The following is a 132762-nucleotide window of genomic DNA, read 5'->3' as shown; positions in this document are numbered from 1 at the left end:
GAGGAGAGGATAGACACAATAATGTAAGAGGTTCAATAATGAGAACATCTGAGAAGGACTTTTGTACATGCATGTATCTATAAAATGTAAAATTCCTTATTGTGTAACTACATGTACGATTTTAAATGAGGATAAATGACATAATGATGTTTGTATTCAACTTTAAAATCTGCTAATGACATTATGATTTATTTTACACGGTAAAGTGTATATATTGATAATTCCCCCTCCTCTCATTATGTCTGCAACTGACCCCACCCCTCTTAGTCCACCCCCTCTCTCTATCTTCGTCTTTACCTGTCTCTCTCTCTCTCTTTCTCATCCCTTCTCTCTCCCTTATCCCCTTTATGCCCTTTCCTCTTTCCCATTTCACTACAAAGTAAAGGCATAAAAACACATTTCGGTTGTTTTATCGATTAATACACAAAGGACGCTTCACATGACATGGGGTTTATTTTTCGATATCTCATTACACATTTCAATCAAATGGGGTGTTAATCTGTTATCATTCGAGCACTTTAATCATTACAAATTCTATCATACTTATTGCTTTCATATAAACAGTTATTTCAAACACATCGTGATATAGGGGTGTTCATAATATCAACTATACTCAGCGTGTCACGGCAATGGTTAGGCCAAGCATTGTAAGACGGGTGTAATATCCGGAGACATGACATAACTCCATGATTTCACCCGGTATATTGATCTTGTTTGTACTCAGCTTTATCAAATCTAGAAGCAACGAATCATTGATTAGCTATCATGACAATGGGGACGTCCTCCATTCCACCACCTTCACATAAATATGATTTAGATGACGAGTGACAGTAAGAGGAGGTGGGCGAGAAGAAAAAAAATATCTCTAAGTCATGTTGATGATGATGATGATGATGATGATGATGATGGTGGTGGTGATGATGATGTTGTTGTTTTTGTTGTTGTTGATGATGATGATGATGATGGTGAAGATGATGATGATGATGTTGTTGACGTTGATGTTGATGTTGATGATGGTGGTGGTGGTGATGATGATGTTGTTGTTTTTGTTGTTGTTGATGATGATGATGATGATGTTGTTGCTGTTATTGTTGATGATGATTATGATGATGATGATGATGATGATGGTGCTGATGATGATGGTGATGATGATGATGTTGTTGCTGTTATTGTTGATGATGATTATGATGATGATGATGATGATGATGTTGGTGATGATGATGATGATGTTGTTGCTGTTATTGTTGATGATGATTATGATGATGATGGTAATGATGATGTTGTTGACGTTGTTGATGATGATGATGATGGTGGTGGTGGTGGTGGTGATGATGGTGTTGATGTTGATGATGATAATGATGGTGATGATGATGTTGTTGCTGTTATTGTTGATGATGATTATGACGATGATGATGATGATGCTGCTGTTGATGTTGTTGTTGATGTTGTTGTTTGATGATGATGATGATGATGATGACTGTGATGACAATGATTATTATTATAGAGATGAACAGGATGGAGTATTTAATTGTTCTTTGTTCATGTTTTATTGTGAGAAGGTGTACATTTGTTGCCAAGAGATGGAGCTGTTTTCTATGACCAGCAAAGACATTCCATCTTACTCAATGATCAATAGTACACTATCTACTCTGGTAAGTATGGTAAGCTGCCGAAGCCATGTCGATGTGTTTGTCTTTATATTCCCTGCTTTACAACGATATACAGTGGTATAATTTTATAACCTTCAAATCTAGCACTCGAAAATCCTTTAAATATATGATATTTTGCAGCCAAAGTAAAATTGTCTTGACTTTGCACTTCTTAAATGAGCAAAATCCCACCCTTTAGGGAAGATACATTTTTGATAATTCTTGCAGCTTTATTCAGCTATAGAGTGCAAAAAGTTTAGAATTAGAATTACGAAATCAATGTAAATAAATAGACTGTCTTCTCTTCAGACCAACCTCACTCTTGAAGTGAGGTCTGGCAAATTTTTAAGTGTGATAATGTCCGTTTGACATTGTAAGAATCACTATTGCAATTCCATTCTGAAAATTAGTACACTCAATCTCAACGTTTATCCCTCCCCCCCCCTCTCTCTCTCTCTCTCTTATTCCCCTACCTCTCAATCTATACATTTTAACGTTATAACACGATTCACTTTACTTTTTTATCTCGACGTATGTTAGTAATCAGGTAATAAGTTAGCTTGATTTAATACGGTAGGTCTGATATGGAAAACTACTCAAGAAACATTCATACGGCTTCCTACAAAGGTTTAAGCCAATGTTCATGATTATTTTGACCATGCAGTCCGAAACCATGCAGTCTTAGGAAATAAAAAAAAGTAAATGAAGAAATGAAGAAAAAATATTCAATATTGTTTTCAAACCAAAAATACAGTGTAGAAGAAAAAATGCTGCCTAATGTCTATGCAGTATCAAAAGAATCCATTTTTTAAAAAAGATTAGATTAGATTTATATATTTCCGTTCATTTTTTTTCAAAAATCAAAGTAACAATACATATTCAATATGATGCAAACATATTAATGACATTTCATAACAATAGCTCGCCTTAATGTCATAATGCTTTCCACGACCTGTGTTCTCAACATTTCATTTTATACCTGAACGTACATTTTCTATAATGCACCTTGAACTTGCATAATAATTTAGAGAAATTTGTTTATGACTTTTCCCAATTCCGAAAGGAAAGTTTTGTACATAACAACTGTACATGAACAGATAAAATCAAGCATGAAAAAAAGCATACAAATCCTAGCTCTCAATAACAAGCAATCGGTTCATCAATTACCCAATCGAGTATAGCCCCTCTAAGGACCTTGCGTAATTATGTTATTTCTTAACATGTAAATGATTCAGAACTTTCAAATTAGTCGGTAATCTAATACCACTCCAAGGTATATGCTATTCGCCAACGTCATTCATAAATGCACGCACGTCAGTAACTGAAGTTCTTTATCCTATACAAAAGATACACGAGAAGAAAAAGAGAAAGTAGTTATTACTACATCGACCTTCCGTGTTGACACGATTTGCGTGTTTTACTCGTGAGCATGCCTAATCAACTAATTAAAAATCGTTGTAATATTACAACTTTCTTGCGTAAGAAAAAACTGTTATTTTTTTTTTCTTCATTTAACTTGGTCACTATTTCCAAAGACTAATTTAAGTTTGTATGGTGAAAATAATTGATATTGTTTAAATATCACGAACGTTGGCTTATATAGTCTTGGACGGAAGCCGTATGAATTAAAAGGCCGTTTCTTGATTAGTTTCCTGTTATTAGATTTCAGCTAGCTGTAATTGTATGAGCTAACTTCGCAATGAAATGATTCAGTTCAAAGTTCTGTTTTCAGTAGTTCCGGATTTAGTTGAAAAAAGTCTCCCAATGTCCCTTCAAAACTAAATGTAATAATAAAGTTGGTGATTTTACGGTATTTTTCAATTTCCGCAAACTTTCAATAGCTTTAACAAGATTAAAAGTATTGTAATTAAACTGTATACTTTTATTTCAATCGACATATAATCATGATAATTGAATAGTCATTTTATATTTCAAACTTTTTATCCTTGCATAACTGAGATAATCCTCAGGGGAGAGTCCCCATTTGCGTAATGAGTCAAAAACTAAGGGTTCTAGATATGGTGTATCGCGTAAAAAGCTGCGAGCAAGCGAAGAGAGTGAGCACAAAAAAAATCCTTTTTTTTTTTATTAATGTCGACATTTTTTTATCAAGAGGGGGGTTTGGGAGGCAAGAGCCACCCAAGCCCCCTTCCCCTCCCCATCTGTACGTCTCATCATTCCTTTAACTTTGCTAGTATTAAAAACACACACTATTAGGGGATGATTCCCTTCCCCAGTCACTGCCTGCCATGCCTGTGGTGACGCCCATGTTATGCCTTCATTTTTATTTCGCATCTCAGCCACTACACCCCCCCCGCCCTCTCTCTCTCTGGATCTCCATTTTTCCCTTTCTAATTTTTTCCCCTATCAAACCATTTCCCTTTGCATTTAATAAGAAATGGAAAGAGACAATTATTATAGAGAAGGCAAAGACGAAATTAAATCACGCTTCTTCTCTTGATTTCCAATCTTAACATGAAACCAATCCTTTGTAAAAACAACTATTATTCTCATATTGATCATGCTGAAGTAAAAATAAAAGGATATGATTACTTCACACGCAATATCGATCCCCTTTTATTGTTCGCAACACTTGCTAACAAATTAAATCAAAGAGCTTGAATGTATTTAGAGTATACTGGACAACAATGGCTGTACAACATACCAATAAAAAGACCATGCCATTTGAGCCGCTTAGAAATGCACAATGCGAGATCTATTGTACCCCTTGGTTTTAGGTATAGTATTTCATATAGCTCCGCTAAATTCCAGTTGAATCGACCAATCACGTCATTATTCCGCATCGCCTCATCACTTAACATTCTCCCCTGATCACCGGGGTGCAGTTGAGAATAATGATTTCACTCTAGTTTAATATCTTCGTACGATTTACTGTGATTGCTTCGACAGCAAGTAGTGACAATGATTTCAACAATGAGTTCGACAATGAGTACGACGATGAGTTCGACGATGATGTGGGAAGAAGGTAACACGACCACGGAGAGCCCAACAGCGTACAGGGCAGCGACGTGGGATGATGCGACATGGATTCTGACAAGTGCCTTCCTGATCTTTACTATGCAATCAGGATTTGGCCTTCTGGAATCAGGTAGCGTGACCCTCAAGAACGAAGTCAATATCATGGTAAAAAACGCTGTCGACGTCCTCTTTGGTGGAATCTCGTTCTGGATGTTCGGCTACGGGTTGAGCTTCGGTGTCAATAAGGGATCAAATTCCTTCATTGGTATCGGGGATTTCTTTGTTGATAGTACGAGGGTTGATGCTGAGATGGGTCATCTCTTCGCACATTTCTTCTTTCATGCCTCCTTTGCGACCACGGCAACCACGATCGTTAGTGGGGCGATGGCGGAGAGAACAAAACTCGAAGCCTACATCATCTTCTCTTTCGTCAATACCTTCGTATATGCACTACCAGCTCATTGGATATGGGCACCTAAGGGATGGCTCCATGAAATGGGCGTGGTCGATATCTCTGGTGCAGGACCAGTGCACCTGCTCGGAGGGGTAACTGGGCTGGTGGCAACACTCATGCTAGGTCCTCGAGATGGGAGATTCGGAGAAATACATGAGCGACCAATACAGAGTAGTCCCATCAATACTCTTCTTGGTTTATTTATGTTATGGTGAGTTTATGATTGTTTTATTGATTTGGGGTAAGAATAATATGCTAATAATAATAATATAGGGATGTTGATAATCTGTAATCATGACTTGGATAATAGCAGACAAATGTGATTTAAGTGGATTAAGGATGACTGATTTGCACAAGGAACAGCGTTTGAATGGAAGATGACTGATTCACAAAAGAAATATTGTGTACGTGTGTGTGTGTGTGTGTAAAGAGAGAGAAATACAGAGAAAAAAGTAAAGTTAGAAAGAAAGTAATAAAGATAGAAAGAATGAATCCCAGCCATGGCGCAATTTCCTTCAGCAAGAAATTGATCCACAATGTACTGCACTCAACCCAGGTGAGGTAAATGGGTACCTGGCAGGAATTTATTTCTTGAAACGCAGCGCGCGTAACAGCTGCACTGCTAAAGCCAGGGTAATTATGCTGCATAATTATACTGAAGAGCGCTTAGAGACTTCTGACAAAGTAAGTATTAAGCGCTATACAAGCAAGTATAATTATTATTATGAAAGAAAGAAAGAAAAAGAAAGAAAGAAAGAAAAAGACAAGAATTAAAAGCAGCGAAAAATAAGAAACAGAGTTTATAACAGTATTGAGGGAAAGAGAATCCAAAATTAGATAAATTACAATGATCATTTTATATAAGGGGAGAGTAATCCTGACAAAACACAATAACCAAAGTGAGATCAATTATAAAATTATTTTCTGCATTGATACGTCTTTATCTGAGAGCCATTCATCGACAATTTTATTCTATTATCACAATAAGTAGATGACACTCGCAATAAGCAGGATTAAGATCAGCGTGTAGTTTATGAGATGATCATTATAATGTGCATGTATGGCATGTGAATGAATAGATATTAATGAATAATTTTGATGCATGCATTTGATCAAATATGATAATAAGGCAAGTCTTACATACCTCAGCATCCTACATTATGGACTTCTGCAATGTGAGTTAAGGGGATTGTGCGCGAAAACATGAAATATAAATGAAAATGATTTATTTGGTTAGCTGCTCTGCGTGAAAAAGGACAAAGCAATCATTATCATGATTAGAATAGGTTATCTACTCACTTTATTGAATGCATATATAGTAGAGTCGCCCAATAAATATTACCAAAACTTCAGTTTATTGTAATCAATAGACTAGTTTCCACAAATTTATTATTTCTTTTGGCAAATAACCCCATACTTTTCATGAATAATACGTGAATAGAGTGTCCTCTTTTCAGGTCGAAACCTCAAAAGAACTCCCGCTTCGATTAGCAACAATCTATATATCCTGTTCTCTATTAAGAAGTCTATTAAGCTATCATTTTTTCAGATCGAAATATCAAAATTTTCAGCACGCACGCTTTGTGCTCGCATTTATTGTTCTTTTAGATACCCATCTAAATCACTGTTGCCAAAAATACTTAGAATATCAAGCTTTCAGGTCAGAATATAAAAAATGTCAGCCCGCTCTCGGCCCTCGCATAATCTTTGTAGTTAAGTATGCATCCTCCTCATGAGTTACTATACAAGCAGTCCTAAACAGGCACCTTTTTCCTGTTTTCAGGTCAGTATACTAAAAAAATTCAGCTCGCGCTTCGCTCTCGCTTTATAATTTTTGGTGAGATATGTGCTCACATAATATAAATGTGTGAATTTATATATGTACAACAACTTTGGCAACTCTTTTGTTTTTAATATTGTGAAAGAAATGGATGAAGAGAACAATGGAAGGCGTAGCTTAAATCTGCCCTTTGGAAAAATTGGCAATGCCGGAAAAAATATCTCCGCCGGGAATTGAACCCGGGTCCCCAGCTTTGAACGCCGGTGCTTTAACCACCAGACCACAGAGACGGGTTAGTGGCTAGGGCGACCCTGATCCGATTGACCGTCAGATAGACAGATCAGGGTCGCCCTAACCACTAATCCGTCTCTGTGTTTAAGGCACCGGCTTTCAAAGCTGGGGGCCCGGATTCGATACCCGGAGGAGACATTTTTTCGGCATTGCCAATTTTTCCAAAGGGCAGATAGCTCTGGGGAACCTTGATTTAAGCTACGCCTACCATTGTTCTCTTCATCCATTTCTTTATATATATATATATATATATATCACTTTAGATTATTTTATAATTTTTTAAATAATGTTTTTTAATAATTTTTTTTTCTTGTAAAGTTACAGGAACACTGATTATACACAACCCATGTTAGGTTAATCCGTGTTTTGCATTCGTGCAGGAGGAAATGAAATAATAAGTACATGTAGCTTTAGAGAGAATTGAAGAAATAAAGAAACTGATAAGTAACAAGTTGAACTAGGACACTGATGTAATGAAAATCTAAACAGCTACACGCCTGTATACCCTTCTCTCATTACAAATAGCTGGTTTGAATTATATTGATATGTGCAAATATTATGAAGCCTGCATATAAGATCAAACTTGATTATGCATGTCAAGTATCGCAGGAAGTTTGACTGACGAATGGGTTAGAGAAGATACAGAGGAAAATACTGATAATCCTAGCTCAAAGATCGTCTTCTAATAATCCAACCTTCACATTGACACACCATCTTCAGTTGTCACATGTGTCTTGTCAAGAACATCCTTGCCCTCTCTATTTTTTCCCCTTCTTAGAAATTATCTTGACTATGTTTAGCTTCTTTAAAGCTTCTTTAAAGGTATTGTTTAACTTTGTGAGCAGCCGATTTAAAAAATTCTCAAACCAAGATGAAACATGTGTACGAGTGCATGTATTAGAACTAATAAACCCTGAAAACAACCATTATTGAGAATAAAAAGGTTAAACTACAAGGCAAACCCTGATTTTGTAAATAGGCGTCTTATAGACACCTAAATAGTACACATAAGGGTATGGAATGAAATTAAGCTGATGTTTCCGGTCACTTTATAATTCAATTTTTGAAGCACTGAATAATCATTTTCGAACGTAATTTTTTCTGGGCTTCATTTTTGGAACATATCACAGACACAGGTGACAAGTGTAACCTTTTAGCTAAGATTTTTTAAAAGTCAAACCAATGTTAACCAATCACTTTAACTTCAGTCCAAATGATTTATCTTTCTTTTCCTAGAAATCTACTTCAATCATCGTGATATACAGACACATAATAATGCAGTATTGATAGTTTTGATAATAATAAACACAACATTTATTTTGGGTTATCTATCTAGTAAACTATGTTTTTGATGAAACATAAAATTGACGGTAGTAATATCAACAATAACAAGAAAATTTTAATAATAATCATGATAGTAACAATATTAATAATGATAATAAGAATAATAACAATAATGACAATAATAAATATATAATATTACTAATAATAAAACTATAGTTTATGAGGAAGTTCATCGCTAACAGACTTACAGTCGATCGTTAAAAAAAATCAAAATTTGTAACAGGTTCTTTCTCTTCGGAAGATTTTTATTTTTAACTATATATACATATATCAGCGTAGTGTTTTTTCAAAGAGCAAGTCCACCAAACAAAGAGTTGACTAAGAGAAGAAAGAAAAAGCATAACACTAAAAATGTCATCCAAATTGAATGTAAAATAAAAGAGCATAAGACATTCTGGGAATTTGGTAAGTTTGACAAAGTACTCTGTCAAAAAATATTGGGTAATATTTTTTTTTTTTACCACCACGAGGGTAATTATGTGTCAAACCAATTCGGGGCAGTATTTTTACCCAATACGGAATGTATTTTGTCCAGTAAGATTAAACAAATAATCAGCAATTAGGATGGGCAAAATTTTAATCACACTGGATAAATAAAGATGCCCAAAAGAAATGCCCAATGTTGGTTGGACCCTCATGAAGCACTTTAACCCAATATTTTTAAGAGTTTACACAGCAGCACAGTGATATACAAAATGAGAAAGGACGACATTTACCCAATATTTATTTATCTATTTATTTGTTTATTTTACATTGTATTATTTCGATTATATAATATTTCAATCTTTTCAGATTTGAAAATTAGGATAATTTTCATTGAATACAACAACGGCATTTTCATTTTTTCAGGACATTGTAATTTACAGAAAATTTACAATATTTAATTCAACTTCATGCTGTGCTTGGACTTATACTTAAAGAAAGTGGTACTTCTTGGTGAAAATATTTATAAATAATTAAATAGAGTAAAATTCACAAAGCAAAATGTTAAAAAAATTCATCAAGATTGTTCTTTAATCTTAGCAACAGTTTGTAGAAACAGTTATACGCGCATCGTAAACATTCATTAGAAGGGTTGATGTTTCACATCCCAACTTTCCTTGTTGTTATGTTAGTACATGAAATCATATTTGTTTAATATTATAAATACATGTGTGAATGATATGTATTCCTTACAATAAAGGTGCTGCAAAGAAGACCGATGATGCACTAAATCAGTTGTAAATCCATTTTTTTGTTCTTAGAGGTAGGGGAAGGCGGGGTAAGTTGTGACACTTTTTGCATTTTGCATGTTAGAATTGATATGACTAGTACTATTGTAGAAATAAGTACCTTGCCTTTAAATTTGATTCTTGGGAAATGTTTTTCACCTACATATAACTTTCTACCCCCACACTGAAAGTCATCGTGACCTTTGAAAAAACCGATGTCAAATGGCTCAACTTGCCCCATATATGGGGTAAGTTGTGCCACCGTCTGGGGGTAAGTTGAGCCACAAAAACTACGTACAAAATGTATGGGGGGAGAACCAGCATGTCAATTTTTTGTTTAAAGTCTTTTCACTTGCTAATTCTCTATAATACTAACATCCTTTAAAAGGAAAAGAGCAGTCATGTAAATTTGCTCCTTTCAGCCTGCATTTCAACCCATTTTTATGGGTTTTTTTTTTAAAGATACATTACCATAGGAATTACCATGGCTCAACTTGCCCCATGCTGTTTGGCTCAACTTACCCCAGTCCGAACTTAGTGCGATAATTTTGTATCCACACATTTATCATGCATCTATCATATAAAAGACTATGACAAGAATGAAGATCCATACCTGGACTAACAATGTTGTTATCATGTCTTTACTATATTTAAAGACGTGTGTGTGAATAAAGTACTTATCTATTTCAATCTTTTTTACTTTTTTGGCTGAAATTCATACTTTTCCCTCTAAAAAACTACTTTTTGTTTCAAAGTGGAAAACAATGTGGTGGGGTTAGGGGTTATGCTATGGGTCATCAATACATGACACCACCACAATGTCTGACTCATTCATTATTGGCCTGGGCTGGTGGCTCAACTTGCCCCTATGCTCAACTTACCCCGCCTTCCCCTATACATTTGGATAAACTTAATTTCGTATAAGAAAAGACACAAAAAATTGGGGATATGACATCATCAGTTTGTTCATTGAATATTAATGGAGTCATTCCTAGATCAGCTGTTTCACCGGAATAATGCAAATCTTTAAAATTGCATAACTTTGTTATTCTTTGGCCGATTCTGATCGAATTTTCAATAGTTTTTTTTGTCTATTTTTTTTTAAATCATATTATTTTCAGCCTGGGATATTCCTTTAAAAACCGGAAGATCTATATTACAAACACTATGAAAGGAAAAAAAGCCTTACCTCCCACCAGCAACGAACCCAAATAAATTTTCATATTGTTGGTTTATGTACGTTATATTGTGCTCCCTGCTATTTGCGTTTCAAAAAACTTAAGCACGGATTCATTACTTGTTAGCAAACAAAATTGGTTATGAAAGTGTTGCTAATTGCATACGATTACGAAGTGGTCACGTTACTCCGTTTTGCATCCTTTCCTATAAAATGGACTGAAAAGATCGTAAAATTCAACAAATTATATTCGGAGTGATTAGGTGAAGGTTTTGTTTCTCAAGGTTTCCATTTGTGAAAGATGAGAAGTTTTCTATTTCCAGTTTTTAGTTATTTTTTTAGCAAATGGGTAATAGCTCAACCCATGAAGTAAGATCTATTATACTCCCATTTGTGGTATTTGTTTTCACTACTTACTTTAGTTCTTCCTTTCTATCACTTGTAAAACATACCTCTCTGGATTTCAACCTGCTTTATACAACATACTATAGGCCGATTGAACACGAAACATTGACGTCAGTTACTGTGGATAGAAAGATATCTAAAGATTAAAACATGATCAACATAGTTAATTCAACGTTTGCATTATTACAGAATCCAACAATAAACATGTTATATATACATACATTTCCACCATGTATATCGAAAACTCGAGCAGAGGAGGACGAGAAAGAAGGTGATTGTAGGACATTTCACAAGAGAATAGCAAAATAAAAGACCACGACAACGTAGTTGCTACCGTTACTCTACATAATGCTGTTTATTCCTAAGGGAAGTCCATTGGGAATATTGAATAGGATTGATTCTCAATGCCACAGAATACAGCTTTTGTTGGTTTGCGTTTGAATATTTCTTGAACTGTGGAAATTGTATTTTTCTCAAGATCCTTTTCAACATCAAAACTTTAAAAAAATATATATTTCAATTTGACTCTGGAGACGATATGTATTCTTTTGTAAATGTTTGGATTTAAAATTTAAAATAGTTTATGTATATTCTGACCATTTTTTCATACCTGTTTATAATCATCACGCAAAGAAAAGGGATAATACAATAACCAGGAGAGAGCGGCTTGACATCTTTAGAAATTATACAAAACAATTTTTCATCTTCTACCCCCTATAAAGCGAAGAAAAGTGAAGAAAATGAAATAGATAAAGGGGCAATATCAAAAGATGCTTGTCCCGGGGCGCTAAATTAATTTTACTCCCCCAAATCTAAGATAACCTCCAAACCCGCAACGTTCAGGGATGGGGGGGGGGGTATTTCAATATAGGGGCTGCAAGATGGTCTAATGGTAACCATGGTAACGTCATACTTTTCTAATCGAATTATACAGATAAACGACCTAAACCTCTCTTGTTTATCTTCTCTATTCTCTTTTACACCCTTTTCTTCGTTTTAATCCCCCTTTACTTGAAAAATCATGGACGTCGTCCTTTGTCTCCCCCTCTCCCCTGTAGGACTGCCCCTGAACATGGTTAAAAACAGAATTATATACGGACTTTGGCTTTTAGAAAGCTTGTCAGTTCAGGTTGCATTTTCCCTGTATTCCGCTACATATCCCTTGATCAAGTCAGATTGCAAGCTCTCATAATACATGTAATACCAGGGAACCCCCAACTCCTTGATAATTCTATCAACCATTTTCAGCCAGACGTTTCCTAACAGGACACTATATTTCTGCTGTATTCATATACCCCCCCCCCGGCCTAAATATACAAATATAGAAGGAAACATTGCTGGTAAAAGTCAGACATGTCAGATGGCTAACAATGACAACGAAAAAATGTGGCAATATATTTGCTAATATTCATTCAACTTTTTTCTCTTCAAATATTGAGGTTGAATCGTCCTTCAAAACTGAGTTTTTCCACTATAGTCCGAAGTAACTGCTACTTATTCCTATTAGTGTCACCCCCATTTACCTGATTTTAATAAAATTGGGGTTTATTAACGACCCATTTTTCTGAGTCTTTTAAATATCTAATGGTTAATGAAAATGAAATCTGACATTATCTCTTTTTATGTATATTAGGCCTATAATTAAGGCACGAGTGTCACCTTGCGTATAATGTCACAGTGACTTTTATCGAAGAACTTGACTTCAGTCTGATCAACATGATAAATGATACTCGTTATTTCAAATGAATGATCGGTTTTAGTTGGTTACTTGGTATGTATGTGATAATAAGCATTTTTTTCATACATCTCAATTATTTAACTGTCTTTTATTTTGGGGGATGCAGACATATTTTGTACATAATCATTAATCAATTAGAACCGCTGTCACATATACCCAAAATACCTAAACCTTTTAAAATCACCATGACCAAACCAAAATAAAATGCGAAACGAACAAAACAACATTAAGATTCACTCTATCTCGTTCATTTTTCCTTTCTTTCTCTTTTTTTTGAGGCCCCTCTTCTTTTCTTCCATTTCTATCCTCTCTCAATCTCTTCCCGCTCTCTTTCCCTCGCTTTATATTTTGTTATTATCTATTTCAATATGTAGTTTCTTTCGTTTGTTGCAGGTGGGGCTGGCTCGGTTTTAATTGCGGTAGTACTTATGGAGTCGCTGGCCAAAAATGGATACTGACAATAAGGTATAGGTACAAACCCTGTAATCATTATAATACTTCTCAATAACATTGACTTTGTCAGCCTACTCTCCCCCTTTCTTTCTTCTTCTTTGTTTTTTTTCTTTATCTCTTATGCGCTCTCATCGACGACTTAAAAAAGACGTTCATAATAGATTCATTACTCGTGTTTTGTTCAAATGTTGAGTGTCGTGAGTTGCACGTAAGACCATCCTGTGACAACAGAAATCGTAAGAGGCCGTATAAGTCTGACGAAAGAACAACGTTTTTATCAAGACAATCTTAGGCTTAGGCTATTCCCCATATTTGCACGAACATTACCTCGTTTATAGGAACCTTTTATTTGTGCTGTATCTTTATGGACCTGAAAAAAGGAAAGAAGAGAATGGGATGACCAAACAATGAAAGCCTTTAAAGATATCAGAACATGCAGAAATTACATACCGTTAATCAAAATTATGACATTATTAATCTCCTTTTGTTATATTTTCAGGTCAGCTGTTTCGACTATCCTGTCATCTATTGCTGGTGGTATAACAGGAATTACACTCAGGTAACCAAGGCAACCATTATCATCGAATCCACATCCGTTTATCCCGTTTATGAGGATTCGATTCAGATTTGAAAAGCTGCATTTTTGTATTAAATCAAATAATATTTGTACATATTCCACTTGTAAGATAACCTTTTTTATTACTGATCTGCTGAGCTTTGTATAAAATTATGTCTTTCTCTGGAAGTAATGTTCAACTGAAAAGGAGTATTTCCGCAAATAACAGTTTTCTTTGATCATTTATGTTGATAAGCTGACATTATTTTCATGAATTTGAATTACTACACGAGTATGCATTGCAACATATTCATTCTTTCCTGTCAACAGAAAGTTTATAACATCAATGATGTCATTTTTTTAATGGATGAATAGTAATAATATTATTGAAATATTTTGTTTTTTTTAATTCCAGCAAATATGAAACACGGACGACGCTGATTCAACAAGTTTATGAATATATAAACAAAAAAATGAAACCGCTTATCCAGTACCTACATCCTGATTATGGTTGCAATTTAATTTTATTCAAAGCAACTTTTCATGTTTGTTTTCTCTCCAGTTACCTTTTTCTCTCACGCCGATTTCACATCCCTTGGCTCATAAATTCTGTGTTAGCATCATTGGTGTCTATTACAGGTATGGTACTCGATATCATTTATTCTCTGTCATTGATACAGTTATATACACAAATAGAGAATAGGCATGAGTGCGATGGTGCGAGATTTTGCATGAGGTGAAAGAAAGATGCTCTATTCAACGAGGCGATAGCCTAATTGAATAGAGCGTTTCTTTCTTTCACCGAATGCGAAATCTCTCTCCATTGCACGAATAAGAATATTCGCTATTTGTGTTGTACAACGCCTCGGAATCTAGCGAAAATATTAAAAAACAAGAATTTTCCCTGCAGTAATCTATGAAAAGGGAGCAAAAATATTGAAAGCGAAAAGCAAAATCCCACAAGCCTGGCCCACAAGCGCACATGATATAATCTTGGACAGCATTGAGCATTTATAGCTAGCGGGCTGTAAGCCCATTGTCACCGTTCGTTTTTTTTTCTCTCTCTCTTCCCCTTTTGTTTTTCCTTCCTATTTTCTATTTTGTCTCTCCCCCTTCTCTCAATAATGGATTTAGAGACACATCATTCCTTTCACTTACCGTTACGTCTCTAAAGAAATTTCATGTAGTACTGTATTTATTCCGTTACTCTGTAAACATGTGATATTTGTAAATACTTTGTAAATATAATTGAAATGATTTTGAATATGTTATGTTCTATATGATTGTGTCCCCAATACCCGAATTAGGGTGACATGGGTAAATAAATCATTGTCATTGTCACCTTATTCAATCAATGAAATCGCTTTGTGACGTCACCTCCTAAAGCCGTGCAATGGTACATTTTGGATGGTACGTCTTGTGTGCAACGGTACGAATGAGTGACATTCGGTTTCATTGCGTGTCTGCAGCATCACCAGTCACATCACAGAACCAAACTCCTAACCGATCGGGTTTGCGATATTATTTATTAAATATCTTCAGTTCAAATCGCACAAATAATGGTACATTGAAAATGTTACAATATAAGCCAAACAAAACACTGTTCGTATACTGAAGATATTGTACAGAAATTTGACATATTCATATTACAGGCACTATTCATAAAATATAAAAATCAGCCAATCATAACCAATAAAAATTAACAGAAGGTATGTTTCAGCACTTAGGTTTAAAAAAAATCATGGCACTGCTCAATGATAAATGAAACTGAATGAAAGTGTAATAAAAAGAAGGGATCACTTTCCACTCAAACGAATACAAACACACCCACCCCCCCCCCTCCCCAAAGACACACACATACACACAAGGCAAAGAAAAACACACACCACACCGACATGTACACACAAAACAAAAACACACCCAAAAAAAAAAAAAGGAGAAAGAAAGAAATCAAAAGACAATTAAGAAAGAGAGAAAGAAAAGGGGATAGGAGGGCAGTAACTGTTATAGCAATTGCACCGATTAGAGGTTTTAATTTGGTATAGATCATCAATCGGATTGAAATCGGTTTCCTTATGGTGTGACTCTGGTCCATTCATTTCTTTATAAAAAAAAGAATAAATGAAAATCTAGAATAAGCTCCTGAAGTTTCATTCTCTAGTTGCATTTATCCTCGGGCTCTTTGTCCAAAGGTTCGCTCAGAAATGATTCAGTTACCATGCTTTCTTTGGGACATATAGCAAATTCAAATTCAAATTTTAATCCACTTTAAAGTTGAATTTGAAATTTATGTTCCTTTAATCCATCGAATTACCAAATGTATGCATTGTTCTGCATGTGATTTTATCTTACATGAACATGATTACACTGTCACGACTGTCGTTATATAAAGAGCCATTCGGATAAACCTATTTCCATTTTAATCAGGATATGACTCATTTTTGAAAGCTAGTTAACTAAGTTCCCCGACGCCATCTTTAACAACATAATTTTTTTGTCATTCCGAAATTTTAATGCCATTTGGCAGTAAGCAATCAGTGAATGGGTGGAGTTATGAAAGGAATACGGAATTGTGTGAGAGGAGGAAATGAGAACGGCTATATCATTTATTACGTGGTGGTATTTGAGACGTCTTTTTTGTAGTGCACATCGCGTTCCAGAAAATTGATAATCTGTATTCATATCGTACTACTTCTTCGATTCATTTATAGTCGCGACAAAGAGGGTTGCTGTATATAACGTCACGTGGTGTATAATTATATATACAACTTGGAAAAAATGTAAACATTGTAAGCAGCCGCCATAGTATAAATAAGTTCGTTCCGAGAAATGAATAATATCTGCGAGTTACGAAACCCCATTACCAAATGGATATGACAGCGATCTGATCCAATTAATTCCGTTAATCTGACAAAAGATGTTGAGAAAAATCTTGTTTTTCGTGTAGAGGAATTTCATTGTGTGGAAATATAACAGCAGTTTAACGTCGTGTTCCTATTTAGAAACAAAATGAACAATTACGATATGACCTACACAGAACCAACTCTCTATAGTTTATATTTTTGGAGCCATATATAAATATCCTCTGTAAGATATACTTACACAATATAGATGGTTTTGGATGGATGGATCATTCGAAAATCCTCTATACTATAGATTCATAAAGAGTTCGTTCAATTTCATTGCCAAATTATTCCTGGTCATGCTAAATAACGGGTGGTAAACATGTACCTGCTTTTTGACAGTAAAAAGAAAATATTTCCGAGAAGACAGTGTATCAGCACGTGACTTCAAGTTATAAAAGAATTACTAGTATATGTTTTCTTTCACGATTTAGTATTCTCCATTATCTATATCAACACAGCAAAAACTGTGGTGTTAATTGGTGTACATAGAGGACCACACCAGTCATTTTACACCGGTGTTAGATTGATGGTGTTATTTTTACACCTACAGGTGTTATTACAACACCTTTTGTTGTTACATTTACACTCTTTGGTGCAAAGGGTGCATTTTTAACACCTCAGGGTGTGGTTCTCTACTGACACCAATTGGTGTCAGTTTTAACACCGCAGTTTTTACAGTGAAGGAATGGTAAAAAAATTCAATATAGGTATTGTATGCAAGTAGTAGTGAAAAGAAGCATAAAATATAATTCGGAGTTACCTAAAAATCGACATATTTTATGAAACTGAAACCAAACTTGTTTCTGAGTTACCCTTTCGATGCAATGAATATTTCATGAATTATGTATAAGTGTACTTATCCTACCAATTATTTTTTTGCTATCAGAATAGGCCTATGTAGCTGCTAACCTGTTATTACATGTTATATTAAATAACCTAATTTTAACTATCCTCGTACTCGAATAATTGTACACCTACGTGTCACTGATGTTATAAAATTTCTTTAAAATACAAAACAGACACATAGTGGAAGTACTAGGTTTTATGTTTTGTATTTACAAACATGATTTTCATTTCGCTAGATTGGTCATACGTATAACGCTTTGTTTATCTCCGACAGCTTACTGCGCTCTAGCCCACCCCTGGGAAGCGATCATCATAGGTTCGGTGGGTGGTATCATAGGGTGTGTCTCTGAACCGCTTGTATCATGGTTGAAGATTGATGATCCGGCTAGTGTCATCTCTGTTCATTTCTTCCCAGCTATCTGGGGTTTGCTGGCAGTAGGAATCTTTGGTCAGATCGATACCCTTGGAGAGTTCAATCGTCACAATGGTGAGTTATACAGCAGTTTCCCGTTAGCATCGAGGTGCGGAAGAATAGCGATGGAGGGTATCGACTATACAGGAACATTTGAACAAAATATATTTTCATGATAAGTTTTTGTTACCTTATCTGACCTGGATGGAGTTGGAGAGGTTTGGGTAGGAAGAGCTGCGGGTATTGATGTAACCTTTTCAATGCCCAGGCGGCCCCAAAACTCTCATTCAGGTCTTATTTTCTCTAACATGCAAGATTGTATTTGTACTTCTCTTTGATTTGTGTGTAACTCTGCATTCTCTATGTTTTGAAATACCAAATTAAATGATCAAATAATTAATGATGATAACAATATAACAAAACAGCGGTATGCATTCTCTCCACAGCATAGAGTAAAGCGCTTCAGGAGCGCTCATTGTGATGCAGCATTGTAATGCTTTCTATCTACTTTAGATGTGAATGTCGTATATGCACCCCATGGAGGCCGAAAGTCATTCTTATTCAAAATATTTCATTAATGCGACCATTCTTTTCGGAGAAATGCATGACGGATTTTTTTATCATGAATAAAATGAAGGTTGTGGTTGCGTAAAGGGGATGTGTAAAATTGCAAATAAGTACAGTGCTTTTTTTATTTGTTTTCAGGTTTGATTCACGGTGGAGGTTTTTGGTTGCTAGGTGTCCAGCTCCTATCTGTGGTTTGTCTGATAATATGGACGGTCGTCACGTCCTTCATATTCCTCTTGGTCCTCAAGGTCACTATCGGACTTCGTGTCTCCCTCCACGAAGAACTAATCGGCGCTGACGTCGTCGAACACGGCTTGCACGGCAACTACGACAAGCGTTCGGGTCAGCTCACGGACCAAGATGGCGCTGTAATACTCCACATTGATCAATCAACACCACATGACTATGAGATGTCCCTATTGGCCCTCCGTAGACGGGTGAAATTGTTTGGAGGTACAGTATTCCAGAGGCAGTGGACAGGAACCGCTCATACTCTGGACGTAACATCTAAGAAGCCATTGGAACGAGGAGGGAGCGTGAGGAACAAGAAATACGACTATTCGTTTCAAGAACCTAAGAGTGAAAGTATTCGATCAGACGGACATCCAGTTCATGTTCACTTTCTCAATGCAGCTTTGGAGGACAGGTCGCAGTCTATGATGACAAGCGGTATCGAAAGTGAAAGATAACTTCATGATCTGATAAAGCGAGTATCTTGTCGTGATTTGAATGAATATAAAGGTTCAGATTCTGATTGGAGAATAACTATACATTTTGCGGAGATTAGACTAGTTCATTACATAATAGGACATATTTATACCAACACCATCAGGAATCGGTTGAGCATTCATCTAAAAGTATATAGATTTGAAATGAAATATATGTGAATTTTAGCATTGATTTTTTTTTGTTAAGCTTGCTTGAATTGGTGCACAATCGAGTTGTGACTATCGTGGCCAAAAATAATAATAATAAATTCTTTGAAACTTTTAGTGTAGGTATTGAAAATTAAGGTGAAAAAAAAATAGTGAGTTGCATAATGAAAAAGATATGCCAATCTCCTGACATTTGGATATCGCACTTGATTTCAAAGTCATGTGTTTCTTCATTGTATACTCTGTTTTGTTCTTTGTTGTTCTTTTTGGCGGCCCATAGATTATATAAATATAAATATATATTTTTAGATTTGTCTCCATCGCATATATACTTATTTACTTTTAAAAAAAATAAGGATTCATAAACATCATGGGGAAAAGTTTAGATAAACATATTCTCACATGTAAAACAATGTCAAATGAAATATATTTGTGAATTGTAGCATTAAAAATTATATTCCGTGTGCTTGAACTATTGTGCACAATCTAGTTGTGAACATCATCGAGATTGCCAACAAAAATAACTTCCTTGAAAGTTTAATAGTGTAGGTATTGAAAATTAGGGTGAAAATTAACGAGTCTAATAATAGTGGAGGAGCCGTGGTGAAGTGGATCTGACTCTCGCCTTGTAAACAGAGGGTCGTGTTTTCGAATCCCACCGCGGTCTGGCGTCCTTTGGCAAGGCGTTAATCCACACTTTGCCACTCTCGACCCAGGTGCTAATTGGGTACCCGGTAGGATGTGAAAGTCTTTGTATGTCCAGTATACTGTGTGCGCCTCACAGGCGACTGACTGGAATACTCCCCAGGGAGTGGTGGGTGTGCACACATTGTGTGCGGGAATGACTGATTGAATCCGATGACCGGGGTAATAATATATCTGTAAAGCGCTTACACACGTCGTTCCGATGTATTAAGCGCTATATAAAAGCGGATTATTATTATTATTACTATGACGACATGCAAATCTCTTTACATGTGTATATCATATTTGATCTTTAAGTCATGGGGTTCTTTTTTATATATATTCTGTTTTGTTCATTTTTTGCGGCCCATAAAGTATATTATATAAAATATAAATGCATGATTCATAAGCATCAAAAGAAAAATTGAAAACTTAGATAAACATTATTTTCGCATGTATAAAGAGTCTTGTCTGCATGGTATGTAGGATTGTTTATATGATGAACATTTTCACGGGAAATCTGGTGTTGTTTTTTTTTCAGAAAGATATACGGAGCCTTTAAAGTGCCATTGACTTGACGACTTGGCGAGAAACGTTATCTCGCGAAGTCGTTTTTATAAAAAGTTATATACATACGTTATCTCGCCAAGTCAACTTATAAAAAGTTATATGTCGACATGGTGAGATACGTTATCTTACCAAGTTGACTTATAAAAAGTTATATGTCAACATGGCGAGATATTTTATCTTGCTAAGTCGACTTATAAAAAGTCATATACGGAGCCTTTACACTGCCATCGACTTGACGACTTGGCGAGATAATGTATCTTGAGATACATTATCTCGCCAAGTTGACATATAGAAATTTACATGTCGGCTTGGCGAGATACACTATCTCACCAAGTCGACTTATAGAAATTTATATGTCGACATGGTGAGATACGTTATCTCGCCAAGTCGACTTATAGAAAGTTATATGTCGACATGGCGAGATACGTTATCTTGCCAAGTTGACTTACAAAACATTATGTCAACATGGCGAGATAACGTTTCTCGCCATGTCGACATAATAAGGTTATTATGTCGACATGGCAAGATAAAGTATCTCGCCAAGTCGTCAAGTCGATGGCACTTTCAAGGCTCCGTAGTTATATGTTGAATTGGCGAATATATGTGGACTCTCGCCGAGCCTTGTGCACTTCATATCTTGCCATGTCGACATATAATGTTTTATAAGTCGACTTGGCAAGATAAGATATTTCGCTATGTTGACATATAACGTTTTATAAGTCAACTCGGCAAGATGCCGTATCTCGCCATATCGACATATAACTTTTTATACGTCAAATTGGCGAGATAACGTATCTCGCCATGTCGACATACATGTATAGCTTTTTATAAGTCGACTTTGCGAGATAACGTATCTGCCATGTCGAAGATTATTTTGTCGACATGGCAAGATAAAGTATTTCGCCAAGTCGATTGCACTTTAAAGGCTCCGTGTAAAGCAGAAAGTAAAATGAAATGGTTTTCCTGTCTCCGCTCTGCGAGTGCTATATGAATGAGTTTTATTTCGTTTTGTTATCGATCATTGTTCGTTGGTCTAAACTGCCAATGAGGTAAATCGACATTTTTAAGAAAATTGATGAAATATATTTTTTGTTTGTTTTGACTGGACTTGCATATTGAAGAGACTTAACAAATATTGATGGTACAGTTTAGAATTAACAGTGTCAGTGAGAAATGGATTTGCTTTGTATTTGCAATGACGAATGGCAGATTTCACCGGGAAAATAAAAACAAGTGGAATGCCTCTGGCTGTCTCACCTGCATCACGCCATTCAATATTGCAGCAGTGCTAACTTTGAAAACTACTATAAAATAATTATTCACAAAAAACACCACTCATATAATACATTCATCGACATTTGACCATGATCTTGTGACCTAATTGATTGATTGATTTTATTTGTCAGGTAACTATGAACAAGTTCATGAAAATATGAACAGTAGTGTATACCTTGACAGGATTGCCCATGAAAAAAAAATTATATCCATATTTTATACACTATATCTATAAACTGTGAAAGGTCATGTGACCTGAAACTCGCACAAGATGTTCAGTGATAATTGGTTACTCTTATGAATCATAAGAGTATAATTGGTTACTTTCATGAATCATATCCATAAACTTTCAAAGTTATGATGGTAATTCAACAGATACCCCCACATGGCCAAAGTTCATTGACATTGACGTTGGTCATGTGACCTGAAATTCGCACAGGATGTGTAGTGGTACTTGATTACTCTTATGTCCAAGTTTCATGAATAAGATCCATAAACTTTTCAAGTTATGATGGTAATTCAACAAATACCCCCAATTTGGCCGAAGTTCATTGACCCTAAATGACCTTTGACCTTGGTCATGTGACTTAAAACTCAGGCAGGATGTTTAGGAATACTTGATTAACCTTATGCCCAAGTTTCATGAACTAGGTCCATATATTTGCTAAGTTATGACATATCAAAAACTTAACCTTAGGTTAGGATTTTGATGTTGATTTCCCCCAACATGGTCTAAGTTCATTGACCCTAAATGACCTTTGACCTTAGTCATGTGACTAAAACTCAAGCAGGATGTTTAGTAATACTTGATTAATCTTATGGCCAAGTTTCATGAACTAGGGCCATATCCTTTCTAAGTTATGCTGTAATTTCAAAAACTTAACCTTAGGTTAAGATTCGCCGTCGGAAAAGCGGCGCTTATATAGTCTCACTCTGCTTCGCAGGTGAGACAAAAACGGGAAAGAGAAAAGTCTGGAGGAAAAAGAGAAAGGGAAAAGAAAAGGAGGAAAGGGAAAAGGGGAAAGGAAAAGATAGAAAGAACATAAATAAGGAAAATGGAAGGAAAGCGGGAAAAGGAAAGAAGAACACGTGAGGAATAGTGGCGTAGCTAGGATTTTTTTCCTGGTGTAGCACCTGGGGGTCCTTGCTTTTTCAGGGGGCACCATTTTTTCTATGTGTGTGTGTATGTGTCACAAGGGTGGATCCAATAGGGGATGTGGCCCGAAATTATCTTCACCTATGTTTTCCCCGATCAGTCACTTCTTAGCTTTATTCTTATAAAATAACATCAATATGAAATAATCTCATAGGCCCTATATAAAAAAAAAAAAGTGAGAGCGCGAAGCGCGAGCGATTTTTTTTTTTTTTTGAACTTTCATACATGTATTTTGTCCTGAAATTTAACATTCTGGGCACTGTTTGTGATCCTGAACAAGATGCGTATGTAACAAGATAATTACTGAGAATGCCAAGCACGAGCAGAAATTTTTAATAAGTGTTCTAGCATGATCTAAAAGGGACCTGTTAAGGACTGCTTACAGTTACCCATGAAGACGGTACATATTTCATATAAAAGAAATGTCCTTCTATGCACTTTTTGTAATCATAAATGGGATAGGTATGTCACTAAACAATTGATATGAGCGCAAAGCGCGAGCGGAAGAAAAATGAGATTTTAGACCCAAAAGCGGGACACTCTATTCATATTTTGTAAATCATGGATAGGATATGATTAATTAGTTATCATTAATAATGCGAGCGTGAAGCACGAGCAGACAATTATTGACATTCTGATCTGAAGCTGGATGATTTAAGCACATGCATTTTAAATAAAGAATATGCAGGCTGTTTTAGAATCAGACTTAGACCTATAATAGAATCTGGGCATTCTGAATTTGTTTCATCGTGAAGATCAATAATGCAAGCGCAAGCTCAAAACATTTAATATTCTGATCTGAAAAAGGTCAATTCATTAAACACCATTTCAAGCACTTAAAATAATGATGCGAGCGCAAAGCACAAGCTGATATTTGTAAAAATTATTTTAACAAAGGACCAGTATATGCATTTTGTCATCATGAATATGATGATTATCTTCCTATTATTCCCAAGCTTGTCGATATTCCATTCGAAAGGCCCAAATTAGTTTAATTCATGAAAATGTTATTTTATTATTTGTTAATCTAATATGCATAATGACGTGAAAGTTGCTTGAAAACTGGAAATTTTAAGTATTTTGTAATCATGAATACGCATTACGATGGTAAGTACATTTTTAACAATTAATGCGAGCGCAAATCGCGGGCTGATTTTTTTTTTTAATGAAGTGTAATGAAAAGGGGAGCTTGTTTGGTTCTAGAATTGATATGTAGAGTACTCACCAATCAAAATGCGAGCGCGCAGCGCTAACTTATCATGCTTAAAGGCCTATGTTTGACTATCACATCTAAAATTTTATATTTCGAGAACTTTATGGAATACACGAAGACTATAGGGAATTGGCAAATCAAATAATGCGACCACGCAGAGTGCTGAGCTTAAAATGTTGATATGTAGACCATGAAACGGACATTTTAGTAGAGCACTTAAATTTGTAAATGAAAAAAAAATGAAATAAAAGCTCGATGTCCGAGCTGAAATATGTTTTGTATATTGACTTCAAAACAAGATATGAATCTCATCAAACAGGCAATTCGGGCGCGATGCGCAAGCGAAAATTTTTATAGTAACATGAAAGATTTGGGGTTTTTTGCAAGTTTTCCCTTACATTATTATATTCACTCGTCTTCCTTTTCTTATTTTCCTCTTCTTTTTTCCTTCTGTCTTTCTCCCTTTTTTTCTTTAATTTCTCCTTTTTTTCGTTTTTTGCTTTTGCTCCGCCAATTTTTTTTCAGGGGGCACACGAAATCTCAGAGGGGGTGCCCCCCAGGCCCCTTCGTAGCTTCGCCACTTGTGAGGAAGTACAAATATCCTGGAATACTAATACATTAGCATGATTAGCAAGAAAAGGATATAAATTTTAAAAATGTTAAAACTCAATGGCACGGGCAAGAATGGCGGGAAAATGGGAGAAAGAAGCAGAAAGAAACGGGAAATGAAGGTAGAACCAAAAGCTTAATTGGAAAATCAGAATAGAGAGAAAAGGGACGAGAGAAAAAAAAGAGAATAACTTAATAACACGACCGGGTTGCCGAGGATTGAAAATTATAAAGAACGGGAAGAAAGGTGGATGGCGTCTATTTTAAGCTTGCTAATTTTTTGGCAAAAAATGGTCACAATAAGGACAAACAATCCTGGGAAAAATCCTTAGCCAAAGGTGGGTTTGCCAAGCTAGTTATATCCCCCAATATCATAACCTTAGTAAAGCCTTTGCCTTCGGCTAAATTTCCAAAGCTACAATCAAATAAGTAGAAGGCAAATTTTTTCTGGTTCCCTTCGCTCACTGGCGACTTTTACAAAAAAATCCTTATTTGCTATGTTTTGCTGCCTCAAAATATTTAGTTTATTATCCGCACCTGCTTGGAAGTTAAAATGTGTTGTGTATGTACCCGCGATTTGATAAAACAGTGGCCATCTGCAATGTTTAAAAATATCACGGGGTTCAGGGGGCTCCGCCCCAGACCCGTGGCGGCACCAAGGGGGAGGCACAGGGAGCATTTGCCCCCAGTAAGTTGGCCCCGCCCCCGAAATTTCGAAAAATAAAAAATGTATATACTAAATGTTGTCATAACCATACTAAAGCTGCAGTGTGCTCTAAAACAACCTTTTCGTTCCTTAAATTTTGAAAATTTTCTCATCCTTTCACTGTTAGCTTTCCAATATTTTTTGTCAGTAACATCTCTCAGATCATTTCATATAATTCAAAATGTCGCCCGCGCTATACACACTCGCAGTAGCTGTTGACTGAGATAAGTACATTATCTGTTCAAATGGGGCTTAAAAATCTAATGTTCAAGTCAATATGCTTCTCGCGATTAGAATTTTCATTATTCCTTTTAGCGAGATACGCATCCTGCGAATTCATAATTTTCATAAATAAAATTTTCATAAATGAAATATTTATTTGGTGAGATATCATCTTCATGACCCAATGCCAACAGCTAATCCTTAACAGGTCCCATCAAAAGAAAAGATGAAAGAAAAGGACAGGAAGATGTAAGATATTATGTTATTTTCTGAATACCATGTCAAAATCAATATCAAAGTTAGATTCTCATGAAAAGATTTTTTTTTTCTCGCTCGCTTCGCTCGCTCTGGACTTATATTAAGCAACTTGCGTGCGCCACGCTGTGTCCCCTCTTTTTTTTTTTTGGGGGGGGGGTACTTATCACGCATTGTCCTAATGCTTGGGGCACAATCATAACAAAATCCTGTTCATACCATGATATGACCGGGAAATCTTTGGCTCTTGCCCCCCCCCCCCCGTCCACCGACCCCTGTTACGCCCCTGGCAGTGACCATGGTGACTCTAAACCAATGTCAGTGGGAGTATTAGAAAATGCAAAATCATCTACTTAATTGCATAATGAATAAGTTGTTATATAAGATAATACAGAATTTAAGAGTAAAGATCAAACTTGTCACTAAATGTTTTAAACTACGAAATATGACAAAGAAATTTTGTTTTGATTTGTTCATACCCGGGGGGCCACTTCCATTGACGAGTGGATACCATGCGCTCTCGAAAAGCACCCTAAACACGTAATTTCCATATTCTGAAAATGCTCCCCTTAACAAGTATTGGCGTGTGAAACCCTACCCTTAACAAGTATTGGAAACAAAACGATACTCTTGGCAAGTATTCCCTGTAATGAACCCCTAAACAAGTACAGGAATAGTAGGCCTATGTCACGGGTCCTTCGGTCGTCGGTTTTACCTTAACACATCATTTGGTTTAATACGACCCACCATCCACACCTCGCGCAAATCAGACTCTAAACACGTAGTGTTGGGGCAAAAAGGACATCCTTTATAAAACATTTTAATTTTGTTTTATCATCCCCTAAACACGTAACTCCTAGCGAAATAGATACCCCTTTTTCATTATTTTTGTGTTTTTGATACCCTTATCATGTTACGTACGTAGCGTGCCCTTTGTTGAAAAAGACATCCTTTTTACGTGTTTTTTTTTTGGTCGCGCATTGTATCTACTCGCCAATGTAAGTGCCCCCCCCCCTCGGGGTTCATACGTCGAGTCCCCCTCTGAGTTCAAATACCAAGAGTGGAAAATGATTAGGCATACTTTTTAAAATTGTCCGATTTCAGGTATGAATATCAGAAAACTTTCAAGTCACGCTTCGAGCGCGTATAGTTTTCTAGCAAGATAAAAATATACATTGTATCCTCATGAAATAATTTCATATCAAACCAATTTTACATCGCGGTTCACACTCACATTACAGGTCTATTTCGTCTTGGACCTAATAAGGTATATGATAATGCTTTATTGGCTACAGTGCTGGATCAGCCCCTGTTTATGATTGCATTTACTTATTGTTATTAATATTTACAATTCTTTCATTTCATGGTATTGCATGAATTAAAATGAAAAGGAACCATCTTTCTTGTCTCTAGTACTTATATGAGCTCCAATTCAGAGAATTTATTGTGATTTTTAACCTAGTTTTAAAAAGTGATAGTGAACGCTGAAAAAAGGGATAAGGAAATCAAAATAATAACAAGCATACTGCTTTCACGGGCATCCAATTTTCCTGATATATATATATATATATATATATATATATATATATATATATATATATATATATATACATATAATGAACTGTTGTGTATTTCTTTTAAAGTATGTGTATGATACGTCATAAAATTATGTATAATGTCTACTGGCGTAAATCCCGGGGGATGGGGGATATATCCCCCCCCCCCCCACTTTTTACGAAAGAAATGAAAAAAAATCACAAGAGATAATTGTTTTATCGGTGAAAATTCTTCCTAAAATACCGCTTAACAAATAAAACAATATTATTGTATCATAAAATGCATATAAAGAGCCAGTTCACCATTTCCAAACGAAATACTTATGTCCTTATTATATCATTGAAGAGAAACCCCCGTTTCTTCCCATTCATCAATGTTGGGGTCTTCGGATAAGAATTAAGATGGAATGTCAAAAAAATTGAATGTAATCTTGAATAAACCCATTAAACAATCATGGGTAAAAAAGATAATAATATTGGAGGGATATTTGCCGTATCGACATACAGTGGCGTCACTACGGGGGGGGGGGGCATGGGGACACGTGCACCCCACGTCCCCCAATCGGCTGACAAAAAACGGGGGAAAGGGGAAAAGGAGAAAGGAGGGAGAAAGGAAGAGAAACGTAGTGGAAAAGATGAAAATATTATTCATTATAATGTTATATCATATTATAATTATGTTATGTTACATTACATAAGAAACATTTTTATCATAACTTATGAAACATAATTTGCCCAGGGCCTACGTCTTCATTGTTCCTGGTGCTGGCATTGTCTGTTTAACGAGATATATAATCCTGTTGTACTAAATCATCCCGTTTTCAAGTCAATATAATCCATATATATTTCCTAGCACTTGAGTTATTATTGTTTTATGTAGTGAAATATGCTTCTTTTTCATGACTCAAAAAGTGATTGCCCCATGTTAAGGTCTTCGTTTATATGAAACCTTTCCTGTCCGTGATTGCGTTCGCGTGGATTGGTGAGATATGTCTGCTCTTCATGAATTCCTAAAATCTTTCCTTAAAATGTCCCTTCTTCTGATCTGAATATCAACAATTTTCAGCTCGCGCTTCGCGCTCGCATGATTTGGGTAATGAAATACGTATGGTCCTAATTAATTCCTACAAAGAAACCTTAGCCTTATGCCCGGCACTTCAGGTCTGAATTATTTAAATTTTCAGCTCGCGCTTCGCGCTCGCAATATTTGATTAGTGAGATGCGTATAATCATGATTGCGATGACAACAAAAAGTGATTCATGTGTTCAGATGTAATTCTAATAAAATCAGCAAGCGCTTGGCACTCGCATTAGATGACTATGGTGAGAAATGCATACTCTTATAGTGGATTCCTAAAATATATTCCTTAAAATCTCGCTGTTTGGGAAAAATATACGAAAATTTCAGCTCGCGCTTCGCGCTCGAATTGTAAAATATAACCAGGCCCTTCTCCATCGACGAGAGGACTGGCGAGTGGATATACCATGCGCGACCATGGGGTCTCGAGAAGAACCCTAAACACGTATTTTCCATATTCTGAAAATACACCCCTTAACAAGTATCGGCGTGTGAAACCCTACCTTTAACAAGTATTGGAAACAAAACGATACTCTTGGCAAGTATTCCCTGAATTGACCCCCTAAACAAGTAACATTTTTATTGTCACTGTCGTCGGTCGTCGGTTTTACCTTTGCCTGATGGGTTTCTAGTAGGCCTAAACTCCCACATCTCGCGCAAAATCGTACTCTAGACACGTAGTGTTGACCCTTTGGGCAAAAAGTACATCCTTTATCATAGTTTTGGTCTTTATTTTTCACACCCTCGCAAATTTGAATAGATACCCTTTTTCATTATTTTAGTGTTTCGACACCCTTATTACGTTACGTACGTAACATGCCCTATCTTGAAAAAGACATCTTTTTTACGTGTTTTTTGGTCGCGCATGGTATCCACTCGTCAATGTAAGTGCCCCCCCCACCCCCAAGTAACATACTAGTATGCCCAATTGTTGTGTGTCCGGACAATCAGTTTTAGAAAGTCTTTGGAAAAATCTACAAGGCGAAGTTTCATAAATTTTTAGTACAAAATGTTAGGAAATATTGTAGAGAACAAAATAGAAGATGATTACAACTATTGAATTCACATTTTAGTGTAATCCAAAGAAAAAAAAGAAGGCTTCAAAAATATAAAGTGTCTGGACACCCGACCCCCCCCCCCCCCCCCCCCCCCCCCCCCTCCTCCCCCATCCTACCGGTAATGCTCTATGAAACACTCCGACCACGCCCTCCCCAGGTACAGTGCGGTTGACAATCCTCGACCTTTTTAACTTCGCTCAGCAGTTGAGTTGCTTTAGCACAACGACTGAGGCCATGGTTACGAAAAAAAAGTGGCCGAAGCTCTGGCGTTGCAGCTCTGCACTTGCGAAACAGGCCGAATTGTTTGGGACAAGCAATAACACTAATTTCATGACCGGTCCGATGTCCATTCCCCATCGTCGATGCTCAGCCTCAGATTGGGGTGGAAATAGTGAGTATGAAATAAATTTTTTGGAGTGTTTATATCATGTATGAGAATTTCAGTATTAGTACCGGTATGTAGTATAATAATGAGACCAACGCTCGATTCTTAATTGATTTTCTACCATGAAGCAGGGGTAACCCAGGGCCAGGGCCAGGGGCTCCCGGCCGCGGCGTAGCGGTCGGGAGCCCAGGATCGTATGGTAGTGGATCGTATTACCGAACACTTTTCATGAATTCAATCATATCAAACACATTATTCTCATAAAATTCATCAAACTTTCACCATAAATACACAATTACCTACAAAATATAAATATATAAAAATTTTGCCGAAATCGATATTCTTTTTTACGATATTAGCTTCCAATCGGACCCCTCTTCGAATGTGAAAATATTTTTGGTCACTTGAAAAAGGTATCGTATTACCGAACGTGTGTTTTCTATGGGAAAACAACATAATCACCGATGAGCTATTTTGACCGTAATTTTTTATTTTTAGAATATTAAGACTTTGAAAATGTGTTTTTGACGATTTTTCATCATCTTTCTATTCAAGTTATTCCCTTCAGAAGGATGTTGCAAAGTTTTCAATTTGAGCGTATGAAATTTTTTTCTGACGCGTACGATGTGCGCGTTCGGTAATACAAGGCCGGTCGGTAATACAATCACTCACTATACGTGCAATTCGGCATAGGCCTACTCACCTCACAAGTGTGAAGTATGGTCAAAATAATTCTCCGAATAAATAGTTAAAACAGAAATCAAGCACCACGATTATATGGATGAAGGTCTAACGAGTGGCAGTTTTTCTGACATCTGGCCTGGGCACAGACTGGAACCTCAAAAAACGAAAAGTTCTCTCCTACCCCCGTCTCGATCGGCCATTTTTGTTATGAATTGTAACAAAATGGCCGATCGAGACGGGGGTAGAAGGAGAGAACTTTTCGTTTTTTGAGGTTCCAGTCTGTGCCCAGATGTCAGAAAAACTGCCACTCGTTAGACCATCATCCATATGATCGTGGTAAGTGCTTGATTTCTGTTTTAACTATTTATTCAGAGAATTATTTTGACCATACTTCACGCTTGTCAGGTGAGTATGCCAAATTGCACGTAAGATCCTGGGCTCCCGCCCAAGTGCGGGCGGGAGTTCCCTGGGTTAGGACAACTCGGACCACGGGACATCTCGGACATTACCATCGGACCATATCTCTAGAAAATCTTTAAATTTCGAAATGACGGAAAAATAGATGCAAATTTGTGAGAAAAAATCTCGTAATGGGTGGGACAACTCGGCCCGCGGTCCGAGTTGTCCCGACCCCCCTCTGCTCGAGCGATGTTCGTGCAGGCTCCACCTGCCCGAACCTCGGGACGGCGAACCAGTTTGGATACCTAGCCATAGCCAGGAGGCTAGAGAGTAAAAATCATTTGGTAAGAGTTCCATATGCACCCCCACTAAAATTGAAAATAAAAACATAGAGAAGGTTCAGAATAATAGTACGTACTGGTATACCGGTATCTAGCCCTAATAATAATATAGAACATATATGATGGGGCAGTGAAAATACATACCAAAAAAAATATGGCTTTATTCCGTCAAATTTCGAGCAGGATCTAGTGCGTGTAATTGTCCATAGACATCGGTTTATTTAGTCAGTAAAGGGTCTGTGAGTCAAGACTAGTCGAACTATCGGCTGATATTCGTTAAAATACCCCTTCTGGTATCAGCGCTTCTCGCTAGCATAGGCATAGCGGGAAAGGTCTTGACTGCAGATAAAACGAGGTGATCGAGTTCCAGTCCCAACTAGGTAAGCAACAGTATAAAAATGATAGAAAAATCTGAAGTGAACGAACCATAAGTCTCAACAATCTTTTGTTATTTCTGGTGGGGGGTGCATATGGAACTCTTTCCAATCATTTACTAACGTAAGGTTACTCTCAACGAAGCAATGTCTTCATTTCTATTCATTTGTGTGTACCACCAAAAAACCTGAAACTTTCGCCCCCAAGAATTCTACTTTCTTTCTAAAAGATCCATCCCAAAATCATGTACATGGGCTGCCCATAGGATACAACTTCATTTCCTACATTTCTACGCTATGGATTTTATTTTTAAACAAGAATTCATAAAAAATATTATGAAAAGACGGAAGAGACTTGCCCGATGTTTTCGCCGCCATCTTGTTTTCTATTGTTCTTCACCCATGATAGCCTCCTATCCGATATGCGTTGGGCTAGTGGGCAAATACTGACGGGCGGGGGCGCAGCCCGAGCGCCTATCATAACTGGTTATTTACCTTGATCTGTTCGTAGAAATTCTATGAACCCCCAACTAAGCTTCCATATAAATATTCATAACTGTCCGCGAACACGGACTAATATTAAAGTGACGAGGCTTGAACATGACGCAGACTGCGATGATATTTGATTGGTTAAAAAATACACTTGATCGCCATATAAGGATTATCTCATGAATGAAGGATAATAAAAAGTATGTCATGCATATGATAACCATATATTCATATTGAGGACTTTACCAGTGATGATAGGCGCTCGGGCTTCACCCTCGCCCATCAGTCTGCTTCGCGCGACCAGTAACTTGCCCACAATAGCCCGGCGCATATCAGATAGGCTATGTGGTATTAGACCATCCAATAATTCACAATTCACTTTACCTACGATTCGTGGATTTTGATGAGATAGGCTGCATCTTGAAGCTGTCACAGGAAATGCCTGAAATTTAATATTTTTTCACCATTTTGAATCAGACCTTTTAATTGCAGGTGTAAAGTTTGTGGTCATTATGTATCTTCTTTCATTAGAATTGTCTCGTGAAAATGAAGCGTGCGACTTATCGTAACCTTTGTGTTAGGGGACCCAGGGCTCCGTAACACAAAGGTTTGCGATGAATTGCAAATATGAAAAAACCGCTCTGATTGGTCCCTGGTCAATATTTTAAACCTAATGCGCATGTAAGGTTAATAATGATTGGTCAGTTCATTTAGCGACTCATCGCTAATCTTTGTGTTAGGGGACCCAGGTCATAACATTCTATGATGCTTATTCACAAATCTGCATGTACAATACCCATGAATAACAAGGATTAATGGGTGATTTCAAGTTCAGTTGACCTTTTGGTAATGGTGTTTAAGGGGGAATGAAACTTTTGGAAGAAGTAGGCTTATGTCGAAACAGAAAAATCAAAGAATAAGAACAAAGAATGTTTGAGAAAAATCAGACAAATAATGAGAAAGTTATGAGCAATTGAATATTGCGATCATTAATGCTATGGAGATCTTCCTATTAGCAATGCAACAAGGATGTGTGACGTCATATGTGAAGAACTTTCCCTTTGATGGGCTATAAAATACACCCAAAATGTCTCTTTTTGCTTTTTCTTATGGTGATACAAACTCTTTATCCATGATGTATTCTTTAAATATCTGTATTACATGCCCTCCTATAGAAAGAACACATAATCTACTGAAAGATGTGATAAAAGAGGGAGTTTAACTAAAATATATATTAGAGTAATGGGGAGAGTTGTTCACAAGTGACATCACACATCTTTATCGCACTGCCAATGAGAGGATTGTTATAGCATTAGTGATCGCAATATTGAAATGCTCATAACTTTCTCATTATTTGTCTGATTTTTCTCAAATTGTCTTTGATCTGTATCTTTGATTTTTCTGTTTTCAAACAAGCTATCTTGTTCCAAAGGTTTCATTCTCTTGAGCATGGCAAGAGTGGGCTATACATGGGTCAAAAATACTTTTTTTGTCCATTTAATATGCCAACAGTTTTTATCTATTCCTTGTAATGTATCTCAACATGAAATGACAATATTTTTTGTCTCGGGTCAGAGAAAAAAGTGTGCCGGGCCAAAATCCAAAATGGCCGCCAAAACCCCCCAAATTCAGAGTTTTGGCCACAACTTTTTTATATGGTGGTCTTTTTCTCTGGTTTTGGTGTCTATTCATATGTTTTGGGGGGCAGGCAATCTGTTTTACCTGAAATTAGTACTTAAAAAACATTATTTGTAGAGTTAAAGGGTTATATTACCTAAATTTACACATTTTTAGACCCATTTTTCAGCCAAAAATTAGGTTTCATCGTCTTGTGGTTCTTGGATATTGGACGATACGAGTTCCACAATAGCAAGTAGTTTAATAAAGCTATATTGCTCATATTCTTCTACTCTGGGTTCTACGGATATTTTCAAAATATATCTTATTAAATTTTTTTTCTTTGTTTTCTATTGTGTATATTTGTATGAATGTGTTTTTATATTGTATATGTTATTTGAATTTTTTTTATGAGAGATGTGAAGTAAATGAAACTGAAACTGAAATTAAAAAAAATTTATTTATCAATAGGGGCCATACAGTACACTATGTATTGTACATACACTGTACTGCACTGCATACATGTATGTCCATGCAATGACCACCATGGCAAGGTCTACCGGTAGATCTATATTAACTATAGTGTCATAGAAATGACCTCTTGAATCAGATGCCTCAGAAATTAAAGATACTGTATAATTTGTCTCAGAAATTGAAGACATTTTTTGTCAAACATGCTCATGCTTGGCAAGTATTCCCTGAAATGAACCCCTAAACAAGTGCAGCCATATTTTATTGTTATATCACGGGTCCTTCGGTCTTCGGTTTTAACTTTACACCTCATTTACACTGTAGTTTAGTACGAGTACGACCCCACCTTCCACATCTCGCGAAAATTGGCGCCTAAACACATAGTGTTGGTGCAAACAGGACATCCTTTATAAAACATTTGAATTTTGTTTTATCATCCCCCAAAAAATTTTGACCTTAAGCACGTAACTTTCCTACTAAGTGAAATAGATACGTACCCTTTTTTCATTATTTTTGTGTTTTTGACACCCTTATCACGTTACGTAACGTGCCCTATCTTGAAAAAGACATCCTTTTTACATGTTTTTTTTGGTCGCGCATGGTATCCACTCGTCAATATAAGTGGGCCCCCCCGGGACATAGGGTTAGACACAACCATGTAGAAACAAGCCTCCAAAAGAGGAAGATACATGTATGGCTATTATGTGTGTACATCTACACTTACATAATGTTTACACTGTATGTGCAATTTATGATTATCATCGGGTTACATACTTCCATGGTGTATATCAACAAGCGATCAAATTCACAAGTCACAATCTAATTTTAAACCTCAGGAGCTCACTTCTATGACACTATAGTTTATATACAAGATATGTTATGGTGGTCAATACATGGATATATACAGTGTACATATGTAGAGTACATTGATACCATACAGCCCCTATGGACAAATGACATTTTCCTTTATTTGACAAGATATATTTCGCAAATATCCGTCAACCCCAATTTAAAGATATAAAAGATCTATATGAAGCTGCTTACTACTGGTCAACTGGTATCGTCTAATATCCAAGAACCATGAGACAATGAAACCTAATTTTTTGCTGAAAAAGGGTCTAAAAATTAGTGAATTTAAGTAAAATCACCTTATAACTATACAAATAATGGTTTAAAAGTACTAATTTTAGGAAAAACAATTTGCCTGCCCCCTAAAACATATGAATAGACACCAAAACCAGAGAAAAAGACCACCAAATAAAGAAGTTGTGGCCAAAACTGTAATTTTGGCGGCCATTTTGGATTTTGGCCCGGCACCTTTTTTTCTCTGACCCGAGACAAAAATTATTATCATTTCATGTTGAGATAATGTAAAAGGAATACAAAACTGTTGGCACAGTGAAACCAAAAATCATCCATTTATAGCCCACTCCTAAAACATGATGTGCTGAAAAGTCACTTACTAGGTGTTTAGCTACAGTATCAATTTTGTGATCTGGATCATTTGTGTAAACATACATGTAGAATAGGTTTCGGAGCTAGGAACTGCAATCCAAATTGTGCTTCCATTACCAACACCAGACTTGAAATCACCCATTATGTGTCAGTCTGCCTCAACAATCTCTTAATTACGCTTTTTATTGTCTGGCAAAATTACAGCCAATGATAATCAGGTGACCAATATTTACTTCTGTGACAATTGATCCAGGCTTCATTTCATCTGAGATGTAGGGTTAGGGTTATGGTTGCAAATGGGTTTTATGTTACATGCTCAGTGTAGGTTAAGGGTAGGGTATAGCATTGATTAAAGGGTTGAAATTAGTCATTTGATTAGTGTGTTGAATTTATAGCAAAGTGAAATGTCTTGGTCATTGGACTGATAATCAACCGTAGTTTAGATATTGTCGCCATGAAAATCCATTCCAATTAATAACTGTCCAACTCTTTTATTGTTCTCTATCTTTTATCAGACTCAAGATGATGTTGAGAGGTCAAAGCAGGAAGAGAAGTAGGAGATTCAGCTGTGTTGATCCTATGAATCAGGAGGCAAGACAAGCTGTTGCTGTTGGTAACGTGAAGCGTGTCAAAGAGCTTTTATCTATAGGACTATCCCCCAATGAAGCTGACTGCAATGGTTGGACGTTGCTTCATCTTGCATCATCAAGAGGAAGGGAAAGAGTACTAAGAGAACTCTTAGAACATCAAGGTATCTTCTTGATGCATTATCCTCTTATAAGTCATTGGGTAACATTTTAACAAATATAGCACAGATTTTTGATATGAATTGTAAATAAATTTTAAACAAACAGGAAGAAAAAATATTCCCTAGATCTGTCAAAATCCCCAACCGGAGAAGATTCTGTTCTCTACCACAAATGTGCCTTGGGCAAGAGTAAACTGTTTATAGAATGTTCATGAAATTTGGATGACACCTTGTGGCATCTTGGTTCTATTCAATTTGAAATAGATTAAAAGCAATATTGAGTCCTCCCATCATTTCATTTCATATTTATTACAGCATTCCATCATAAGATATATTTGGCCTCTTGGTTAATGTTTATTATTCTGTACTAACTTCCCCACTTAGGCTCGCCCTGTGCTAGAGACGGGATAGGAGGATTCACCTGTTTGCACTATGCTGCCATGCACGGAAGAACACGTCTAGCTCAGCTTCTCCTGGAATACGACAAAGACAATAAATATGACCTGGTGAACTCTCCAAGTTCCGATGGTTGGACACCTCTCCATGTAGCAGCTCACTACGGCAGGGAGTCCTTTGTCAGGATGCTCCTACAACAAGGAGCCAGAGTGGATGCTTTAAGCACTAAAGGTACAAGTCCCTTACAGCTTGCAATCATCAGGGAAAAGGTTCCTTGTGTCAAGTTACTCCTAGACTATGGTTCTGACATTGATATCCAGACGGGGTTCCCACTGAGGTATACCATCTTGAAAGGAAATATGTTTTTAGCGAGACTGCTTCTGTTGAACGGTGCTGATCCTAACCTTGGTAGATCAGAAGATGGCCAGACACCCTTACACCTGTCAGCAATGAAGGACGATGTAGTTTGTTGTTCGTTGCTTTGTACCTTTGGTGCTGATAGCCATGCAGTTAATGATGATGGCAAGACTCCTCTTGAGATGTACAAATCTTTAAATGAAGGAGGAACAGGTCTCAGTCTGTCAGTTCTTACTACATCATCAAGTAAGTGTTCTTGTTTGATGCACTTGTACCGGTAGATGAAATGTTAGCTTACCGTACTAAAAAGATTTATTAGATTGGTGATGGTACATTGGGAACATATTTTTCCATCATTAAACTTCCTGTTTTTTTAATGTTCTGGAGTTATTCTGCAAGAGTTGCAATCTTGAGATCTTGGTCATAGCTGATTGCTGATTGCATTCTCATGATTGTACAAAAAGGGGAAAAGATTGGATTCCAATCCTACATTCTCTGGCTTGCCTGTACATGTATTTCTAACAACTTGATGACTTCCAGTAAACACTAGTAGTGTTTTAGGGGGCAATAAGTAAGATGGAGTGCTACATGTATGTAAAATTATAAATCGATTCACACAAGTTATATTAGATGTCTCTTAACCCTAAAAGGACTTAGGGGCATGATGCCCCCCCCCCTGAATGCTTTGCACGATATTTCCGAAATGCAAAAAGATAGTGCCACAAAATTTTATGATTTTTTTATTTCAACCCTAAGAAGACTGGGGGGGATGATCCCTCAAGATTTTTCGCGATAAATTTGCTGCGCAAAATTTTGATCATGTCGCTCACTGACTTTTTACTTTCAAGTCTCGCACAATTTTTTAGACCAAAATTGTGACCCCCGGGTACGCGGTTCCGAAATAACATGAAATTTCGTAAGTGCATGCAGACCCAAAATTGCTCAAAAAATGTGAATTTGTGTATAAATCCAATGCAAATAGTGTTTTTTAGCCAAAATTCATAAATGTTTCTTCATTTTCCCTTTTACTGATTAAAATCAATGAATTCCATCTTGTTTATGGTCAAAATAAACTCAATAGTTTTCATTGAAAAAAAATAAAAGACAAAGAAATGAATAAGAAATTTAGAAAACGATAAAATACATGAGAAAATAAAGGTGATGTTGAATTTTTTTTAAATTAATTTAAACAGATCCCTATAAAGAGTCTGTGTACCAAAAATGAGCATTTAAGGGGCATTATTTAGATAATTAGAGCAAAGTTTGATTTTATGCATGAATTAGCAAAATTAATTAGCAATAAGATTTTTTGTCCAGATTTTATCTTATAGTCTTGGATATTATGCCATGGGTAATGCGCATGCTAATTTTTATCGCGATCATGCGATCAACGTCCAAGATCATAAGGGGGTGCTGAATCAGCCCCCCTCATTCTTCTTAGGCGTCAAAATAGTCCAGTCTATTTAGGGTTAAGTCTCATGCCACTACTGAGACCAAATTTGTGACATACACTACGCCACACAACTTTTTACGAGACAAATAGCTCATTTTTATTCATACATGTACTTTGTGTACAAATTCTATGGGAGATGAAATGAGGGTGATTATTTTTTGTTCTGATTGCTCTGCTTAATTGATTTAGGGTTTAATTTTAATTGTTAAATGGTCTTTAACAATTTCCATTGATAAAAAGACATTAAAAATCAAAAGAGAAAAAAACAGAGAAATATGTATAAGAAATTCTAAAAACAAACACAAGGAAAAAATTGGCTTTTGCAATGTTTCTTTTGGAAACCTTTAAATTAATTTACAAAGATGACATCTGGATAAAAAAGAGTAAAATTTGAAGTGAAATTGGGTGTAGAATATGCAATTTAAGGTTTTTCATGAATAAATTTACATATTTTATTCATAATGAATAAGAAATACTTATTTTCAGAATTTGGTTTATACTGGCTTTTAGTTTATGTGGCAAAGAATGTGCGTACCAAATTTCAGTGCGATCGGCAGCCGAGATAGAAGAGGGGGCCAGCACCCCCCCCCCCCAGTCCTCAATATCAAATAGCCCAGCTCTAAAAGGGTTAACCCTAAAAGGCCCAGGGGGGGGCAGATTCCGTCCCCCCTTCTGTTTTCATGAGAAATCCGCCGCGCGAAATTTTTAACCGCGTCACTCACTGACTTTTTACTTTCAAGTCTCGCACAACTTTTGAGACCAAATTCGCAATGCCCAGGTACACTTACAAAATTATGCAACATCATGAAAGTGCAGACCCAAAACTGCTCTAAAACATGGAATTCATGTCCAAATCCAATACCAATTGTGTATCACTATTTAGCCAAAATTCATAAATGTACATGTATCATTATTTCTACTTCTACTGATTAAACTTGCGGTTATCAATTTTGTCTTGTTTATGATCAGAATTGAGTTTGCAATAATTTACATTGGAAAAAAAATAAATGCAAAAAAAGTATTAAAAAAAACAAAGAAATACATAAGAAATTTTAAAAACAGTCAGATACAAACATTCGCAGTACCAATTTTTTTTTACTTTGAATTTGACCGGGAACCTACAGAGAGTCTGAAATGAAAATGATAGATGATTAGAGCAAATGTTATATTTCTTGCATAAATTAGCATAATTAATTCATTAAATTAGCATAATTAATTCATTAAATGAAAAAATTAATTTCAGAAAAAATTAACCATACAGCCTTGTAGATTTTATTGCACACTGCCACTGCAAATTTTTGCAGTGCTCATGCACTGGCTCTTTCATAGGGTTAAGCTTGATACAGAAAGGTAGAAATGGGTGCTAAGTTTACAAATAGCACACGATCTGAATTCATGTACATGTACAACATCAACCTGTTTTGTGCCAAATTATCAATTTAAAAATACCATTGAATTCTTTTTACTTGTATTGAACATGTCCAATTCCACATTTCTAAAAATAGAAGAATAAGGAATGGAATGATATAACCACCTGGACACTGATACATATTTTTATTTTATTTTTTTTTGGGGGGGGTACATGTGGAAGATAAAATCGAATTGAATTTTATCAGATTTCTAACCTTCATTTAATTTTTTTGCTTTTCTTTCTTAAAAAAATACTTTCAGGAGCCCCAAGAACCCTTCAGGATCATTGTCGTCTTGTAATCCGCCGCAGACTTGGCCAGAAAAGACTTCATCATATCAATGTCTTGCCCATTGCAAACATTGTCAAAGACTATGTCAGATACAAAGACCATTTCTGATAGGAGCTTAGGTAAAAGTCTTTAACGATTATTAGGGAATCTAACCCACCTGCTACATACACTGTAGGTATGTGTTTATGGAGCATACAATAGGGGAAGGTGGGGTAAGTTGAGCATAGGGGCAAGTTGAGCCACCAGCCCCAGGCCAATAATGAATGAGTCAGACATTGTGGTGGTGTCATGTATTGATGACCCATAGCATAACCCCTAACCCCACCACATTGTTTCCAACTTTGAAACAAAAAGTAGTTTTTTAGAGGGAAAATATGAATTTTAGCCAAAAAAGTAAAAAAGAGTGTGAAATAGATAAGTGCTTTATAAACACACACGTCTTTAAATATAATAAAGACATGATAACAACATTATTAGTCCAGGTATGGATCTTCATTCTTGTCATAGTCTTTTATATGATGGATGCATAATAAATGTGTGGATACAAAATTATCGCACTAAGTTCGGACTTGGGTAAGTTGAGCCAAACAGCATGGGGCAAGTTGAGCCATGGTAATTCCTATGGTAATGTATCTTAAAAAACAAACAAACCATAAAAATCGATTGAAATGCAGGCTGAAAGGAGCAAATTTACATGACTGCTCTTTTCCTTTTACAGGATGTTAGTATTTATAGAGAATTAGCAAGTGAAAAGACTTAAAACAAAAAATTGACATGCTGGTTCTCCCCCATACATTTTGTACATAGTTTTTGTGGCTCAACTTACCCCAGAAGGTGGCTCAAACTTACCCCATATATGGGGCAAGTTGAGCCATTTGACATCGTTTTTTTCAAAGGTCACGATGACTTTCAGTGTGGGGAAAGAAAGTTATATATAGGTGGAAAATATTTCAGAAGAATTAAATTTCAAGGCAAGGTACTTATTTCGACAAGATTATTAATCATATCAATTCTAACATGCAAAAAGCAAAAACTGTCACAACTTACCCCGCCTTCCCCTACATGAAGCAAGCAAGCTGCTTCAATGTCTCCAGCTCTGTTATGATGCCCACAGCAAGGAACCCTTTGTAGCAGTACAGCCCAACTAGACCAAGTTCGTTCCAAGGAAGTACTACATTGTAGGTTGTGCATGTTCTTATAATGTGGACCAGGTGTGCACTTCATGAAGAGCTAATTATCAGGGAGACTGACCAATTTACTCATCAAGTGCAAGAATGTGCAAGGGCTTATATCAACAGTCGGTGAAAATTGTCTTTTTTTTTCATGAAATGCCTTGAACTGAAGACATATTGAATACTTGGGCCTCTGGTATACGACATGATTTTCTACATCAAGTTTTAATACAGATTTCTGGGGAAAAAATACATATTTCATTCTGGCTTGGTTGTTACATGTAGCAGTGACTTGCTTAAAATATCTACAACCTTATTCATTGAAAAAACACATCTGCACTTCTATACATGTATGTTCATGAATTAGGAAAAAAAAGGCTCGTTTGATGGTTTGAGCTCTCAACAGTCAAATTTCCAGACTCTAATCCAGCGTGTCACAAGTAGTTGACACTACACATTGCTTTTAATTTCACATACCCCTGTCATTGGTGATCTTGTTTATCAACATTTTTTTAAAACCTCCAGATTGAATAATGCTTGCCAAAGTTGTGAATGGTTTGTATGCAATCTAGTGTGATATCCTTCTCTACTCTACAATTTTCTTGTTGTTTATCCCCCTCAAGATATCTTTCGTGTATCATATTAATTTGAAGATTATCCACTGGTGGCTCACTGATATGACAGGAATGAGTTGATTTCTGTACCTATACTGAAATCATTTACATACATGTAGATTCATTGATACTGTAGTTAACAGGCAGTTAATATGGAAAAATTTTGGTTTTGAAAGTAGCTGAATAATTAGGGTTTGACCAGTCCGTCAAGTAATTTTCACTCATCCCCACTTATTGCACGATTAGTCTGTGTTTTCAGGTGAGTTCAGGCTCTGTTTATGGAAATAACAGCACCAAGTGCCTTAGCAAAAGGCTAATGCAGATCCAGGTACAAATATTCACTGCTGAATTAAAGAGAAATTCCAGTAGTTGCAGTAAACACTGATTTCATGAAAAAGTCTGTAAAACAAGGCTTAATTGTCAGTATATCATCGAGGATCTAGATCTGGTACAGTTACATTAACTGAACTTTGTGAAATCTTGAAATCTACGCTGAAAAATGTTCACACCGAAGATCCCCAACACAGATAAGCGCACGTGGGACAATGTATTATTATTGCTTAGAGTGTCGGGCCCGACGCTCTACCCGAATCCTGTGCTTATTTGCTGATTTCTCAGCAATTACACAATTTCTTCCAGAATCCTTTGGCACATGCGTTTTATTTATACAAACAGACACTTTGGTGGTCATTTCATTGGATTCTGTACGAACTCATTTTGATATCATCACCAAAGCTAGCATTTACCTTTAAATCAGAATTTTAGAGATATTTTCATTTTTTTTTTACTCAGAATTCTTAAAACAATGTGCAAACACCAAAAATCTAATCCTTTACCCTGACATCAACTTTAAAATCATACATTTCACTACTAAAATCTTTCTTAGCTTTTTATTTCATGGGTCCATGTTACATATGTTTCTCCAAATTAACTGTTGCCAGTTTCAGTTGTATACTTTTAATTCATATGTTTCTTTTTATATTCTTATACTGACCTGGATGGAGGTAAAGGGGTGTGGGAAGGAAGACCTGTGGGTCATGGTAATTTAGTTTTACCTTTTCCAAACCCAGGCAGCCCCTTCATCTCTATTCCAGGTCCTTTGTGTAATGTCATGTATATCCCATTGATTATTTAATTTGTATTGTATAATTCATGTATTTTTTAAAGGACAAGTCCACCCCCAACAAAAGTTGATTTGAATAAAAAGAGACAAATCAAGCAAGCATAACACTGAAAATGTCATCAAAATCAAAATGTAAATTAAGAAAGTTATGAAATTTTTAAGTTTCGCTTAATTTCACAAAACAGTTACGTATAGGCCTATGCACATCGTGGTCGGAAAGCAAATGAGGAGACTGATGACGACATCCACTCACTATTTTCTTTGTAGTTACTATATGAAATATGAAGTATTCTAATTTTCTCCTCAATGTCCAGTGAAACAACGATTAATTCCTCAATGAACATGTGGAATTAGCATTGTTTAAAACCATTTGGTTCAGTCATGTTGGTCCTTATTGTCAAATCATTTACCATCTCATTTGCATGTCTGGGAGTTGTGCATCACTGTTTTTCACAAAATAAGCAAAACTTTAAAATGTTATAACTTTCTTACTTAACATTCGATTTTCATGAAATTTTCAGTGTTATGCTAGTTTGATTTTTCTCTATTTATTCAAATCAACATTTTTCTGGGGTGGACTTGCCCTTTAAGTGCCGAATAAATGATAATAATAATAGTAATAATTAATCAAGTCAAATTATAATTTATAGAAAATATTAACTTCATGAAGATGCTGGCAATTTCTGCTGGGTCTACTTTAGGGAGCTCCTACTGACTGCTTCAATCCAACTTGATGAACAGTCTTGGTACAGCTGATGCTGCATAGTTGGTGGTCCTATTCAAAGCTCTCAACATGAAATGAGGATCAGTTTCTTTGAAAGAATTTTAGTACTCTGAGACTCACATTCTCCAAAGAGAAACATTTTTTTATATTGAAGCCAAGGATTGAAGATCATATGTTAAAGAAAAGTGCATTCATTTTTCGTTTGTTTAAACCTCCTTTGTTCTTTGATGTTGTTGTTATTTTGAATAGGCAAACTAGTCAGTTTTGACTATTGTTGCCTTATAAATATGCTTTTCTTTTTTTCCAAAATATGATAATTTCTTTGTTCAAATTATGTCAGTTCGAAAAGTAAAAGAAAGAAGGAGCCATAGTTGGAACCATAGTTGGAACTATTTGACTGTTTCAATAAGTTGCAAGTTGATCTGAATGATTTCAATAAACTTTGATAGTAGTATTTGGCAGTTCTTAGCATTTTTGCTAAAAAATGAGAAACTCTTATGATATGGGTTCCAGAGCTACATCACTAGAGTGTATGTATTTAAATACATGTAAGAAACATGGACTTTTTTTAATAACTATCAAAGAAAATTTTTTACAGGGATAATTTGTGTAAGTCCAGCTATAACAGTGGAGTAGGGGTCTACATTTGTAAGTGTTACCGCATAAAGGCTACTTATACATCTTTGGTTTTGCAAAATTAACTTGATTTTAATTGCTCTGAGTAGATATGAAGGGTTTATTAATATTTGATGATATAAAGTTGATGAAATCTATTTCTTTTGAGTAAAAAAATAATAAACTGCCACAGTGACAAAAAATCATCAATCATTTGCACATCTTTCATTGGAAGTGATATAAATTAATGATTAAAAAAAAGTGATTTAAATCACGACTTAATCAGTCAACCCTGGTTCCTGGTAGGATGGAATTCATTGAATGCTCGACCGGTCAATTAGGGTAGCCCTGCTAAGACCTGGGTAATAGTATGCAGTGCCTAGAAACAATGAAGTGTTATCTAAAATGTTACATATTATTCTTTTCTCATGGAGAAGTGAATCTGAATCTGTGGATAAATTCTTCTCATAAAAGGTAACAAAAACCATGAATGTCAAAAACACATTTTGTATATTTGATGTAGGTCTTGTTTCATGAAGACTTGTTTTGATAACAAATACATACAAGTGTACTATCAGCCAATCAAATTGAATGATTTCAGTGGCTTTTAACAGGTGTTTTACTTATCGTCCTGTTTATTTTGAAGCTGAAGTCTGCTACAGTATGTGGTTGCCATGATTTCTTATTGTCCTGTTTATTTTGAAGCTAAAGTCTGCTACAGTATGTGGTTGCCATGATTTCTTATTGTTCTGTTTATTTGAAGCTAAATTCTGCTACAGTAGGTGGTTTCCATGTATTGATGCTGATTTACTCTGAAAATTGAATATGATTCAAAGAGCAAGAAATTAAATCTGGCTGTACTAAAGAATACACTGTAACCAATCTTTTTTATCAGAACATGGGTAAGATCATAACAATTAAATCAGCATTTTACTCATGTTCTTGTTGACTCTAGTCAACAAAAGCAAGTCATCATAAGTGATGTTTATGTCATGGGAAATGATGAAAATATTGTTCTTTGGAATGTTTTTCAACCAAATGGACACAAACATATGCACAGTGTCCCCATAAAAAGTGAAAATGATTGAGGGATATACATGTATTTCTGGTGAACTATGATATCAGATCAAGTGCCAAGGTTTGATTGTTTTTGTTTTGTCTTATTTTATTTGGAATATCAGTCGATAATATGGGTGATTAGAATGGAGACTTGCTCCATGCTTTATGTAAGAGTAATGAATTATCATGTACAATGATACATTTGTATTGTTGATGCATACATGTTGGTTTTGAAATATATCAGCACTTAAGTCACATTTTCTTGAATCATTGTTTGTTTGCATACTCTTGCAAGTTGCTCTTTTCTCGGGGGGGGGGGGGTATTTTCTGGTCTTTTAAGCTATTTTGCTTTCTTTCTACACATTTAATGCCACTTTTAGCCTAATTGCCATTTTGTCTAATGTCCAGATTTTCAAATTTTCACTTCATCTACATGTACATATTATTTTGCAATTTGTAAACTGAAACTCTGGTTTTTAAACAGTTCATCCAACTACACTGTATACAGTAAGCAATGTTAGACCAAATGGATATCATCAAATGCACTTCAAGGGGTTAGTGTCTTTGATGATATGACACTATAAAGCATTACTGGAAATTTGACAAAATGGTTAAAAATTTAAACTGCACCCTGCTGCCTGTATGTTGGTTAAAACTTTAAAAAAAAAGATAAAATAAAGCTAAACTGTCTTGAGATGAATCATTTGACTGGGGGTGGAATTTTTGGAAAAAGAAATGATAGACATGAGGTAGGGGCAGATCCAGGCAGGACCAGGATTTTCCAGGGGGGGGGGCACATTCATTTCACACTGGGGTGGAATTTATGGAAAAAGAAATGATAAACATGAGGTAGGGGCAGATCCAGGCAGAACCAGGATTTTCTCGGGGGGGGGGGGCACATTCATTTCACTGGGGTGGAATTTTTGAAAAGAAATGATAAACATGAGGTAGGGGCAGATCCAGGCAGGACCAGGGTTTTCCAGGGGGGGGGCACATTTTCCAAAGGAAAATTTTGACAAGAAAAAAAGGTTTTTAACAAAAAAATAAATTTGACAAGCAAAAAAAAAAGGTTTTCGGCTGTCTTCACTATCACAAGGGTACAGTACACTTCTTTAATTGTGCCTCTCAGAAAGGGGAGGCGGGGGCTGGCTTTGCCCCCCCCCCCCCCCCCCCCCGGTTGTATTAATAAAAGACTTGAATTTTCTTGTTTAAAGGGGAGGGTTATTGTTTAAAGTTTTGTCTGAAATACAATGAAAAAAAGGCAGAGGAAAAAAAAAACTTTGCTTGATTTTGTACTGAAGTCATGCATGCATAAAATAGGTATACACTTATGATGATTCTCAATCGGAGCAATGAACACAAAATATTACCTTATTATATCAGTCTTCCACTTTTCGGATATCTTCTTTTATTCGGCCTACTTCTCACATGCAGGTATGACATAAACGCACTGTAATTTGTTCTTTATTTTGTCAACAATCCGTAAACTTGAATTTTGTAACACTTATTCTGTATATCTTTGTCTTTGCTCAATTACATTATTATTTAATAGGCCTACCACACCCAAATTCCCAATGTAGACTTCGACCAGGGGTGACGGAACAAATTTTTCAGTGTTTTTTTTTTGAGGGGGGGCAATAAGCCAAAAAAGGGCATTTTGGTGCGAACAAATATTTTAACCATGAGATTATCATCGTCATGAAGATGACAAGAAGTTTGGTTGAGCAAAGTTTAATTTGAGGGATATCTGATTGCTAAGAGATATATTTAGGTTCTATTTTCCCCCAAGCGAGAGGTTTTGAAAAAAAATGAAGTCTTAAGTCAAACTCGCTTTGAAATCAAAAGAATATAAGTTACGGGCAACTTTGTGAGATATTGCGAGTCACAGGCTCAAACTTTTGGAAAGTTCATGTAATAAGAATTGAAATATAAACAATTTGAGCAGTTCTTGTAACCATGAAGAAAAGACATGAATTAACGCTAGAGCGAAGCGCGGGTTGAAATTTGTAATATAATACCTAGAATAGGTCCCCGGGGGGGCCACTTACATTGACGAGTGGATACCATGCGCGACCAAAAAAACACGTAAAAAGGATGTCTTTTTCACGATAGGGCACGTTACGTACGTAACGTGATAAGGGTGTCAAAAACACAAAAATAATGAAAAAAGGGTATCTATTTCGCCAGGAAAATTACGTGTTTAGGGTCGAATTTGCGGGGATGATAAAACAAAATTAAAATGTTTTATAAAGGATGTCCTTTTTGCCTCAACACTTCGTGTTTAGAGTCCGATTTGCGCGAGGTGTAGACGGTTGGGTCGTACTAAACTAAATAGGATAAAGCCGACGACCAAAGGACCCGTATAAACAATAAAACATTCCTGTACTTGTTTAGGGGTTCATTTCAGGGAATATTTGCCAAGAGTTTTGTTTCCAATACTTGTTAAGGGATGGGTTTCACACACCAATACTTGTTAAGGGGTGCATTTTAAGAATATGAAAATTAAGTTAGGGTGCTTTTCGAGACCCCATGGTCGCGCATGGTATCCACTCGTGAATGGAAGTGGCCCCCCCGGGAATAGGTACCCTTTAAAGACTGCATTTAGTGACTTATGACAGCTATCACACCAATCGAATAATGTGAGCTGCCTGTGCTGGATATTCTAGGCATTTTATTTAACCAGGAACAAAATGACTACCTTCATAAACAATCATTGGTGCGAGCGCAAACAAAAAACGAGCAAAAAATGTGTGATGTTTAAATCTAAAAACTAGACATTCTAAGAGTTTCTGTATGAACAGGGGCCATTTGTTGATTGAATTGCAATCAAACGCAACTCTAAATATCATGCGCAACTTGATCAACAGTCCCCCGGGGGGGGGGGGCAGTCCGGTTGCTGTACACACCCCCTAAACGAGTTTTTCTCTGTGTGCAAAATAACCTGAACAAGTTTTTCGCGTGTTTTATTTACACATTTTGGCCCCTAAGCGAGTTATCGGCAGAATATGACCCCGGGGAAAAATAACCCAAACACGTTTGGCTAGTCTTAAAAAAAGCTTTGGAAAAAAAACAGGAACAGAATGAGTATTTTAATAAACAATAATTGATGCGAGCGCGTTAAACATGATATTCCGACTTGAAAGCTGGACATTCTGTGCATTATTGTAACTATTAAACCATGAACATTTGAATAGGACGAATACCTTACACTTAAAGGGGAATCCAACCCAAATAAAAATTTGTTTTCATAAGGAAAAGAAAAATCAGACAAGTTGATAGGTGAAAGTTTGAACAATATTGGACAAACAGCAAGAAAGTTATGAATTTTTAAAAGTTGTAAATATTGGTAATCACTATACCCATGGAGACTTCAAATTGGCCGCATATGGGATAGCATAGTGATGTAAGGCAAGGACTACTCTTCCATGTACTCCAATACATATTATGGCTAAAATGTCATTTTTCCCAAAAGTTTTATTTCAGATTATGTTTTTCTTTCATGAGGACATAAAACAATATACTACCTGGGTTATATTTAGATTACTGCCCCAGGGGAATGGGTACTTAGGAGAAAACCACAAATCCCTGATAATAAAGTACATGGCCTATGGGAAAGTTGTCCTTGCCCCTTGTCATAATTTACTTACTCAGTTGCCAATTTGAAATCTACATAGTCTTAGAGATCTCAATTTTAAAACAGCCATAACTTTCTTATTGCTTGTCTGATTTCTTTCAAACTTTCACCATTTCGTTTAATTTATTTTTCTCCTTCCCAACACAACATTTTATGGCCAGGGCTGGGTTCCCCTTTAATATTGATAAGCGCGAGCCAAAACTATTGTGATTTTCGAAGAAACCTATGTTTAGCTTCAAAAAGGGTATTTCATTTTGAAGAAGGGCACATTCCATTTTTGAAAATAGGGCATTTTGAAAAAAAAAGAACTATTTCCTACGAGAATTTTTTTCCGGGGGTGGGGGGCGGACCTCCCGCCACAGTTCACCGCCTCTGACTAGGCCTACAACCAAAAATTCGAGAGAGCTGAAAAACATTCATCTAGCAGCTGGCGTGAACAAAATAATGTCGAGAGCCCCCTCGACCTCTCGCGGAGCTCGTGCGTTAATTATAAACATCTTCTTATGACGTCATCCACCGCCATTATTCAGCTGAGCTGCAGTTCCAGAATCCTCGGTTTTCAAAGTAAAAAAAAACACATTGAATTAATTACTTGCAGATGGTTGCAAATTACAGACACGGTAATTCTATGTCATTATAATACATCCCAGTGTATCAAATTGTATGTAGCTAATTTATGTGCCTCAACAATTTAAGGTGACCTGAATCGATCTCTAATCTACTACTACGGTACCGAACGGACAGAAAGATGTCTTCAGCGGAGGAAACACAGTCTACTCCCGCCGAAGCTCCGGGGACGGAAGTGCAAGCTCCCGCTGAGGAAGAGAGCATGGACACTACCCCTGCGGCACCTGCCGCCACCGACACAACGGAATCTGCTCCTTCGCAGACAACTACACCACCACCAGAAACAACACCTTCGCAGCCTGTAATGACAGAATCAAATCAAAATATTCCAAAGACAGACACTGGAAAATTTATTAGGCCAGCTCAACCTGTCATCAAGCCTCCTGTTCCAAAAACAATTCAGACAGACAGACCATCAAAACAGGTAGGGGCCTACAATGAATTGTCTTAAAGTTAAACTAAACATTAAGAACTTAGCCTAAACTTTAACGTTAAAACCGCACCCTGCTGCCTGTATCGGTTAAAACAAAAAGTAAAACATGTAAAAACAAAAAAAAGATATTAAAGTTAAACTGTCTTGAGATGAATGGAGCTGGAATTTTTGGAAAGAGAAATGATAAACATGAGGCAGGGGTAGTCTTGAGGACGCAATGATGATGATTTTTTTTTAGATGTCATATACTTCATCATTGACGTCTTGACACTCTCTCCATAGACTCTTCAGCGAACGACCAAAACAAAGATGGATTCCCCCAAAAAATCCATCTTTTTAAACCGAAATCAAGAAAATTCATTTACTTTTATTAATTCTTACACCTTCCTACGCCTAATGCGTAGGAAGGTTTTAAATATTACTTTCAAAAATGTAAAAAAATGAAGATTTCTTACCTAACTGATGCCGCGTAGACCCCTCGTTCCACATGTAAACAACGGAAATACAATAGCGTCGACCCTTGAACCGCTTATTTATGACGTACTTCCGGAAAGCAATGCCGGCTTAACGAACAATTTAGAGATAAAAAATCTTATTTAACAAATATCAAAATTTATTTTGTGATCATAAATAATTCATATTAATATATATAAATTATTTATGATCACAAAATAAATTTTGATATTTGTTAAATAAGATTTTTATCTCTAAATTGTTCGTTAAGCCGGCATTGCTTTCCGGAAGTACGTCATAAATAAGCGGTTCAAGGGTCGACGCTATTGTATTTCCGTTGTTTACATGTGGAACGAGGGGTCTACGCGGCATCAGTTACGTAAGAAATCTTCATTTTTTTACATTTTTGAAAGTAATATTTAAAACCTTCCTACGCATTAGGCGTAGGAAGGTGTAAGAATTAATAAAAGTAAATGAATTTTCTTGATTTCGGTTTAAAAAGATGGATTTTTTGGGGAATCCATCTTTGTTTTGGTCGTTCGCTGAAGAGTCTATGGAGAGAGTGTCAAGACGTCAATGATGAAGTATATATGACATCTAAAAAAAAATCATCATCATTGCGTCCTCAAGACTAAGGCAGGGGTGGATCCAGGCGGGATCAGGACTAGGATTTTCCAAGGGGGGCAAATTTTCTAAAGGAAAAATTTGACAAGGAAAAAAAGGTTTTCAACAAAGAAATAAATTTGACAAGCAAAAAAAGGTCTTCGGCTGTCTTCACTATCCAAAGGAAGGGGGGATTGAAGTAGTCTTGAGGACTCCATGATGATATTTTTTGAACATATATTTCTTCATCATGGAGTGGTGAATCCCCGTCCATATACATGTACATAAAGATGGATTTCCCTAGGAAAGGTTGAAATCGGTTTGTATTGTTGAATTTTATTTATCTATGAACCTTCAGGCGCCTAATGCGTATAAAGTGACAAAAATTATTTCACTATAAATGGTAAAAATGAGACGTTTCTTACCAGACGCGATCTCCCGTAGATCCCTCGATCCGTTTGTCAACAAAGCAGACAATAGACCTGACCTTGAACTGCTTTGTGACGATGTAGTTCCGACTAGCGATGCCGTTTTGAATTATTTTTTCACAAATACTACAATTTAATACATGATTATAAATAATTAGTATATACTACTAATTATTTATAATCACGTATTGAATTTTATAATTAGGTATATCACCCCTATCGGACATCTAAGCTGTTCATTTTATACAAAACTGTATTGCCCTACATTCTCTGAATATCAGGAAGGGATAGGGGAAGGCGGGGTAAATTGTGACACTTTTTGCATTTTGCATATTAGAATTGATATGACTAGTACTATTGTAGAAATAAGTACCTTGCCTTTAAATTTGATTCTTGGGAAATGTTTTTCACCTACATATAACTTTCTACCCCCACACTGCAAGTCATCGTGACTTTTGGAAAAACCGATGTCAAATGGCTCAACTTGCCCCATATATGGGGTAAGTTGAGCCACAAAAACTACGTACAAAATGTATGGGGGGAGAACCAGCATGTCAATCTTTTGTTTAAAGTCTTTTCACTTGCTAATTCTCTATAAATACTAACGTCCATTAAAAGGAAAAGAGCAGTCATGTAAATTTGCTCCTTTCAGCCTGCATTTCAATCGACTTTTATGGTTTGTTTGTTTTTTAAGATGCATTACCATAAGAATTACCATGGCTCAACTTGCCCCATGCTGTTTGGCTCAACTTACCCCAGTCCGAACTTAGTGCGATAATTTTGCATCCACACATTTATTATGCATCCATCATATAAAAGACTATAACAAGAATGAAGATCCATACCTGGACTAACAATGTTGTTATCATGTCTTTACTATATTTAAAGACGTGTGTGTGTATAAAGCACTTATCTATTTCACATTCTTTTTTACTTTTTTGGTTGAAATTCACACTTTTCCCTCAAGATTAGAAACTACTTTTTGTTTCAAAGTGGAAAACAATGTGGTGGGGTAAGGGGTTATGCTATGGTTCATCAATACATGACACCACCACAATGTCTGACTCATTCATTATTGGCCTGGGGGCTGGTGGCTCAACTTGCCCCTATGCTCAACTTACCCCACCTTCCCCTACCGATAGGTATATTGTTTGTATTTTCTTCGGTCTCAATGCGTGTATTTACTTTGCATGCAGAGATGATGCAAAATATACATTTGTATTTTCCCTGGTCTCACATCCAGGCATTTGAGGATGCGTATGAAGAGATATGCTTCATAATGATCCGCGCACCAACAATATACATCATAATAAACACAACACTGGATCCGGGTGTTTGCAAGTACGTCATAATGGTAAAGTGCAGAGCCTAGACCCTGATATTAACATGACACAATAGAACTCTATTTTTAAAAGAAATATCCCCATTATCATGATTTTTGCTCTGATATCTGATTTGGATGATAATAGAAATATTGACTAGCTCTACTTTCGGGGAACATCAAATATATTGCCCTTAAATGACCCATATTGCCCTCGTCTAAAGACTCTGGCCAATACGATTCTTTTGCTGGCAATATATTTGATGTTCCCCTCAAGGCCAGTCAATATTATATAATCATATAATAATTATTTATAATCAGGTATTAAATTTCATACTCACGTGTTAAATTTTTTTAATTGTGTATTGAATTTAATACGTGATTATAAATAATTAGTATATACTACTAATTATTTATTTGTGAAATAATAATTTTTTTAAAGTATTCTTCAAAACGGCATTGCTAGTCAGAAGTACGTCGTCACGAAGTGGTTCAAGGGTCAGGTCTAAATTGTCTTTGCTTTGTTGACAAACAGATCGAGGGAGATCAGGGGCCCATTGCAGAAAGAGTTGCAATCAATCGCAACTCTACAAATCATGCGCAACTTGATTTTCAACCAGTCATCAGCGCGCATTTGGGACTTGCGATTGATTTTTTTACTTGCATTTAAAGGCAAATCCTTCTGCAATGGACCCCAGGTCTGGTAAGAAACGTCTCAATTTTACCATTTATAGTGAAATAATCTTTTATCCCTTTATATGCATTAGGCGCCTGAAGGTTCATAGATAAATAAAATTCTATAATACAAACCGATTTCACCCTGTATCTGGATTTCCTAGGGAAATCCATCTTTGTGTACATGTACATACGTGTGTCTCTTATAGATATATGGACGGGGATTGAAGACTCCATGATGAAGAAATTATCGTGGAGTCCTCAAGACTAGTTTCAATGGCATTTTTGCAGTACACTACTTTAATTGTGCCTCTCAAAAGGGGGGGGCACGGGCTGGCTTTGCCCCCCCCCCCCCGATCCGCCGGTGACATTCATGAGGTTTCTAAAAAAAAAGGATAAAGAGAAATAGCTCTACCCTCTGGCACATGTTTTTACTACATGTGGTTTAGTAGATGTAGTATAGAGAGGATCCTTACGTTAAAAGTTGATAGTTATTCACTAATTTATACATTTATGTGCTTAATATCCACGGAGCCAAGGATTGCACCCCATTTATGTACACACACCATTGTTATTCCCATGATTAAGCCTCCTCAAAATCTCAACCTATGATTTCTAGCCCTAATTTTTGTAAATGGGCTACAACTTCATCCTCGTTAGGCACTACATGTAATAGTTCCCTTTGTAAATGAAATTTCTTTGTTCAATTCGAGAAAAAAAATTAATAAGAAGATTCATGTGAGCATTCTATCATACAGATGTTTTCGCCATCTTGTCATCTTTGTTGTTGTAGCCTAGCTACACCTACGAGACGTGTGAATGGTGGCAACATCCTGATCTAAATGAAAAATATGTGCATTGGTCAATAAATATGAATCTCACCTAGATGCTAAAATATCCCGCACGCTATCCCAGTTACTGCCCTCTATATGCGTCTTGTAGCTACATGTAGGCTACATGTACAATAACAAAGATGACAAGATGGTGACAATTACATCTGTGAGTAAATGCTCATCTTGTAATCTTTTTCTGAATTTAACAATGAATTCTCAGTATGATTTACTAAAGATGTGAACCCTTCATTTCTTTACAAAAGTTTGAAAGTAGTATTGCCACTTTAGAGAGCCAAGTACCGTACATAAATCAGGCGGCCTCAATTGCTCCATTTCGGTGGGGCAAATAAGGCCAGCTGACAAAAATCTTTATGGCTCATTAATGTGCAAAGTAGGCTGATTACAATTGTACATGTAGTTCTAAAATTTCTGATAGAAAATGTGGTCTACTCTAGAGTAAATAGACATGTTACTGCTTGACATTAAAAAGATCTGGAATTATAAAAAAAGGTAGCCTTAGGCTTTTACCTCACTCTCCCCAACAGAATTCGAAAATGTGAATGTAATTGATAGTCAGTTTTCTAGTGGTATTTTTTCCATCCAAATTTCTTATAACTTCTGCAATATCAAATTTTCACACATGATTTTGTGCAAGAGGGTTATTTTTACATCATACATGGGTGCCTATGGAAAACCTAATCACTAATTAGTACATAAAACTTGTTTGAATGGAAAAGAGGGTGAAGCACTAACACTGCCTACATGTATATGTACATGTATATACAAATATGAATTTAGACTATGAAACAATGTTATACCCTTATACAGTGCGTCCCAAAATGGCTGCCAAATAAAAAATGTAGCACTTTGCGGGAAAAGACTTATAGATATGGAAAGCCAATAAAGTCAACTTTCAAATGACACCAAAATGTTGGAAAACTATTCATGCTTGAGCGAGCACTGCCCACTGAAAGGAAGGGTATGAAAACTATTTTGGGACGCACTGTATATACATGTAACCCATTGTTTTTGTACCGGATAAGAAGTTTACCGATACATTCAGAAGAGATTTCCATTAATTTTAAGTTTCTTATACTGTATATCTCTTTTTGTTATAGTCCATAGAACAAATGGAGGAAGCCAAGCTGAAAGCAAAGTTTGGAGGACTGTCAAAGCCAGGAGGATCTCAGTTTCTCCAAAAGAGGCTTAATAAAGGCGTAAGTATGAGAATCATTTGTATGATTTCTACACTGGGTTTACTGTTTGTTTTTATTATCATATTATTAAAGGTAAATGCCAGTTGTGGTAACAATATCAAAATGAGTTTGTACAGAATCCAATGAAATGACCACCAAAGTGCCTGTTGTATAAATAAAAAAATATGTGCCAAATGATTCTGGAAGAAATTGTGTAATTGCTGAAAAATTAGTAAATAAGCACAGGATTCGGGTCAAGCGTCGGGCCGACATTCAAAGCAATAATAATACACTGTCTCACGTGCGCTTTTCTGTGTTAGTGATCTTCAGTGTGAACATTTTTCACCGAGATTTCAAGATTTCACAAAATTCAGTTTGTGTAACTGTACCAGACCTAGATCCTCAATGATATACTGACAATTAAGCCTGGTTTTACAGACTTTCTCATGAAATCAGTGTTTACTGCAACTACTGGCATTTCTCTTTAAGTATTATTTGATATTGAATAGAAGTTATTTGGCAATATTTAACATCAAACTCATTAATCTCAAAGATGTACAACATGATGATCGAGGAGCTCCAAAAATTATGCTTGTGGATAGTTCTTTGTGGTTGATTATCGGAGTAAAAATCGTCTTACATGTAAAGCGATGCTTAGTCAAATTGGTATTTGTGGGTAAATACTTGTTTTTATATCATCTATGCCATTACAATTTAAGGAATATATGGATTTGCTTTCAGGGAATATTCAGGGCATAATTTTCCTGGTATCGCATCGCAATTTGCTCCATATTTTTGAAAGACTGCCATGAATAAAGTCTTATTTTTCATAGGACTGTACATTACTTAGTAGAGAGCTTTTCTCTTATGACCAAAAATGCTATTCAAATTTGTTAAGCAAAATTGTTCCTTGGCATTCGTTTATCACTTTTCAGGTGCATCCTGTGATCAATTTCAAGAGATATTACAAACTTAAAAGAAGCTTTAGAATTTATGAGCCCTCTACATGTACGTTTATGTTACTGATTATTGCTGAAGGAAACACCAATTAGTTGCTGAATCTTTTTCTATCCATCACTCTTGGTATTTTATTTTTTTAAATCTCTATTTTGGTGATTTGATCTTTGACCACCTGCAGATGAAGTACTTTGATTCTGGTGATTACAACATGGCGAAGCAGTCTGGTAAGCTGGGTAGGCGCCCATTGAGTGGTAAACCTGGTGGGATCCCTTCTGCTCCAAAACCAACCGGTGAGGCTATCCCAACACCAGACTCTATTCATCATAGAAAGCAGTCATCAGAGATCAGCAAACTAGCCGTCTAACAGGGAAGATGCAATCATATACCACTGAAGCTATCCTACCAGCCACATTATGACATGGAAGAATGGAGATACCTGTATGTGTAAATAGAATATTTTGAAAATGAAATGGGCAGATAGGGTGTATGAAAGGCACTTAATGAAAGCTTTTCCCCTTCATTTGTTGTTGGAGCTGTCATGTGTCAGCGATCACCTATATCGTCGGCGGTCATCAGAACTGACGTATCAGTCAATTTTGGTTTTTTTTTAAATCAATTTTGACGTTTTTGCAGAAAATGAAAGTACAACTCCTACTCTATTCATAACTAAATTTTTAGACAGCAATTTATTTTCTTTTCTGAGATAGAGGATTTTCATGACGATGCCATACAAATTTTTAACAAAATGCACAAATCCCATTGGGACGACGTTTTGACTGATCACGCACATTGAAATCGCGGTCAGTCAAAACGTATTGCATTTTCCCTATGGTGTTTTTGTACATGGAAAATCTAAGTCGCTGAAACCGAAATTACAAGCATGTAGCTCTTTTGCCATATTTTCTCGGATCCTTACTTTTGTGTAAAAATAAAGATACCAATGTCAAGCAAGTTTTTTGGTGTTTCCAACCATGTATTTTTCAAGCAATGATTATGTTGTAAGGCAGGGAACTAAGAGTGAAAATTATGGTTAACTTTGAAGTTGATTTTCTCTGTGAAATGGGTTTGCACCGTTGTATGTGTGATACAAGGGTTCGGATGACCGCCGACGATAGGTACATTGAAGGATCATATAAAAGTAGCACATTATTCCAAGTAATTTTCCATTTATTTCTTTTGTGAAGGAGAAAGGTAAAATATGAATACAGTTTTGTAGACCTCTGTACATAAGATTTACCTGTAGTTTCTATAGTTAATTTTCCTTTATTGCAATTTGCATTAAAACTGGATGTTCCTTTTTATGATTATATGACAAGAGTAAATGCTGTTTTGCTCTGAACTTCAAATAAAATATTTTTTCTCTCTCTCTGTCCAAAAATTACCAAGGGTAGAATACCAAGGTCCTTACATCATATTCACTAACCATCTCATTGTCTCATCAGTGAAATAACTGCGTATGATGTTTGCTTTCCAAGTGATTGGCATTCACACCCATTTTGAAAACAAAAATCATAGTACTCTGCTTGTTTGATTTCTTGTCCAGACTTCACACACTGAACCTTTTTTTCCATCAGCAGCACAAACTATCCACCATTTCATTTAAGTCAGTCAAATTTACATGTACTTTTCAAGTACATGACTACACTGTAAGTACTATGTGCAGATGACAACCTATTTTACTTGTCTTCAACTCCTTTACTGGCGACCTCTGTACATTGCATACTGCCTTGTGTATCATACATGTACATACAAATATGTGAATGAACGCTGGAGAATGTGTCTGCTTAGCTTCATAACAAAGTCATATACAGTATATGTAGATGTCTAGATAATTGTCCTTTATTTTACACAGGATGTTAGACTACATGTTCTGCTATAAATGCTTTATTTAAAGCATAATTTTGATACCTTTTATTAGTCTCCCAGGTTCCCAAAACAGAAAAGACAAATCTCGGTATTCTCAGAATTTCACAGAACATGCAGGCATTCAGGCCAAAAATGGTAATTATGAAAAATATACATTGAATATGATGAAAATCCTGCACAATCCAATATAACAACATTGTTCATTCAGTGACCGGGCCACCAAGTGTGAGCTTTTACAGAAATTTGGTGGCCTGACTCTCATTTTAGCTTGCCCTGGGCCACAGTGCCACTGCTAATATCAAGCACTGGTTACTCAAATGTTGGTGAATCCAACCAGAGAATGAACATATTGAAATTGTCAAAGTTCTGTCATGTTGTTAAGTCAGGTAATATTGTTACCTTCAATAAACTGTTTCTATTGGCATGCCAAACATTGTAGTGTTGTTTTCTTCATTAAACACTCGGCTTGAAGGCGTGCCTTTTCGTGGTTAGGTTAACAAACTTTTGAGCACAACTGTACATCATACCATTGTATTGATTTATCACTTGGATATTGTTACAAATTCATTGAAAATTTGTTAATGTGGGACTAAGAGTAATCATACCATGGACACGAGTGTTTATTTTTGTTTGCACGAAGCACAAAGCAACATCGTTGCTCAGTTGTTAAAAACCTTGTATCTCAAATTCATAGACAAAAATAAGGGTACAGTACATTTAGCCCAGAAAGAAGCTGTATTTTGGTAAATATGGCAGATGTGGGAACCTAATATTGTTTGGGAAAATCCTTTTATTTCCTGCAGATAATTTTTGTCTCACCTGCGAAGCAAAGTGAGACTATAGGCGCCGCTTTTCCGACGGCGACGGCGACGGCGGCGGCGGCGTCAACATCAAATCTTAACCTGAGGTTAAGTTTTTGAAATGATGTCATAACTTAGAAAGTATATGGACCTAGTTAATAAAACTTGGCCATAAGGTTAATCAAGTATTACTGAACATCCTATCAGAGTTTCATGTCACATGACCAAGGTCAAAGGTCATTTAGGGTCAATGAACTTAGACCATGTTGGAGGAATCAACATCGAAATCTTAACCTGAGGTTAAGTTTTTGAAATGTCATCATAACTTAGAAAATATATGGACCTAGTTCATGAAACTTGGACATAAGGTTAATCAAGTATCATTGAACATCCTGCATGAGTTTCACGTCACATGACCAAGGTCAAAGGTCATTTAGGGTCAATGAACTTTGGCCGAATTGGGGATATCTGTTGAATTCCCATCATAACTTTGAAAGTTTATGGATCTGATTCATGAAACTTGGACATAATAGTAATCAAGCATCACTGAAAATTTTGTGCAAGTTTCAGGTCTCATGATTAAGGTCAAAGGTCATTTCGGGTCAATGAACTTTGGCCGAATTGGGGTATCTGTTGAATTACCATCATAACTTTGAAAGTTTATTGGTCTAGTTCATTAAACTTGGACATTAGAGTAATCAAGTATCACTGAACATCCTGTGCGCGTTTCAGGTCACATGACCAAGGTCAAAGGTCAATGAACTTTGGCCGAATTGGGTGTATCTGTTGAATTACCATCATAACTTTGAAAGTTTATGGATCTGATTCATGAAACTTGTACATAAGAGTAATCAAGTATCACTGAACATCCTGTTCGAGGTTCAGGTCACATGATCAAGGTCAAAGGTCATGTAAGGTCAATGAACTTTGGCCATGTTGGGGTTTTTGTTGAATAACCATCATATCTCTGTAAGTTTATTGGTCTAGTTCATAAAAAAGGGAAATAAGAGTAACCATGTATCACTGAACATCTTGTGCGAGTTAGAGTAGTATTCAAAGTGAGCACTGCTGCTATATTGAATTGCGTGATGCAGGTGAGACGGCCAGAGGCATTCCACTTGTTTCTAGGTAGAAGCTTGCTGCTGATGTCATTTACAGTTTTTTTCAAGCAGTCCTCCATTTTTTTGTTCAAATTTTGATAATAAGGTTTATCACCCCAGCAACACTTAACAATGTTCATGTATATAACTGTATTTTGTTTATGTTAATAAATGGATATTGTGTTAGCAAGCAATTACCAGAGGGTGAGAAAGCGCTATGTATAATAGGATTTTTTTTCTCTGAAATGTGGACAGGTACGTTTATTTCCAGTAAATTACTTGTTTAGTTTTGTACAGCCTGCAGGTATACAATATAGTTTTTTCTCATCCATGTATACTATGCAGAATTTTGAAAACGTTGCAAGCACTTTGAAAATAAAGAATGTAAATTTTACTAAAGAAATGCTCTTTATTGTGATATCAAACATATTTTTAGGTAGACAAAATGGTACATTTATTAAATGTAATATGTAGGATAATTTAATTTTGTTGTATCTGCCATGTAATTTCCAAGATCAAAAGTTGATTTTTAAAAGGAAATGTTATCGATATAAATTTTGCTTGTTGGTTATTTACTTGAATGTTGTAATACTGTATGTTTAGTTTGTTTTATATTCAATGTTTTAATCCTGTTTTTTTTTTCACTTTTGTGTGCACTCCATGAAGATTTCTTTTTATTTTGTTGAAAATATTCTCAATTTCCTTGCAATTAATTCATAAAAACACAGTTAATGGATTCCTTACTATACAGGTATCCTTGTAAAGTGGATACAGAGGAACTTAAATGCAACAACTTTCCACAATTGATATTAATTGATTTAAAAGAAAGAAAAAATAAACAAGCACAGCAACATGAATTTCATCTAAATCTGATACAAAACAAAAATTACGTAAGGAATATGAATTTTGTATTAACATGTAAGCCTACTCTTATACGTACATGTAGATGAAAGGAATGTAATGTTTGCATATCATTAAGCAATTATTAACAGTATGACCTTACTTTCCCTTTTCCTTTTATTTTGTTTTATGATATCATAATATTTTTTTTTTGTCAGCAATCATGATCTTATCAGAAGAAGAATCAATCCTGTTTTTACATCGGTAGGTAAGAATAGAATGAAATAGAAAAGAAAAGATGGGGTAAATTTAGGTAAAAGTTAGCAATGCTTTTAGTTTGGAAGCTTTCCACTACATGTACATGTAAGTTGTATACTCTTGTTCCCTAAAGGTCAAGTCCACCTCAGAAAAATGTTGATTTGAATCAATAGAGAAAAATAAGACAATGCTGAAAATTTCACCAAAATCGGATGTAAAATAAGAAAGTTATGACATTTCAAAGTTTCGCTTATTTTCAACAAAATAGTTATATGAACGAGCCAGTTACATCCAAATGAGAGAGTCGATGATGTCACTCACTCACTATTTCTTTTGTTTTTTATTGTTTGAATTATACAATATTTCAATTTTTACGAATTTGACGATTAGGACCTCGTTGCCTGAAGCACATAAAATAATGGAATTGCACTTGTTCAGGGAGGAATGAAACTTCATTTCACATGACAGTGACGAGAAAATAAGAATATTTCATATAATAAAATACAAAAGAAATAATGAGTGATGTCATCAACTCATTTGGATGTAACTGGCTCGTTCATATATTTTGTTGAAAATAAGCGAAACTTTAAAATGCCATAGCTTTCTTATTTTACATCCGATTTTGATGAAATTTTCAGTGTTATGCTTGTTGAATTTTTCTGTTTTTATTCAAATCAAGTTTTTGTTGGGGGTGGACTTGTCCTTTAACTTTTGTATGCTCATATATGCTTACTACCCCTACTATGTACTTTAAAAAAAATCATTTTTATATGAATTCAAAATATGATGTATGGAAGAATATAGGATATCTCTTATTTTTTTGTTCATCTACATGTATTAAGTTGATTCATTGACATTTCATTGAACCTATGACATGCATAATGGATTGGATATGTGAATGTTTCAGTACATCATTGCAAGGCCTGCATGAATTTTGTACCAATCCATTGGTACATATATACATGTTTATTCATGAGCTAACATGATATATGATGAATACTCCTATTTTTCTATTGCGTAAAGTTTACTGTACATAATAATGTTATGGTATATCCGTCTGTTGATACTGGTAAGTTGGCACGCTGAAAGCATCAAATTTCAAGCCTGTAACTATTGCAAGTCAAATGAGTAAATGCCTTGGCTATTGTCTATTTTTACAAATTATCAATGCTGTGAATCCAGAGAGGTTGGATTGGAAACCTGTGCCCTTTATCTTCTTACGAGGGTGCTTAGTCAATGCTTAACTTTTTTTTGATGAAGTTATCCTTTGTTATTCAAGCACTGAAGTATATTAAACATATATATGTGTCAGTTTGAAAGAGAAATGTATCACTTTCAGTTGAGTTCAAGAAAGCAGAGACATTATGTAACATATTAAATGTATATAATTACACATTCCACGGAGTAATGTTTATTTCTTTCTTTTTATTTCCTTGCCTGTACTTGTAATAATGTTGAATGTGATGATGAAAATAATAAAGATGTTCATGATAGTGATTATGGGGATGATGATGATTGTGATGATTTGTGTATGATAGTGATGCTAGTATTGGTGATGATGGTTTTGTGATTTAGTGAAGGTAATAGCTAGCATCGATGCTAGTGATGATGTAGTGAATATTAGGGATGATAGTGATGGTGATAATGATGGCAATGATTGTCTTGATAATGATGGTTGATCATGGTGACATTGATCATGTTGATGACGATGTATTCTTCCCACTAGTGATTCAGGGATGTTCATTATTATTTCCCTTTTCCCCACTTTGCAAGGCATATTTCCAAACATTACTGTAGGGGCGGCGGAGTGAAGTTGAATGGTGGGGGGTATGGTTATTTTTTTTGGAAAAAATCGAAAGCGAGGAAGCGAAGTGACCGAGCTGATCATTGAGGTACTTTTGCATTTTGTTAAGTGAAAATGTTTGATTTTGGGTGAATTTTGTGAAAATCTGCAGTAAAAAAAATGTGTCCCCCGCTGCGTAAGGCCATGATCTTAAAACAGAAAAAAAAAATTCTCTACCCCACTCACATGACTTGTGTTCATTCATTATGCACTTGCCAAATCAGAAGCAGAACGGCGCTACTAAATATGGCACTCATTAAGCACGAAATGTGGTTTTTCGGGACAACTTACATGTAACTGATGATGACCTATGAGAAGGCAAAGGGGCACCCATCAACACATAAAACAGGTCCTTCTCTGCCGGTGAAAGGGGCACAGATTCACGTTCGTGGGGGCCGCTAGGTTAAAAGGGCCACTTACACGGGAAAGGGCACAAGAAGGCGAGGGAGCACTTGCTCAGACGTAAAAAAGGGTCCTTCTCAGGTGAAAGGGGCACAGGGCATGTTCGTGGGGGGGGACTTTTCTGGGTAAAAGAGGCACTGATTCCAGAAAAGGCTCACGGCAAGGGAGCACTTGCTCAGACATAAAAAGGGTCCTTCTCAGGTGAAAGGGGCACAGAACACGTTCGTGAGGAGCACTTTTCCGGGGCACTGATACAAGAAAGGGCACCTATTTGAAGGCAAATGATCACTTGTGAAAAAAAAAAACGGATCAATCTCAGGTGAAATGGGCACAGGGTATGTTCGTGGGGGGGGGCACTTTTATGGGTAAAAGAGGCACTAATTCCAGAAAAGGCTCAAGGCAAGGGAGCACTTGCTCAGACATAAAAGGTCCTTCTCAGGTGAAAGGGGCACAGCTAGAACACGATCGTGAGTGGGATTTTGGGGATAAATTTGCCACTGATACGAGATATGGCACATGCATGCTAAGACATAAAACGGGTCCTTCTCTGTTGAAAACTGTCACAGAACACGTCAATGAAAAGGCGTGTTTTTTTTTTAGAGAAAGAAAAAATGACACTTTGAGCGTTACGAGCTGAGATTCTGACATGTCTGAGGGAGATGTAAGGCTTCTCGTCGTTTGTTATTCATCCCAGCTACGTAGTTGGTAAGAATTTTCATTTTTTGAATATTGACAGAATATAGTTCATTTATCTTTTTGAGTACTATGATACATTTGAGAGTTATTTGAAGTTGATGGAACAGTTATAGGCTTAAGACATCTAACATGTGTGCATGCGATTGTTTAGTGTGTGTGATTGCTCGCATGAACATTAGAATGTTTCCAGATACGCCACGGTAACGTATCTTACCCGACTGGTAACATATCATGTTAATGTCATGTTTTTACGTACACGACCACTAAATATACATATAAAACTCCAACGCTGATATTTTTCCTCTCTGTCTCTCGTTTATTTCAGAAAAAAAGACATGGGGGTAAAACGCGTGCTGAGATCCGGAAAGTCAGAGAGAAAATATTTTTGTAGTGACATTTTTATTTTCCAAGTCTTCCCCTCATCAAGTTTTTTATTCACTCGTCTTGGTGGTAAAATTTGTGTTTGCTATTATTATTATTAATCAAAATTTGAACAAGAGATGACACACACTCACTATCACTTCGATGCAAATAATCACATCTATTGTCCAACGTGTCAACACACTAAAAAGAGGGGGCACCACCCTTATAAAAAATGGATCAGGTAGTTCCAAATCTGTCGTGATGACCCGGGCAGTTTATAATTTTGTATGTTTTTTTAACCAAGGACCACCTTCAGACCTTCAGTCTGACGCTCTCCCAAATTAGCTATCACGTCATCTTGGAAAAATCACATGATATATATTTTAAAATTGAGTTATATATATTCAAGATTACATAACATGGAGGAAATGTTTTGAAGATATATTGGAATCGGTCATTTGCAGCAGTAAATGTTTTTTAGTGTAAATAAACCCACCTATTGGTCTCCAATCTCTTGTGAGTCCCGGCCCTCGAGGTTCACAATGAACTTGAGATTATTATTAACTTCATATTGCCTAATAATGCGGAGTATTTCATATTATTATAGAGGGGGAATATTTTCAAAAGGTTTTCCCCAAATACCACGGATATTCGGTATGGTTCGGTATGTACGCAGAGTATACTTACGGTTTGGGAAGGAAATTAGAAAAGAAAATTGCCGAGACCCGGGACAGTCCATAACTTTGTACGGTTTGAACCAGGGACCTTCAGATCTTCAGTCTGACGCTCTCCCAACTGAGCTATCTCGGCATCTGAAAACGATACATGCTTGTTTGTATTATTTGTCCAAGCCCTTTTATTCAGCTTTGCGATGGGATGGGTTGATGATGCAAATGGAATATTTAGGGTACATGTATTTTGAATAGGTATATAGGAGAAAAGGAGGATTAAGGAGAGGGTAAATAGGCCGTTACATGAATTCAAGTTTAGGTCCTCTGCTGCCCTACATTCGCCATGTTCACACCCGGCCAGAGCATATTCACGATTTCCGAAGGAGGGGGCAATTTTATTTTCAAAAAATTGTGAAAAGAAAAAAAATGCGCTTGTATACTTTGTTTTTTCTTTCTTTCTTTTTATATTTTTCACTCCCAAATTTCGTGGAACGAGAATCACGACATTTCCTCGGTCACATTTGATCTACGGCGGCAGTACGGGGAGTCGAAATCAGCCGTTTTATTAATTTTATTTCAAACCACCTATATGTAGCTGGTACAAAAAAAATGTTAAAACGCCTTTTTTTTCGACTCGCCGTACGACCGCCGTAGAGCAAATGTGACCAGGGTATTAATCACACCAAGTCAATTGAATTCTAGCTGATAAGGGTACTAGAGGCGCGAGGAAAACTTCTTTTGATTTGAATTTGATGAGACATTGAAAACCTCGCGCTTAACGCGGGAGGGGGACCTGCACCCTCACTCCCCCCCCCCCGAGCTCACTTCGCGCGCACTTACCTCCCTCAATTAAATCCTTGCTACGCAGGTGATTCTTCTCCCCCCCCTCCCTTTCTCTCTCTTTCCATCCATTTCTCTCTCATCCTACATGTTTCTGGATATCCAAATTCCAACAAATTTCAAATTGAGATTCGTTGTTTCATTTATGCGATTTCTAACTAATTGGTATTATGGTTGATTTTATATCACTTTATTGGAATCACAATAAAGGAAAGTAGTTTATAAAGTGCATACATATACATGACTAAGATTAAGATAAGCACAATACTGCCAATGCAGGACAGTAGTAGAACAGTACAGTATCGGCATAAGTAACAGGCACATTACATAATACAAGCATTGTCTTAAAAATGAGCATGTGAAATGATCAGCCATATAGCCCCTATATATAGTTAAACATAAAGATACATTGCTTTGAATAAAAGGGGTATTCGAGATATAACATTAATTTCTGAATTGTAATATAATGTATTTTATATCAATCTAATAAGCACATATGGATGATTCCTACCACAACATTGAAGATTCAGATACACTGTTAGAAAAAATAAAAGAAGTTCTTGCAGCAGACTCTCGAGAACACCTGTAATCTTACCGAATTGCGTAATCCTACAGGAAATTGGTATTTGATGTATGGAATCTTACAAATTTCCTTGAATAAAACACCCTTTTCCCCCTTTTTAAACAGACCTGTTCTGTTCAATTGCAGAAAAAATTTTGTTTTATGAATTTACAGAATGATTCTGTTATTGCTTTCTACAAAATCTTCTGTTTATTTTCTGTAAAATCACGGTTTTTTTAACAGTGTAGATAGAAAGAAAGTAAGAAAGAGAGAAAGGAGAAGGAATGAGAAGAGGAAGATGTTTTTCTAGTAAAGGGAATGTACCGAGAAGGGTGACACAACTGCCATAATAAGTTATCTCTAGTCCATGTCGAAAGTAACTTTGCACGTCTAACCCCATGCAAGGAAAGAAAAATATGATTTGATTTGCTGGATATTATCCATGGAAAGAAAACCTCTTGAACCAATATCGATAGCCAGCCATTATTCTCAATATCGGTAACGAGGACAGAGTTATAAAATTCATTACTTCTTGTCACTTATATATAGATGGGCCCCGTTGCATAAAAGTTACTATCATGGTAACTTCCATGGTAACGCTGATCACCAACCAATCAAAATCAAGGATTCCATGCAAGCTACCATTGGATGGCAAAGTTACCATAATGATAACTTTCATGCAAGCTGGTCTTCAATTAGTTTGGATACGTGACATGGGCTGGTAAGGGAAGCCAGTCATGTTTGGAATGTCATAAAGACTTACACAATTCAGTATTCATCATATTTCTCTGTATTTGTTACATCTTGAAGAGTATTGAGCATTTAATCAAAATGGAGCCACACAAGTTTCAAATATTTTATTTTTTGGTAATTAGTATGGATCTGAACTATCAATATGAGCATATGCATGTATTATGTAATAGATCCAATAATCAAGTTAGTGAGGAATTAAAATATGAATAATAATAATAATATAGGGTATTTATATTGCGCACATATCCACCATGCATGTTGTGCTCAAGGCGCTCCTATATTACCCGGCTAAGCTAGGCGTTCATAGCGCACACAGCTTTTTAAGGAATTACTTCGTACCAGTACCCATTTACCTCACCTGGGTTGAGTGCAGCACAATGTGGATCAGTTTCCTGCTGAAGGAAGAGACTCTAAAAGCAAAATAAAGTATTGCTCCGATTTATGATTTATGTTTCGACATTACATAAAAGCAAGCAAAATAACATTTTTTTTCAAAATATATTTTTGGGCCAGTATGTGGCTGTGGCAAGGTTTTTACTTTTAAAAAATATATCTGATGATTTTTTTTAGTCTTAAGAGTCAGTTTGATCTCTCAATTCATGCAGGGGATTGAAAAACAACACTGGTAGAGGAACGGATGAATAAGCAGAAAAAAAGGACAAAGGAACACCTCTACATGCATGAAGCTTGCTTCAGAAACATCCAAGTTGAGTTCGTACTAAAAAAATGACTGCACACTATTATTTACAAACTATTTAAAAAGATGAAAAGCCATGGTCAGCTAATAATGCGACTATTCATCTATTTTGATTGATTTATTGATTGACTGATTAATTAACTCCATACTTCACTTCGATAAAAAGATATTAACAAAGTATAATAGAGAACGAATCTTTGCCCATGCTGCTCCTTCACTTTGGAATACCACCCCATCATTATGTAAAGAACTCTGAAAACAATTATTTTAAAAGAATTTTAAATGAGTTAGTGCCATTGTCAGCAATTTCTCTAGTTTATTTTCTTTGCTTTTTCCGTCTTCTTCAAAGAGCCCCTATAGGGACGCATTTGGCAGTGATATGCGCTATATAATAATGTTGGTAATATTATTATCATTAACATATATGATTCATACATAATTATGCCTATATATAATTACATAAAAAAAAAAAAAATTAATTGAGAGACCTGAAAAAAAATAACCTGTGGGTACACTGTAAAAACTGTGGTGTTAAAACTGACACCTATTGGTGTTAATAGAGGACCACACCCTGAGGTGTTAAAATAACACTCTAGAGATTGAAAATAACACCAAAGAGTGTAAATGTAACAACCATAGGTGTTGTAATAACACCTATGTAAGGTGTAAAACTAACACCACCAATTTAACACCGGTGTAAAATAACTGGTGTGGTCTTCTATGTACACCGGTCAACACCACAGTTTTTGCTGTGTACAAGTTTCCTCGAATACGTGTATTAAATTCGTTACAGGCATATCAGAATCTCCTCTACTTAGTTCTTCTAGTTGATCTTGACTAGCACAGTCATCCTTAACAAGAATAGGCTTGTTATTTTCCTCAAATTTGACTATTAACATAACGGGTCTAGTTATCTCAAGCAGTTTGTATAATTCACATGGATCTCCATGTTGACATTCCATAGAATATCAGTGAAAAGGAAAATAATATTATGAAAAGGGATTTTGAGCAAGCAACGAAGAAAATTGAGGTGGGCATTTTTGTACAGAAAAAAAAAACTGCTGACGGGCCACCCCAAAAGAATTGTGCTTGTTTATTTTGTTCCTACTTTATCTTGTTTTCTTTTTGAAAATGTTTTTCACTTTTTTCTTAGAACTTTTTCTATTCGGCTGATTCGTAGAACCAACCGCTGATCCGTTCGAAGGCTCGTGATCATCTCTTTTGTCTCCATCAACATCACCAACAACCTCCTTATCAATAGTATCATTGAGATCACCGTCGATGTCAGAGAGGATATCACCATTCTTTACATTACTCGAGGTGCTACTTGTTTGACTTGGTCGTCGAACGGCATTCCCAATTGCTCCGTGGTTTTTAGAATCTTCGTCATCAGGTGGACGTTCGTAGCACTTGCTTGATTCTCCGTCTGATAGCTGAATAATTGAATAATTAGGAAAATAATAAAGAATATACGACATAAAACAGATTGGGGAGTTTCCATTCTTTTCTTGTTCAACTATGCCTAAACAGTATTTTTAAGCCAATATCGAATTTTAAGAGGGATAAAAAAATTAATGTTTGTTGAACATTAATCCCTCCTAAAAGATAGTTTACGGTACCTCCCACTAGGGAAAACATCCTGACGTCATTAAAATGTAAATGGAAGCCCAATTCGACTGAAAGTGATGCTTGTAATTACGGCTGATATGTTAAAGTCACTTCAAATAATATTTCTTCTTTGCATATATCTATTCAGTTGATTAGTATAACCCACCGGTGATCCGATTGAAGACTCGTCATGATCTATCTTGCCTCTGTCAAAGTCTCCACCAACATCGCCAACAACATCCTTATCAATGGTATCATTGAGATCACCGTCGATGTCAGAGGGGATATCACCATCCTTGACTTTATCATCACTTGAGGTGTTACTAATTTGACATGGACGTTGATCGTCATTCCCAACTGCTCCGTGATGGTTTTTAGAATCAGATGGATGTTCGTAGCGCCTGCTTGATTCTCTATCTGATAGCTGCGAAATTATGAAAATAATAAAGAAAAAACATGAAAACAGATTCTGCAGTTTCCTTTCTTTTCTTGTTCATATACACCTAAACTGTATCTGTAAGCCAAAATAATTTTTTTTTTAAAGAATTCCTGTCATGAACTTGTTTCAATGCCAAAAATTGAAATAATAATATTTAGATTAGGGTATGATAGCTCAGTAAGCAAGAATTCATAAAAGAGCTGGCTTAAATCATTAAATTGTCAGTACTGACAAATGTATACGCTGAGAAATCTCTTCGTTAAGTTTTACATTATGAATATTGGCAATTAATAATTTGTAAATTGGTTGTGAAGTCTTTGAATTTGCAATGAAGAAATGCATTATCTCAACTCTCTACTATAATTTGTTTGTCGTTCCGACAGGTCGACAAATTCCAGCTCTTTGATTGCATTTTAATAATGACTGATGCAGTCTTTATAAAAGCCCTATAACTAACCAATAAGCTCTTATGTTTAACACGAGCATTTGAGAACAAGATTTTTTTGCCAAAAATGAAGACTCACCATCCACTGGATAGGCCTCAAAGATACCAAGGAACCAGCAAAAGACATGGAGATATCAGACATCTTGTTCAATTGCAGTTTAGCAGTGACAAAGACATTGACTGGTATATTACAAATCATCTGCACCTACAATCGAAATCATTGACCGTAGAAGAAAATACTTTAAACTGAAACACATAAAAAGATCCCTTCATGTTTTATATCAAGAATTTTCAATAACTTAATAAGTTTGGACTTTCCTGTGAGTTAGCTGAATGTTCACATCGATACAAAATGTCAAAAATATTGGCAATGTATCATCCAAGTTTGAATATGTTAAGGAAAAATATCATTTAAAGACAGAAAAAAGGTGTCTAAATAGATAGCTTAACATTTATCTCTCTGTCACGTACATGGATATAAAAGAACTGAGCGAGATCATTTCTCCGGTGCAATTATAACTTAGCTATAATTTTTTTCAACTTCTCAAAGGAAATTAGAATTTTTAATACATCAAAAATATAAGAAAAGAAACCGATATTTAAAGGGGGGTGCCGATGATTTGAGGATACCGGTTGTCAAATTCATTAAAAACATTCAATAGAAAAGCGATATGAAGTCAGCAATAATAAATCATTTGGACAGATATAGGGAACAAAGAATAATAATAGTGTATATTTGTAGAGCGCACACACCGTCAGCAGACGCTCATGGCGCTAGCCGAGCAACAGTTCTCTTTTACAATGTAAAAATTATATTTTATGGAATTTTATATAAATACTACACAAGAACAATTAACAAGTACGATGTAAGAATAATAATAATAATAATTTCACATCTGGTTCATTCACCCCAACCCATCCATCAGCCAATCATCATGCGGAACCCAGAGCCCTCTAGCTGCCCCGTTCACTGACAATTTAAGGGGTAAACCCAGTCAGTACATAACTCACAGGAGCTCTAGCAATCTGAGGACACCGGGTCCCACATGAACAGCCAGCGAACGGGAAGGGATGAATTATCTTTCTTTTAATCATAAATGGAATACAACAAAATACAATATACATTTAAAATCAATTACAATTGAAATAGGTATGTCTTAAGGTGATCTTTGAAAGTAGTATATGTCTCGATGGAGCGAAGTGAGAGAGGAAGCATATTCCATAACCTGGCTGCAGCATTCGAGAAAGCATGGTCTCCCCAGGAATGATAGGTACGGGGAGTTTGAAGCAGCTTACAATCTGTAGATCGTAAAGTGCGGATAGGATTGTATGGCCTAAGGGAATCCTGGATATATTGCGGTGACAATCCATTGAGGGCTCGATATACAAATAAAAGTTTAAACTGAACTCATTTGTGGACAGGAAGCCAATGTAGAGAATGTAAAACTGGTGTGATTGGGTCCATTCTCGGTGTAAAGGTGAGGAGTCTGGCACTTGAGTTTTGAAGAGATTGCAGTCTATTAAGTTGTTGTTTTGTGAGTCCATAGAAAAAAGAATTACAAAAATCAAGCCGAGATGTGATTAAAACATGAATTAATTCACATGCTTGTTTGTTAAAGAATTTTCGAATAAACCCTAGGTTCCGCAATTGATATCTAACAGACTTTGATGTGCTAGATACATGTTCAACAAAAGACATATTGGTATCAAATACCACACCTGGGTTACGTACCTTAGGAAACTGACCTAATAACTTCGTCAATATGTACAAGCAAGCGATCATGGTTAATTTTCACAATAGACTTTTTCGAACCAAAAACAATTAATTCATTTTTATTTTCATTAAGTTTAAGACTATTTGAATCCATCCAGCACTTCATGTCATGGATGCAGGCATCTAAGACTCTCAAAGCACTGGCAATCGCATCAGGGGAAGGATGTACAGAAATGAATAGCTGAATGTCATCAGCATAGCAATGATACTTAATATTATGTTTTTTAATAATTGCACTGATAGGCTGAAGGTAAACAGAGAACATTAATGGGCCACCTAAAGACCCTTGTGGCACACCATACGAAAGGAGAGTTCTATTTGATTGTGAATTATTGACAGACACATATTGGGTTCTTTGATCGATGTATGAAGAAAACCACTTTAGTGCCATGCCTGTTACTCCAAGAGAGTGTAGTCTTTTTATTAGTACAGAGTGATCAATGGTGTCAAATGCACTTGACATATCAAGCAGCACGAGAAAAGTTATATTACCTCTGTCCATTTCCGATAGGATGTTATCTACAAGATTAGTAAGTAATGTTTCTACACTATGGTTTGGGCGGTAGGCAGACTGGTAGTTGTCTATTAAACTGTTTTCAAGAAGATATGCACGAAGACGTGAGAAGGCCACTCGTTCAGCGACCTCGGAAAGATAAGATAAGTTTGAAATGGGTCTATAATTTTGGAGAAAGTCACTCTTTGAATTTAACTTCTTAATGGTAGGGCGCACTGCTGCAACCTTCATGCTATCAGGAACTATCCCTAAATAAAGACTTGAGTTTATAATAGATATAATTGAGGGTAAGATTGCAGGGAGACATTTTTTCAGAAGCAGTGTTGGTATAGGATCAAGCTCACTGGATTTTGAAGGTGAATTCATGATAATGGATGCAATTTCATCAGGAGTAGTAGGAGAAAGTGTATCCAAGGTTTTGTTAGTAATCAGTGGGATATCAAATTCTCCAACACTGGTGAGACTTGATCGTACCTTCTGGACTTTTTCTACGAAAAATTTATTAAAGCGTTCTGGAAGATCTGGAAGAGTAGGAAGAGGATTTTGTTTACCTCTATTTAGCAGAGAATTGGCAACTCTAAAGAGCTGTCTCGTATTTGTGCATTTTTCAACCAGCATAGAGAAAGATGTTTTGGCAACACGAACACTCGCCTGTACTACCCGACGTTGTTTCTGATATTTCTTATGATCAGACTCTAGACCTGATTTTAGCCATTTGCGCTCAAATTTCCTGCGCTGAAGTTTTTTGTCGGCAATGTCTTGAGAGTACCACTGTGTATTGGGGCGAACTGTTACATGTCGCTGTTTTACAGGAGCATGTTCATCAAGAACTGTTCTTAGAATTGTATTGTAGTGTTCTACAGAGACGGAAATATCAGAGCAAGAGCAGTTTTCAAGAAGAGATAGTTTAGAAATTCTGTCAACAAATTTTTCAACATCGATAGATTTGATATTACGTGTGTAAATCAAACTCTTTATAGCGGGAGGCTTTATCAGGTTCAATTTACAAATAATGGCCGAGTGGTCAGAAAGGCCATCAATAACCATTACATCCTTCACAATATTTCTATCTGACTGGCGGGTGATGAGTAGGTCCAGAGTATGCCCATGAGTATGAGTTGGCAAATGAATGTGCTGTGTGAGATCGTAAGCACTTAAAGTTTCAAGGAAAAGCTTAGTATTTACAGAATCATCGTTCACATGAACATTAAAATCTCCAGCAATTAACAAACTGGAATTCTTAAAGAGAATATAATCTAATAAACAAGAAAAATCATCAATGAATTCCTTGAGAGAAGATGAGGCACCTGGTGGCCTATAAATGATACACATATCCACAGATATAGAATTCTGTATAATACTGATTTCAATCATTTCAAATGTATTAATATCAAGAGGAGGAACAACTTTTATATTAAGGTTACTACGATAAAGAAATGCAACTCCACCACCTCTTTTATGAAGTCTTGGAGTGTGAGTGAACTTATATCCACCTGGATTTAGTGCTGCTATCACTGCATCATCATCTGGGTGCAACCATGTCTCACAAATACCAACAATATCAAAATTGTGATCTACGACGAAGTCATTAAATTCAGAAGTTTTATTACGAACTGATCGTGTATTAATCATGCAGAAAGAGACATTCTGTTCTGCCTGATCGACTTTATGTTGTGAAGAGTCAGAATAAGTTGCCACCCGTTTATTTCGGCGACAGTTTCGGCGTTTTCCGCCCCTATTTCCCCGGCGTGTTTTTCGATTATGAGGTTGAAGCCCGTATGATGCAATAACATTTAAGGTTTTATGTGGTAATGTGGAAGAGTTATCTTTCCAATGCCATAGCTCAGAATAATATTACTATATTTGATTACTTGTGTAGATTTTAATTGAGAAGAAGCATTGGTCATTGTCGGGTTATAATGAATTATATTTATTCTATCACTTTCTGGCCCAGGGTTTGGGTGAATATCACCAGCAAATACCAAGTCAAGTTGAAAGTTGAAAACTTGCACATGAATTTGCACTATACAGGATTCTTCTTTTTAAGAAGCCACTCCTAATGTAAGGCTGATGTGCAAGTTTATTTGCAGGGCTACTAACAGAGGACTGGGTATAGGTATCTGTGCAAGGAATGCCATTCACACGGAAGCACAATGCACCCAGTGCTAAAAGAACACAGAGATGAAAAGAAGCCATCACAGTTACATAATAGATCCCAACAATAGTACTCACAGTCAAGCTCAACCAGATAATAACAATACAAGGTTAACACTACTTACAGTACATTGGTGAGTGCAATATGGCTGTACAATATGAAAACAGAACACCTCAAAAACTTTCCTTCCTGAATTCACACATTTGAAATTGCTTTCCAGAGTTAAAAATTTTCCTAGCAGGCTCCTGGAAACTATATAAGACCAATGTTGACAATTAAATAGCAAATATCAAATTAAGATTAGGTAAGAGAACTGTTGCTACAGAGAGCTAGCACCAGCATGCAGACACATGGTGTGCGCTCATCTAAAGGTAGAAAAAATAGACCATTCATTATTTGGAAGAGGGTATGATAGCTTGGCATGGCCCTGGGAAGCGGGAGTGCTGAAGCACCCCACAAAATTTCTTTGGGGGTGCTGTATTATTCTCCATAGGCAGCACTCCCAGGTATTCCGAAAGATGTGACAAAATGGAAAAATGTAACCAAAATTACCTTCATTTTGTAGTGACCCCCCCCCCTTTTTCTTAGCTTTGCTTTTAATATTTCTCCGGACCACTTTGACCTCATTTTGTATATAGTGAAACTTTTTTTTTTTTGCTTTTCAATTTTCTCGGGATCAATTTGACCTCATTTTGTACCGAAAACCTCTTAATTCTTAATTTTTTTATAAATTTAGTTTATTTATTTTTGCTTTTTTTAATTTACATCAGCACCCCCTGCCATGAATTACTGTCTGGTCTACAGATAAGGGTATCGGTAATCGGTATGAAAGGAATGGCAAAAAGCAGCTAAAGTGAATCCAGGATCACATAACATATAGCTTATATTGTTCACGCACTTAGGCCTAATCAATCATAAAAATATATGTGATTTCTGTCAAGTTTCATGTAATTGTGCCCTTATATCGCAATGCTGTCTTTTTATTCAACAAGTGGAACGTCTCTTGCAGTCTCGCCTGCATTGTGCTATTCAATAGAGCTGGGTCCCGTCTTACAAAGAGTTACGATTGATCCGGTCAGTCGTAACTATGGACGGTCAGCAACGTCAACATCCAAAATGCATGAATGTTCAAAATGTTTTCTAGCTATGACGTAAATTACATGTAACCTGAAACTCACGCAAAATGATCAGTGACTCTTGATTATCTCATTATGTCCAAATTTCATGAAATTAGTCCATGCTTTTAAAGTTATGATGACGTTTCAAAAACTTAACTTTGGATAAGATTTCAATATTGATACCCCCAACATGGTCAGTTCAGTTACACTAAATGACCTTTGACTTTGATCATTTGACCTGAAACTCATGCAAGATGATCAGTACAATTGATTACCCCTATTTCCAAGATTAATCCATATAAATAATGATGGCATTTAAAATACTTAACCTTGCATGGTTAACGTCGGAAAAGTATGGGAAGCCAAGTGTAAAGCAACGTATTCTGTAATGATTTTTATAACAGAATACGTCGCTTTACACTTGGCGTCCCGTATAAAACTGGCGCCTATAATAGACTTGCTCTGCAATGCGGTCAAGACAAAAGTTGATTGCTATTAAGGTTCGACCTTACCTCTTCCAGTGAGTTATAAAGGGCATCAGCAAGCTCTCGACCTTCCTCTACCTTAGTACGTAGACTCTTGGGCAAAAGAAGTACACTGCCTGCAATATTACCACTCAAGACTTGTAGACGACCAGCAAGATTATGAGCAATGGCCAAGGTCTTCTGTTCTTTATTCTAAAGAAGCATGAGGGAAATTGTATGTTTAAAACTAAATCAATAACAATTAAGGATTTCTTCTAATTATTCAAAATATTAGATGAAGATAATGGGTTCAATGGAAATTATATTATACATCCTGCATATGGTTCTGAAAATACAATTTTACATCAAATCATGATATAAAAAACAATCATCAATAAATGAAATTGTATATTTCGAATTCCAAAGGGTTAGACATGCGTACTTGAAATGTCTTCAGAAGTTTTCATTCATACTGGGGCTTTATTCATTTTCTGTCTGTTAACTGTTAGCTGAATCGATGTCTGTACGAGCATACTCGATCTGATCAAGAAAAAAAGAGTTGAAAAGGGGGAAAAATTATTTTTGTTTGTCTCTTGAATTGTCGGTGAAAGGAGCAGCAAGCAGCAGGAGGGTACCAGGCCTAATCAGTATGTAGCTAGGAATTCTAAAGAGTGATGCAAATTGTATTCTAATGTGTCCACTTTTTTTATCAATAATTCAACACCTTGAATGCATCAAGAGAGAAATAGGCCTATATAGTCAGGGTGACCAGACGTCCCGTATTTCCCGGGATTGTCCCGTATTTTGCTCCTTCGTCCCGGCGTCCCGACAAACCCTTCCCGGGACGCCTAATTGTCCCGTATTTCAGAATATTGAACAAATGCAGTTAATACATTTAAAAATGAAGAATTTTCATTAAATAACCAACAGATGACGGAGCAGAAACAACAAATAAATGGATAACTGTAAAGTTTTGCAAGTTCTGCGGTGATTTTCTAAAACAATTTACTTTTTAAAATTTTTTAAATACATTAAAAAATAACACCAAATAACATAGTGATTTTGTTAGATGATTGGATTTTTTGGGTTTGTTTGAAGTTTGAACTTTTGTCCTCTTTCTTTCTTTTCTACCCTATCCTTCACTGTTAAAAAAACCCTGATTTTACAGAAAAATAAAAGAAGATTTTGCAGAAAGCAATACCAGAATCATTCTTTAAATTCATGAAACAGGAATTTTTCTGCAATTTAACAGAACAGGTCTGTTAGAAATAGGAGATGTAAGGAAATTTGTAAGATTACACACACCAAATACCAATATCCTGTAAGATTACGCAATCTGGTAAGATTACAGGTGTTCTCGAGACTCTGCTGCAGGAACTTCTTTTAGTTTAAGGATAAATTTTCTAACAGTGTTCCTGCTTGTCCTTTTTTGTTCCATCTATCTTTATTTCCTATCTTTCTTTCCTGAACATTTTTTTTCTCTCTTTCCTTCTTTCTCTGACTTTCCTTCTTTATCAAAATTCCTTTTTTATTTCCTTCATTCTTTCTTTCCTTGAAATTTCATGGCTTCCTTCTCTCTTCCTTTCCTGTTTCTTTTCGTTCTTTCTCTCCTTCCATTATTTTCTCTTCCATTATTTTAAGTTTTCGTTCTCTCCTCCCTTCATTCTCCCCTCCCTCTCTTTCTTCCTTTCTTTATTTCATTTTTCCCTTTAATTCTTTTCCCTCTTTCTTTCTTTCATTCTTTCTTTCTTTCCTTCCTTCCTTATTTCTTTCCTTCCTTCCTTCCTCCCTCTCTCCCTGTTTTTCTTTCTCTCAAAGAATGAAGGATACATATTTCTTTCCTTCATTCTTTCCTCATTTTTTTTACTTTCAAATTTTCCCTTTGATTCTCTTTATTTTTTCTTTTACATATTTATTCATCTTCCATTCCTTTCTTTTTCTTTCTTTCTATATTCATTTCAAAGAATGACGGAAACTTTTTTTTATCTCTATTCTTTCTTTCATCTTTCTTTTATTCTAACTTTCTGTTATTTTTTTAAAAATAATTTAATTTTATGTCCTTCTCAATTCATCTCTTTTCTTTCTCTCCTTCATTCTTTTATTCACCCTCCCTTCCAATTCTTTATATTTTTCACAAGTCTAACACTGTGTGTGGGCAACTTCGAGACGGTCTGAAACCACCTATTTTGATCTTTGTATATTGTCCCGTATTTCATTTTGTGAAATCTGGTCACCCTGTATATAGTGGAAGTATATCGCAACAAAGTTATAACTAGGTTTCTATATTCACAATATAGGCCCAGGAATCTCCATACAATCTGACCAAAAAAAACCCTGACCATTGATTTTGTAAATATGATTTATACATGAACCAGTTGGTCCCTGAACCAGTTGGTCCCTGTACAAAGCCTTTGGGAATTACAGGGATCAAATTTCAGCAGGATATGTCCCAATCCCACTTACCAAGTCTACAGTAAAGTACAGTTTCTCAAGTGTCTCCTGACTACGCTTCTGAGCATAACGGATATTACGCATGGCCTTGCTAAGAACACGACGTCTGACCTTGTTGGACACACGGCTTGCTCGCTGGACAGTCGCTTCAAGGGGCTTATCCTCAGGGATATGGTCTTCAGGCTCAACTCCAGCAGCAGCTAAGGCTTGGTGTGGGACCTGCGCCTCACCGTTATTAGCGGCTAGAAGGAGATAGACGAGAGATTTTGAAGAAAAAAAATGGACACAGTTCTTTACTATCATCAAGCGTCTCTCTTACAGGCCAACTGAAAATATATCAACAAACATAACACTGGAAATTTTAACCACATTAAAAATTGAGCGAATAATAATATTAATGAATTGATGTCGCTTCTGAAGGCAGGTCCATTAGTAAATTGTCAAATCGTCTACTGCCAACTCGTCCACTCACCATTCTTATTGTCTACCTTCAATTAGTCTAATGCCATTCCGTCCATCAACATTTCGTCCAACAACTATTTGGTCCAATCAGCATTTAGCAGGCTAATCATCAGTTTGTCTATGACCATTCCGTCTCAAAACCAGTTGGTCTAATATCCATTTTATTTTCATTCATTTCGCCCAATTAACACCAATTCCAACTATATAGACCAAATTTTAGATGGCTATTGGACGAAATGATTAGACGAAATAGTGAATGGACAAAATGGCAATTAGACTATGTGGATAGTGGACGAAGTGATGATAGACCAAATGATAGTAGACGAGTTGGTAACTGGACGAATGGGCATTAGACCAATTAAAAATAAACCTTAGAAGCCACGGAAACTCATTGCATTTGCTTAAACTTTTCATTCAATCTAAATGACAAGGAGTTTCTGTGGCTCCAACAGCGGCTTGTAAGTTGTCATTTATAACAAGAGGACAATATTGCAAAATATGAATGACACAGGTAATCTATATTTAAAAAGATGAATAGATGAAAATAAAAAGTACTTTATGTGCAAGTATGAAATAGAAGAGAGGAGGCAATAACCATAATCCCTTAGTATGTGAAAATTCCGAGATCACTTTGGACTCTATACATAGCAATCTATATTTTAGACAAATATGAAAACACTCAGTTACAAACCATTGATTTTCTTAATCATTCAAAAAATAACTCATACGAATATTTGGAAATCCGAAGGGCCATCCTCATCAAAATGCATTGGACCAATGTCCTCTATTTAAACATACAAACATTGTTAGGATTAAAATCAATCATAATTAAGCATTACGAAAATTATGTACTGGTTGATCATGTCTCTCAGGCTACTACACTGGTTGAAACACACATCAACTTGGTGTTCTGTGTTTACCAATCTCCACTTTATTGCTTCTTCCTAATATTTAAACAAAATTGTTTGATCCAGAATAAACATGCAATGAATCCCTTTCTCTGGACTACTTACTGGTTTCTTCAGGAAGGTAGTAGTCCACGGCAAACTCAGAAAGCAGCAGAGCAATGTCCACTCCAGTGGTCAGTGCCTTCCCGACTTTGGTCAGTAGAAGGTTATTGATGCGATCTGAACCAGCTTTCTTGGTATTCTCAATCATCTTCTTAGTGCCATCCTGGAGATTCATCATCATCTGATCAGGACAAAACAAGCAATTCAAGAGGAATGGTAAATTTGTGGATGAGTAGAATTCAGTTTCAAAAACATAAGGGGAAAGGTTCTTTGTTCATACATGTAAAAGCCCCATGTTGTAGAATAACCTTCCTGAAATCATCAAAATCTGTATCTCTGCGGAATCTTTTTGAAAATCCTGTCAAACCCTTTCTACTTTCTTTTTAATTCTCTATGACATGTGCCTTGAGCACTCTAGTCTACAGAAGGTATTCGGGATTGGAAGTTACATTGTAATTACTTAACATTATTATTATTCAAGATTGATCTAGACAATTTAAATCATGTCGATAAATAGGTGACCTGAGCAGCATGACAGGGCTATACTTTCAATATAGCAATAAAAACATCACACAATTTTGCTTGATCAATAACAAATCCCTTTAAATCCAGAAAAGACACAGGTAAAATTGAATGATAGCAACAAAGTTTACCTATAAGGTTGAAAATGCCACAGGACCAAAACTCTCTTAATTTCTGAAAAAGGTTCAACATTCAAGACACCAACTCTGCATATCACAAGACAGTATTATGTTAGATGTTAACATTGGAAACAAAACAATGTCTTTGGGGTTTGATAATACCTTCTCTGGTGATTCAGTGATGACTGGGATCTTCTCTTCAAGTTTATCCATCTGCTGGTTAGCATATTCATTAACAGCAGAAACTGAAGAGAAAAAAGTATATATTGAGGTGCATATGAGGATCTTAATAAGGAAAGAAAATGCAAGATCGAATTGTGATTAGAAAAAGTAGAAAGCAAGCATTATCTTACTTGGTCCTTCAAGTCTATTGACCACCGGCTGGGCAGTGCTAGCAGCCATGGCTACAGTACTTTCAGCCATCTCCAGAGTATACTTGACCAGACTATTCTTGTCCTTACTCCAGTTGTAAGCATTGGTCACTTGGGACAAAGTTGAACTGACCACAGGAAGTGCAGCCATACGATTGATGACATTGACCTGAGTGCCACAGTCTTCCCCCTCTCCTGTAGTTTGGTATTCAAGTTCTGATTGCATGCTTGGTGGTTGCTGCAGAGCTTCTGTACGATAAAGAAATAAGATCAAAATACAGGAAATCTTAACAAATAAATATGAAAGAAATAAAAATAAGATTTTTCTTTTTTCAAGGGTGGGGTTCAGGAGTGTCATTGAATTGAAAGAATGGAAAATGGTTTCCCTTTTCTCTTCACTTCACTGCCAAACATGTACATGTATAAGAAGTATATTGAAAATTACAAGAAATAATGTGAAAATGAATTGTAATAAAGTTTAAATATCAATATCTAATTGCAACTTTCAAGCGATAATTCTCTTTCAACCTATTGGCCACAATTATAGTACAGAGCCAAGCATGGGTTAATATAGGTATACCAGGCTCAAATGGCTTAGCATATTATAAAGTTCTATTCCGACAAGGGTGTGTGTGTATGTGTGCGTGTTCATCACAAGATTGTATCTGGTACTTCATTATCCGCGCGGTATTTTTTGTGGTATTAAGTTTGTAAGGGTGATTGGGTTTTTACAGAAGTTTATCAATCAAATATGATTATATACGGTCTTGGACCGACGTTAAACGTCACCATCCGAAAGACGTGACCAGGGCTCGAATCTCAAACCTCTGCATCACTTTCTAACCCCCCCCCCCCCAAAAAAAAAATCAATACCTTCTTCTCCTTCTTAACTTGTTTTTATTTGGCAATTAGTCACGAGAGACCATTTTTACCACACACCTTCTAATTAAAATTGATATCATTCATTTGTGATGTACTTTTTTCTCTTGTTATTTTTTTCTCTAAATTGCTTTCTTGAATCGGCTGCCAACCAGTCAAGAAATAACTATATTTGCCACCGCTTTTCGGAACTTTTTTCTTTAAAAGATTAGCTCATTTCATATAATTTGAGTTCTGTCTTCTTTCCTTTTTTCTCCTTCATTTTTTTTTTCTTTGTTTATTTTATTTTCTTCTTTTGTTTCTTGCCTTTTTTACTTTTAAATTTTCACTTTATTTTGTTTTATGTTGCTTTGTTTGTTTTTATTTCTGTCTTTCTCTTTTCTTCTTTTTTTCTTTTCTATCCTTTTCTTTTCTATTCTTTACTTTTCTTTTTTTCTATATTTGTCTCTATTTTTTTTCTTTTCTCCCCTTTTTTTCTTGCTTTTGTTTTGATTTTAAAAACATTTCTTCTGTCACTTTCTTCTGATGCAGTATATGCGACAGCAGAGAACTGTGACTAGATTTGGGACATGAATTAAAAGTGCAGGAAAGAAAAATAAATGAACAAATTAATAAAATATGGGTTGTTAGTATATTATACATTCAATAAGTTCAATAAGACCATGAATATTACCGTATTTATATGTATCCCAATTTCCTCATAGTCTGTTTCTATTATGAATTAATTACTTATAAGGGAAGCACATGCATCCAAACAGTGGTCATACAATAATGAAATGAAAAAACAAATGCATTTTTAATTTAATGTAACAAGTTGAAAACTATGAAACACACATTACATTGTCTACGCTATATGTCTATTACAGAAGCCAATCGAACCTACACAATGTTAAAAATAAGTTAAATAACGCTGTTTACTAAGTGAATCGCACAGTAGTTGATATATCATTTAAACAAGTGAATATAATCTTAAACAACAAAGTTTGAATTCAAATATTTAATTATTGATAATTCAACCATGGTTGTTCAAGACATTAAACACTTGTTAAAAATGTTTAAACAAGTAATATGCGATTCACGTTGCAAACAGTGTTGTTTAAATTATTTTTAACAGTGCAGATATAGATCTAAATCGTCAATTTTGCACTACAAAAAGATAAAGAGCTTTCTTAACCTTGGTATGGTCTCGCAAAAACCTGAGTAGATTTAGACTGATGCTGCTTTCACATCAAGGTACAGCCGCAACGACCGTATCCCCGACCGATGAAATCATGATGTGAAAGCATTTCATCATACTCAGCAACCGATCATTTTGGCCGGTGTCACGGTAGCGTAGGATTTGGTTCTGCCGGCGGATAACGTTTCCGCCGGTTCTTAACAGCAGATATCATTCACACGTGGGCACTCTGCCCCCCTCAGCGAGTCACAACCCATGCAAAAGACGTATCCGACGTATCCATGCCCCCCTCCCCCCTGACGAGCTTGAAGACCTTTTTTTTTTGCTTGTCAAATCTTTTGGCCGACGGTTTCCCCCCCCCCTGTGGAAAATCCTAGGTACGTAACTGACTTGGAACCATATCTGCCGGGTTTGATGCGGTTTAATTTAGTCTTAATAATTCAGGGGCCGCGGAACGGTTTTCAATGTGGGGGGGGGGGTGGTTGACCATGCAAAAATCACAATCCTATGGTCATTTTTACGTTTTTGTACACGGTTTTGGAAAATAGTGGGTGGCTGAAGCCCTCAGCCCCCCGCTTCTGCGGCCCCTGAATAAAGAATTATTAATGTAGTAACCTATGTTTTATGAATATGTATTTGGTAATACCTAACAAGATGAATTTGTTTGTACGTTATAGCCATTTGGTTCTCTTAGACATTATTATCTTCAGATACCTGTGGTATCTTTCTAAGTCACAAAAGCACCAACGCAATGGATGAAGAGAACAAAGGTAGGCGTAGCTTAAATCCTGGTTCCCCAGAGCTATATATATATATGTATGTAATAAATGAACGAATAAATAAATTATACATATATATATATATATATACATAATTTATTTATTCGTTCATTTATTCATCTGCGAAATTCAATACGAAATCGTATTTTATGAATATTCCCTGAAAGTTGTTGAACATCAAATCAGGGGCGGATCAAGGACTTTCCAAAAGGGGGGGGGGTGTTTACAATTTCCCGAATAAAAAAAGTATAAAAAAAGTCCTCACTCTCAAAAGAAGGAGGCACACTTGTGTTGTAACGGCATTTTTATATTACAAGTTTTAATTGTGCCTCTCAAAGTGGGGGTGGCAAGAGCCGGCTGCCCCCCCCCCCCAACGCTAGTCATGCTAGTCGTAGAACCATACCACCGCTGACTACGTTTGCGCGGCGTTAAAACAAAATATAAAAAAATGAAATGAGAACTTACCGAGTGAGGATAATAGCAGGCAGCTGTTTAAGCTCGATCTAACCATGCACCTACGAACAAGGTTAGAATTGTTCTGATGAAATTTCACTTGAAGTGGAAACTTAAATACCCTCACTTTAATCAATGCTGTGGTTATTGAACCAAGGAGGTATCAATATTCACAATGAGCACTGATCTGTTTTTTTCTAAACCATCCGCAAGGATGGAGATTAGCCCATATCAGGCCGGGGCGGTTCCAGCTTTCGTCAATAGGCGCTAGGCAGGGGCCAAAGATTCCCTGGTTATATCATGGTATGAACAGACAGTTGTGTAATGAGGCAATACAATTGAGGGGCCAGATATGCCGCATTGGGCAGATTTTTTTATAATGTTTCGAGCGAAGCGAACGAGAAAACAAATTGTGATAGATTCTGACATGATGTCAAGAAAATAATATCATATTTCACCCTTCTCTCTTTCCTTTTCTTTTTTTTTTATCTGTACGCCACTATTTATGAACAGGATTTTTGCTTTATGATTCTGCGCGAAGCTCTATGCGTCAGTAGCGTGGATAGTAAAAAAAAAGAGGGACACAGTATGGTGCATGTACCAAAAAGCTGCTTAATATTAGTCCCGAGCGAGTGAAGTGAGCGAGAAAAAAGATCATTCTTTCAGTCCTGAGAATCTAACTTGGAGATATTTTTGACATTTTATTCAGTGAATGACATCATATTTTATACTTCTTTTTTTTTTTGCTTTTCTTTTTTATTCTTGGTTTTAGAACTTTTGGGGGCCATGGCCCAACCCTTCCATCTGTGTGCCGGTGCTATGTAGGTGGGGAATGGGGCGGAACCTCTTGATATCAAAGCCATTTTAAAATTCACTGAATACAATGTCAAAAATATCTCCAATTTAGATTCTCAGGACTGAAAACCTTCCAGATTGCCGCTATTTTTCAGTATATAGCTTTTACACAACACGTTAATTCGATCATGGACCTATTGATGCAGTTGCGTATATTAAACCAAACATTATGATGCAACACAACACAAAGCAATGCGCGAATTAGTAAAAAAAAAAATCGCCACGAACGAAGCGAGCTATAAAATAAAAGGGCTTTTTGAAATGAAATACTAATTATGCGAAACATTTTCCAATATATTCAGGAAATAGGTTTCAGATGAAGAGCCCCTAGTGCATGGGGTCTGGGGCAGAGACCCCGGTGGCTTTGCAGATTGAAGATACTTTTTAATGGTAACTCTTGCCATCGTAAAGCTTTACCTAGGTTGGGACATATAACAGGAGGATATTTCAAGCCTTTGGCTAGGGACTCTTTTGCCCCGATTGCGACCGTTATTGCATCAAATTTACCAATCTTCTTTTTTTTTCTTGTCCCTTTTCTTCGTTTTCCAATGTCTTACTTATCATGCTAATGTATTAGTAGGCCCAGGGGCGGATGCAAGATTTCCCGATGGAATTTTGACAAGAAAATAAAAAGGTTTTCACCAAAAATTGAAGGTCATTTCGTCCGTGAAAAAAAAATGACAAGGAGAAAAAAAATCCCCACTTTCAAGGGGGGGCACTCTTGTGTTAAAACGGTATATTTACATTGCAAATTTTGATTCGGCTCTCAAAAAGGGAATCCGCCACTGAGCATGCTGAGTAGGCCTATTTCGGAATGATTTGTTCTTTCTTACATCAAATCTTCTTCTTTCGTTCTTTTTGCCGCTTACTTCGGTCATTTTCCATTTCTTATGTTTTTCTTTAGTTTTCTTTTCACTTTTTTTTCCTTTCCCTTTTATTTTTCATCCTTTCCTCTTTTTCTCCTTTCCTTCCTCTTTACTCTTTACTCGTAATTTCTTTTATTTTCCCGGTGAAGTCTACCGTGGGAGGGAGGTAATAAAACATCCAATTTTCAAGTCGTGTTTAAAAGTTTTTATTAGTTAATGTAGTGTATGACATATGCTTCTTTTTCCTGACTACTTAAAGATAAATTCCAGTACTGGTAACGATCTCAAAATTACTTTTTACAGAATCTAATATAATGACCACCCAAGTGTCTGTTTGTATGAATAAAAAATATGTGCCAAAGGATTCTGGAAGAAATTGAGTAATTGCTGAGAAATAAGCAAAATAATAGCGGATTCGGTCACTTACGTCGGGTCTTTATTCCAGCAATAATATTACACTGTCCCACGTGTGCCTATCTGTGCTGGTGATCTTCAGTGTGAACATTTTTCAGCGTAGATTTCAAGATTACAAAGTTCAGTTTATGTAACTGTACCAGATCTAGATCCTCGATGATATAATGACAATTAAGCCTGGTTTTACAGACTTCCTCATGAAATCAGTGTTTACTGCAACTACTGACATTTCTCTTTAAAGTGATTGCCCTTTTTTAAGGTCTGAATGTAAATCATTTTCAGTCATTGCTTCCGGTCGCATTAGTGGGAGATATGTGCCCTCCCCACGAATTCCTTAATACAGTCCTTAAAATGTCCCGTTTTCTGGTCTGAATATAAAAAAATCTCAGTTCGCGCTTCGCGTCATCAAGTTTGGTGAAATACGTATGGTCTTACTAAATTGCTAAAAAACAAGCCTTAGAACTCATCTCTTCAGGTCTGAATATAAAAATGTTCAGTTCGCGCTTCGCACTCGCAATATTTGATTAGTGAGATACGTATCATGTTCATGATTACAATGACTGCAAAAAGTGTGTATAGGTGTAATACTTAAAAACAAATAAAAACTAAAAAAAAAAACAGCCCGCTCTTTGCGCTCACATTAAATGACTATGGTGAGATATGTATGCTCTTCATGAAATTCTAAAAAAAAGTCTTTGAAATGTCTCTGTTTGGGGTCTTATGTCAGCTCGCGCTCGCATTGCTTGTTTAATGAATTGGACAGGTTGGTATTATGTTTACAAAACTTTGCTTATAATGCCCCTTTTTAGGTCTGAATTAAAAAAAATCAGCTCGCGCTTCTCTCTCGCACTATTTGATCATTGAAATACATTATCTTTTAAAATATCTCTATTAGGTCAGTATACCTGGCTAAGTGCGCTTCAAAGTGACTTGAATTTTTTTTTTCATGAACAGGATCTGTCTAGCAATTAATGTGAGCACCAAGAGCCAGTGGAAAATGTTGATATTCCGATCTAAAAAGTGGACATTCTAAGCATATTATAAAACCAACTGATGCGAGCACGAAGAGTGAGCAAAAAGTTTTAATATTCCGATCCGAAAACTGAACACGTTTTATTATAAAGGACAAACTGAAATATCTCAATAAAAATGCAATGATGAAGCGCAAGCTGATTTTTTTATATACTGACCTGAAAGGAAATCTTTAAAGCTTTGTTTAATTTTTTAAATCTAAAAACGAGACGTTCCAAACACTTGTGTCATCATGGACAGGATGCTAATCTAATTGAAAAATAACAATTAATTCAAATGCAAAGCAAGAAAGTATTTGATAGACTGACCCGACAAGGGGACATTTATTGACTGCTAAAATAATTTTAGCTTAGGACTCGCTAAAATAGAATAAGGAAAATCGAATAGCAGGATATTCTGTGAATACTGCTTTGTAAACGGTTTATTTAAGCCCAATGTTTATCCTTTTGAGCAGATTATTATCTTACCCAACAGGCAATGCGAGCGCGAAGCGCGAGCGAAAGTTTTATTCCTATCTAATTACCTGATAGTTAGTATTTATTTTCTAATTAACCTCTCCCCTTATTTCATTCACTTTTATTCCCCTCTTGTCTTTCTTCTCCTTTTCTTTTCTCCTTGCTTTTTTCTTTGTTTTCTTTATTTCCATTTTTTTAGGGGAGGGGGTCGCAAATAGGGCCACTTCGCCCCCGGATCAACCTGAAGTGAATTGCAAAGAAGATAAACTAATCAATTAAGATAATCAACACGATGTCCATTCATAATAAACAAAGATTCGTGTCTGACTTCATGATGTGCGCATTCTCTGAAGCTCTTGTCCACAGCTCAAGGTCGATCTAATGAGATAGCACAGAAAGTACTATGACCTACTCCAATTGTTGTGTGTGTAGAACACCTCAATGACACTTGATTAAGTAATCAACAACGTGTCCACTCAGTAGCCCACTGACTGATAGCTGGTAGATTTCTTGTATAAATGGTAACAAGAGAAATCGTTAGGAATAGAACAAAGTCTGCTGGCACCCTTTCATAATATTTATAATTCTAACATTTATATAACATGCGCGTATTCCGGGGAGTGATTTCAAGGCCTGGGCCCCCGGGTAGGCGAAAAAGGTGGCGCTAAAAAGAGGAAGAAAAGAGAGGGAAAGAAAATGGGAGAAAAAAAAGGAGGGAAAGGAGAAAAGAAAAGGAAAAAAATGGGAAAGAATGAGAGAAGGAAAAAAAAGAGGGAAGGGGGGCGCCGAATTGATGTTCGACATAGCGGCGCCGAATTGATGTTCAACAAAATGCTTACAGTTAGACGTCCATATCCTGTTCATGATTACCATAAGTGCATAGGCAGTCCAAGTTTTAGGTCAGAATATCAAAAAAATTCATTTCGCTCTTCGGGCTCGCTTGTTTAGTAAGGTGACGATCCTGTTCATGGTTAAATAAAGTGCTCAGAATGTCCATCATTGGGTTGAAATATAAAAAAAAACTTCATAGTTCTTGGTCACAAAATATGCTTAGTTAGGATGACAAGTTTGGGTCGGAATATCAAAAAATTTGCGATCGCACCAATTGCTAAGTTAGATGATCATCCTGTTCATGATTACCAAATGTGATGAGAATGTCAAAATTTTATGTCAGAATATCAATTTTTCAGCTCGCCCTTCGCGGTCCCACAATTGTTAAGTAGATACCCATCCTGTTCATGTTTACAAGAAATGCTTAGAATGTCCAGTTTTGGGTCGGAAATTCTAAAATTGTCAGCTCGCGCTTCGCGTTTGCATAAAGTGTTTTGTTAGATACCCATCCTGTTCATGACTATACCATAGTGCTTAGAATGTCAAAATTTTAGGTCAGAATAAAAAAAATCAATCAATTCTTTAGATAGATACACATCATGGTTACAAAAAGTGCTTAGAATGTCCAGTTTTTGGTTGGAAATTCAAAAATAGGCAGCTCGCGCTTCGCGCTCGTATGAAATGTTGAGATGGATACCCATCCTATTCTTGATTACCAAAAGGGCTTTTAGATTTTCCAAATTGAGGTCAGAATATTAAGAATTTTAAGCTCGCGTTTCACGCTTGCATCAATTATTGTTTAGGTATACGTATACCATGATGTTCACTGTTGCAAAAGTGCTTTGATCTTCCGATCGGGAAACATAATAGATGAAAATTCCCCCCCCCCCAACTAATGGCGAAAGCTGGATCTGCCACTAGTAGAGAAATACTCCCGCACACCTAGTTATATTCGGGCCTACCACTCTGATGAGAAGTTAAACTAAATTTAGACCCCAAGTGCTTAAAATTCTATGCTTTCTGGTCGCATTTATTATTTTCAAAAAGTGGTATTACAACATATTCATGGATTTTTTTTATAAACACATTAAAAAAGTGGTCTTCGATTGCCTTTTTCATTCGATTATGAAATAAGATAATCCAACATTCATTTAAGGCACCTATAAATGCCTGGCACGCCGGATGCGCCATTTTCCGAAATGTTCTCAGGGGCGCCCAAATTAAGTCGGGCCACCGGGGTTAAAAAATCCTGGATACGCACCTGTATAAAGGCTAGAAGGAAAACTAAATCATATTCAGAAGAAACTGACCAATCATTTTTATTTCTCTGTGAATTTTTATCAATCTTAATACTCTCGACTACTCACGGATTTAAACAAGTGAATTTTTATCAATCTTAATACTCTCGACTACTCACGGATTTAAACAAGTCCCTTTTCTAACCAGCCTTCATTACGTGTACAAGTTACAACACTACATTTCGCATATTTTTATGAGATTTAATATGACCAGAGTTTATAATTAGTCCCCAGTTTTCTGTTTTGTAAAATTCAACTTCTCTATGTTCTTCTGAGTTATAAAGATCAAATTCTCTTCACTACGATGACATGTTCAATACATATTACATACTGATAATTTGATAGAAAAACAGAGCTAGGTTGTTGAACATTAATGATACATGTTAGCACTGCAAAACCATTGGATTAGCAGATTTTTAATTGATGAACAAGAAATGTTTTATTGGATTTACTTTGATATTCATGATTTTAAATGCATTTTTTGTTATTTTGAGGAGCAGAAAAGTGAAAAAAAAATGATTTCTGTGAAATGTGAATTCCATGTTCTTCCTAATCCCTTCAAATGTTTATGTTTTCGAAACACATACAGTACTGCAATCAACTTGTAGGGCCCTGGAAACGATTATTTTTTTTTTGCTAGTTGTGCTGAACATGGACGGAAATCTCTCCTCAAAGGTGGCGGCACAATTGGGTTTTCCATTATTCTTATACACACACACACGCACACACCCCCTCACCAACACACACACCCTCACCCACGCACACACACCTTTTTAGAGAGAGAGAGAAAGAAGGAGAGTCACTTCTTAACTTTAATTTTATTAATAAAAAAACGTAGATATACATAGTGCGAGTGCAGAGTGCGAGATAAAATGTTTATAAACTTAATTATCTTTGTTCTGAAAATTGAACATTTTCAGCAATGTATGTGAGTCTTGAACATTGAGTATGTAACAAATAATTGATTTTTAACATACGTTCTGGCCTGATCATAAAGGGACCTGTCAAAGACTGTTTCCAGTTACCTATGAAGACGATACATATTTGAACAATCAAATAATGCGAGGACGAAGCGCGAGCTGAAAACTCTTTCATTCCAACCTGGAAAATGAACATTCTAAGCATTTTTTTGAAATCATGAACAGGATAGGTATATAAAAATGCAATTGATATGAGCGCGAGAGGAAACAAAATTGAGATGTAGACCTAAAAATGGCACACTCTATTCATGTCTTGTAAATCAGGAAAAGGATTGGTAATTAGGGATCTTCCTATAATATAGCGAGCGCGAAGCTCATGCAGATTTTTCTTTTTTATATTCTGATCTAAAACTAGATAACTTATGCTTGTTTTAAATAAAGAACAAGCTGCGTATCTTAATACATGTAAATATGCGTGCACGTGTTTAGAATTTAGACCTAGAATCTGAGCATTCCAATTCTTTTAATTATGAAAGCAATAATGCGACCGCGAAACGCGAGTAGAAAACATTTGATAATCCGATCTGAAAAAGGGTGAATTTAAGCACTATTCCAAGCACTGTGTAGGAAAATTCTGAAGTGGATCTGGACCACACTTAAAAAATGATACGAGCGCGAAGCGCGATCTGATTATATTTTTACCTAGGACCGGGCCATTCTTAAGACATTTTGTCATATGAAAATAATGACTTCCTTTCCCTAAGTGCGAAATGAAACTTGTCGATATTCCATTCTGAAGAAAGGGAAAATTTGATTATTAGGAATTCATAAAAATGATATCATCATACTTATTAATCTGATGAGCCTAATGAGAGCGCGAAATTTGTTTATTTCAAGGCCAGAAAACTGGACATTTTAAGCATTTTTTAATTATGAATAGGATGCATGGGTTAATATATTTTTAGCAACAATAATGGGAGCGCAATCGCGAGCCGAACTTTTTTAATGAAGTGTCATGAATGGGGAATTTCAAGTTGTTTGTTAGAATACTGTAGGTATACATAACTCACCAATCAAAAAGCGAGCGTGCAACGATAGCTGATACGTTTTGACAATCAGACCTGCAAGGGATACTCACTGATTATTACAGCCCGTACGCTAAATTACATTCAGTTTACAAGATTTAAAAAATGCAATTATAATACAGAGTAAATACAATACATACACTGAGTTACATGAATATGATATTTCAAATATCTCGAGAACTTTATGGAATAAAAAAAGAGAAGAGATACTTGACAAATCAATAATGCCAGAGCGAGCTTAAAATGTTCAGATATTCAGACCATAATTTTATGGACATTTTACAGAACACATTTTTAAAAAATCAGTTTTTAAATCAAACAAAATTATTAAAGCTCGATGTCTGAAATGTGTTTTGTATATTGACTTTAAAAACTTGGTATTCTAATCACCATATCAGCCTATTGAGCAGGCAGTATGAAGCGTGAGCAAAAATTCTGTATAGTGACATGAAAGATGATTTCCCTTCACCTTGTTTTATTCAATCGTCCTTTTTGATCCTCCTCTTATTGCCTCTTCTTTTTTCCTTTCTTTTTTTCTTTCTCTCCCCTTTTGTTTCTTTCTTTCCCCCTTTTTTCTTTTTTCCGTCCATGGTGCTGAAGAAAATGTGACAAGCAAAGAAAGGGGGTTCCACTATAAAATGGAAGTCGTTTTTGTCCAGAAAAATTTGACAAGCAAAAAAGGGGAGGGGTCCGCTACAAAATGATGTTAGTTTTGATCCCAAAACAAATTTGACAAGCAAAAAAGGATTCAAAAAAGGATTCAACAAAAACATTTGGTAATTTTCCATACATTTCTCCAATTTGGCACACCCACCAGAATTCCAGGGGGTGCTGCCTACGGGAAATAATATATGCAGCACCCACTTGGAAAACCTTGGGGGTGATTCAGCACCCCCGCTTACCAGGGCAAAAATGATTCCTGTACTTTAAATAACCTTACAATACGATCAATAATCCATTGACTGATGCCCCTCAAATAGGATCGTAAACCCAACATTCAAGGACCTTTCCACAATTGAGTGTCTAATCCTCCTTTGATGAACATCTATAAATAAATGCCGTATGCTGCAATTGTCTGATGTTTCATGTTTCTCTTTAAAAGCAAGTTTCAAGGACTTTCATTTGTTAAACACGTCTATCAAAATCAAGCCGCAAGAAGCATTACAGACGTTTTCACGCACAGCGCCCTCTAAGGAATATTACCAGCCTCGATGGTGAATTATCGGATGGTCTAATACCACTTGGTGAGTTCGTCCAACTTTACATAGTCTAAACTCATTTCGTCTACAACCAGTTCGGCTAATATCCAATTCGTCTCATTCCCACTTGGTCTAATATCCAATTCGTCTCATTCCCACTTGGTCTAATATCCAATTCGTCTAATTTCCATTTGGGCTAATATCCAGTTTGAATGGGCTAATTCTCACTTGGTCTAATATCCAATTCGTCTAATTTCCACTTGGTCTAATAGCCAAATGGTCTAATGACCACTTGGTCTAATCGCCAATTAGTCTAATGCCCAGTTGGGCTAATCGTCACTTGGTCTGATTTTCATTTGGTCTAATTCACACTTGGTCTAATGTCAATTTATTCTGATATAATGTGGGGAACTAGTTTGTACATTATTCAAGTTTATTGCAGTTTTGTTGGTTCATTTCAGTTTTGGTTACAAGTTCTTACTTTTAAGCCAGAGTTCACAGAGTTCTTTAACCCCTCTCTCATTTTCAGGACATTGCTCTACTCCAAAATAACCCTTATGGGTGATTCCATACGTGTCGTTCGGGACATTTAGAGAACATTTGACAGCCTTTCGACAAGAAAAAAAATATATTCCAGTAACTATAAAGGTGATCACCAAGTACTACCAGAGTGTTAGGAAAACCAAGACTTAACATGACTTCACATCCTGTATAATGCAGATTTAAAATAGTAATGTGTCGTAAGGGACGCAGAAAAAGTGGGGGTTAAATCTCAAGTTTGTACTCTAAAGTCTGTAAGTTGGACAGATAATTTTCATAAAAACTGAACTCAAATTGATATTCAATTACCCAAGAACAAACACATATATGAAAGAAAGCAAAATAAACATTCATAAATAAATAAATAAAGCAAATTAAAATTTCCGAGAACATTCTTATTTTATGTCTCTTTGACTTCTTCAATCACTTTATTTGGCTGATGATAATCTTATCAAACTAAAGACATTCATTATGCTAGAAACCGCTATTGGCTGAATATTTCTGTCAATATATCATAAACAAAATACTATGTCGTACCATGGACCTATGAAGAGATGGACATTCATCACTTAGATACTGAATTCACTAACAGGTGACTGTAATAATTGTCATTTGAATAGCATTTTTTTCATACTAGTCTTCTTTGGTTCAGTGATCGTCACCGTGAGAAGTGACTGAAGCAGTTCGTGATTGGACATTTATATTTCACAAATTATATGCGCAGTTGAAAACAAATCCATGAAATAATAGAAAATCGATGTGCAGTTTTTGTTTACCTTGGGGAAATGCTTGCATATTTTAATATAAAGGCAATATTGTGATTGATTGTTTACAATTTAAAATTCAATTTTCCAAAGTTTCTCCATAATATTCCATATATACGTGGCACATGATATGTATAGATCGTGTATCTTTCTATGTTATTGAGTTTATAAGTAATCCCCAGTTTTCTGTTTTGTAAAATTCAACTTCTCTATGTTCTTCTGAGTTATAAAGATCAAATTCTCTTCACTACGATGACATGTTCAATACATATTACATACTGATAATTTGATAGAAAAACAGAGCTAGGTTGTTGAACATTAATGATACATGTTAGCACTGCAAAACCATTGGATTAGCAGATTTTTAATTGATGAACAAGAAATGTTTTATTGGATTTACTTTGATATTCATGATTTTAAATGCATTTTTTGTTATTTTGAGGAGCAGAAAAGTGAAAAAAAAATGATTTCTGTGAAATGTGAATTCCATGTTCTTCCTAATCCCTTCAAATGTTTATGTTTTCGAAACACATACAGTACTGCAATCAACTTGTAGGGCCCTGGAAACGATTTTTTTTTTTTTTGGCTGGTTGTGCTGAACATGGACGGAAATCTCTCCTCAAAGGTGGGGGCACAATTGAGTTTTCCATTATTCTTATACACACACACACGCACACACCCCCTCACCAACACACACACCCTCACCCACGCACACACACCTTTTTAGAGAGAGAGAGAAAGAAGGAGAGTCACTTCTTAACTTTAATTTTATTAATAAAAAAACGTAGATATACATAGTGCGAGTGCAGAACGCGAGATAAAATGTTTATAAATTTAATTATCTTTGTTCTGAAAATTGAACATTTTCAGCAATGTATGTGAGTCTTGAACATTGAGTATGTAACAAATAATTGATTTTTAACATACGTTCTGGCCTGATCATAAAGGGACCTGTCAAAGACTGTTTCCAGTTACCTATGAAGACGATACATATTTGAACAATCAAATAATGCGAGGACGAAGCGCGAGCTGAAAACTCTTTCATTCCAACCTGGAAAATGAACATTCTAAGCATTTTTTTGAAATCATGAACAGGATAGGTATATAAAAATGCAATTGATATGAGCGCGAGAGGAAACAAAATTGAGATGTAGACCTAAAAATGGCACACTCTATTCATGTCTTGTAAATCAGGAAAAGGATTGGTAATTAGGGATCTTCCTATAATATAGCGAGCGCGAAGCTCATGCAGATTTTTCTTTTTTATATTCTGATCTAAAACTAGATAACTTATGCTTGTTTTAAATAAAGAACAAGCTGCGTATCTTAATACATGTAAATATGCGTGCACGTGTTTAGAATTTAGACCTAGAATCTGAGCATTCCAATTCTTTTAATTATGAAAGCAATAATGCGACCGCGAAACGCGAGTAGAAAACATTTGATAATCCGATCTGAAAAAGGGTGAATTTAAGCACTATTCCAAGCACTGTGTAGGAAAATTCTGAAGTGGATCTGGACCACACTTAAAAAATGATACGAGCGCGAAGCGCGATCTGATTATATTTTTACCTAGGACCGGGCCATTCTTAAGACATTTTGTCATATGAAAATAATGACTTCCTTTCCCTAAGTGCGAAATGAAACTTGTCGATATTCCATTCTGAAGAAAGGGAAAATTTGATTATTAGGAATTCATAAAAATGATATCATCATACTTATTAATCTGATGAGCCTAATGAGAGCGCGAAATTTGTTTATTTCAAGGCCAGAAAACTGGACATTTTAAGCATTTTTTAATTATGAATAGGATGCATGGGTTAATATATTTTTAGCAACAATAATGGGAGCGCAATCGCGAGCCGAACTTTTTTAATGAAGTGTCATGAATGGGGAATTTCAAGTTGTTTGTTAGAATACTGTAGGTATACATAACTCACCAATCAAAAAGCGAGCGTGCAACGATAGCTGATACGTTTTGACAATCAGACCTGCAAGGGATACTCACTGATTATTACAGCCCGTACGCTAAATTACATTCAGTTTACAAGATTTAAAAAATGCAATTATAATACAGAGTAAATACAATACATACACTGAGTTACATGAATATGATATTTCAAATATCTCGAGAACTTTATGGAATAAAAAAAGAGAAGAGATACTTGACAAATCAATAATGCCAGAGCGAGCTTAAAATGTTCAGATATTCAGACCATAATTTTATGGACATTTTACAGAACACATTTTTAAAAAATCAGTTTTTAAATCAAACAAAATTATTAAAGCTCGATGTCTGAAATGTGTTTTGTATATTGACTTTAAAAACTTGGTATTCTAATCACCATATCAGCCTATTGAGCAGGCAGTATGAAGCGTGAGCAAAAATTCTGTATAGTGACATGAAAGATGATTTCCCTTCACCTTGTTTTATTCAATCGTCCTTTTTGATCCTCCTCTTATTGCCTCTTCTTTTTTCCTTTCTTTTTTTCTTTCTCTCCCCTTTTGTTTCTTTCTTTCCCCCTTTTTTCTTTTTTCCGTCCATGGTGCTGAAGAAAATGTGACAAGCAAAGAAAGGGGGGTTCCACTATAAAATGGAAGTCGTTTTTGTCCAGAAAAATTTGACAAGCAAAAAAGGGGAGGGGTCCGCTACAAAATGATGTTAGTTTTGATCCCAAAACAAATTTGACAAGCAAAAAAGGATTCAAAAAAGGATTCAACAAAAACATTTGGTAATTTTCCATACATTTCTCCAATTTGGCACACCCACCAGAATTCCAGGGGGTGCTGCCTACGGGAAATAATATATGCAGCACCCACTTGGAAAACCTTGGGGGTGATTCAGCACCCCCGCTTACCAGGGCAAAAATGATTCCTGTACTTTAAATAACCTTACAATACGATCAATAATCCATTGACTGATGCCCCTCAAATAGGATCGTAAACCCAACATTCAAGGACCTTTCCACAATTGAGTGTCTAATCCTCCTTTGATGAACATCTATAAATAAATGCCGTATGCTGCAATTGTCTGATGTTTCATGTTTCTCTTTAAAAGCAAGTTTCAAGGACTTTCATTTGTTAAACACGTCTATCAAAATCAAGCCGCAAGAAGCATTACAGACGTTTTCACGCACAGCGCCCTCTAAGGAATATTACCAGCCTCGATGGTGAATTATCGGATGGTCTAATACCACTTGGTGAGTTCGTCCAACTTTACATAGTCTAAACTCATTTCGTCTACAACCAGTTCGGCTAATATCCAATTCGTCTCATTCCCACTTGGTCTAATATCCAATTCGTCTCATTCCCACTTGGTCTAATATCCAATTCGTCTAATTTCCATTTGGGCTAATATCCAGTTTGAATGGGCTAATTCTCACTTGGTCTAATATCCAATTCGTCTAATTTCCACTTGGTCTAATAGCCAAATGGTCTAATGACCACTTGGTCTAATCGCCAATTAGTCTAATGCCCAGTTGGGCTAATCGTCACTTGGTCTGATTTTCATTTGGTCTAATTCACACTTGGTCTAATGTCAATTTATTCTGATATAATGTGGGGAACTAGTTTGTACATTATTCAAGTTTATTGCAGTTTTGTTGGTTCATTTCAGTTTTGGTTACAAGTTCTTACTTTTAAGCCAGAGTTCACAGAGTTCTTTAACCCCTCTCTCATTTTCAGGACATTGCTCTACTCCAAAATAACCCTTATGGGTGATTCCATACGTGTGTCGTTCGGGACATTTAGAGAACATTTGACAGCCTTTCGACAAGAAAAAAAATATATTCCAGTAACTATAAAGGTGATCACCAAGTACTACCAGAGTGTTAGGAAAACCAAGACTTAACATGACTTCACATCCTGTATAATGCAGATTTAAAATAGTAATGTGTCGTAAGGGACGCAGAAAAAGTGGGGGTTAAATCTCAAGTTTGTACTCTAAAGTCTGTAAGTTGGACAGATAATTTTCATAAAAACTGAACTCAAATTGATATTCAATTACCCAAGAACAAACACATATATGAAAGAAAGCAAAATAAACATTCATAAATAAATAAATAAAGCAAATTAAAATTTCCGAGAACATTCTTATTTTATGTCTCTTTGAATTCTTCAATCACTTTATTTGGCTGATGATAATGATAATCTTATCAAACTAAAGACATTCATTATGCTAGAAACCGCTATTGGCTGAATATTTCTGTCAATATATCATAAACAAAATACTGTGTCGTACCATGGACCTATGAAGAGATGGACATTCATCACTTAGATACTGAATTCACTAACAGGTGACTGTAATAATTGTCATCTGAATAACATTCTCTTTATACTAGTCTTCTTTGGTTCAATGATCGTCAACGTGAGAAGTGACTGAAGCAGTTCGTGATTGGACATTTATATTTCACAAATTATATGCGCAGTTGAAAACAAATCCATGAAATAATAGAAAATCGATGTGCAGTTTTTGTTTACCTTGGGGAAATGCTTGCATATTTTAATATAAAGGCAATATTGTGATTGATTGTTTACAATTTAAAATTCAATTTTCCAAAGTTTCTCCATAATATTCCATATATACGTGGCACATGATATGTATAGATCGTGTATCTTTCTATGTTATTGAGGTCCTTATATGTGAGCGGTAGTTAGCGGATCGAATAATATCATAAAAATCGTCTGCTTCTCAAGTTTGCTGCTCCACAACTGAAAGGCACATGCTGAAACAGGGTATAGCCAACAAAAATCAAGACCAGGAAATTGTTCCGTCTTTGAGTGATCAGATACCCTTGGTAGTCATGGTAATTGCTACTGTTATAACACCTGTAAGATCATCATAACCAGGTGACCGTGACTATCATTGGATCAAAGAAATGCTCGCGTTAATCGTCCATCTCTTCATAGGTCCATGGTTGAACAGGCACTTGCGTGTTGTAAAAAGCAGCCTGTATAAAACAATGATTTTTTTATCAATCAGAAAGGGAGCATTGCCCCTAAATTCTTCCGTTTTAATGAAAAGCCTTAAGTAGTCATTAAGGACAATATGATTAATTTACCTCATTCTATCCGTTATATATATATATACAATTGGGAGCAATATATCATCAATTTTTCATGATGGGAAATGTACGATGGTTCACAGCATTTTTAAGAGCTAAAAACCTGATTTTCAATAAAAAAAACTTTTGCATTTTCATGTGTTGTACGGGACATTGCCAAAAATAGGTTCGGAAAAATCAGGGCCGCCCCTATTATGGATCATGAAAATGTTGTAGATATTATTTGGAACCATCAATGATACATTATTCAATTGACCTGCAATATTTTTAATCTTGCCAATAATGGTTTCGGGCAGTGTTTGTACTCGACTATTTAATAAGTAAAATTATTGAAAATTAAAAATTCCATCGTTTTCCACAAGAAAACTATATCCAGCGCGCGGCTTCAAACTTAACAAAATAAAATCACCACTTTACAAAATTAGACCAAGTGGAAATCAGCCGAAGTGAAAATTAGACCAAGTGGAAATTAGCTGAAATGGAAATTAGACCAACTGCACACTAGACTGACCGAGTAATGGACCAAGTGAGGATTAGCCAAACTGAGCAGTAGATCAATTGGCTATTAGACCAAGTGGTCATTAGACCAAATGGCTATTAGACAAAGTGGTCAATAGACCAATTGGCTGTTAGACCAAGTGGTCATTAGACTAATTGGTTATTAGACCAAGTGGTCATTAGACCAAAAGAGATTTGGACTAAGTGGATTTAGCCCGAATGTTGTTAGCCCATCTGATGATAAGACCAAGTGATGTTAGACCGTCAGTAAACCGATCACAAACAGTGATCAAAATGTTCAATTTTAAATGCAAAATATATGAAATTTCCCCAAATCTTAGCTCGCGCTTTGCGCTCGCATTATTTGATTGTTGAAACATATATTGTCTTCATGGGTAACTGCAAACAGTCCTTCACAAGTCCCGTTTCGATCAGACCAAATAAGATATTGAAAATTTCTGCTCGCACTTTGCTCTCGCAGTAATTATTTATTGGGCTATATACACATCTTTTCAGAAGAATTTTGAAATATCGCTCAAAATTTTCTGGACACAATACATGAAATTAAAAAAAAAAATGATGATATGTCTATGCTGTTTTATATGACTAGGCTAAGACGTATATATATATATATATATATATATATATATATATACAGTGCGTATCAAAGAAAGTTTACACTTTGAAAAAGCCCTGGGAATTAAAAAATAAACAACATGTGGGTATTTTTTTCACATATAATCTTAGGTTTGGGTCTCATCTATCCAATGAAAGTAAAAGTTTTGTCAGAATGTTACACTTGAGTGAGCACTGTCCATTTCTGTAAAGCTCGTACAAATCTGTTTGCGCAGAAATGCTCGTTTTCACGCTGTGTCAAGGTGAAAGGGCGAAATCAAATTTACCCTGCGAAACATTTCTTATACATTTCCCTTACACTTCTAGTCAATTGAAATAAAACAGGCACATTCAAGCATTTTGTAACACCGTCAAGTAGTACCATATTATGGTAAATTGCCGATTCGTCTACCGCCAACTCGTCCACTCACCACAAGGTCTACTTTCATTTAGTCTAATGCCATTCCGTCCATCAAAATTTCGTCTACGAGTGGACGAGTTGGCAATTAGACCATGTGGATAGTGGAAGAACTGATGGTAGACCAAATGATAGTAGACGAGTTGGCAATTGGACGAATTGGAAATAAGCCGTACCGTTACCGTATGTGCATCCACATAATAAGACCAAACTCATCTTTACCAAGTAGGTTTATCACGTTTATTTGGATACGGTAGAAAAATCAAACAGGCATCATGACGAAAATAACATCAAAATCCTTTTGAAATGAGATATAAATCGACATTACCCATTGAATCTCTAATCCGTGACGTCCTTCTTATTCTTCTTCCAGAGTATAAGTGCTACTTAGATCGATGAAGACAATTGCACTGGCTGTGCGTGTATGTGTTGAAATTTTCACGTACTATAATATTATTTCATATAAAACTAGGCTCTTTTTCCTTGTAGTGCAGGTGCACATACATACATGTGTAAGTAAAAGCATTCCTATCAATGGACATAATAATATACTTTACCTTCTTCAATATCCCTCTACAAAATATTCGCAACTACTTCCCACAATTCCACTTCCTTTCCTTTTCTAAAGTAGAAGAACCGTGATCTTTTCAATCTGGTGTAGAAGTTATTGTTACCCGACCATGGGCGTATATCCGCTCACGCTTTCTATTTGTTATAGGGGGGATGGTGCTTTGTAGTATTACGTAATATACCCCTCCCCCATTTTGTCCCGGCATTTTATTGTTCCCATTTTCAATTTACTGACAGTTACATCCATGGATTATAACAGAAACATTATAACTACATCTTTAAATCAATACGTCCAAGTAAACAGTAGCGTTCGTTGTGTCTCTCATTGTCTCCGACAATTAATTAGTGACTTATTAATTAGCCTTTGCTCATACTGACCACACGGTAAAGACTATTCAGCAGTATCAGAAATCTCGTCTTAGGCCTATCTATACCGAGGCTAAAACTTGGTTCAGAAATGGATGAGTAATTAATCTTAATTAAAATGGAATCAGCATTGTATCAATTACCAATATTTACATCTTTTAAAGATCCATAACTTTAGCATGATTTGTCCAATATTGTTCAAACTTTTACCTATCAACTTGTCTGATTAATCTTTTCCCTCTAAAAGCAAGTTTTTATTTGGGTTGGATTCCCATTTAAAACCTCTACAGGTTTATTGTGGCATCGCGGGTTCGTTACTATTACCATCATTATGTACCCTGCTTGCGTCAGGGGTGTGACCCTTAATTTGGCTGGACTCTCTTAATTGTTGTGTCTTATTCAATATATGAACTGTATCTGAATAATTGTTGAAACAAAAGTATAGGTATATCATTCTATTAATAAAGTTTCTAAACCATACCAATTTTTTTTCAGATTTCGAACAAACTTTTATTATAATTGTATACATCCTCGTTCAAGCAATAGTAAAGTGCCCCTTCCATGGGGATGTTAACAATATTTTCCAAGACGTACAAGCCCTTCAAACTTCAGAATATGAAATACTTTTTGTCGTTTTCTTCCTTGTAATGTTATCAACCTGATGGATAAAACATCAACCCTGTCTAAAAGATATTCTGAACCCTTCTCACAAGAGTAAATTCCTAAATCCTAATAAAATGTAAATGGACATCCAGGTCGATTCAATGTGGCCGAAAAGTCATTTCGAATACAATTTCTTCTTCGAACTTCTTTTATTCAGTTGATTCGTAGAACCAACCTCTGATCCATTCGAATGCTCGTAATGATTTACTTTGCCTCTGTCAAATTCCCCATCAACATCGCCAACGACCTCGTTATCATCGAGATCTCCGTTTATGTCATCGCCATTTTTCGCATTATTGTCGCTCGAGGTGCTGCTAGATTGACTTGGTCGTCGATCGTCATTCCCAATTGCTCCGTGATGGTTTTTAGAATCTTCGTCATCATGTGGATGTTCGTACCGCCTTCTTGATTCTCCGTCGGATAGCTGCATAATTAGGAAATAATATAGGATACACGACATAAAAACAGATTGGGGAGTTGATTTTTTTCAGGTTCAGATAAGTTTTAACTGTATTTGCACGCCAATGTAGATATTTTTTCCCCAATTATTGATTTTCCCATTATAAACTTGATTTAATTGGAAAGACTGATTAAAAAATCAATACTATATTCATGAGGGCATATAGGCTTACTGTCTATAGCTTGGCAGTAAGGGAAAAAGAGGTCATTCATTTAATTAACCGTTCGTTTTTTTTCGGTTTTTTTTAGTCACGGTGTTGTTTAATAAACATGTTTAATTATCAGTTTATGTTTGATTAACGCGCTATCTCAAATATAAACTTGGGTGCTAATTGTTAGCATGTTGAAGGATATGACAAAATACCATAGTTTACGAATTTTAGAAGAGGTGACAAGCATAAAATGACTTGCAGAAAACTTTTGAAAGTGTTATTTGAAAGGTTTGGCTAGAGCATGGATCATTCTGGTTCGACTGAGATCGGTATCACCATGACCTTGATGCGCGTACGTCCTTCAGCCTCAACGCACAGTTTCTCTTCGTGATCAGGATAGGACTCAAACGGGAAGGTATGAGTAAAATAATGATTTCCCGTTCCACATCCTCCCCTCCCCATCCACTCATCGCCTCAAATAAACCCCTCCCGATATGGTCCATTACATTTTCGCCGGCGACAAAATTTTGCTCCGTTAGGCCTATGCATGTTAATTCCACACGCAATATTTGAAATGACCAACTTTAACCTTCATTTAATACTATATCCATGGAGCTATTAAACACAGATCCATGCTATATCCTATACCTAACATAAAATCCTCAACCCTAACTTAGAGGAAATAAAGCCAGAACAATTGTCGCCGGAGCAAGTGTCGTGTGTGTGAGCGAGGGGGGGGGGGTGGTGCACGCGGGGTCCCAGACTCCCCTATATACGGCCATATCCCTTCACATTCCTCTCTCATTATAACTCTTCATTCATCTACATGCACACACTCTCACACACGGAAGTCCATCCTTTCTAACCCTCTGCCTCATCCCTTCTCTATCATCTCCGTTATTGCCCGGGGATGGGGGATATATCCCCCCCCCACTTTTCGAGGAGGGGGGATGGCCTGTACAATCACCCCCCGCCCCCTCACTTTTGTACGAAAAAAAATCAAAGAGATAATTGTTTTATTGGTGAAAATTCTTCCTGAAATACCGCTTAACAAATAAAACAATATTATTGAATCATACAATGCAAATAAATAGCCAGTTCACCATTTCCAAACGAAATACTTATGTCCTTATTATAACATTGAAGAGAAACCCCCGTTTCTTGCAATTCATCAATGTTGGGGTCTTTGGGAAGGGGTTAAGATGGAATGTCAATTTTTATGTAATCTCAGCTAACACCATTTAAACCATCATGGGGTAAAAAGACAATAATATTGGAGGGGTATTTGCCATATGGACATACAGCGGCGTAACTACGGGGGGGTATGGGAGCACGTTCACCCCCCCCCCCAATCGTCTGACAAAATAAAGACGGGGAACGGGGTGGGGGGGAGGAGAAAAGAGGGAGAAAGGAAGAGAAACGTAGTGGGAAAAATATTATTCATTATAAATGTTATATTATAATTATGTTATTTTGCATTACATAAAAAACATTTTTTTATCATAACTTCATGAAACATAATTTGACCAGGGCCTACGTCTTCATTGTTCCTGGTGCTCGCATTTTCTGTTTACGAGATATATAATCCCGTTGTACTAAAACATCTCGTTTTCAAGTCAATATAAACCAAATATATTTCCGAGCACTTGAGTTATCATAGTTTTATGTAGTGACATATGCTTCTTTTTCTTGACTCAAAAAGTGATAGCGCCATGTTAAGGTCTTCGTACATATGAAACATTTCCTGTCCGTGATTACGTTCGCATTAATGGATTGGTGAGATATGTCTGCTCTTCATGAATTCCTAAAATCAGTCCTCAAAATGTCCTTTCTTCTGATCTGAATATAAAAATTTTCAGCTCGCGTTTCGCGCTCGCATCATTTTGTTAATGAAATACATATGGTCCTAGTTAATTCCTACAAAGAAACCTTAGAATGCTCCACTTCAGGTCTGAATTGTCTAAATTTTCAGCTCGCGCTTAGCGCTCGCAATATTTGATTAGTGAGATGGTATGATAATCATGATTGCAATGACTACAAAAAGTGTTTCATGCGTTCAGATGTAATTCTAATAAAATCAGCAAGCGCTTGGCACTCGCATTAGAAGACTATGGTGAGATATGCACACTCTTAATGGATTCCTAAAATATATTCCTTAAAATCTCGCTGCTTGGGGCCAAAATATACGAAAACTTCAGCTCGCACTTCGCGCTCGCATTGTTTCTGTTTCTGTTTAGTGAGACAGGTACCTATCATGATTACACAAATTTGATTATAATGTCCCTTTTCAGGTGTGAATATAAAAAATCAGCTCGCGCTTCGCGCTCGCATTATATGATCAGTGGGATGCATATCCCTTTAATGACATTGTCCTTAAAATGTCTCTATTAGGTCAGTATACCTGGCAACTGAGCGCGCTCACTCATGCAGTGATTTTTTAAAAAAATTGTTGGTGCCCCCCCCCCCCATGCCGTGACCCTAGGAACGCCACTGTATCCCTTAGCATACTGACAGGACATATCAATGACAATTCCTTGCATATCTAAAAGCATGATTACAAAAAAAATGCCGAAGTATTTCAGTCTCCCCCCCCCCCATCAACACGGATTTACGCCAGTGGTTATTGCTAACCTCCTCTTTCTTTCTTTATACATCAACGTCTACCGATTTCCTTTAAAAAAAACAACAAAACAAATATAAAATGTAAAACGAAAGAAAAAAACAGACGATATAGAGGAATGAAGGGTTGGGAAAAGAAATGTCTTGAATTCAAATTTTTGTAGGTCTAATCTGCCTTTCCCCCCTCCCGTCACAAAAATGTGATCGAGCTCGCCCACCCTTAATCCATTTCTTACAAAGGTAGGGGCAGGGGAGGGGTAAGAAAATTATCGTTTATGTATTGAAAGATAGTGCACAGAAAGAACATAATATACATTGTAGTCACGTGCTTCACGTGGCTTTTCTAAAGAACAAGGGTGGTTTTGAAAGACTGGCCAATGGTCAATTGCGGGGTCAACGTACTTAGGGTATGTTTTTTCTCAATCTTTTTTATGTTTATGGTATGTTTTTTCCCCCGAGGTCATATTCTGGCGACAACTTGTTTTAGGGGCCAAATTGTGTAAATAAAGCTCGCGAAAAACTTGTTTATTAGGGGATTATTCTGCACACAGAAAAAAATCTCGTTTAGGGGGTGTTTGGAAATAATTTGGCCACGCATGCACAGCAATACATTTGACTGCCCCCCCCCCAAGTGGCGTACCTAGGATTTTCCACGGGGCGGGGGGGGATCGTCCGCAAAAAATTGCCCCCCCCCCAAAAAAAAAAAAGGTCTTCAAACACAAATAAAGGATTTCATGCCAGAATTAAAAAAAAAGGCCAAGCAAAAAAAAAAAAAAAAGATCCTCAAAGGGATATAAAGGACATTTCACAGCAGAACAAAAAATTGACAAGCAAAAAAAAGGGGGGCTTCAACTTCTCGTCAGGGGGGGGGCAGGGACATAGGTCCTTTGCGTGGGTTGTGACTCGTCAGGGGGGCAGTCTGCCCCCCCCCCCGTAGATACGCTAGTCCCGTCCGGGTAGTCATGGTAGTCATCATGTATGTTTCACGTGGCATTCTAAATCCAACGTGATCTTTGCAAAGTTATGAACAAAATGAGCACGCGTTGTTTATAGGCCTGTTATTATAAATTGTTATTGAATATCCATGCATGTCCCAATAGTGATGTGCAAAAAAAAGTTTTCGTCGTCTGAATGAAAAGATTTGTGGGGGGAGGCCTTTTGCAAGGATTGATTCAATAATACTAATTGAAATGGAAAAGAAAAAAACGAAAATGCTTACAAAAGTCACAAATAGATACAAGAAGGTAACGAGGGAGAAAGAAAAACACTCTTTTATCATTAGTCTCATTAGGCTATCTGAGAAATTTAAAAACTAACATGTTAATGACTTGCACACGATCCTATATCGTTCTTTATCAGAAGCCAGAAGGTCAGGCTTAGTATCTAGAAGAACACAAGAAAAATCTGCCGTGAGGTGCAAGAACCAATCCCTCCAACTCCTCCAGTTTACAAAATTGCACCCTACCGTGGATTATGACCTTGATAAGTTAAACTTACTGCATTTAATACAATCAATGTTAGAGTTGTGATGGCACCGAGTGCCGCAGAAGTCATACCGCCATACTTCCAGATAAGTGTGCTCGCATCTTCTCCAAAAATATCCATTGCTTGACCAAAAGATTTCGATCCCCTCCAAGTTCTATCTTCCAGTTACTCGTGCAACCTACTATAGGCACCAACGTTCATAGACACATGAATTGGATAAAGCAATCGTCTATCATTATCCCATTATTGGGCACTATTTTTACATCGCATTGAAGTGTACAGGGAACGATCGGCTTTACATTCCTATTACATTTCTGATAAAGAGACAATGGTAGACGCGGTACAGGCAGAGCATGGGGTACATTACAAGAGGGTATCGTGTGGCATGACCATGGCATTGATCCATGGAGCTATTAATAGCTCTGTGATTGATCTATCATAGAATACCAAACAATCAAACTTGGAAATCTGTTAAATTAATAAATTGTGTTATCGGTAAGGTTTAGTAACTGCAACGGTGTACGACGCGTCGTAATTGACCCCCCCCCCTCGATCCTCCCGCAACGCGATTTTCATTCCAGAATAAACATTTATTTTGTGATTTGTGATCAGCAAATACAGCTCGTATATTTACTCTTCTACTATTGAAGAATATCAATGTCAAATAAAAGAACTATGTATTTTCTTGATTATGAATGAACATATATTGGTCTTGAAGGGCTCATGCAGAGAAATACAAACTATCTCGTTTTATACGTGGGCCTATTATAAAATTATCCCCCTTTTTTGTATGTTTACACAAAATTATCAGTATAATTTTCAGGTGTAAATACAAATGTTAAAGAAAATATGAGACCGCACTTAATTCGTCCGCTTACATCTATCATTTACGCCCTATGAGACATGCACCTTATCGGGTTTGTAAAAATAAGGCTAAGATGTACTTAAAACAGTAGTCATTAATTAGGACTGCCCCCAAGGCCTAAACAAAATCTTTTAGCGGACAATTGTGGGAAATGTGGGGATGAAACTATTTTTACGCCCCATTAGCGAAAGCTGGATGCAGACCTTGGGGGTATTCCCCTCCCACACCCTCCAACATCCCGCTCGGTTGCTTTACTCCCTCGCCGAGAATCTCCCACTGTCATAAAATTGTGCCCCCTTCAAGATCCCCCTCAAATCTGAGTGTTCCGGCGTGCCTGCCATTCATAACTAGGTTAAATATGTTACATCTCAACTTACAGTGCTCAAGTTGAAATTAAACACGCACCGGTAGTGGCGTAATGGACAAAAACAACTTAGGGGTGGGGGAAGTATATGGTGCAAAATTTTAGATAGTCACGAGCGAGCTAAAAAAAACATTTCATCATCATCATCATCAGTGTACGGAAGAAGGCAAGACATAATGACTATAGATAATAACATGCATGCAGGTTGCGTGGAGGGTGGAAGGATATTTTCAGAGATCAAGTCCACTCCAAAATGTTGATTTGAATGAATAGAGAAAAATGAAACGAGAATTATGCTGAAAATTTAACCAAAATCGGATGTGAGATAAGAAAGTTATGAAAGTTTCGCTTATTTTTCACAAAACATTACCGTGATATGCGCAACTCAGTGACAGACGATGATGTCCCTCACTCACAATTTTTATTTATTGTTTGAATCATACAATATTTCATTTTTGACAGATTTGACAATAAAGACAAACTTGATCGAACCATATATAATAAGATAATGTAATTCCACATGTTCATAGAGGAATTAATCGTTGTTTAACCTAGTCTGCTATGCAGACTCTGAATGGCTCGTGAGGTGCGAAGCAAACTAGCCTGAAAGAGCGAGCGAAGCGACCCATCTGCAGCCACAGTAGACCTAGTCTGCTATACACTGCAGATCTGTGGATCTACATTTGTAGACTAGTTTCACCTGATAATAATTATGTTAAAAATTGAAATATTTCAAATTCCATATAGTAAAATACAAAGAAATAATGAGTGGATGACGTCATCAGTCTCCTCATTTGCATTCCGGGCAGGATGTGCATATAACTATTTTGTGAAAATTAAGTGAAAATCTAAAATATAATAATTATCTTATTACATTGCTATCGATGAAATTTGAAGTGGTATGCCTATTGGAGTTTTTTCCCCCCTTTTTATTAAAAGCAACTTTTTGTTGGGGTGAACTTGTCTTGTCCTTTAAGAAACCATTTGATGGTGGTAAGACCAGTGTTTATCCAGCCTGTGTTTGACTTTTTTATACGAAAAGAGATAGATTTTGACAAAAGATTTAGAAAATAATATCATATTCGCCCTTTCTCTATTCATTTATTTTTTTTCGGGTTTGAAATTTCTGGAAGGGTGGGAGGGTCCATGGACTCCACCCTATCTTTATGCTCCAGTGCCTGGCAACAAAAATTGAGTGATATTGAAGAAATTCTTTTACTAATAAAGGTTATGTTCACCCCAACAAAAAGTTGATTTCAATGAATAAAGAAAAAAATCAATTATTAAAAAGCACAAAAATGCACGTTTCCTATTTTCACACATAAATATAACTCATATACAACACCCACGATATGCAAATAAGGAAGTCGATGACTTCACAGTTATTAATATCCCATTATACCATTAAATGAAATAACAACATCAAATTTCCTCCTAGAATTGAAAACTTGATAAACTTGAATGCTTGTTTATTCTCAAATCTGATGAAATTGAAACATTATTTCCATGTAATAAACATGATAAAGAATAGTGTGTAACGCCATTGGCTCTAGTTTACTCCTTAATTTACGTACCAAATGTGTTGTGCAAAATAAACGTTTGTGTGATTTAGCGAAATAAAACTTTAAAACTTTCTTATTTCTATTACATTTTGAAGAATTGCTTGCCTTATTTTCTATATCTATTTAAATCAAGCCAATGTTGGAATGCGCTTAACTAGCTTATAGGGAGAGAATTATGTGAACCTTTATATTCATTCTTCATGGAATCCCTACAAGAAAACAGCTGATATAAAAATCAGTGGCATGATGAGCCACAAAACATGAGCAGCCAAAAATGGCTTATGGGGCAAAATTTCTAAAAAGCTGCGAGCGAAGCATGGAAGAAAATTTTCGACCTTTTGATTACAAAAATTTGATATTCAAATAGATTTTGACATAATATTATATTGTTTATATTACCCTGTTCCTTTCGTTTTTCTTTTTTTTCTCCTTCTTTTCTAAGTCGTGAAGTTATTGATTGATTGATTTATCAATTTATGTATATTCATTACAAGTATTATCGTGTTTTTATGGCGTTTTTTTTTTTGGGGGGGGGGGTACCATCTGAACGCCAGTGATAGAAATGAATGGGGAAAAGACGAAAGAAATAAAGTACATCTAATCTCTTGTTACCACTCCAAGAATGTATGCCTTAATCATGTCTGAATCAAGCTCAAGCGTTTTCATTATTCTTTGTATATCGACACTGGTGCAGAATCATGACCTGCAAAACATATTGACCATCTAACCAGGGCCCTGGGAACAAATTTTGGGTTTTAATACAAAATGAAGGTCGTTTTGCTCCCGAGAAATTTAATAAGCCCCCCCCCAAAAAAAAAAAAAAGTTCCTACAAAATGAAGGTCGTTTGGGTCCCAAGAAATTTGACAAGTAAAACAAAAAAGAGTTTCTACACAAAATATTGGTAACTTTCAAAATTCAATTCAAATTCAATTTCTTCTTGATAACCATTAAAAACCATCCAATTGTTTATTCATATATCGAAATATCATTACAAGAAAAGGAGAGCAACAAAAAGATTACACTTGAGAATAGAGGCCTCAAAAATATAAAGTGATTAATATTTGTACACATCAGATGAAGGGGAAAAAATCGAAATATGCACACTCGGATACACCCACCCAGAAACATCAACATCGTCATCAACACACACAAAAACACACCCGAACATCCATCGTCTTAGTCCATTTATTAACAAAAATGATATATGAGTTCTACTGTAGTTTAAATTAGGCATCGGAACTAATAATGATCTTTTTAAGTTAGCATTTAACATGTTTAAACGAAGACACAGTTGAATTGCACATGAAAAAGGCATATATTGAGATTATTCCAGATTTGTTGTCAGGTAAATTTAAAAGAATTCGGAATTATAGGGTTGAAGCTGATTTAGGATAATGAAAGCTATTAGCAGAGCGAGTACTGTATAATTGAAAAAAGATTGTTGATATTGATAAGAGCATATCCATACTATTTTAATTACGTGCATAAGTGTAGCAATATTAAGTTTATGAATACTGTAGACTGTCACTGTTTATATAAAAAAATAATGGTTAGTGTCAATTTATCATCTAAATATAGAAATATAACTGTTTTAGTGAATTGTCGAACCTGTAGTCTTTATTTGACAGTATATTATACGGAATATTTGGTTTACAAAAAATAAAAACCTTGGTTTTATCATAATTCATTATCAACTTATTGGCTTCAAACCAGTCTGTCACTTTACATAACTCCTTGTTAGTTTCATTCAAAAGGTTCATTAAACTTACTATCTGAAAAAAAAATATATTAGTGTCATCTGCGAAAAGTATAAAGCGGAAAAAAAAGAAGATACAGAACATCAATCGTTGACACAAAAAATGAATAAAAGGGGCCAGTATTGAGCCTTGGGGTACTCCGCATTGAACGTTAGAATACGAAGATTGAACGTGATTAAAAAGTGAATTGATATCTATCGTCTAAATAACTAAAAAAAAACTAAAAAAAACAATGCCATTATATATCCCGAATACCAAACTGTTTTAATTTATACAGAAGAATGTTATGATCAATAACGTCGAATGCTTGGCTTGAATCGAGGAAAGTGCCAAAAGAGTATAGATTATTTTGAAAGGAGTTGATAGGTACATTATGTAAATCAATAAGGGCATGCTCGCATGAATAGCCTGTTCTCAATTTCATATTGGGCATTGAGCCATTGTATTTATTTTATTTATTTATTTATTCATATTTCACCAGGGTAGCTCATTCAACAAAAGTTGATCTTCCATGAGGCCCTGGATAACAAAAAATACAACAACAACAAAAAAATACAAAAATTGTATTGTCACGTCTTGACTATTCAAATTCACTCTTGTATGGAATCAACTCGTCACAGATGCAACGTCTTCGGAGGGTCCAAAACCGTGCAGCCAAGTTGATTTTCAAAGCTCGTAAGCATGATCATGTTACTCCTCTGTTAAGAGAGTTGCATTGGCGTCCAGTGAAGCAACGTATTGTGTTCAAGATTATGACCATTGTTTTCAAGATTGTCCATAATGAAGCTCCACACTACATGGACTCTCTCATCCGCCTACATCAGTCAGAACGTCCCGGGCTTCGCTGAGTACGTACGGCTGAGTACGTACGGACATTACTCTACTCCATATTCCACGGACAAAAAATAATACTAAAGCAGGGGATAATGCTTTCAGACATGTGGCCCAAGACTCTGGAATGACCTTCCAAGATATATGAGACTTTCTCCTTCTTTGGAAGTATTTAAGAAACATCTCAAGACTCTGCTTTTTGATCAATTATATTTACATGTATTAGTTATTATAATTTTTTATTCCATAACTGTGTAAAGCGCTGTGAAACGATTATATATTGTAAGAGCGCTATATAAATGAACACATTATTATTTAGTAATTAGTTTTTTGTTTAAATAACAAGAAATAACAAAGTGTTCTATAATATACATTTTCCTCATATTTTCGTAATACAAGGTAATAAAGCAATTGGTTTATAATTCGAAATGTTTATTGCCTCTTTTGTGTACAGGGATTATTTTACCTATCTTCTTTTTGTTAGGGTCTTTACCGGAACAAAAAGATAAATCTTTGATATGAACTAGTGGATCAGCCTTAAGTTGGATGTCCTTCTTGACTAAATTAGTGCAAACATCATCAAAACCTATTCTATTAGTGCTTTTGAGCTTAGTTACAATATGTATTATTTCATTAGGATTTATTACAAGGATTCTTCAAATACGATATAAAATTAGTATTGACTGCTTTGTTCAACTTTAAACGAGGTTATAAAGCAATGTAAGAAAAATGTGGATTAAACTCTTCAATAATTTCTACACTTTATTTATTTTGGTCCCATCTTTTGTGAAAAATGAGGAAAAATCAGACCTTTTATTCTTACCAATCAAGTTGTTTAAAATTTCCCATACTTTAGAATCATCATTTTTTTTACTTGTATACCAATTCGCAATAATATTGTTTTCTGGCTATCCTTATAGCGTATTAATCAAAATATTACGATATCTTTTGAACTTAGTATACGATTGAACATCACATTTACTTCAAAATATCTTATATATATATATATATATAGTGTTTTTCATGTTAATACATCTTAGTATTCATTGAAGGAGATACCCAAGGTTTTCTTGAAAGTGATTTCTTTTTCTTTTGCCCCCTTTTTTATCTACAGCTTCATTGAATTTATACAAGAATCGTTCATAAGTATAGTCATGATAGTCAAGATTTTCAAATAATAATACATCTGTCCATCTCATCTCAGAGAGCTCTTTTTTTAAAGCAATTCATAGTTGTAGAATTTATACATTTCGTAGAATAATTGGAGAGGATGTGCAGCGGCGTAACAGGGGTCGGTGGCCAGGGGGGCAAGAGCAAAAAATTTCCCGGTCATATCATGGTAATACAGGCGTAATGAGGCGACGATTTTGAGAGGGCCAGATATTGCGTATCGGGCAGAATTTACCTTTAAAAAAAATGCGAGCGAGCGAAGCAAGCGAGCAAAAATTTTGAAATTTTTAATACAAAAATCAAATTTTGTGATAGATTTTGACAAGATATCAAAAGAATAATATATTTCATTTTTCTCTCTTACCGTTCCTTTTTTTGTGGTCTGTACTCCACTGTGAACAGGATTCTTTGCGGCAGTAGCATGAAGAGTATGGCGCATGTGCTAGAAAGCTGCTTAATATAAGTCCCGAGCGAGCGAAGCGAGCGAGAAAACAATCACCTTTTCATGAGAATCTAACTTTGAGATATTTTTGAAATTACATTCAGTAAATAAAAATCATATCCTACATTTTTCCTGTTTTTCTTTCCTCCTTTTTTTGTTCTTGGTTGTAGAACTTTTGGGGCCATGGCCCAACCCTTCCATATTCATACACGGCAGTGCTATGCGGTTGGAGTTCGGGGCGGAGCCCCCGGAACTTCTTGATTTCAAAGCCAGTTAAACCTCGCAGATTGCAGCTATTTTAATCAGATCGCGGGTATATACAGAATATAGCTTTTACACAACACATTCAACCCAGTTGCGTAATAAAACCAAATATTTATGTTGGATGTCTGGTTATCACTTGGCAGTAATTGCTTGTAAATAATGTCTGACAATAATCAGAAAGTAAATGTTATTTCTCTAATTTATTTCTATACAGATAATCGCTATTGAGTCTGTAAAATTATTTATTTTTCTCGAACAATGTCACCTTCTTTAATCTCACTTCTTAATCTCTCTACTGAAGGCCATATTATGTTCGCCATACTAAGGACCAATTGATTATGTTTGAAGAAGTAAATATACTATTAAAGCGACTTCAATCAGCCAACGTCAACCAAGAGGCTTAATACAAATGCATAGAATCATCATTCTTCTCCTCCAAACTCTTCTTCCTATCTTCCCTTCCATTTCCTCGTCTTTCTTTTTCTTGTTGTTGTTGTTCTTTTAATTCTTCTTCTTGTTCTTCTTGGCTTCTTTATTTTTATTATTGTTATTATTATTATTTTTCATGATATATATTTTTAAGAATAAAACAAAACCTTGGCGCATTGCGTTGTTTGGAAGTTGATGCAAACTTGTGAGAATGAAATATTTTTTGTGTGTGAAAATTACAAAATTCGACTAAATGGTATTACTGGTAAACCCTTTAGAATGATTAAATCATATGTTTACAGTTTCGCCCCACGCAATCTGTGTAGGATGTCTGGTTATCACGTGACAATAATTGCTTGTAAATGTCTGACAATGATAAGCATTCAGAAAGTAAATATTTCTCTAATTTATTTATTTACAGATAATCGTTATTGAGTCTGTAAAATTATTTGTGTTTATTATTCTCGAACAATGTCACCTTCTCGAATCTCACTTTTGAAAGGCAGTGGCAAAATATGTTAGTGGGTTAGTGGTAAGAACTAAACGGTTATATGTTTAGAGAAGAAAATATTAAACGACTTTTAGGTTATTCAGCCTCAGCAAAGAGTCCAAGACAAATTAAGGGGCGCGCTTAAACTTTGCACATCCAAGTAGTTTTATACAACATCGAATAACACACTGGCGGTCAATCACTGGCGTACAGGCGGGAGTGAGGGGGGGTGGCTCTTGACCCTCAAAGTTTTCACAACCAAGTAAAAAAAAAAGAGAGAGAGAAATGTTTAGAAAAGGAAAGAGAGAAGGGTGAAATATGATATTATATTCTAAAAATCACGTCAAAATCTATTACAAAATTTGAATTTTGTAATAAAACAAAATCTTGCAACTTTTTATAAATCTTACGCGATACGCCATCTCAAAACTTTTGGGTCATTACGTCACTGCCGGGTCGATGTTTTGATTATTTGATCATATGCGAGGTTATTATCGTCGAGGTTTGTGTGTGTGTGTGTGTTTTCCCCTCTCTAATTTGGGGTTTAGATGAGTAGTATATTCAAGGAATAACATGTTTGAGGTTCAAGTCCCTGCACAAATGCCCATCAACGAGGAGTAATTATAAACAATTTATCCTGTTTCTACTTCTTTTTTATCTCCTTTATTCTTCTTCTTTATATCATTCTCGATATACCATCTCTAAATCTAAATTCTTGGTAGTAACTCCCGGCTTGTTTTTATCGTGAAAATAGTAAGAATTCACCTTTTATAATTGTAATTCTGTCGAGAACCCCACTGAACAAATAAGCTTGAAGCTTTGGTGGGTTCTATCCCGTTCAAGCCTATACTGCTTTTTAATGCTACTATAAATGTCTGCTTTAGAGACTTGGTAAATAAGATCAACCGATCAGTCCATCAATCTAATCTATGCTTCTCTATTTTTTAAAAGAATTATGAAAAAAAACCTTGACAAATATATTCCAGTATATTACAGAATTCGACCGAATGGTATTACCATTACAGGTAAACTCTTCAAAATCATCATATCGTGTTTTTACAGTTTTGCCCCACGCACTAAATATGTGTTGGATGTCTGGTTAACCATGGACCTATTACAAAATGGGTTAAAACGTGACAGTAATTGCTTGTAATATCTGACAATGATAAGCAATCAGAAAGTACATAATAATTCTCTAATTTATTTCTTTACAGATAATCGTTATTGAATCTGTAAAATTATTTGTGTTTATTCTTCTCGAACAATTTCACCTTCCCGAATCTCACTTTTGAAGGACATAGGCAAATTAATGCAAGATGTTCATAACTTTTTGTTTATTTATCGTCTCCTGTCCCATTGGTGTGCATTCCGTTCTGCTTATTAGGAAGGCAGGCAGGCGGCAAAGAAAGGGGGAATTTCCCTCACATATCCCAGGGTAGAGGTGGAGGTCATACATGTAGGTGGAAATTGCCCTATAAACAAGGAATCATCCCTTACCAGAAGAGTACCCTAAACAAGTCTCTATTCATATTCCCACCCTAAATAATCCAATAAGTTCATATTTATGGTAGGGTGAAAATCATACCACCCCACTCCCCGATTTCAGCAATTTTTATACTCTTTTCAGTATCTTTTCGTGTGGATTTCATTCTCTCAGAAATTCATAAAGTCGAGATCTAAACCTGCTTATACATTGATTTATCTTCGACTTTAGGCCTATATGTTGCATGGAATTTTCAGGAACATTTTTATCTCTACTTGGCAAATATGCCTCAATATTGAGTTTACAGGAGCCTAAAAGATATGTAACATCACTGTTAAATTGATGTTTTATTAGGATTTTTTGTGGGTTAATACTTAGTATTTGTCCTATTTGCATTCAAAACTGTTCCGCAGCACCTGTAGTGAGGTATCACGAGAGACAACCAAAGAGAGACACTCATAAAGAGAAAGACTGAAAGATAGAGAGCCCTCTACAATAAATTGATTAATATTTTTTTTTATTAATGAGTGTGATAGTGGCCCACTAGTCTGACACCGTTTGATTCTCCCAATTCGAGCATAATTTGCATGAAATGAATTACTATACGATTTTATAGATTATGTCCCAGACAACCTGGGTGTCAATTTACGGTGCAATTGCACTATCGACAGCCGAGATCTCCAGGGGGCCTGGTAGGCCCCCCCCCCCCCACCAAGCCATATGATCTCCCAAAATACCCCGGCATTAATAGGGTTAATATATCTTCACACATAATGATAACTTGAATAAAACATTTCAAGAGATAATAATATTTTATTAATTTTTTTTTTATACAAAAATAAATCTCTTTGAATATATCATTGACAAATTGAGAACATGAATATATATATAGTTCGAAAAGATCACTGCCACAATCAATGTTGAAAATGACTGAGTGAACCACAGAGTATGCTGGTTCCACTGGGAAAAAATATCCATGTTTGCCTTCAGCTGAATAAACCCATTTTGCTGGGATCCTTTGGGCCTTATGTCTATCCTTACAGGATAAAGTTGCCGACATTGGTAGTTTTTGAACATCAATGTATACCTCGGCTGGTATTCAATTGGAGGTATTGATTTTGTAAGTACTTTACTTAGCATTATACTTAGCTAAGCAAAATGAAGAACTCTTATTCAGATCGCATCTAAACATTTTACTTTATCAAGCCAAATTTATGTAAATTACAAGAAGCCATTGTGAAGTCATAAAGTTTGAGCCAAAAAAATGTACAATGTATGTATCCATCTGTGCACAGAATGTCTGACTGCACCTATCACATTTGTAAACTGACTTAAGCCTGGTTAGCGGCTGACTTAGATTTAAGTATAAAAAAAATGCAATTGAATACCAAAAATACTGAGGAAAAACCTTAAAAATACTTAAAATTTTGGCTTGAAGTATTGAATTTGATACCGCATCCAGGGGCCATTTCATAAAGCTGTTCGTAAGTTAGGAGCGACTTTACGCACGACTGGTGATCCTTTCTTACACGCCAAACCATCGCCAATTTATCATATCATTTACCACAAGAAGGATTACCAGTCGTTCATAGGCCCGAATTCACAAAGGTGGTTTTGAAAACCCACGGTTGAGTCCATGGTTCATGCAGATTTCCTGTACGCTTAATTTAGCGCGTATCATGCGTGTGTATAAAAATGTCCAATGCTGATGCCTGCTTTTGTCACAGTGCACCAAATTGACGCCTGTTACCATGGTTAGATACGCTATTTTATTCATGAGTCCACTGTTTGAAGAGGGGACTCATGAATAAAAACAGTGGACTCATGAATAACAGCGTATTTAACCATGGTAACAGGCGTCAATTTAGCGCACTGTGACAAAAGCATTAGCATTGGACATTTCTTGCATACGCGCTAAATTAAGCGTAATTTATACAGGAAATCTACATAAACCATGGACTCAACCGTGGGTTTTCAAAACCACCTTTGTGAATTCGGGCCATAAAGTCGCTCTTAACTTACTAACAGCTTTATGAAACGGCATGCACCCAGATCCTTTTGCAAAAAGAATTGATGTATGCTTACAGCTGAATAAACCCATTTATGGGCCCCTAATTTGGGGCCCCTGGGCCTTCTTTGTAAAGGATATGACCCAGCAACAATAACAGGACCATCAAAGCTTTTGTGTATGATCCAGCTTAATAAACTCTCCCAGTCCCCGGACCTATATCAAACATAGTATATCTTTAACCCTAATAAGATTGGGGAGGGCTGATTCAACATTTTTTGCTCTAAATCCACCGCGCAATGTGTCACTAGATGACTTTTTACTGTTAAGTCTCGCGCAATTTTTAAGACCAAAATTGTGACCCCTGGGTACACACGGTTACCAAATCACGCAACATTTCGTAAGTACATGCAGACCCAGAATTGCTCAAAACCGTGAATTCATGTACAAATCCATGCAAATAATGTTTTTAGCCAAAATTCATAAACATATCATTATTTTTCCTTTTACTGATTAAAATAAATTAATTTCCATCTTGTTTATGGTCAAAACAAAGTCCCCAACAGTTTCAATCAGACAAACAAAAAAAAAACAAAAACAAAAAAAATAAAAACATTTAGAAAAAAATAAAATAGATAAGAAAATAAATGTGATGTTAACTTTTTTTAATCCACATTTGATCAGATTCTAATAGAGTCTGTGAACCCAAAAGAAGCATTATTTCGGTATTATTTAGTTAATTACTTTACTATAAACTTTTGATTTTATGCATAAATTAGCATAATTAATTAGCGTTGAGATTTTTCATAGAATTTCATCGATGGCCAAGATCATAAGGGGGGCTGAATCAGCTCCCCCCCCTCTTAGGTGTCAAAATAGCCCAGTCTATTTAGGGTTAAGATTCAAAATAATGTTGAATCTGAAAATGTCTTTCTTTTTACTAAAAAAATGTTAAATCAATGGTATCTTGTACCAATCTATGACGTCACCTAGTGCCTTTTCATTATTCTTTTTCTCCCATCTTCTCAAAAAAGTGTAAGGATCTTCAATGAGCTGCTGCTTTCTTCTCAGAATACAGCCATTGCCTGGCATTTTTCCTTCCCACTACTCCTGGGGTTACCATGGTCATGATGGGGTGCCCAAGATGTCTAACTTATAGAGGGTGATCCTGCCAAAGAAATCAGTACTCTCTGCAAAGATGATCTTCAAGCTGCTTGCTGAACATCCTGCAGGAAACTTGAAGATGTGCGGGAAACATAGAGTCAAGGAAGCATGCCGACTGGAAATTACAATTACATTCATTTATGCATATCCTAATGGATATCAAATTCCTAATCAAATATTGTTATAAGGATTGTATCGTATTTGTATCGTTAACCTCCTATAAATAAAATTCATTTTAAAAGGGCTCAAAACTAGAGATGCTCGGCTTTGCTTTACCATAATGGACCTTCATAACAAATTTGAAAATAATTGGAGAAAAAATGCAGCCAGTATCCAGAGCACTCAAAAAGAAATCTCTGCTATTTACTAAAAAGCTCTTGTTACCATGGCAACAAAGTCTTCGCCCACATCAAAAGCTATACGCGGCTTTGCTTTACCATACTCAACCTTCCTGCCAAATCTGAAGATGATTGGAGAAGAAATGCAGATGATAGAGCGCTCACAAAAAATCTCTGCGGCGGCGGTGCGACAAGGCCAAATCCATAGTACGGTAGTTTGGGGGATACAATTGACTGTGTCTTGCCATATTTCTCGTACATAAAATTGAACTTATCAAGGGATTTCAAAGATTTGACAGGTCTACTTTTATCTTCTGGAAATAAACAATAATTTCATGAAGCAGGAGTCATCTTCTTTTTTGTTCCTAGTATAATTTCACGAGACTCTGGAATATACATAAGCCTACCAGCTTACAGTAGATCTTTTCATTCTTAAGATTTCCAATTTAATATTCTCCTTTCATCCAATTGTTGAACCAGAACATTTGAATATGATATCAACTGGAATAAAATTACATGTCCCTTGCACATGATTTCCTGAATATTTTCCAATATGTTGTTACCAAGTACCTATCAGGATATCACTAATTATATAATATTGACTAGCCTTGAGGGGAACATCAAATATATTGCCAGCAAATGAATCATATTGGCTTGAGTCTTTAGATGAGGGCAATATGGGTCATTTAAGGGCAATATATTTGATGTTCCCCGAAAGAAGAGCTAGTCAATATTTTTATTATCATCCAAATCAGATATCTAGAGCAAAAATCATAATAATGGGGATATTTCTTTTAAAAATAGAGTTCTATTGTGTCATATTAATATCGGTCTAGGCTCTGCACTTTACCATTATGACGTACTTGAAAGCGCTCGGATCCAGCGTTGTCTTTATTATGACGTATATCGTTGGTGCGCGGATCCTTATGAAGCGTATCTCTTTATACGCATCCGCAAATGCCCGGATGTGAGACCAGGGAAAATACAAAGGTATATTTTGCGTCGTCTCTGCATGCAAAGTAAATACGCGCATTGAGACCGAGGAAAATACAAACAATATACCTACCCTTCCCGATATTCAGAAAATGTAGGGCAATACGGTTTTGTAAATGACCAGCTCAGATGTCTGATACGGGTGATAATTCACTATATATCTCATGAATCAATATGAGTAGGAAGTTGAGGCATGATGTGCTTGCATTTCTTTCTTCTTACTTTTTTTGGGGGGAGGGGGTAAATGAGATACTTCACGATTGTTAAACTTAAGTTTTTACAAAAATATATCAATTAATGGCATTCACGATGTGCTTAATACCAACTAAAATGAAGATCCAAATGAGTGTGTTTGATGAATTGAATGTTGCAATCATGATTGAGTACTGTCCTTATGATAATCAATCTGAATCAGAATGTGGGTACACAATCAAAATGAAAGGCATACTCCAGTATTTGGATTCAATTTCATGTATGATGATATTAAGAAAACCCAAACATTTACAATTTAGTGCTAAAACTAAACTAATCATTCAGGGTGTTTCACATTTCTTTTTTTTCTTTTTTTTTGGGGGGAAAGGTAAATGATTGGTTTGAGGTGCTACATAGCCTAAAATGACTATTGAGCCAAAAGCATTATCGTACCATTTGGCAACATCAATGTTCTGAAATAAAAACAATACTGACACAAACAATCACTGAGATCAATATCACATTGACTAACATCAAGACACTGGCACTTAAATGTACCTATTGCGAACACTAGGGGGTGCTCTTCCTATTTCAACCAAGTACATGTAAATAGTTCTGCCTGGTACAAACATATTTTCTGTAGAATTATTTGAATGTTACTAGTGCAAAGAAAAATTGTTTCATGGATTATGTACCTGAATTATTGACTAATCTTTAACCCTAAAAAGACTGGGGGGGGCTGATTCAGCCCCCCTCGACATTCTCTGCGATAAATCCACTGTGCAAAATTTTTTGACCGTGTCGCTCGCTGACTTTTTACTTTCAAGTCTCGCGCAACTTTTGAGACCAAAATTGTGACTCCCAGGTACGCGGTTCTGAAATTACACAACATTTAGTAAGTGCATGCAGACCCAAAATTACTCAAAAACGTGAATTTGTGTACAAATCCAATGCAAATAGTGTTTTTAGCCAAAATTCATAAATGTATCATTATTTTTCCTCTTACTGCTTAAAATCAATTAATTTTATCTTGTTTATGGTCAAAATAAAGTCCCTGACAATTTCCATTGAAAAAACAATAAAAAACAAAAAGTCGAAAAACAAAGAAATACATAAGATATTTAGAAAATAGAATACATACGAAAATAAATGTGATATTTGAAAATTTTTTGAATAAATTTGATCAGATGCCTATCTACAGTATGTGGCCACAAAAAATACAAGTTCAAATGTATTTTAAAAATGATTCCACATAATTATGAGACTCTCAAACTTATTTGTTAACCCATGTTACTTGGTCAAATGCATCTCCATTAATAATTCATTTACCGATAGCAATGAACATTGCCATACTTAAGGTTATCCCAGCTTCAACTCCAAAAAAGTACAACTGAGTAGTATGTGTGGTATGTATGTAGATGTACTATGGTGACAAATTTCATTTCAAAATGAAAAGACAATGACTATTACAGTAGTAGCTGTAATACAAACCTTTTTCCGTGGAAGAAAGTGGCAGGACTTACCGCACACTAGCAGCAATCCTCCTTTGGCCCCTTGTTCTTTGCCCAATCTTGTGCATCCTTCATCCTCAACACAACCATCCTACACTCTTCTTCTTAGAAAAGGATATTTGTAATGTATTATCATCCTGAGGGTAGATGTCCATGAGTTTCTTGGGTTGTTCTCCAGGCAAGCTTCCTTCTACTGTACATGTCCTACTGGCAAACCCTCCCTGGAATTGAAGATGGAGCTCTGCACATTGATGAGGTTCCTGGAGTTCTAGAGATACCCACTGTGGTGTTCCCTGTATTCAACAACAAAAATAAGTACTTAGATTAAAAATTTTGAGAACAAAAACAAAACTTGTGATAAAGTCTTGGCGAACTGATATTAAAATAATCATACTTGTACTTATCCCATAAATTAAACTCCATTCCATGATAACAAATTTGAAATACCATGTTTCTTTTTAAATTTTCATTGTTTACAGTGATTTGTAGCCAACACCCCCCTCCCCCTCTTTGTTTCATCTCCAAATTTTACATTTTGCTTTTGTACTAAAATCTAAAACATAAACATTTCTACTTTCAAACACTCCAGGAAATATTAATTTACATAACTGGGCATGACCAACAGGTCTACAAAAAGCCAAAACTTTGACCACCAAGGGATAGTATCTTTTCATGGATATGCCAGCCATGTAACACAGACCTTTTTCATGACTTCAAACTTGACAATCAAATTTAAATTTGACACAAATTGTATTTACAGGAAAACATGTAAACACAATCTTCTTTAGCCCTGACATTGGCTCCAGTGACAATCGCTCTAATCTAAAATCTGCAAACATCCGGGGCGGTATTCTGAAAACGTTCTTATCCTTTCTGGCTTTAGTTTACCTCCTAAATAAATTTATAACTTGCGCTAAAACTAATTAAAGATAAGCGCATTGTTTTTTGAAAACCTTATCTTTTTTCTTTCTTATTTTCCAGAATATTTATGATAATATTTACAATAGCTAGAGGGCTATCAAATCTCATGATGGCTGTGTTCTTTTTTTGCTCGAAATCGACTGTCCCCTATCTCTCACTTTTTTTGTTTCTTTATTTTCTTTTTACGTTTATCTTTCTTTCTTCCTTCCCTTCATCTTTCCAAATCTTTTTATTTCTTCATTCTTTTACTTTGTTTTCTTTCTTACATTCATTTTTATTTTCTCTTTTCTTTCTTGTTTTTTTTTTCTTGTTTTCATTCATTTGTTCTTCTTACTTTTCAATTTTTACATCCGCTTTCTGACCCATTAAATTCTTATTTACTTTCTTTCTTTCTTCTTTTTTTAAATTCTCTTTATCTGTTGTTCGTTCTTTATTTCACTCGTTCTTTAATTACTCTCTTGCTTTATTTTCTTTATTTATTTTCTGAGCACTGATCAAGAAATAAAAATCAGTCACTGCATATAAAATGCCTACTTTGCGATATGTGCCACAAACTAGGGTAAGCGCAGCGCCCATGATATTCTCTTGACTTAAAGAACTCTTGTATTGGGTTAAACTTCAAACATAATCCGTTTTGATTACTGAGCGCTGCTCGTTCACTAGCTTCTGGCACATTGCGCAAAATAGGCATTCTTTATGCAATGACTGATTTTTATTTCTTGACTGGTAATACATGTATCTGAAAAAATGTCTAAAAAATGGGCGTCTTCAAGATGAAAAATGGACAGTCCTCACAGAGACTGCACAGAATGTGTTAAGGAGATTTTCAGAATACTGATTTGCAATGATTATTGCATCTTCAAAGTCTTCATATCTCAGTGAGATAAGAACGTTTTCAGAATACCACCCCTGGTATTCTGAAACCCAATCCTAATCTTAAACCTTATAACCCTTTCACAAGCCTGTTATGTTTCCAGGGTATATTGACATTAGCAACCATGACAGGAGTGAATGTTTGGCCATTTATTTTCAACACTGAAATAAGGACATACCAATAAACATTAGAGCCTACCTGATCGGAATTCCAGCATGTTTCTTCATTGTTGTCAAAGAGAAACTTCTTTCCAAACTGCTTCACATCTCTATTCAGAACAGAGCTAACTCTGAAACAGAAAATCAAAGAAAGGTATTAGCCAATTAGCATTAGCTCAAAATAAGGAGGGCGATAATTGTACACAATTGATTGAATCAGAAAAAAATGGAATTTTGTGAGTTATATTTTACCTACCAGTCCAACATCAACTTGCATGTGGGTTTAAATTACCAGTAGATGTAAAATGAGACAAATTTCTGAACTCAGAAATAAACATTTGCACAAAGAAAAAACCTTCCTGACTTCATATCGGTGACCATCACCGTCGCCTGCGCCAAAAGAGGGGGAACAATTCATGGATAAAGAAATTTCCAAACAAATTTAGATCTAGGCCTACTCATCTTTAGTAGCACTATCCACAACAAAGTGAATTGTGAACTAACAAGCGTGGTAGTAGTAATAGACACCGTTCTCATTATACTTTCTAAAACTGGTTTACTGGAAACCAGTTTGGGAAACCAGTTTGGAAGATCGCTTTGCCAGGGTTCTCATTAGATCATCCAAAAGTGGTATTCAAAATCACTTCACGTAAAGTGGTCTTGTTGCTGTGGAAACACTCTCAAAGGGGTGACATGTTTCGCGCGAAATTTGAAACCGCAGCATACATGTAGGCATTCCACACACAGTGTGTGGAGTAGCATGCAAGAAATGTGCGAAGATCACTTCCCAAATACGGTAGTGTCCTCACTTATGATAAAACCTGTTTAGCGAGGCTAGGCGATCTTCAAAACTACATCGCGAGGTGGTTTTCTGAACCGGTTTGAAAAATGAAGATCACTTCCAAGACCGCTTTGATCGTTCACATTATTATACGTTAAACTAGTTTTAGGACGGTAGTGAGAACAGAGTCATAGTAGTATTACCCCCCCAAAAAATTGTGGCAACAATTATGGTAGTGAGTCCATAACTTTGCTTGTGTCCATACTTCGTGGACAGTCCTTCATTTAAAAAACTAATCAATATCTTTAAAATCTGACATCATCAGATCATCAACGTGAAAAGCAACCTAAAATTACCCTCTAGTTTCAGTATTCATGAAAATATTGATCAAAGATCAGAAAATTTCTCACCATTAGCCCCCGTCTCCAAAAAATCTGAACATCTCAACAAGTATCATGAAATCAGCATTTTGCAAGCAGATATCATGAAAAATGGAAAGACTTCCTTATGTCCCCTCCACTAATTTTAAAAAATACTTCCCCAAATCCTGCTTCTTTCGTTCTTTTTTTCTTCTTTTTTTATTCTTCTTAGTTCTGGGTGGATCTTGGATTCGAACCTCTCGATGCAGGACATGGCATCTCCAGTCTGTCACCATACTGAGCTAACAGGAATTACTAAATGCCATGGGTTTCATAAAAGTTTATCTTCTTCTTCTTTCCTTGGTTGGCAACCAGTCAGGATTGACTATTTTTGCCACAGCCACATCAACCGATATTACAACTAGCCTACTCTCCAAGAGTATTAAGTATTTATTTTTCTGACTAAATTGGGAATTACACACACTCAAGATTTCGACAGAATAAAGCCATATTTTGGTATGAATCCAATTTTTTCTTCCTAAATCTCTAAGATATGTTAGATAATTCTTGATAACCCTTCCCAATTCTTTTTTCAACTTTAGTTGAGGGGACACATGCCTCAAAAAATGTGAGTACAACGTGGAAATGACCGATTCTATAGCATTTTGCTGTCCATCTGATATAAATGTCTCACCATTAGTTTTGAGCTTGAGTTTTTGTTAAGAATATCCACAAAACTTTGGTCTGCAAAGATATATTACACTTTTTCAGAATGGATTTCAAGCAAAGCGTGCATTTGTCGAGAATTTTGAGATCGCGATACCGGCAAAACCCCTGGCAATAGCCCTGGCCTTGACCTTGACTAGAATAACCGTCATTTCTGGAGATTTACTTAACAATTTTCTCACATTTTACTATATGTATTGGTAAGTGGAGCCAACGCAGTTCAGCGGAACAACCAAAATACAGAGACTGAAGCTATTGGTCTAGCCTTGACCTAGCCATCAATATCTTTTTTTTTAATAGCGATGTGGTGATAAAAAAATGTCAAATGTCTGACTAATTTTGGCTGAAATTCAGGCACATGATTGATCAAATATTGAAGAAAGAACATGGACAAATACTGAGACGAAATTAGTTAGCCAAATTCCCCTAAATGAGTTCAAAAAGGGGGATATCGTCAAGGTCAGGCTAACTCAGCTCCGAAACTTGTCATCGAGAGCGTCAAAGATAAACTCCAGGGGAGGTATTTTGAAAACTTTCCTATCTTAAATATGTTCTTATCAATGTCACGATCTCAAATTGGTATTCTGAAAACGTTATCTTTATCGTATCTTGCTTTCGATCCTATGCTGAATTTATTACTCCCGCATATAACAGCGCGCTAAAAAGATAACAAAATTAAGATGTGGTATTCTGAAAACGTTCTTATCTTTTATCACAGTATTTATGATAATATTCAAGATAGCTAGAGGGTTATCACATCTCACAATGTTCGCGTTCTTTCTTGCTCTAAATTGATGGCCACTGGTAGTAACAAGTATTCTTTCCACCCTGTCTTTAATTCACCCTTTATTTTGCCAGTCTCTTTTTTTCTATCCCTTTTTCCTTTCTTTATCTTCTTATTCATTCATTCATTTTCTCATTTTCTTCCTTTCTATCTATCTGTCTTTCTTCCTTTCTTTCACTCTTCATTTAAATCTTTTATTTTATTCTTTTGAATCTTTAAATATCTTCCTCAATTTTCTTTTGCTTTGTTTCCGTTTTTCTTCCTTTTTATTTTCCATTTTGATTTTTTCCTTTCTTTATTTTCTTTACTCAGACTTTTTTTTGCCTTTTTTCTTTCCCCTTTTCTTTTTTCCTTTTTCTGTCTTCCTTCACTTTATTTTTTGTAATATTTTTGTTTCTTTCTTTCATTCATTCTTTTGTCTTTATATTTAATTTTCCCTCTTTTTTATTCCCTTCCCTTAATATTTTCCCCTTATTTTTCTTTTATTATTATTATTTTTTATTTTTGGTTCTTTTTTTTGTTCGTTCGTTTGTTCTATCTTTATTTTTTTTATTTCTACTGACACTTTCATTCTTTCCTTTTTTATTCTTTCTTTTCTCGTTCATTCTCTATTTACTCTCTTTCTTCTATTATTTCAAAAATCTTTTTCTTTCTTCTTTCCATTAATTTTTTTTCTTTTTTTTACATTCCATCATCATTTTTCCTGCTTTTTAGTTTTCCCTTTTCATTTTTTTTCTTTGAATTTACATTTCTTTCCTTTTATCTTTCTTTAGTCTTTGCTTTAACTTTCCTTTCATTTTTTCTCTCTTATCTCTATCTTTCTTTCTCTTTATTTCTTTGCTTCATTTTCCTTCTAAATCTTTATTTTGTCCTTTTCTTGGTTGTTTTCACCCTTAAAGTTCCATTCCTTTTCTTTATTTTTTCCTTCATTTTTTCTTCCTCACTTTATGATTGATAATCGTTAATTAATTTCTACCTCGTTTTTCTTTCTATTTTTCATTCTTTTTTTTTTCTTTCTCTTAAATTTTCATTTTCTTTTAGGTTCTTTTTGCTTGCTTTCTGTTGTTTATACTCTTTTTTTTCACTATCTTCTGCATTGTTCCTCTCATTTTTTTAATTTCTGCTTCATTCTGACCCTTTTCTCATTTCTGTCTTCTTATACCTACCTACACTTTCTTTCTTTCTTTCTGTTTTATTCTTTAATACTAGTAGGTCTGCTTTATTTATTTTTTTCTTTAATCTCTTTCTTTATTTTGTGCACGTGTCTCGAACTGATAATCAGTCATTACATATAAAATGCCTATTTTGCGAATGTGCCAAGAACAGTGTACGCACAGCACCCACATTATTCTCTTGACATAAGGAACACTTATTTATTGCCTTAATTGGTTAAACTGCCAATAAAGAAAGTGCATTTATTTTAAATTTTTAATAAAAAATGGGCATGTTGAAAAAAGATAAGATTGAACTTTGAAGAGGGCAGTCCTTGCAGAGATAAGAACGCATTAAAAAGATTTTTAGAATACCGATTTGGCATTTTGCAATGATTTAAGTATCTTCTTACATCAATGACTGAGATAAGATAAAAGATAACAACAAACAAAGATAAGAACGTTTGCATTTGCAGAATACCACCCCAGCACATTTTTAAACACGCGGGACTACGTACACAGCCTTTCGGGTCAGACATTCATGCAAATAAAAACATGTTTTATTTCTATTCTTTTCTCGAAAATGCTTATGCTTTCAAATAATAATTACTGGATAGATCAAATTGGCATGCCATCAAATTAAATGTTCAGAGCTGCATAGCAAATTAAATCTAAAGAATGAAAAAGAAAATATCACCTTGTGCCAACTGCGGACTGGACGATGGAGGCTGCCATCTTGATTTGTGCGATTATAGTCTTTAGAGCCTAGACCCAGTTAGCTAGTTTGCATAGCTAAGGGCAAACGCATTTTCATCGATGAAAATCTTTCTTTGCCTGTCTCTCTTTCAGTCATTCCAAATCAGTTTATATTTCCCTATCTTATCAGTTCTTCATCACATAAATCCTTTCTTTCTTTGTCTTTACGTACTTAACGGGTCAATAAAACCCCAGAAAATTATCTTAGGCCACTGAGATTATTTGAATTGTTAAGAAAAAAAAACGAATATATCACAAATGATGCTTGGTACACTGAGAATTCAGAGTACCGAAAAACTTGTTAAAATGTTAGCCCCTCTTGTTAGAACTATTTTCTCTTTAATCACATATATCGTCGATCAACAACCTTATATCGATTTTTCTTCTTACATGTATTAAATGTTTGTTTTGTTCGTTTTTTCATAGAAAAAAAAGAATGCTGCATGAATATACAAAAAATGATTGAAAAAAAAGGGGGGGAAATAATAATAATATTAATGAATAAAAATGTTACCCCACTTTTTATACAGTGAGTGGCAAAAATAGTCAATCATGACTTATTGCCAAATAAAAACAAGGAATGGAATGGATGGATGATGCAAGACGAGGGCCGGAAGTGCAATCCCGGGCTTTTATGGTGTAGTCGGGCGCAGCTCACGCAGCTGCCACGGCACCTCACCTTAATTTTTTAATTAGGCCTAGTGCCTATATCTGTATTAAGCATTTATGACGCATGCTTTGCCAGAGTTTTTATTTGGCAAAAGGGAGTTCTCTACAAGTGGCACGGAGCAACTACCCACTGGTGGATGTTTCATAAAGCTGTTTCAGTGTTGAAGTTAAAAGGATGGTCCAGGCTGGAGATATTCATATATCAATAAATTTATAAAGTAAAATTAACAAGGCAAATTGATGAAAATGTGATCAAAATCAGATAACAAATAAGAAAGGTTTTATTAAATTTTAAAGATTTGCATTATCAAATTGAAATAGTTCATGCATGTCTATGAATATTCATCAAATGGGCTGATGATGTCATATCCCCACTTTTTCTTTTGCATTTCATTATATGTAATTAGGTTTATTCAAATATTTTCTACTATACTAAAACAATTGGATTGACAACTGATTAAGTACATTAGTTATTTATTGCCGCAACTTATTTCATCATGGAGACACATCATTTACACATGTATATTGAATAATGAAACATTTATGATTTCATGTAAAAGCAAGGAAAAGGAAAGTGGGGATGTGACATCATCAGCTCACCTAATGAATATTCATCACAATGTGCATATTACTTTTTTCAAAAAAGATTGATAAAATTTTAAATTAAATAACTTTGTTACTTGTTATCCCTACTCAAAATAGTTGGGGGGACACAATATCAAATGTCCCCCCTGCTATGTATTTTAGTTTGAGATGA

At 35.8% G+C, this 132762-nt stretch overlaps 6 protein-coding genes and 1 non-coding gene across 9 annotated transcripts; 3 read left to right on the top strand and 4 right to left on the bottom strand.

The window, feature by feature from the left end:
• The first annotated feature begins 4490 nt into the window (after nt 1–4490).
• On the top strand, nt 4491–19682 carry LOC121414977 (putative ammonium transporter 3). The gene is made up of 6 exons (XM_041608021.1): nt 4491–5293; nt 13422–13493; nt 13981–14040; nt 14600–14676; nt 18064–18276; nt 18907–19682. Exons 1-6 carry the CDS (start codon nt 4572–4574, stop codon nt 19455–19457), a joined length of 1695 nt encoding a protein of 564 aa, XP_041463955.1. The 5' UTR covers nt 4491–4571; the 3' UTR covers nt 19458–19682.
• Nucleotides 19683–30188: 10506 nt separating this feature from the next.
• On the top strand, nt 30189–41088 carry LOC121416233 (ankyrin repeat and SOCS box protein 7-like). The gene is made up of 4 exons (XM_041609740.1): nt 30189–30416; nt 36756–36991; nt 37373–37987; nt 40866–41088. Exons 2-4 carry the CDS (start codon nt 36763–36765, stop codon nt 41000–41002), a joined length of 981 nt encoding a protein of 326 aa, XP_041465674.1. The 5' UTR covers nt 30189–30416; nt 36756–36762; the 3' UTR covers nt 41003–41088.
• Nucleotides 41089–50331: 9243 nt separating this feature from the next.
• Nucleotides 50332–57858, top strand: LOC121416232 (cAMP-regulated phosphoprotein 19-like). The gene is made up of 3 exons (XM_041609739.1): nt 50332–50886; nt 56327–56425; nt 57543–57858. The coding sequence occupies exons 1-3, from the start codon at nt 50584–50586 to the stop codon at nt 57726–57728; spliced, it is 588 nt and encodes a 195-aa protein (XP_041465673.1). The 5' UTR covers nt 50332–50583; the 3' UTR covers nt 57729–57858.
• Nucleotides 57859–66248: 8390 nt separating this feature from the next.
• On the bottom strand, nt 66249–66342 carry TRNAF-GAA. Its single transcript has one exon. It is a non-coding gene; the product is annotated as a tRNA-Phe (tRNA).
• A 3766-nt stretch (nt 66343–70108) lies between these two features.
• LOC121416230 (perilipin-2-like) lies at nt 70109–103324 on the bottom strand. 2 transcript variants are annotated; one of them, XM_041609736.1, is made up of 9 exons: nt 103206–103324; nt 82490–82756; nt 82299–82381; nt 81499–81676; nt 80036–80265; nt 77621–77785; nt 71627–71752; nt 70830–71087; nt 70109–70488 (listed from the first exon to the last, which is right to left on the bottom strand). In XM_041609736.1, exons 2-9 carry the CDS (start codon nt 82731–82733, stop codon nt 70165–70167), a joined length of 1608 nt encoding a protein of 535 aa, XP_041465670.1. In that variant the 5' UTR covers nt 82734–82756; nt 103206–103324; the 3' UTR covers nt 70109–70164. The 2 variants fall into 2 exon arrangements, with proteins under 2 accessions (XP_041465670.1, XP_041465668.1); XM_041609734.1 differs by lacking the exon at nt 103206–103324 and adding an exon at nt 85808–85915.
• Nucleotides 103325–103416: 92 nt separating this feature from the next.
• Nucleotides 103417–115980, bottom strand: LOC121416231. 2 transcript variants are annotated; one of them, XM_041609738.1, is made up of 2 exons: nt 115877–115980; nt 103417–104671 (listed from the first exon to the last, which is right to left on the bottom strand). In XM_041609738.1, exons 1-2 carry the CDS (start codon nt 115949–115951, stop codon nt 104363–104365), a joined length of 384 nt encoding a protein of 127 aa, XP_041465672.1. In that variant the 5' UTR covers nt 115952–115980; the 3' UTR covers nt 103417–104362. The 2 variants fall into 2 exon arrangements, with proteins under 2 accessions (XP_041465672.1, XP_041465671.1); XM_041609737.1 differs by lacking the exon at nt 115877–115980 and adding an exon at nt 108975–109282.
• A 4950-nt stretch (nt 115981–120930) lies between these two features.
• LOC121416229 (nuclear receptor 2C2-associated protein-like) lies at nt 120931–131626 on the bottom strand. The gene is made up of 4 exons (XM_041609733.1): nt 131278–131626; nt 126820–126910; nt 124946–125119; nt 120931–121873 (listed from the first exon to the last, which is right to left on the bottom strand). Exons 1-4 carry the CDS (start codon nt 131313–131315, stop codon nt 121754–121756), a joined length of 423 nt encoding a protein of 140 aa, XP_041465667.1. The 5' UTR covers nt 131316–131626; the 3' UTR covers nt 120931–121753.
• Nucleotides 131627–132762: the final 1136 nt, after the last annotated feature.

Source organism: Lytechinus variegatus, chromosome 5 (assembly GCF_018143015.1).
Source record: "Lytechinus variegatus isolate NC3 chromosome 5, Lvar_3.0, whole genome shotgun sequence".
NCBI lineage: Eukaryota > Metazoa > Echinodermata > Echinoidea > Temnopleuroida > Toxopneustidae > Lytechinus > Lytechinus variegatus.
The sequence above is the reverse complement of the archived record's forward strand: the minus strand, read 5'-3'. Positions and strand labels throughout refer to the sequence as shown.

Excerpts from the sequence above, each read along its gene's own strand:
- LOC121414977 (XM_041608021.1), top strand. The coding sequence starts at position 4,572 with ATGATTTCAACAATGAGTTCGACAATGAGTACGACGATGAGTTCGACG. Across the intron at positions 14,677-18,063 it reads ATCATTGGTGTCTATTACAG|CTTACTGCGCTCTAGCCCAC; the intron begins GTATGGTACTCG and ends TATCTCCGACAG. Across the intron at positions 18,277-18,906 it reads AGAGTTCAATCGTCACAATG|GTTTGATTCACGGTGGAGGT; the intron begins GTGAGTTATACA and ends ATTTGTTTTCAG.
- LOC121416230 (XM_041609734.1), bottom strand. The coding sequence starts at position 85,853 with ATGGTTAGATCGAGCTTAAACAGCTGCCTGCTATTATCCTCACTCG. Across the intron at positions 82,382-82,489 it reads CAATAGACTTGAAGGACCAA|TTTCTGCTGTTAATGAATAT; the intron begins GTAAGATAATGC and ends TTTTCTCTTCAG. Across the intron at positions 77,786-80,035 it reads TGTACTTTACTGTAGACTTG|AATAAAGAACAGAAGACCTT; the intron begins GTAAGTGGGATT and ends ATGCTTCTTTAG.
- LOC121416232 (XM_041609739.1), top strand. The coding sequence starts at position 50,584 with ATGTCTTCAGCGGAGGAAACACAGTCTACTCCCGCCGAAGCTCCGGGG. Across the intron at positions 50,887-56,326 it reads CAGACAGACCATCAAAACAG|TCCATAGAACAAATGGAGGA; the intron begins GTAGGGGCCTAC and ends TTTTTGTTATAG. Across the intron at positions 56,426-57,542 it reads AAAAGAGGCTTAATAAAGGC|ATGAAGTACTTTGATTCTGG; the intron begins GTAAGTATGAGA and ends GACCACCTGCAG.
- LOC121416231 (XM_041609737.1), bottom strand. The coding sequence starts at position 109,082 with ATGGATATTTTTGGAGAAGATGCGAGCACACTTATCTGGAAGTATGGC. Across the intron at positions 104,672-108,974 it reads CATTGATTGTATTAAATGCA|CTATCCGACGGAGAATCAAG; the intron begins GTAAGTTTAACT and ends CTAATTATGCAG.
- LOC121416233 (XM_041609740.1), top strand. The coding sequence starts at position 36,763 with ATGATGTTGAGAGGTCAAAGCAGGAAGAGAAGTAGGAGATTCAGCTGT. Across the intron at positions 36,992-37,372 it reads AGAACTCTTAGAACATCAAG|GCTCGCCCTGTGCTAGAGAC; the intron begins GTATCTTCTTGA and ends TTCCCCACTTAG. Across the intron at positions 37,988-40,865 it reads AGTTCTTACTACATCATCAA|GAGCCCCAAGAACCCTTCAG; the intron begins GTAAGTGTTCTT and ends AAATACTTTCAG.
- LOC121416229 (XM_041609733.1), bottom strand. The coding sequence starts at position 131,315 with ATGGCAGCCTCCATCGTCCAGTCCGCAGTTGGCACAAG. Across the intron at positions 126,911-131,277 it reads CAGTCCGCAGTTGGCACAAG|AGTTAGCTCTGTTCTGAATA; the intron begins GTGATATTTTCT and ends TTTCTGTTTCAG. Across the intron at positions 125,120-126,819 it reads CATGCTGGAATTCCGATCAG|GGAACACCACAGTGGGTATC; the intron begins GTAGGCTCTAAT and ends TGTTGAATACAG.